Below are 144,179 nucleotides of genomic sequence, written 5' to 3'. Positions count from 1 at the left end.
CAGATCCACGAAGAACTTGTGCGGGACTGATGCACATAGAAAGCAATCGTGATGTGTTTGGGTTATCATTTTGGAATGGATATGCAGAGGCAGCCATGACTTTGATCCCGCCTTTGGTTTCAGTAACATTTCCGGCATATAGAAACCATAGGGTTTTATTGATTGATGGTCTTGGAGGAAATAGCCTTAAGAAAAAACACATGTAGTCGTCTCATAAAGGACTCAAATCAACTAGATATAAGAGTGGCAATGTAGAGCAAAAAGAGAAACATATCAATTACCTTCTAACAGTGGCAGAACTAGCCTGGTGAGCCAAATTAGAAGAGGCTTTTGATTGCTTTGAATCAAAGTATGGTATCATTTTCGGCTTCAAGCTACTCGTACCAGAACTGGTTGAGAAAAAAAAACAAAAGATGTGAAATTCAAGAAAATTCATTAGATTATCACTAGGCGTCAATTAGAAACAACTGTGTTTAGAAATTATGAATTCTACCAAGATGAAAATGTTCAAGAAATGGAAATTCAGAGAGTTCATTCATAATTCAATATATTTAGTGATAGAAAAACATATCTAACAATGAAATTAGAAGAAGTCCTAAGAAAAGATCGAAAATCCCATTTGTAATTCATTCCAAGTACATGCAAATGCAACAGTCTCAATCAAAAGTATGGTGAAGCTAACCCCAGCTATTCTCTGTTCATGAATAGGGGAGTAAAAAACCCAACTTATTTCCTTTTTTCATTTCTCAGAGGCCTAACTAACATAAGCATTAAAACCCTGAAAAAATTTCAGTATGTTGTGTTAGGTACCTAACCAATAGGCCAAAAGCTCCAGATGGAATGAGTTAGGCTAAGCCCTTTAAACAATGTCTGATACCAGGCTGGGTCCTGATGCAAGCGTTAATGAGCAAGAAAAAGGTGGAAGGAGTGGAGTGGAAGTACAGTGACCTTAAACAATGGATCTGATTATGAAGACAAATGGATTGAAACTATGACTAAGTTCAGAATTTTCTGAACTACTGTACTAAATTGTAAGCTGTTCTCTGTTCTCTTTTCCTAACCAATTTCAGGCCGTTGTCCAATTGAAGATAATGCTAACCCCACTTAAAGATTTAATCCAATATGGCACTCCACTAAAATGTCATGAACTCTCATTAAGCAAGATAAATTTGCAAGCAAGCAGCTAAAGAAGATGTAACTATTAACAGTTTGAGAAACAGTTCCTAAAAGCACTTGGCTAGAGCTATTTTCAACAATTTCTGGGTAGCACTTCAGCAGCTGTTCAGCAGGGTGAACTTTAATAACAAAAGTTGGACAATGGTAGGGTGAAAGCAGCACTAGTAAACATTTCACAAGCTTGGAATTAGCTCGCTGAACGTGTCTCAGAGAAAGGCAGAAATCAGCTCATGCTCCTCCAAATTTAAGCATTGATAAGCCTTGGTTAAATTTAGGTTCTGTCTAAAATTTGCTCAATCTCTTCAAGCTGAACATAATTTATACAATTCCATGAGAAATGAACCATAATATGAGAATGACGTTCAAGCCAAGAGACAAATAAAGTACAATTTCATGAACAGAGCTGTAGGAAAAATCCTCTAGGATCTAGATCTCAGGTCGTTAAGTTCAGATCATTTCTTTCGACGTAAAAATGGACGTAAAACCAACATAAAACAAAATTTACGTCCATTTTTACATCAAAGAAACGGAGACAGAGAGTTTCTCTCCAAAACAAAATCAGATCTCCAATTAAGGATTTCAATTTTTACCAAAGTCTAAAGTTGAAAAATGAGACTATTTTTGGCTTTTATAGCTACCTACAAATGAAATTTTAAACAAAAAATTCCCCTATGCTTATGACAACTGCCTAATGACCCCTTTTAAGCCACTAAACTGTCTTATTCCCTAATGCAATGTAAAGAAAATTGCTAAACCAGCCATGGGTGGCCCAAACACTTGAGAAGAGAGGAAAAATGATGACAAGCCTTGCATCAGGTCCCACATAGTCCCATAGGCAGGTTCCCACTGATGATCGTAACATTCCACCATGCTAAGTTCCATATCCGCCATCCTCGGCCACTCTGTGATGGCTTTCACTCTGGCAGTCTGGCCTTTATTCTAGGTAGCCGTTTCTACAGGTCACCTCCTCCATGGCAGCCCATTCTATGGCAACTTCACTCTGGCGGTTTTCAACCTAGCTTTTTTCCCGGTAGTCCTTTCCACATGTCAGCCCTTCCGTGACTCGAACACGGGAAGTGATAGCTGCTTTTTACCAATTGTTAGGTACCTAAGCAATACGCTAAAAGCTCTAGAGCTGATGTGTTAGGTACGTTACCGATATGCCAAAAGCTCCATAGCTGAAATAATGAGTTAGGCAAGGCCCTTTAAACATGTTCCATACCAGGCTGGGTCCCACCCAGTCCCATACCTAGGCAGGTGCCCACTCAGGACCTCAACATACCACTAAGCTTCCGAAACCGCTGTCCTCGGCGGCCCACTCTGTGACGGCTTTCACTTTGGCCTTTTTTCCAAGTAGCCCTTTTCACAGGTCGCCACCCCTTCCGCAACGGCTTGTTCCGTGGCAACTTCACCCTGGCGGCTTTCACTCTGGCTTTTTTTCCATGTAGTCCTCTCCACAAGTCGCCCCTTCCATGACTTGAACACGATACGTGGTGGCTGCTCAGATCCCAAATGTTAGGTACCATACCGATACTTGAACACGAGACGTGGTGGCCGGTCTGATGCCAAATGTTTGGTACTTTACCGATATGTTCCAGGGCTAATGGAACGCGTCAGGCAAGGCCCTTTAAACCTGTCCCATACCAGGCTGGGTCCCAACCAGTCCCATACCTAGGCAGGCCCCCACTAAGGACAGTAACATGATGGAAAATGTTACGTCGGGCCCTTTGGGTCCCACCTAGTCCCATACCTAGGTGGGCCCCACTCATGACAAAACGAAATCGGTGATCTTGATGAATAATACTTCCAAGTTCCAACCATGTAATTAGAAGAAATGAGGAGAAATAATTGAGAAACCCCATTTATAATTCATGAAAAGTACAAGTACCCATTTATAATTTCATGACAAGAAAAAAGCAGGAAAGTGAGAGAATTGAATACCTATAAAAGAAACAGAGGAGGGGATCAACGGAGAGGATGGGTGAATCGTCACCGTTGGCCATGCGATTAATATGATCGGCATAATCATCGTAAGAAGAGATGGGTACGAGTCTCCGGAAAGAATCGGGATCGATCGGAGAATCGGAACCGTTGAAATGGGATTTCAAATAGATTGAATTATCGTTGTGTTTGAGGATCGCTCTTAGGGTTTCCAGCTGTAGACGTTTTGCGTCTCGGGTGCACTCATCGATCTCTTTTAGTATCTCTTTCTCCATCATCTAATTATCGAAACGACGATGAGAGAGAGAGAGAGAGAGAGAGAGAAGAGAGAGAGAAGAGAGAGAGGCCAAGGGGGGTGGCGTTTGCTAATACGCGATGGTCTGAAAAATGAAGATTTATGGAGGAACTCAACAAAGTGTCGGTGCACGAGTGACTTTAAAAAGACTTTTTGCTAAGGGAAATGATATATTTCGCTTCTATTTTTTTTTACTTCGGACAGCCCCCTCTAGTGTATTTACGAGTTACGAGTCCATGGTTTAAAATTTCGGTTTCGGACTCCGGAAATTTCGAAATTTCGGTCAAAATTTGGTAATAATTAAAAAAGCTTATTTAAATCATTTCGAAATTTCAGACCGAAATTTTGTAACATTTCTTTTTCTATTTTTTTACTTCGGACAGCCCCCACTAGTGTATTTACGAGTTACGAGTCCATGCTTTAAAATTTCGGTTTCGGACTCCTGAAATTTCAAAATTTCGGTCAAAATTTGGTAATAATTAAAAAAGCTTATTTAAATCATTTCGAAATTTCAGACCGAAATTTTGTAACATTTCTTTTTCTATTTTTTTACTTCAGACAGCCCCCACTAGTGTATTTACGAGTTACGAGTCCATGCTTTAAAATTTCGGTTTCGGACTCCTGAAATTTCAAAATTTCGGTCAAAATTTGGTAATAATTAAAAAAGCTTATTTAAATCATTTCGAAATTTCAGACCGAAATTTTGTAACATTTCTTTTTCTTTTTTTTAAATTACATTTTCTCAAAATTTTGGACCGAAATTCTCGAAATTCAGAAATCCCGGCCAAAATTTGGAATTTCGCTAGATTTCGGTTTCGGTCCGACCGAAATTTAAAACCATGGTTACGGCTACTCTTCTACACAAAGTGGGCTGTTCCAAGTGGGAAATGGGCCGAATATACATTTCCCCTTGCTACGGCTATTAATATGGCCCCTTGTATTTGTTTGAAAATTCTTGCACCTAGAAAAGGCTAATGATATTGGCCTTATTAAAATAAGGGATTTGCTTGGGACCATCGCGGAAGGCATTTCTAGGAGCGGCTATTGCATGAGAGAGCAGCCACCTCAGAGGAATAAATGAATAAGACAAAATCTGAGCTTATGTGGCTGCTCTCTTATGCAACAGCCGCTTTGAGAAATGCCTTCTGCAATCGTCCATAGCAAATCCCTTGAAATAGTTGTGAATTAATTAAGTAGTATCAAATGGGATTTGCCAGGCCATTTCCCAACAGTCAATTAAATGAATAAGACAAAATTTGCTGAAAAGTGAGCCCGTGTAGAAACAGAGAAAGAGAGACAGAGGGGGCTGTCCCAAGTAGAAAAAGGGGACAATATGCATTTCCCTTTTCTACGGCTATTAATACGGGGATTTGCTGGGGACCATTGCAGACACGCATTTCATGGCTGGCTGTTGCATGTGAGACACACCCACGAGGAATTAAATGAATAAGACAAAATCTGCTGAAGAGTGAGCTTATGTGGCTGTTCTCTCATGCAAAAGTCAGTCCGCAAAATTGTCTAGCAAATCATTGTATGAATTGACATTATTCGCCCTTTTTCTTACCTGGGCCACCCACTGGTAGTTTGAAAGGCTAACCTTAAACACACTACAGGGGCTGTCCCAGGTAATAAAAGGGGGTGAATAAATCAATTCCCATTATTTAAATCCCAATGACCAAGGCCCTGTTCATTTTAGATTGCTGCAGCCAAGGGTAGGTGGTACGATAAAAGTACGCCCCTTGATATTCGGAGGCGGGGCACCATATAAAATCTCTGTTAAATATAAGAGATTTTGCTAGGGAATTTTGCGGAGAGGCTTTTCGCAGCTGACTTTCGCATGATAAAAATAGTTAGGGGAATGATATATTCACCCCCACCCCTTTTCTTCCCTAGGCCACCCTAGTAGTGTGAAAACAGTTATAAATACACTAGAGGAGCTGCGGAAAAAAATGAGATCAATATATCACTTCCCCCTTTTTTACGGCCATCCGTCCTTTATTTTTTAGTAGGTAAGCTGGGATCAAACCTGCGACCTCAAGGTTGAGAAACAAAGCCTCAACCATCGAGCTAGAGGCCCAACCCGTTATTTTATACTGTATGTCTATCTGTGTTGATATAGTTTATATGCATTGGCAAGCTTTGTGACTATGACCCTACCTTAGAAAACATAAGGGAGAACATGGAGCACCTTAGAAACATAAAGAGCATGGAACACTTCCAAAATGGGATTTTTGTTTGGAATATAAAGACCAAAGTGGGATTGACCGACGATTTTGTCAATTTCACAAAAATAATTTAGCATTTTGTGGGGATACGAGCTCATTCCCATCTCTTTTGCGAATGTGTCACAACATGGGATTTCATCTTTTATCTTCTGAACGAAATCCGGGTTTTACTAGCAACCCTCTATCTAGAGATAGGAAAATATGGAAAAGAAATATTTTTCCAGAATCTCTTGCTTCTTCGTTGTTTGATTACAGATGAAAAAATAACTTGCACACCAGCTATTCAATTTTTATATGGTGGAACCTTTAATTGATGATGATACACATCTAAATTAGCCATAAGTACATCATTTTCCTATAAAACTTGAGAAAAGAAAGTGAAATCAATCTGATTATAGGTTGGAAGTCTCAAAAGACAGAAAAATATACCATCAAGATCGATAACTATCTATCATATACCTCTATCTCCCGTCTAAGCCTTACTGTCTCTCTTTCTGTGAAAGAATCGGGAGACACCCCATTACATACATTCTTGGCGGGGTTACCAAAATGTTCAACTTTTATTTTTTCTTTTTTAAAATATTAAGATCTATAAGAGAAAAGCCAATCACCCACCCAATCCAATATTGATTGAATGCCTGAGCACTCAGAGACTATCGATAGGGTCCAGGGGTGCAATTTCGGTCGAGCTTAACCAGGGGCGGAGCTACATGTAGCATAAGGGGGGCAATTGCCCCCATTGAGTTGGGCCAAACTCCTTAATATGCCCAATTCAATTGGGCCTAGCCTTTTGTATAACCTGCCCCCCTTATGTATAATGCCCCATTATGTATAATTCCTGGCTCCGCCACTGAGCTCAACCCAAATCTAACTCAATTTTGGCTTAGATTGGGTCGGCATTTCCTTGGGTTGGGTTGGGAAAAGCCAACCCGATTTTTGTTCGGGTTGGGTTAGGGTTGAGGCCTTGGCAACTCGATCTAGCCAGAATCCAACCTACATGATTGTATTTTTTGTTTTGTTTAGCCCAATGAGAACCCAAACCAACCCTTCTCAACCCGACCCAATTTCAAGTTATATGAGTTGGGTTAGGGTTGAGAGAGGAGTAAAGCAAAAATAGTAAGACAAAACTTCACTTTATAAAGGAAAACATTTAAAACACGTTTTAAAAATGTTTCAAACGTATTAAATAAGTTTTTTTTTTACCAATTTTCCATATTTATATTTTCATTTATTTTACAATTTTTTACTGTGTTTTTTTTTTTTTTTTGCTAACTATATAACATAAAATACAAAAAAGCAAAGATTTTAATACCTTTTCAACCTTATCCCTTTACAATGCACTTTTAAGTCTCCTTTTCGTTACACTTTTAGCCTTAATTATACTATAGATGATAATGACACCCCCGATATTTCTATTTATGGTAGTGCAGACCAACATTTCTAAATTTGGTAATAACAGAACCCCCCCTATCTCTGTCAGACGCGTCTGACGCTAGATCTCCTACAAATTTACGAAACCAAAACAAGAGCTTTAATAAAAATGCTACCATCACTCTCTCTATGTCTCTTCCGAGTCGACTCAGATGACTCGCTCACGTGATAGTCACGCACCGAGGGTTCCAAAGAGGAAACTGGTGATGATTACTCATCTCATGACATCGCCGGAATCCCTCGCTCGGAAAATTCTCCAATTTCCGTACATTTTCTTCCATTGTCTCTCCTTTTCCATCACTTTCCTCCACTTTTCCTTCACTTTCCTCAACTTTCCCTTCCTCATCTTCCTCATCATCAGATCTGACAAAATGTAATCTGAGCCGTCCATCCTCACGAGATACAGCAAAAATCTCTTTCCTCTCAACTTTAACCTCCGTTAACAGAATCCTCCCGTCCTTTCTCACAGCCTTCAAAAACGAATCTCTCCGTCCGTCTAAATTAACGGAAGGTAACGGCGGAGGGAATTTCAAATCCTCTCGTTTTCTGATCCTAATTTTTTTCCTTCTAGATCTATTACTCTCCAAAACACAAGCTTTTTCTTCCTCTGTATCTTCTTTTCCCCTCTCATTTGAGCTCTCAAAACCTAGACTCTCCGTACAAGACAATAAACCTTCACCTCCGTCATTATAAATCACCGGATCTTGAAATTTTCCGGCCGATCTGACGCCGGAAGACTCCACAACGTTCGCCGGCTTTTGAAATTTCCCGGCGACGACTAAACCTAATCCACCGGCCTGAGAAGGGAGAGAGAAATTCCGGCGATCTTCGGATTCGGATGTAAACCCTAGGAGAGTGTGAACGCTTTTACAGAAACTAATCATCTTCTGATGAGTTTTTTTTATTGTTGAGAAGAAAGAGAGGGGGGTGGGTTTAAATAGGAGGGGGTGGGAGTAATAAAAAAGAGGGGGGTTTTTAATTATTGATATATTGATAGTAAATTATTATCCGCACGCCAGAGATAAGGGGTGGTCGGGAATCGAGGCGCCAACGTAACGCTATTCAACACCGTTGGATGATCTGGAGGCCGGATTGAATGTGGGCCCTACATCTCTATCTCTTTATTGAATGTGCGCCCCACATCTCCCACTCACTCTTTTCTCTCAGTGCAGTATTATCTGTAGGGAAATGTTATCAGCACTACAATATTTTGATGATGACACTCCTCACCTCACTTTATTAAAAAGTAAGGTATGATCCACACCATAGGATGATCCAAACCGTCCATTAGATGTTGTACCCCAAAAATCACTTCCATAGGTTGATCCTAACCCTCCGATCTATAAAGGGTTAGGAGTCCCTCTATAGATATGAGGGTTAGGATCAACCTATGGAAATGATTTTTGGAGCACAACCTATTTAGGCTGTGGCTCTTCTAATGGACGGTTTGGATCATCCTATAGTGCGGGCCATACCTTACTTTTTAATAAAGTGAGGAGTGCCATCATCAAAATATGGTAGTGCTGATAACACTTGTGTATATCCTTTTTGAAAACTGGGAAGAGAATAGACAGAGATATATTGTTAGCTTCTGTTTAAGGACAACTGTAATCCAATATTTTGGATTTCTTGGATTTGGAGTGGGTCAGATGTTTTGTGGATTTTATTTTCCAGGGTCTATCTTGTGGCACGTATGCAATAAGACAAATGAGGCATGTGTCCCCACAAAAGCCAAAAATCACATTCAAATTGATGAAATCATCCCCCCCCCCCCAATAGACATAAATGAATGAAAATATGAAACATTTATTTGAACCCCCATTCAGATCTAGATCCATTGTGGGTATGTGTGAGTCACAATCTAAATTTCAGACCGTAAGATATGGATCCAATGGACACGATTTTGGATCCAGGTCTTGTGCCCTAATCCTGTTCATTAACATTCGGATCCATCAGACCGTCTGGATCCATTTGACACCCTTATAATCTTATTAGGGTGATTCCCAATGGGAATAGCAAGCTAGGGTTTATTTTATCCTTGGACAGGCGAGTGAGCCTCCGTTCAAATGGACGCTAGGGTAGGGTAACCACTCCTAGGGATTATTCAACATAAAATTATCCAACTAGGGTAGCCAATTCTAGGAACAGATTATCCATGGATTGCTATCCCGATGTGTTGATCCTTACTTATAGTGTACTTTGTGTTATTGAAACGGAATGTCGTTATAAATAATACTGAAATGCTTATACAATGAGAATATTGTACAATAGGACCATTGATTTGGAGGAATTTCAAGAGGCGGCCTACGTGATCTAGGTTTCATGCCACATGGACACCCCCAATTGTAATATCAATGTTAACAATAATCAAGTGTTTAGCCTAAACCCGGAAGGGTGTGGCTCTTTGGCGTAAAGTCATGGGTTTGCTCCCCAGTGACGAGCGTTCGAATCCCCCCTTGCTTACCCGATGCGCGTGGTTTCCGGGTGATTGCGTGCATCCGTAGGGAAATAGTCCTACCCCCAAAGGGGGTGGGGACACCCTTCGTTAGCTTCAGCATTTCTTAGGCTCCGTTCATTTTGGATTTTGAGAATTGATTTGAATCCAAAACTAATTATTTGGACTCAATTCAATTTTGAGTATGTTGGTGCCTTATAGACCGCCATGGGGACCCATGTTCAAAACTTCTTATGATTATCAATCCTAAGAGGCATCCTACAGGTACAGGGTGTCCCCTAGAATTCACATAATGCAGAGGGATGTTAAGAAGCTCTCCGACACAGCCGAAAAATATTAAATAATTGCATTATATATCAATCATAAATAAACAAAAATATACAAAGGGTACTGTTATAATCCAATTATTGAAACATGATCCCATATAACACATGACTTGACCACTTAACTAAAGAACAAATAGTTGCCACTTAAGGTACCCATCATAGAATGTAATAATATTGCCCACAACACTATCTGAGTTGTAGGGTACCCTATGCCATACATTGATGTCCACAACACTAATACTCATCTGCAGTCTGAGTTGTAGGGTACCCTATACCATACACTGATGTCCACAACACTAAGACTCATCTGTAGTCTGAGTTGTAGGGTACCCTATGCCATGGCGCTTGTTAGGGAAAACCATAAAAACAAAGCTAGATAGTGCTCCCACAGAAGGAGGCAAGGCCATTAGCAATGTCTTCTGGCTCGACTCCATCGATGGAAAGTAACAACTTACAGTGTTTGTATCTAAAATCGCCACAACCCCAAACACAATCAAAGAGAAGAAAGAGTGAACAAAGTCCCCAAATTGTAGCTTATACTTAGAAAAATCCATCGACTTAGATTCCGAATCCGAAAATGGCCACAACCCATTTTTAGTCACTATAGCATAATGAAATCTCCCATCAGTCCCAGTATAACTATCTGTAAAAGACGCAAAACAGCACGAAAAACCGCTGAGTAAGAGTAAAACACCAGTTAAGTACTTGTTAATGGTGTTACATTCACCATTGTTGGTTAAGAGAGGAGAGAGAAATTGAAATATAAAGACTGTTCCTGTTGGGAGAAGCCTTATGAGGTTGCCTAATCCTGTAAACGTTTTGTCTCCAATGCTTTGTTGAGTGGTTTTGGAAGTAGCCTTCTTTGATTCTCCTGCCATTTGGGTTGTGTTTTCTTTGATTTCTTTCTGGGTTTTTTTTTGCATTTCTTAAGGGTCTTTTCTTGTGTTTTTATAGGAGAAATGTGGTGGAAGATGAGGGTGGTTGTTTGGAAATGCATGCGTGCACTTCAAAGGTTTTAATTACATTGGTTAGCTTTCACTCATTGGGGAATGTTATTTATACGTTTTTTACACTTTGGTTTCTTGTATTATATTCTTTAGCTCTTGAAGTGAATAAAGAGAATGATGTTAGGTTAGGTTAGTGATTGGCATGGAAGGGAAGTAATCTTACTCCCATAACTTAGTTAACTTTCTCTCAAAAGTGATAGGGAGAGTCTTAACTTGCAGAATACATGTATGAAGGAATGCTTTAATAGGGCAAGACCCAATTGTAATCCAACGTGACAAGCCCGGCAAAGTCAGGCACACCTTTGATTGATCTAAACTACTCATTTGAAAGTACTTGCTTTGGATCTCATTTGGGTCGAAAAATACGCCATTTATGCAATGGTAACATCAAATAATGTGTATTTTTGGCTGTTGAATTGATTGATTGGCATTATTTGGGGGCCGTTATAGATCCAAAGCATGGTTTATCAAGTGGATGGTTCGGTTTAATGACGGGTGAGACACACTATTCTATAGTGAGTAGGAGAAATGTGGTGAGGATTAATGACGGGTGAGACACACTATTCTATAGTAGTACACTGTATTGTGTTCCAATAGGTTGTACCCAACTAGGAAAAATTAGGGGATGCCTCTGACCGGAAAAACAAGGTGTAAAGATTAGTGCCTTGCATTGCAAATAGGCTAAACCCAAATGCAAATGTCAAGGTGGTGAACCCCACACATTTCTGTTTTGCGTTTTCATTCGGAGTGTCTCACCATCTCATTGTATCGATCCTTGTGAAATTATTTGAATCTTATGCTTATCTTTAGAATTGATTTCAAGCCCAAAACTGATTATTAGACTCACACTTCACAATAATTAGTTTTGGACTCGAAATCAATTCTCAAAATCCAAATGAACAAGGCCTTGCAATTTCATGTCACAGAAATAAGGGAAGAGATATATCCGCCCCTTTTAATTACTTGGGACACCCATCAGCAGAGTATCAATGACTGAAGAGGGGCTGATGTACTTCATGTCAGAAGCATTCAATGGGGCTGATTGCCACGTACACTGCTATTGGGTGTCCCAAGTAATCAAAAGGGGCACAAATATCACTTCCCAGAAATAACTATTTTATTGTTTTTAATATGATATTGTGGTTATATGTAAGAGATTTGCTAGCGTCCATCGCAGGCATTTCACGGATGGCCCGTTGCATATGAGAGAAGCCACATCGTGAATGAAGACAAAAGCTGTTGTCTCCCTTCACGAGGTGGCTGGTCTGACATGCGACAGACCATGCTATATGTAGTGCTTACTAATGAATTTTGGTTGTACGGAGCCTTTGATTTGTAGGGGGTGGGAAGGCTAGCCTTACGAATCTAAAGCTAGAGCTGCTTACGGAACCATTCCATTCGGGAGGTTACTTGCCCAACTCAAAGGATGCTGCTCGATGTGGGCATGTGCCTTGCTGGATCGATCAAAAAGTAGAAGCAGGCCCATCAGCAAACATAGGATTCAGAGTTGTGTGACCTATGCTTTGAGAGGCTAGATCAACCCTATCTACTAGTGTAGGAAGCGATTGGATCAGACTTAGCGAGTTGATGATCGAGTTGCGTGGTGTTTTAATAGCATTTGTTAGTAACTGATTCACACTAGAAAGAACTGAGTTCTATTTTCTTTATGATGGTTTTTTATTTGAAGGTTAATACCGAAATTTTCTTGTAAGTTGATGTTTGGTAAAGTTATATGTGGGATATGCTCTATTTAGGTTTGTATAATCTACACATGTGTATCAATCCATTATTTTCATGCAGCAGGAATCATGTTGGGTGTGAGAGTAATGAATTCAAAATCTATTAGCTACTAAAGTCCATTCTTAATTTCAGTAGAAATGCTAGAGTGCATTTTCCATACTTTGTAAGGTATGGATTGGATTTCTAGTGGAGTACATTAGTGACGACCTACTGTATTGATGCTCTACTTTTGTTATATTTGAGAAATCATCCTTTCGAATATTTCTGATTGGAAGTCCCAAATTCTTTTGAATTTGATAATTTCCACATAAGTAAGGGGACTAGGGTCGCTTAAATAACTCTGTAAAGGCAGGCATATGATCCCAGGATTAAGTTAGTTCTCTGGTTATGGGATTAGAAGGAGTTATGAACAAATACTGCCCAAATCGAAGTTGGTTTCGTTATTTTAAAACCGTAATTTTTAGTTGAGAAAACGGTTCCTACACATATGTGTAGAGAGTTCTCTACACACTAGCTTAAAATACAGTGGGGGCCCACATTGTTTGGGTGATCCAAGCCATCCATTTTAAAGGCCCTCACATAGATAGGGTGTCTGCAAAAAATCAGATCCATAGGATCATCCCAACCCTACGATTTGTGGAGGTAAAATGTATGTCTTTAAACCTTCACAAATTAGTCTATTTTTTGTCCCCACAGTTTGAATGGTTAGGATGATCCTATGGATCTGATTTTTTTTGGACACCCTATCTATGTGAGGACCTTAAAAATGAATGGTTTGGATCACCCAAATAATGTGGCCCCCACTATATTTTAAGCTAGTGTGTAGGAACCGTTTTCTCTTTTTAGTTATATTTAACATTTGCTACATGAATTATGTTGAGATTAGTGAACAAATTGTCTTGGATTTCAGTATCCATTTGTTCTCTCTCTAATTTTTAGTTTTTGGTGTTTTTCACTTTCACTGACTCATCTCATTATCATCAGCCTGAAGACAAAATACATGAATGGACACATTAGATATATAGAATTGGGATTGAAAGAATTAAAAAAATCAGAAAGAGAAAATTAGACGAAACCCCATGTGATTAATCAGTTAAGCCAAATAAAAAGATATCACTGATCTTTGTATCATGAATTTGTTGTTCTCCATATGCCTTTGGATGAAGAATTTGTTATCTTAACAACCTTTCTTTTCTGTTTTCTCCTATGAAGTCCTGCGATGTTTTCATCCACCTTTGCTACCTTAATAGTCACCTTTACAATGTGATGATCTGAAGTCCCTTTCGATGAAATCACTGCATAGGACCCCGGCACGAACTTGTATGGTGAATCCGGCGATGCCAATATGTAATCAACTCGTGTTCCATACTTACACGTCCCCTGAACATCTGCCACATACCATGAAACAAGGAAAACAAATTAGCATTCTGTTCTCATCATCACATGTTAGAACAACCACAACATTTACTTGGAAGCAATTAAGGGTTTGTTTGGTTGTGTGGCATAAACTCGAAGAGTAGTGGAATAAGTAGTCAACTGGAAGGAAACAAGCATTGGATTTGCCTGGAATTACCTCAGAGAATAGTGGTAAGTGGTGTACGGTTGCACGGCATAGACTTGGAGTAGTGGGATAAGTTTGGGTGTCATTGCCAACATAAAGAGAAGAGAGAGTGGAGGGGGGAGAGAAAAAGCACCATTCCCATGAAATTTCAAGCAAAATTCCACCTTTTGTGGATCTTGGCTTGAATGTTATAAGGAGGGACAAGAATCCCACCTCAGCAGACATGCAATAATTAGCCAAGAGACATCCCAGGAAATCTCCATGGAGTTCACCGCTATATTGACAACCAAACAGGGAATTTTTGTGACGTGGCACCCAAATGCCAAGCAAAATCCCCAAGCCTCCCTATCTTTTGTGCAACCAAACACACCCAATGATCTCAATTTGATCAGACCATCAACATGTACAATGGTATGCTTATCACCACTATACTATGATTGAAGTGTCCCGTAGGATCATTATTTACAATTAAATTTTTTGGGAGCAACAGGCATAATTAGTAGTTAAAATCCCATACGTTGTCCTTTGGCGATCATGACTACAGCTTCACATTCCCCCGCAAAACTTTTGGCATCTATGTATTTCTTCCCCTTCAAGAACTTCATTACCTCCAACTTTGGCGTTGGTTTTCCAATCTCCTCATAGTACTGAAACACACCAATTTCTTAATGTTAGAAGCTTTGAAGCTCATTTTTGTATTTCAGACATGGCCTTTCTTCGCATTGATATATCGATCATTAAAAAATGAAACAAAAACAAGTAGGAATTTTACTTTTACAATATCTCTCCATCTTTCGGCGGAGTAATCTGTTTCATCAAGAGAATTGAGGGCTCCAGCAAGTATGTGTGGGGCATCATCAGATTGAATTATTGTGTTTATCTGTTTCATTCTCCAGTTCTCATCTAGATGATCAAGGTGGGTGCAATGGAAGTTTACTTCTCCTGCTTGAGGAACATCCACTGTAGCCTTCAATACATTCCTGTGCCCCACGAAGACATTAGAGACATCTCATAATACATCCAATACACTCCTATATGCGAATGAGACCTTAAACATAATGGCAAAACACACAAGATTTACACTGTCCAGCATAGAACTATTGTGAAAAGACATGAGATTTTTCACTATATTGCAAGGAACAATATAATGCCTTCTTGTTACCAAATAAGTTACGTATGTCAGATTTCTAAAGTGGGAGGAGAGTCTTGAAAGATCTCAAAGAGATAAATTATATCTCAGCATTCTGTACTGAGAAAGATTGGATAGTAAACCCAGCTGAGTGCTTACAGAACAAAATTCGATTGTAAAATTTAAACTGATGGCAGAGTGCTCTCCAGAAAAGATTCTTCATAACAGGATGGCTCCCATAAATCTACAATTTGGCTGTAGGCCTGTAGCCTAGATCTTGTAATCAGTGTTCACTCTTACTGCAGTCAGATTTCATCGTTGGTGCACAAAATTTTGAGTTTCATGAGTTGTATATTTTTCTGTTGATTTTTACATCTGACCAAATTCAAAACTGAAAGAGTGGCATAGGATTCAAGAAGCTGAAATGCTCTGCTGAGCTGAAATGGCACCGAGAACTGATTCTCGTACTGCAGATTACATAAATGTCTAGATAGCAGGTGTGAGTGGACACACTTCAAATACAGATGGTATTGATATTTCCATACAAATCTTTATTACCACTCTATTAGATTTCATGAATGTCTAGATAACAGGTGTGAGCGGACACAGTTTCGGTTATGTATAAGAACAAAGAGATTGAAATCTGTAGATATACCCTCACAGGGAGAAAAAAATAAGAAACTTTATGCAATGCACTAACATAGGATATGGATTCCTGTAAGATATCTGAACCATAAGCGGAGTATAACAATTTTAACTCCATACAAAGATTATTTAAGTGATTTGAACGGTCTATGAGTGACTATATTGGCAGGTGATGTAGTTATAACTGCTACTAATTTACTTGAAGGCATTGTAAAAAATGAACTTGATTTTTCTGATGATCATCCATCTTTATATTGACGATGAAGCGTTTGTTCATCAATGGGCATACCCTTTGTTAGACCCCAAGAAAGATGATCACGAGGCGATTGTGTAGGCAACCAACACACCCTCTCATTTTGTATTTCAGTCTTCATCGGGCAGGTGTGCGTGAACAGCTATCTTGGCCACACGAGACAACACGAGGCCCCGTTCGTATGGTTGGGAGGACATTTTTATAGGTTGTGATCCAGCAGCCTTAGGCCTAGGCGATCCTAGATTTGGGAAGTGGAATGGAGAAGCACACAGGAATTATCAAAAGATTTGTTCTTAAGAGGTGGCTATGGATTATTAGTCTCTAAATATAGGACAGAGAATATGTGAGGATATGAACAAAGACTTCTCAGGGCGACCATTACCAAGGTATCTTCTGTATCTTGCCATGAAGACTCCCGCTTAAGTAGACAAGCCTGAAAGAAGCCTAAAAGCTACAAGTATAGCCGTAGGAGAGATACAGGGAGAGTTGTTATTGATGTTGGGGACAAAGTTTGTTAACAAAAGTGCAGGGAAGCAATCTAGGCATTTTCTAGAAAAATGGCGATGGTGAATTGTTATAGTAGAGATGCGCCTAATATCTCTAGACACTAGAAACTATTTGGATTATCATAATTCTTTGGTTTGGTATGGTGCAATTGTTGTTTGTTTTTGCATACCATTTATTCTTGGTTAATGTTGTATACAATATTTTGTAACTTGAATATGGATGTTATACTTTATGATGAAGACATTGATCCATATTAGGGATAAATATTATTTGAATGCTTTTGAATGGAAAAATGAGCCTCCCATGATATTTTCTGAAGTATCCTGGTGCAAGAGAGGATATTTCCCCATAATGAACTATTGTAGAATCTAAAGCTAGCGAATGTTATTTACAGATTGAGTTTGAAGATAAGTTGTCAGTAGTCCTGTCTGAATCTTTACTTCAATTTCTCTGTTATATCAATGGAAAGTGCAGAGTCCCATGACAGGAAATTCGCTGTTCTAATTGTGTTCCTGTGATAGGTTGCTATCATATATGTTAACTAACAAAAAATTGAGTCATGTTAAGCCGAGTTTGATATCTTGTTTGTCGTCCTGTCTAATTCATGGTTATCATCTCACAATTTTATTTGTAAAGTCAACATACATATATGAAGAAAAATAGTTACCAACAAAAAAAAATTCCGGATCACGTTCTACAAAACTAAACAAACAAATTTTACAAAGGAAATTTCAGGAACATTCTTGCAAAAGACTAAATGCTTATGAAACCATTGCCACAAACTGCTTTTCAGGTAATACTAACTGGATTACAAATTTACAAAGGAAAATTTAGGAACATTCTTGCAAAAGATTAAATGCTTAATAAACCATTACTACAAACTGGTTTTCAGGTAAACTGGATTACAAATTTTGCAAGGGAAATTTTAAGAACATTCTTGTAAAAGACTAAATGCTTATGAAACCATTACTACAAACTGCTTTTCAGGTAATACTGGATTCTTCACAAAGTATATATGAATGTCAACCAGTAAAATGGGACTGATAAAACAGTAAATGCTTATGAAACCATTTAAATGAGAATTAAAAGAAGCAAGACATATGCAAAAAAAAAAAAAAAAAAAATGCACTGCTCATGGATTTCAAATAACTAAGAAGATACGATCTGGATAATCACAGAAGAGTCATGGGAAAATACGAGGGATACATATCCATGGGAAGTCACAAAAGAACACTAACAATCAGACCCAACCGTAAACATGAAATTTTGTAAAAGAAAAATATTTAACAAATGGCTAATCCCCCAAGTAACAATGAAGAGTATTAAAAGGGTCAACACATATTGTCAACTTTAAGGTCATATTTGTCTGCCATGAAATTTTTTCCCATGGAATTTTAGTTTAACAATTGGTGAGAGATAGCTAGGGAGGGTGGGATAAGGAGAAACTAGAGAGGGCATGAGTGAGATGAGGGCGAGAAAAGGCTGAAAACTGTTGCTAACCCAAATCAGTTCACAACGTGATTGATCTTCTTAGAGGGAAGACCAAGCTCTTGACCCACTTCAAAGGAAGGGTCAGTCCTTTGTGCTCAAAGACACAATTTCTGGGATAATTTTATTGATTTCAAGTTATTTATATGAAATAAAACCACTTAACAACCAAGAGATTTAATCCTGTAAAACCGCTAAATATAGGGCAAAGTAAGACTTAATTCCACTAACCCTTATCCAAAGAGTCCTGCTAATTCTACAAACTAAAACAAAAACTCTTATCCTACCTTCATGATAAGATCTCATGAAATAACAAGCAACTTACTTATCCCATCCTAGGTACATAACAAAAACAAGGAAAATAATAACTCTATTCAAAATATAATTTATTTTTTCCCTTATTTTTAGTCACTTCACATCTATAACAATTCCATCCCCCACTCCCCCCTTCCTGATTTTACTTACAAACTTAAATGATGAAACAGAGAATCAGGGTAACTGTTTATGTTCAAGAAAAGAGATACATACTCATGGAAGTCTAAAGATACATACTCATAAATTCTCTACCAAAAAAAAAACTCATGGAAGTCTAGAAAAGCTACAAGAGAGAAATGGGCACGCACCTAAAGTCGGTATCATCGAAGATCTTTTGAACCTTCCATCTCTTTATAGGCCACTTGGAAAGAACAGCATTCCCATACTCGGGTGCCCAACTCTCGGCAAACACATACTTCATCCCCAAAGCATCAGCCAAATCAGACAGAGGTTTCATGCCTTTCTCTTCATCTGCCTTCACATCTTGCAGAGCTAAAATATCTGCATCAACCTCTTTCAGAACCTCCAAAATTGTTCTATTATTTCTTAATCTCTCACCATCCTTATAGTCCACTTTATGGGTAGGGAAACTCAAACTTGACTTGATAGGAATTTTCCCTCTCTGAATTCTATTAGCCCTCAAATTATCTTCATTGAACTGTAACTGTCTGTTCCGTTCTAACGAAATCTCGTTATCAGGGAGATTGATCGACACCCGTAATTTTGATTTTCCATATCTCTGTTGCTTAGACAAAAAATCAGAAGAAGCATTCATGGAGTGAGAATACAACTTTGAAGCTTGCTTAAGTATACTCCTTGGATGATCATTCACTGACTTGCCTCGAATTTTTGCCTTCAAGTAGTCCTCCTCTCTGTAATCAGAAACAATGACTGATTTCTCACTGTTGGGAACTGCAGGGGCCATGGAGAACATTGCAGCGTTGAATGTTGCAATTCGAATTGGTTGGGCGGATTCGAGTCCGTTTAGATGGTTATCAGATTCTGTTTTTGGTTGAGTTTTTGGGTTCGACTTTCCGAATCTCCTGATAATGATTTTGGACTTAACACGACTCCGAATTGGCCATCGGAGTTTTGAGCAAAGGCGGCGGAGTTTGTGGTTGAGGAGTTTGAGCATTTTAGAGAGATGGGTATTGGAGAAAATGGATCTGTGAATTGTCTTTACTTTGGAGAAGAAGTTGGTCATTGCTCTTGCAGTTTGACATATGAGGGGAGATTAAAACTGTTTAATTTGGGTTTAGTTGAAAAGGAGAGGAGTTATGTGAGAAATGGGTGGAGTGACATGTGGCAGACAGATAGGTAGTGATAAGGGGTTGTGGGGATGTCTGAGGAAGATGTGAGGAGAGAGAGGGGGGTAGAGAGAGAATGAGAGAGAGAGAGAGAGAGAGAGAGAGAGAGAGAGAGATGGATAGATTGAGAGACGTAAAGAGAGAAACTACCCCAGCTTACCCATCAAAAGAAAAAAAAGGTAAAGAGAATGAGAGAATTTGGGAGAGAGAATTAAAGTGATAAATGGAGAGGGAGAGAGAGGGAGAGACATAGAGAGATACAGAGAGAAATTGAGAGAGATTAAGAGTAGTAATGAGAGAATGAGAGAGAGATTAAGAGGTAAAGAGAGAATAAGAGAGACAGAGATTTAGAGAGGTAAAGAGAGAATGTGAGAGAGAGAGAAAGAGAGAGATTTACAAAGGTAAAGAGAGAAGGAGAGAGAGATTTAGAGTGGTAAAGAGAGAAAGAGAGAGGCAGAGAGAGAGGGAGAGATATAAATTGGGAGAGAGAGAGAGAGAGAGAAGACAGATAAATTGGGAGAGATAAAAAGAGAAACTGAGAGAGAGAGAGGCCCCAACTGCTCCCTGAAAGGAGAGAGAAAATGAGAGATAAAGAGAGAAAGTGAGAGAAGAAGACAGATAAATTGGGAGAGAGAGAGAGGCCAAGCCAACTGCTCCCAGAAAGGAAGGGGAGTTTTGATTGGGGCAATTGAGCTCTCTCTCTAAGATACCCAAAACCCAACAACTCCACAACCATGTAGCTTGGATTCTTGTTTGCATCAACGTCACCCACTTGCCACGTGTAACAAAGCTGACGTCTATGGCGGACCCTGACAATTAAAAACTAGTTGGCTGTGAAGCTTTTTCCCCTTCCATTTTCAACTCCTCATCTATCTGGATTTTGTTGTATAATCTATAAACGGTATTGTTCTCATTAAGTACCAGAATGCCCTTCATATTTTTATAGAGTCAACAGAAATTTCAGGGTTAGATACTTAGATTTTAGCTCTTTCTAGTGACCATGTATTGCAATAAGCATTTTTAAGGCCCATTTATTTTAAACTCACATTGGGCCTTGGCTACATGCCTTGCATATTGGGCTTTGGCTATTTCTATGTGGAACCTTTTTCCATTTAATTATATACAAAAGAACCAAGGTGCTGTTTGGATGAAGGGAAATAATTTTTTTGGATTTTTTTTCCCATGGAAAATTGAATTTTCCTGTGTTGGGTCAGCTTCTCCTGAAAAGGATTCCACTCCTGGGGTTAATGGGAATAGTTGTTCTCGTTTCCACAGAATGATTTGGGACTGATTTTCTATCTCCCCTTGGGAAAAGGCTGTTAATGAAGGATATGTACAGAGTTGGGGAGAGCCCTTGTGCTCAGTTTCAATTATGAAAGTTATTATCTTTTCCCTGTACCCAAATGCCCCCCTAAATTTTATATTCTAAGTGCCACTGGGACTAGTATTAATATAGATAGGTTATTGATTTATTCAGGGATGAACTCCTAAAAGTTAATGATTATTTAATTAATGGATTAAGGGTTCTTTCAATTTAGTATACCATCTTTTTCTATTAAATGTGGCACTCCTATCAACTTTTCTTTAAGTACTACTCCTCTTATATGCTTTAAGTAAATTTTTTATTAATATAAAAATCATTTGAAGTGATCAATTTTTTTTTAAAATAACTTATCAGAGTCATTAACTTAGGGTTATGTCTGAAATTCAGACCTGTGATTTTCTATTAAGATAAAGAAGTTAGTAACTTATCCAATATCAATTTAGACAGGTTCTACTGCCAAAGAAGAGAACTTAAAATAGAGAAATGATAGGGACCAAACTAATATGCCAAAAGCCCCAGAAATGATGGAACGCATTAGGCCAAGCTCTTTAATCATGTCTCATACCAGGCTAGGTCCCACCTAATCCCATACATAGGCAGGCTCGACTTAGGACCGTAACGAGAAAGTATATATGTTACAAGAACAAGGGGCGTCAATGCCAAGAAAGGTATTAGTCCCACAAAAATGAATAGGTTTTACTATGGTTGTCCACTTGTTTCCATTCCATTTTTAATCTCAACCCTTTGGAGAATTTGAAAAAAGACTGATCTTAGTAAACCTAGAATAGGGGTTTTGCTTAGCATTTGGGTGCCACTTCAGCAAAATTCCTTGTTTGGTTGCCAACATAGCATTGAAATTCCAAAAAAATTTCAGTGATGTCTCTTGGATAATCATTGTATGTTTGTTTATGTGTCACCCTTGTCTCCTCCCTCATAATATCCAAGCCAAAACCCACAAAAATAGGTGGAATTTTGATTGGATTTCTTATATGGGCTGGGCCTGGATTAAAGGGTTGCATATTTTTGTGGGCCAGGCAGACCTATTTGTAAAAGCCCAACAAAGAAGTTTGGGGCAGTCAGAAATATTTATGTGTGGGGCCTACCCAAAAAAGAGAACCCTTAATGACATCCAAAGGTAGCTGTTTTAATAAAGAGAAGGATGATGCTGGAAGATGACTTTTCTTTAATAAATGAGAAAGAAGAGTAGAGGAAAGAGGTAAAGAACAAAGGTTGACGAATGTGGGATTTAAGAAATGGTGGAAAACAGGTTTGATTTGATTTGTTTATGGGAGATGTGGAGCTGGATTTTGCTGCTTTAGGAAGGAGACAAGGAAGCAGGTTTTGTTTTGGGTGGGACCACCCCCCCCCCCCCCCCCCCCCCCCCCCTCTCTCTAATCTCACCAAATTGCGAGTGTTTCTCTCCTCTAGCTTAGCTTGGAAGCATGTGCTTGAGCTTGTGCTTATGCTTATGAGCATGTGCTTGTGCTTGTGCTTATGCCTCTCTCTCTCTCCTTCTAGAGAATTTATATGGTGGACGACCATGCATGCACAATCAGCCCAAAAATATGATGGGGCCCACATTGTTTGGGTGATCTAAACCATTCATTTGCTGGATCCTTAGTGTAAATAGGCAGTGACCCAAAAATATTTACCATAGGATGATCCTAACCCTCTGATCTGCGGAGGTTTTATACTGTGCAGTATATTTTAAACCTTTACAAATCAGAGGATTAGGATCATCCTATGGAGAAGATTTTTGGGTCACGGCTTAACTACGCCAAGACCCAACAAATGAATGGCTTAGATCACGCAAACAACGTGGACCCCACCGTCTTTTTGGGCTGCACGCCATGCACGACCGTCCACCTTATAAATTCCCGCCTTTTTTTATATCGGTAATGGAGATTTTATATGGTGAGTGAGAGTGAAGTCCTGTATATTTTGGAAAGTACAGTGGGCCCACTTCAAATGATGTCTAAACTGTTCATTTGATGGGCCACAACCCCACAGATCGATCATCTCCATATGATGATCCTAACCCTTGGATCATATAAATTCTCTGGTTAAACATCTAATTTCTTACCTTCGTGTAGGGGTGTAAACGAGCCGAGCCGAGCTTGGCAAGGCTCGGCTCGGCTTGGCTCGTTAAGCTCAAAGGCTCGGCTCGAGCTCGAGCTCGGCTCGGTCAGGCTCGGCTCGGTCAGGCTCGGCAAGGCTCGTGAGCCTCTCGCGAGCTTTATCGAGCTTGGGTTTACTGAGCTTGGTTATAAACACAGGCAAAAACAAATAAGGAAAAAAAGTCATCATTACACCAAAAAGTAAATTAGCTGGATTATAAAGTTTAAAATGAAAAATTACCAAGAAAATGCAGTAAGTTATGACAATTAAGAAAAAAATACTAAAAAATGTTAAAAGTTATGTCAATTACGAGAAAAAATTAATCCGATTATTCATAACCGTTTGATACGAGTACGATTTTGCAGTGATGTTGACATGAAATAAGCACCCTCATTACGTTTGCAGGTGAGGTTTACATGACGAGCCTTAACGAGCCGAGCCGAGCCGAGCCTGGCCTAACTCGGGCTCGGCTCGTTAAGCTTAACGAGCCGGCTCGGCTCGGCTCGTTAAGGATTCGAGCCGAGCTTTTTTCGAGCCGAGCTCGAGCGAGCTTCCGAGCCTGAGCGAGCTTCCGAGCCTGAGCCAAAATTGACACCCTTACCTTCGTGTACAAAAGAAGAGGCTCTCTCTGTCACTCTCTCTCACACATTTTTACTGTCTATTGTGCTGCGTTTTCTATATCTCCTGTTCCAATGTGTTTCCTTTTCCTACTTGTTTAACAACATGATGTGTGTGAGGTAAGTCCGTTATTTTTCAAAAAGTACTATAGGGCTCACTTCATAGGATGATCCAAACCGTTCATTTGTTGGGCCACAATGTACCCCAAAAATCATATCTATAGGATGATCCTAACCCCCTATCAATAGTGAGACTGCACATTATGGAAACCTCTGTGCATGGGAGGGTTAGGATCATCTTATGGAGATGATTTACAGGTGCTTTGGATGTAAAAACCTTAGATCTAAAACAACTTTGTAAATCAAACCATGCAAGATTACTAGAATACAAAAGGGGTTAGCAAATTTATTTCGATCGGCCATGATGCCGACCGATAGAGATGGATCTTCTACTGCCTCTGAAATGCCCAACTGTAGGGACATTTTTTGTCCACCAGCCCTAATTAGGCATAATTGGAAAAAATCGAGAATTTTAGGAGTAAATGTCAAATCACTTAAAACCTAGATTACCAAGTATAAATACACATTAATTCTCCTAATACAACACTTTCTTTCCAGAAGAAGACCTAGAAAGAGAGAGCTAAAGAAAGAAACCCTAGAAGGAGAAGAAGTTGTCGAGGGAGATTCCTAGCAAAGGACGCTCATATTTAATGTAAGAAATTAATTTTTTATCATTAATAGTAAATTTTATTAGAAATATGTAATATCAGTGATTAATGGTAATATCTTCGACATGTGACCCTCCTTTCATAGTCGGCTTCGACTCGGAAGGATTTCCAGCAATTTCTATAGATTCATGAGAATCTTTCTTTACAAAAATTTCCATGAAAGATCATTTAGGGTCACTTCATGGAAGGAGGGAAGAATATTGAATACAAGAGTTTTAGGGTGATTTTTCATGAAGGAAGTTAAGAGTTTGGCGTGAAAACGTCATAAATCAAAGGACCCACGAGATCCGGAAAATTTTCCATATCATCGCATGGTGGACCACCTGAGTAGTGGCCGTTTTTGGGGGATTTGATCCTGGGGAGAATTTGGAGATTGTTTTGGCTTCCTATCAACCCTACAATATATGTTGGACACTGATTTAGCACTCTTAATGTCTATTAAGAGTTGGATCATCTCGATAGTTAGATTTTCACCTGTGAAAAAAATTGATCAACAGTCATGGTAAGTACCTTATCTCTATACTAGGGTTTTTGAACCCAAGTTGTTTTTACATGTTACTGTGTTTTTGTGATTACGTTCAAATGTTTTATTATGATATGTACTCATGAAATCATGTTTTAAGAGCAATCATGTTCTTGGCATATTGTATTTCTGAAAATCAGATCAAGAATGTGTGTATGTTTCTGTGGTGGAAGGTTTTACTGGTTTTATTATACTGTTAATTCCATGGAATTTGATTTGGCCTTTGGGTCATGGTTTGACCATACGTATTATTAGACTAGCCACGCACTTGGTATAGTTCCCATGTTACCTTTGATATCATATCTTGCTAGTGGGGTTGTGGCATTGGTACGTGGTCACGTAGATTGGTGGAATTGGCAGTCTTGGGATAGTTCTCTTGGTACCCTGGGTATCGTTACCTACCGGTTGAGGTTGTGGCACTGGTTGTGACCACATTAGACTGATCAACTACCTGCCAGTGGGGTTGTGGCACTGACCGTGGTGAAGCCTAAGCGATACAATTGGTCATTGCATATTTTGAGTGCTAGTTGCATCGTTGTTTGACTTACCGTTTAAAAAGTTGTTTCCGATTCTCTTTCCGTGTTAAATGTTTTGGGATATGATTATGCGAAAATTGTACTGCGTTATGCCATGTTTTACTTGCATGCTTGATCCACCTGTAATAGTGATTTGGTGCTTGTTGGGCGTCCACACATTCCAATATATCTATGTTTTTTAGATCATGACGTGGCGTATGATTCGGGATTTGGGGCGAGCATGGCATACTTAGATGACTGTCTTCGGATTTATTTTATTTTGAAACTTTAAACCAAGCACTTTTAGGAATTTGATTGAAAGTCCGCTTGCCAGGAAGAGAAGGCGTACCTACTGTTACTAGAAAGCAAGAGGAAAGTACGAAGAAGCAACAAGGGTGATGAGGCTAGGCTAGGTAATATTCATGAAAAGCCAAGTAACCAACACAAGTCAGTTCTTCCTCACTGGATTATGCTGTACTGCTTTTAAGATAGAAAAGTGTAGCGCCAGGGTAAGGTTCCATCAACAAAAATGAGTTCCAACTTCCAAGCTACCAGATTGAGCCCTGATTCCTTCTTCATAGGCTAGGTTCCCTCGGCCCCTTCCAGTTAGAGACACAGCCTCCCTAGAGCTCATTCCTGTTTTCCTTTTCTTCACGATCATATATCGTTGGTTCTTTTTATCCAACTGATGAAGGTGAGGAGATGCACAAGAGAATGGTTTTGAAGCCCCTATTAGTTAAGGACTCTCCATTCTCAAGATCTCGAATTCTATGCTATCGCATGGCTCAGTGCTCATAATATGTCCATTCAAGATCTTTTGTCATAGCTGAGTCTCCCGGACAATGCTGGTGAGGCAACTGAAGCGCCATTATTATTCCGTAAACTGAGAGCTTCGGGCTCCTTAGCGGTACTTGGATCAGAAAGGCAGGTCAGAAGACTTGGAAGATATTATCAACAAGCAAATGGACGTTGAACAATAGAAATAGAAAGCGCTCTACGTCAGGATGGCTATAGTCAACATTCCATATTGCTGAGACGGAGTGAAATCCGGTCCAACTCCTTCTCTGTCTCATATTTGTACTTTCAATCCAAAACTTACCCGCGCCTGGGTCTACAAACTGAGCTGCTTTCTTCGCTCGAGTGTTCTCCCCTTGCTACCGGAGCTTACTTACCTAAGAGCAAAACGGGCAGGGCACTTCTTCTTTAGCAATGTAAGATCCTTCCGCCTAGACGACCCCAGGGGAACTGCTTAGCTTGGTCTTTGTTCAAGAAGAAGTGATTGATAACAAGAGACATAGAAAGAGCCAAGCCAAGACAAAATGAGGAACGTAACTCAACTTATTAGAATCACTTTATCTGGTGCTTTAGTTGATCCCGGAGTTATAAAGGGTTCGCCGCTAGTTAAGAGGAGGTTGACCCAAGTCTCCTTTCTAGGTTACCCGCTTTATACCTCTGCACTGGGTGCGCTTAGACTACTAAATGATGTGAAAGAAAGATCCGTCCCAAGGCGGGTCAATAGAATAGTAGAAGGTGAGCATAAACTGCCAGCAGGTTAGGTCCTCTTAGCCCTTATTAGTATAGTACGTGATAGAGGGCTTCTTTAAAGTGCTATAAGTGGCGCCCCTCTTAGCCCTTATTAGTATAGTATCCTAGCCCTTATTAGTATAGTATCCCCTAAAAGCGACTATACTAATAAGGGCGTTTATGGCGCTAGCCCCTCTCACGTAAGTTGACACGTGAGTTCATGATACTGTACAGGGTAGTGATTAAGAGAGGATGTCGACGAAGAAATACAAACGGATTCCATCGCCTCTATCTATAACCACACAAGAACCCGTGGGAGAAAGGATGGAAGCACTAACTTCTACTCATGTCCTGCTATGGAAGCAGTGGCCTCGCCCTCTCCACGCTCTAGGTTAGCTGTCCATCTGATGAAGCTGATTAGATCCACAACACAACCGAGATGGAGCCTGCTATTAGTAGAAATAGTGAAGTAGTTTTAGTTGAAAACAAGGCGTACAAAAGCTTATAAATATCAACAGTGTATACTAATTAGTAATTGCATGGCCTTTGATTTATGAAATAAAATTCATGTTTTAGTTAAAGAACCTTTAGGATATTCACAAAACCAGTCCCTGGAGTTTCCACCATTCCAAACACCCTTTTCAACTATTCCAATAGCCCTTTTTTATACCCTTTCCCCTTTCCCCTTTCCCCTTTCCAATAATTCTTTTTTTATTCCAATAACTCCTTAAAGACTTCCAATTTGCCTACCCTGGAGAGCTTCTGCCGCATCGCTACTGTGCATTATATGACTACTCCCTAACTTTCAAGGAATTTATCTTCAGTAAACCGATTAGTGTCACGTGTCACTTTCAAGGAATTTATCTTCATGTTCCTTATTGTAGAGTGGGTATAGTGTCACGTGTAGGGGCTATAAGGTATGTGAATGAGTCGAATTACTTATCCCTCGGTCTATTAGTGAACTGTCTCTCCAAAGATTGTGAAAGACATTACATCAGAAATATTCTTGTTGAGGATAATACCCCACCCAAAACATGTTAAAAGCTCAACCTTATGAACCTGAAAACTTGCATTCCTGCATGCAAAGAAAACGATAAACAGCATGAGCTATAAGGTATGTGAATGAGTCAAATTACTTATCCCTCGGTCTATTAGTGAACTATCTCTCCAGAGATTGTCAAAGAAGTTCCACAAAGAAGTTCCAAAACAGGTTAAAGCTCAAGCTAATGAACCTGAAAACTTGCATTCCTACATGCAAAGAAAAGGATAAACAGCATAAGTAGTTAGTCATGGAGGGGAGTCTGGTCGATTCTTGATCTTCACTCAAATCCTTGAAACAATAGCAAGGCTAGCACAATCCCAATGCAGCATCAATGTAACACTGACCAACTTGAAGTCAGATTTTCAACAGTTTGTCTAGAAGATTTTACCCACACACTCCAGTATGCTAATAATCTAATTTATCACTGTCCCAATGGGTATGCTTTCTTTTTTTAGAATCTATTAGTTGGTATTAATGTTAGAAGAAGGATCTGTTCTTTTCTATGGTTGGAATTTTTTGAAGGTGACTTCAATGATAAAAAAATAGTTGTACAATAGGATCGAGGGGACAAGGTATCTGAAAACAAAAGCTCCAGAGAAATTAGAAGACAAAATTAAACTATTGTAAACCCCAGCCAGAATCGTCCAAGCAGCACTAGAGCAAAACTCGTCCCAACACAATGGGTATCCACTCCGGACATTGCAAGTCCGTCGGCCTTGTCATTAACATATCTGTGCGCGTGTGAGAACCTCGGACAAATGACTTTGCAGCAATCCCAGATTTCTGAAACGACGTTAGACAGTCTCCAAGGACTCCAAGGCTGCTCCACTCGCCCAAGCAATAACCTTGGAAGAATCTCCCTTCACTATCAAGAGGCAGAGACGATGATTGACATACCATTTAAGCCCATACAGTAGAGCTCTCGCTTCCGCCTCATTGGATTCGCATATACCTGCCGGTCAGCCCGGAGTAAGAAAATATTGTATTGCCCTCAGCATCACAGATAAGTCCTCATATCCCTGCCGGGCACGGTTTCACTGCCATTGAAATTAAGCTTGAACCAACAACCACACATGAGCGACTTCAGAGATGGAGAAGGGCGACTTTTTAACTCTTTTCTCCCAAATGATCGGCTGCCAATTTCTCAAGATTGCCCACTGACTATTCAGTCAAAAGATCGACTGACTTTGCCCAATATATGAGATCAATCTTGATCTCAAATATGATCCTTGCGATGCTTCTTTTTTTTATCTTCAAAGATTCTCATATTTCTCTCTTGCCAAATATATTATATAATAGCAAAAGGTACCATTTTCCAAAGAGATCGACCTGTCTCGCCGAAAGGGCTACTAGACCAAAAGAGCAGGGTTATTGAGATTGATTTGTGAAAACCCAAGAGAAACCAAAACTTCTGATGACCGTCCACCACAAGGTCAATGAAATATAATGGAGGATGACATGGTTCAAGGATTCTTCATCCGCCTTACATAGGATGCACCTGCTTGCTATATGCACATTCCGCCTCTTGAGAGGATCACGTGTGTTAATCTGCCTAGGGGCCACAGTCCAAGCAAAAGCTGCCACGCGAGATACCACCGAGGATCACCAATGAAAACTTAGAATCCTAACCGCCACCACTTACCAACCTGTGAAAAAAGGATCGAATGGAGAATCTACTTGATGTGTCTGGGGCAAGGAAGCAGGATTCTTCCCTCGGAGCCTTCGATTCCCGCTTTTGATTCCCGTTTCGATTCCCGCTCTGGCAACCTTGAGCAGGATTCTTCCCTGGGAGCCTTCGATTCCCGCTTTCAATTCCCGTTTTGATTCCCACTTTCGATTCCCGCTCTAGCAACCTTGATCTGGGGACCAAATTATGCTATCCTGACACGCCGGGGAGCAATATTGGGACTCCAGAAGAGATAACAGATGGGCAAGCCTACTAATCTCCTGGTCCTTAAGGTCCCTTCTAAGCCTGATTATCCAATCGATCCCTGTCCCATCATCTTTCCTGTCCATGTAGTCCCAACTGCGAGCTTCTTTGTCGGATGCTGGCGGAAAAGATCGGGGGAAACAATGGTTAAGAGGAGAGTCCCCTACCCAGATATTAGTCCAGAAATGAGTAGTCTCCCCTCTCCTCACTAACAGCCTAATGCAGGGGGAGAAGAAACTTCTGGAGCTACATATGGATTTCCATGCACCAGAACCCTTACATACACCAGGGTCCTTAGAATCCCAATCCCCCCAACCACGCTCTTATTTATCACCAATGATCTTATGCCATAGAGCATCTTTTTCCTCACCATATCGCCAAAGTCATTTTCCCAAAAGATCTTCAATGAACCAATTTCAGTAGAAACATCAGAAGCAGGTAATTGGTACTCGCAACATTTTTTTTGAATGACAGAATTATATTTACGAAGGGCGAACGGGAAATCCTACGACTGAGATGGTCAGTACAGATAGAGACAAAACAAAAAGAACAAACACACAAGCAACGATCGGATCCCTCAAATGGAGACCCGGAAGCATCACACAACAATATAAACCCTCAAGGAGGGAGATAATCAAACATCTCTAGGCTCTTCTTGGATACCCCTGCCCTAGATAGTCTATTGGCGTCATTGTTTTCCGAATTACTGACATGATGGAAGGAAATGGATGAACCTGCTGACCTCCTAACCACTTATTTACCTTCAAAAAACAAATAAAATCCAATATCTTTGTGCTTGTGAACAAAGGTAAGCAGCTTATGAAGCCCAGAAGTAAGTAGAAGAAAACCGAAGAATTGTTAATTGAAGTTCGCTGATAAATCCAAAGAAAAAAAAATGGTGATAGGAAAGGATAAAATGGTTTTTTATTTCAATTGAGTATGCCAGAAGAAAACAAAAATGAAGAAACCAAACGGAGGAAAGGAAACTATTAGTTCCAGGGGCATGTATAATAGCAAGACCAATGAGCAAGGAGTAAACCGGATAGAGAATGCCGAGGCGGGTCCACACTACTAAAGCAATGCTATTACATGCAGAACATCTGGACCCTCTGGACTCCAAAGAAAATGGTCTAGACGCATCTCTTGTTCTGTTCAATTGAAGATAATCAGGCAATCTACCCCATCAGAAACCAAACAGACCACCAATGACCCATTGGATTTCCATACTATTTCAACATGAAAGTCCAAGCCCATTCATAAAAAACTGTCCTAGAAAGTCTCCCCAGAGAGCAATTTCTAAAAAGATAATACTATGGATATAAGAATCACTCAATGTTCTGAAGTCATTTCAAATCAATGTCACAAAGAATCTGAAAATGCTAGGATCCTAGGATGAAAGGTGGTTCTTCGAATGGTAGTCCTAGGATGAAAGTTAGGGAGAAAGGATACAGCAGCCTAAATTCAAAACCCATCTATCTGGGTGTAATATTTGCATCTAAAACTAAAGATAAGCAGCAAAGAATGCCACATCTGTACATCAAATACCTATATATCATGTTGGCAATGCATTCTAGGTATTGAAGAAAAAATGAAAATTATGAATAATGGAATACAAGTGACAAATCAATAAAGGCCTAGTGCTCTACTATTATATTACCAGAGTAAATACTCATCAACTGAGAAAACATCAGAGTAACAAAGAAGAAAACTGCAGTTTTATGGACAAAAGAATAGAGTTTATTAATAGAAGCATTAGTAACATAACAAGAGCAACAAGAACGATAGAAGAAATGTGAATCAGAACTGCTTATGTAAAGTTGGGTTAGTGATTCAAGCTCATTATCCTTCATACCAGAACCTTATGGCAAGAGTTGGATACTATAAACAAGGAATTTATAGTACCACTTAGATCAGATTTAACTGGAACTCTCTCCAGTAATGGCAATTTTCTCACTGCCATACTCAAGCTATTAATTGTGTGAAGAAAAATTAAGAAGCACAAATCCTCAAGCTATACAAAACTTTTAGCTCATTAATTCCTAAGAAACAGGAAATGTTAAATAAATATAAATAAATAAATGTTCACCTGTAAAAGAACATAAGGAAAAGCACAAAGGGAAATCACACAAGCATACAGTGAAAAGCTCTGAATTAATTTGAAGTTTATGATTTAAAGCTCAAATAAGTTACTTCCATTATTCACTTCCAAGTCCCACAAATCATTATTTAAGTTCAATTACTCAAATCATTTCAGATAGTTGATGTAAGCTATGAGTCAGCAAAGCGTACGCGAATCCGCTGCTGAATAGGAGTCCTACAAGAAGGGCAATCCTTCATTCCCTGTTTCTCATGAAGTTCATTGCATTTTGAGCAAACAACTTGATGGGCACATGGGAGGAAAACAATGGACATCTCCTCAGTCAAGCACATCACACATTCCCGGTCACGTTGGACATCCCCAATGCCTAATTCCTGGAAATCTATCATCCCAGAAATATAGTGTGTGTTGGTCTCCTTAAGAGCAGTGGTGCCATCTATGCCCCAACGTAGTGCTTCTATTTTTGAAGAGTCAGACTTTAGTCTCAGTTGCGATATCTCTCTTTCAAGTCTTCGGATATCATCCTTACATCTTTGGAAATCGTTTTCTGCTTTTAATCTTATCATATCTTCCTCTGACTTGGCTGAAGCCTCAATCTGCTCTCTTTCTTTTCTTTCAGAGTTAGCCTGCATAAGTGCTTCGTCCTTCACCTTCTGTTCTTGTCTCCATCTAGCCTGTAATTTTTTATATGAAAATGAACCAGAAAACACAACTAAACATCAGTGTTTAAAAACGCAGATGCAGCTCAAAATGCGGCCAAGAAAAATCCTTGTCGAGTCTACGCGGACGCGGCCAAGAACACGGTTGACGTGGCTGAGTACTCGGTTAACGTGGTCTTAACTCAGCAGAGTCAAAGGAGTTTTTATTGACTCTGTATGGCAAAATGCGGCACGCAGCCAAGAGAAAAGGGAGTCGACTCGAGGTAGTCCAGGATGGCCGGGGGGGGGGGGGGGGGGGGGGGGGGGGTTGGGTGTTTCAACTATGACTAAACTTACTCATTTGTGAAAGAAAAATGCCCATTTGATTAAAGATTGGAACTTAGATTCAAAGGAAAAAAGCAGAAAAAACAGAATAAATAAAGCAAATAAAAAGATGATAACCACTCAATGAATAGTTGTGAAGTAAAAGCAGTTTATCCTAAAACCAAATTAAGAACAAACCAACATTTATGCAATGTCACCTCAAATCACTTACCTCACGTTGATCATGGGACTCTTTAGCTTGTTCCAGCTGCTTTTGCAACTGAGAGAGTTTACGCTTTTCAGTCACATGCTCTTCCTGTAACAAGGCCTTCTGCATCTCCCATGACTGGAATTTCTTCAGTGTCGTCTTTTCCCTTGTTGAAACTTCCTCACAACTTGCAGCTGACTTTTCAGCCCACAATTTTGCAGCCTCCATCTCGTGCCTCAATTCGGAATTCTCCACCTCGCGCCTACGGAGAGTAGCATTAGCCCGTTCAACCTGACCACCAGCTTTACACAATGCATTCTCCATCTCTGACAGCTTTTTCATGGTATTCTCTTCCATAGTTTGATTTTCTTTCTTAAGACGGGCCACTTCTTCTTTCTCTTGTCTCAGGGTTTTGAGTTCTGCTTTGTCCTTACTCAGCCTACGAGCAGCCTGCATCACCTTTTGCTGGGCCCACTCCGTCCACTCTTGCATCTGGGTCTGCAGCTCCCGTACACGAGGAGCCAACTTTAGCATCACCTCGTCCTTCTTATCCTGAGGGACCCACTTACCGAAAATCGTATCAGATGAAATTCCAGTAAAGCTACAATTTGGAGTCTCAACATCACAATTAGGCTTGGAAGGCAATGACAAAGCGCCATTGCTTTTTGAAGCCAACGACAAAGAAAGTTCAGTATTAGCCATGGGTAATGCAGATGAACTAGCGACTGTTTTGGGGCCGAACACCAAGTCAGCAGACGGTCCCGCATTAATAAAAAGATTAGCACTTCCATCTACTTGAGATGCATCCACTCCAACTGCTCGACTAAGCTTTAAGGACGCATTCTTCAAATTTGTAGCATTGGAATCTGATATAGACTTGCATTTCTTATCCAAGATTAAGGCACCCAAGCCACTGGCTTTACCTGCTCTCAAAGCCACTTTAGCTCCATACGCTCGGTAGTTTTTTTCTAGATGAATTGATTTCTGACGGAGGGTAGAGTCTCTCCTCGAACCATTTGAGTTACCTTTTTTAATACCACTTGGTTTCTCTTCTGGTGCAGATGATTGAGACATGGTCAGAACACATTCGCTAGTAACAGATGACAGTTCCTCGACAGTGGGTATGTCAGATTGAGAACACTGAGAATAAGGTAACAAAGGATTTGGTTTATTGGGTTTTTGAACATTGAGCAGGGGCATGCTTGGAAGAGAACTGTTAGCCTCGGATTTCTGTTGCGGAACAGTAGAAACAAAAGAATTCCCTGTCGTCTCATCATTTCCAAAACTACTCAAGGTATCACTATCCATTGCACAAGCATGAGACATATTCATGTCACAGATTAACAAGCACCACATTGCATCGCCGGTGCTGAAAAATGGCCTAACCTCCCTGAGCACACAAACCATCTCGGCCAATATGTATTTCTCCAATTGTTGCAAATCCTCGAAAAAGTGATCTCTTGAGGAATCTATCTCTTGACCGTTGGAAAGAAATGCCAATGTATTATCAACAATGTTTGATACGGTGTCTTTGCACCCATAGCAAAGCCCTGACCTCAACACGGCCTTTGTAGCAACTTCCTCACTATAGCCAAAAAAAGAGATCTTTTTAATCGCGCTCTTAAAATTTGCATCCAAATTGCTCAAAACGAGTTCTTCTAGCTGGCTTTCTGAAAGATAGCTCCAATCTGCATCTTGGATTTCCTCTACTTCTAGTTCTTCTCTAGACCGCTCATGCCCTAAATCTGATGACACTCGAGCACCAGACGCTCCATGATCGGGTTTGAACACATCGAACTGATCTTGGTTAAATCTACACAAGTCACAGACACATTGTTGTTCGGAATGTGGACTGAGCTTGTTCGGATCGCCGAGGGATGGGTCAGTGCGAAACTTTCTTTTATTCCTACTGCCTTTTTCTTGAACTGAAATTGTAGACGACAATTGACAACTACCCCTAGCGACCATTGCTGCCATTCTGTAATGCAAACAGTCCGATGTTTTTCGAATTTTTCAGAGATCCTTTTAAGAGATGAAGTATAACCAACGTATATCTTTTTGATCAAAGGTTGAATCGATCATCGGAAGAAAAATTACGCCAAATAGTCCGATGTTCTTTGAATTCTTCAGAGATCCTTATAAGAGATGAAATGTAACCAAGGTATATCATTTTGATCAGAGATTGAATAGATCATCAGAAGAAGAATTAGGCAAAAAATTAGGATACATTCTGTGAAAATGAAAGTTCCATGGAAGAGAGCAAATGAAATGCTTTCATAAAAAATTTATATCGACAAGGGCATGTTTGGATTGCAAGAATATTCTAGAAAGTTTGGAAAAGAAAATTATTTCTAAAAGTTGGTAACTTTTTCACACATGAAAAAATATAAATGGCAGCTAACCTTATTCAATGTTTACATAGGAAGGGGCCTTTCAATTTATGATAATATCTCTCAAAATCTATGTTGCACCAGTACGGATACGAGTGTCGGAATCTGACACGGGTATCGAGTGCCAGATTCTGCAAACCTCAAAAAGGGCGATTCATTGATTCGCCAAAATATTTTAATCAATTTTCAAATTTTATTTGTTTATATAATGATAGAGGGCGAGCCTTGGCGCAACGGTAAGGTTGCTCCATTGTGACCTGGTTGACGGGTCAAGTCACGGAAACAGCCTCTCTGCAAAGCAAGGGTAAGGCTGCGTACATCTAGCCCTCCCTAGATCCCACAATAGCGGAGCCTCGTACACCGGGCCGCCCTTTTATTTTTTTAAATAATGATATGGCTATAATAAGTAATATATTGAAAAGTTTAATAGGTAAGTATATAAATATTTAATTTCCATTTAAGAAACTTACCCATTAGGAGGTGAAACTCAAAAGATGCGGTAATAAAGTTGTGGTCATCGTATTCAGGAAAAAAAAAGATCTAGAAGTGTCTAAGAGAATCCTGTAGTATTGGAATCCGAGACGTGTCCAACACAGATTCTTCGTCCATCTAGAAGAATCCATTTAACATAGCTCTAAATTAACCATAATAAATATCATTTCCTTTAAATTATGAAAAGAAAATAAGTATCCCAAGAAACAAAATTCTGCCAGAAATCTTTTTCTTGCAATCCAAACAGGGCCTGAATGTACAATGCATTATAGAAATTCCAATTCCAGATGTTAATAACATAAAATCAAAGAGCTAAAACAGCCAATATCAAAAGAATAACAAATATAAAATTCTATTAACAATCTGAATGATCAAGAAAAGTACACATAGAAAATCAGCAATTCAACACAAAATGCACCAAAGATAAAAATGTAGAGCCTCACCCCCAATACAGAAATTTGTGCGAAAAAGTCAATTTCCTGCATCAGAATACTCCAAATCATCATAAATGAAAATACCCAGAAAAAAATACATCAATAAATAATATACAAAAACAAAGAACATCATAAATAAAATAGCAATCAATATATTCAGCACAAGAAAACAAATAAAATCCAATACCAATCAACAAATAATATACAAAAAAAAGAACCCTAAAAAGAAATTTCACAAACTCATCAACAGAAACATAAATAATATAAGAACATCAGATCTATCACAAGAAAACCCATTAAAAAAAATCAAAGAAATCCTATAAGACTTATTGGTGAAAAAATCCCAAAAAAAAAAATTGAGAGAATCAGATTACTGTATGCACTTTGATCGATCGGTAGGTGCCTGATTTCAGCTCTTATTGATTTAATCGGTCAAAAAATAAATCCAAAATCACCCAAAAAGAGGTGAAAATTGACATATCTCTCTCTTTCTCTCTCTCTAATTTTGGGTTGGGGAATATATTATGTTGCTAACCACCGAAGTAACCATGGTTACAACCATACATTGGAGAACTAACCATTGTCATCACAACACAGTCTATATTGCACAGCACTATATGGAAAGCGGGCCGAATACCATATGATATGTGGGGCCGCCTATATTGGTACGAATGTCACATGTTTGTGGTGATCCGGACCGTTCATCCATTTTTGGATGGTACAGATGAGACATATCTATGGTGCTCCAGATTGCTCAAATACGGGACCCATTTTTTTGTGGGGCCAAACTAATCAATAGCCTCTCTGCAAAGCAGGGGTAAGGTTGCGTACATCTAGCCCTCCCCAGATCCCACAATGGCGGGAGCCTCGTGCATTGGGCCACCCTTTTTATTTAATCAATAGCCTCAATCACCACATAAATTGTTCCTATGGTGTGCGGCCTCACACCGCATAATAATTCCTCTTATAGACTTTTTTATATAACCGGGAATTTATCTAGGAACGCAAGGCGGCACCTCTTTATTAATAGGTAAAAAAGTTACAAGAGGAGGGCATAGAACCTTGCCTCTAGCCCATCCCATTACAATAGGAGTATAACAATAAAACCCACTTACCCATAAATAAACAATAAAACAAAACATTATTGAATACAGATATAAGGAATACACAATTGGTCGCATCTAGCAGCTCCTCTAGAATCCTTGGGGAGGCTGGGCAGTTCCAAAAAACTGAATTTATGTTGGTATCTCAAGCGTAATTTGCCCCGGCAAATAGACATCCGCAGGAATTAGAGATTAATTGATCAAACTCGAGAATGGAGTACCCATAATTTAAATTCAAATGAGATTTAAATTATGGGTACTCCATTCTTGAGTTTGATCAATTAATCGAAAAAATTTTATATTATTGTTTTCTTAAATGAGGTAAGGGTAAAGTGTAGGTGTTCTTAAGTTTTTTTATTTGATTTATTAAATGTAACATGACGATATATAAATATTATGAGATATAAATTGGAAAACCTGTCTGCAACTAGGTTACCTTCCCTGCAAATGTGAGTGATGACAAATTCCATAGAGGATAATATTTTCCATATTTCTTTTAAAATATAATGAATGCGCCATGGATATATGTCTTTGCCTTTAGTGATATTCACAAGGACAAGACTATCGGATTCAATCCATATTCTTTTAATATCAAGGATTGTGCTTCCTCTTATAGACTTGTATGCCAATATATTAGAGAAATGAAACTACAATTTAATAAAGCAACTGATATTGGCACTACCATGTTTTGATATTTGCACTAACGCAACTTGTATTTTCTATCATAATTTGCTTGTGAGAAGATGCAAGCCTTGGCGCAATGGTAAGGTTGCTCCATTGTGACCTGGTGGTCACAGGTTCGAGTAACGGAAACAGCCTCTCTGCAAAGCAGGGTAAGGTTGCGTACATCTAGCCCTCTCTAGACCCCACAATGGCGGAGCCTCGTGCACCGGGCCGCCCTTTTATTTGTTTATATAATGATATGGCTATAATAAGTAATATATTGAAAAGTTTAATAGGTACGTAGATAAATATTTAATTTCCATTTAAGAAACTTATCCATTAGGAGGTGAAACTCAAAACATGCGGTAATAAATTTGTGGTCGTAGTATTCAGGAAAAAAAAAAGATCTAGAAGTGTCTAAGAGAATCCTGAAGTATTGGAATCTGAGACATGTCCGACACAGATTCTTCGTACATCTAGAAGAATCCATGTAACAAAGCTCTAAATTAACCATAATAAATATCATTTCTTTAAATTATGAAAAGAAATTAAGTATACCAAGAAAAAAAAATTCTACCAGAAATCTTTTTCTTGCAATCCAAACAGGGCCTGAATGTACAATGCATTATAGAAATTCCAATTCCAGATGTTAATAACATAAAATCAAAGAGATAAAACAACCAATATCAAAAGAATAACAAATACAAAATTCTATTAACAATCTGCATGATCAAGACAAGTACACATAGCAAATCAGTAATTCAGCACAAAATTCACCAAAGATGAAAAGGTAGATCTTCACCTCCAATACAGAAGTCCGCGGAAAAAAATCAATTTCCTGCATCAGAATACTCAACTCATCATAAATGAAAATACCCAGAAAAAAAATACATCAATCAATAATATATAAAAAAAATAGAACATCATAAATAAAATACAAATCAATATATTCAGCACAAGAAAATAAATAAAATCCAATACCAATCAACAAATAATATACAAAAAAAAAACCCAAGAAAGAAATTTCACAAACTCGTCAACAGAAACATAAATAAAATAAGAACATCGGATTTATCACAAGAAAACCCATAAAAAATCAAAGAAATCCTATAAGAATTATTGGTGAAAAAATCCCAAAAAAACCCAAAACAAATTGAGAGAATCAGATTACTGTATGCACTTTGATCGATAGGTAGATACCTGATTTCAGCTCTTATTGATTAATCGGTCAAAAAATAATCCAAAATCACCAAAAAAGAGGTGAAAATTGGCATCTCTCTGTCTCTGTCTCTGTCTCTAATTTTGGGTTGGGGAATATATTTTGTTGCTAACCACCCAAATAACCATGGTTACCACCATACATTGGAGAACTAACCATGGTCATCAACCACAGAGTATATGGTGAGCGGGCCGAATACCATATGATATGTGGGGCCGCCTATAATGGTACAAATGTCACATGTTTGTGGTGATCCACACCGTTCATCCATTTTTGGATGGTACACATGAGACATATCTATGGTGATCCAGATTGTTCAAATACGGGACCCATTTTTTGTGGGGCCAATCTAATCAACAGCCTCTCTGCAAAGCAGGGGTAAGGCTACGTACATCTAGCTCTCCCCAGAGCCTGCAATGGCTGGAGCCTCGTGCACTGGGCCGCCCTTTTAATCTAATCAATAGCCTCATTCACCACATAAATTGTTCCTATGGTATCCGCCCTTACGCCACGTAATAATTCCTCTTATAGGCATTTTTTTTATAACCCGGAATTTATCCAGGAACGCGGGGTGGCACCTCTTTATTAATAGGAAAAAAAAGTTACAAGAAGAGGACATAGAACCTTGCCTCTAACCCATCCCATTACATTAGGAGTATATCAATAAAACCCACTTATGCATAAATAAACAATAGAACAAAACATTATTTATTATGAATATAAGGAATATACAATTGGTTGCATCTAGTAGCTCCTCTAGAATCGGCCAGTTCCAAAAAAAATCTGAATTAATGATGCTATCTCAAGCATAATTTGCCAAGCTGTCTACAACTAGGTTACCTTCCCTGCGAATGTGAGTGATGACAAATTCCATAGAGGACAATAGTTTTCATATTTCTTTTAAATATAATGAATGCGCCATGGATATCTGTCTCTGCCTTCAATGATATTGGCAAGGACAAGACTATTGGATTCAATCTATGATCTTTTAATACCAAGGATCACACTTCCTCTTATAGACTTGTATGCAAGGTTTTTAATTTTGGTTTTAGAATGCGTTTCGGCCCCCATTGAAACCGAATTTTTTTCCGAAATTTCATTCGAAATCCGTCGAAGTAAAAAAAAAAAAAAAAGCAATCCCTCCTGAGCCAAAATTACTGAAATTTCAGTCGAAATTAAATATTAAATAATTAATGAATAAAATATAGTTTTTAACGTTATCTACCTAAAATTTAGGACCGAAATTTCAGTCAAACGAAATTTCAACCGAAATTTTGGTTGAAATAACTAACGTTTCGACTTTACCCAATTTCGATTTCGGTCTCGACCGAAACCTGAAATTTCGAATTTCGGTCGAATTTTAAAACCTTGATTGTATGCCTATATATTAGAGAAATGAAACTACAATTTAATAAGGCTACTGAAATTGGCACTACCATGTTTTGATATTTGCACTAACTCGCATTGTATTTTCTATCATAATTTGCTTGTGAGAGCTTTTTGGAAATTGTGATAACCATTGACAGGACAGCTGATTAAATAGTAAAAGGCAAGGTGAGTTGGTGAAATTATAAAGACATGGTAGTGCAAATATCAGTAACCTTTAATAAATACATTTTTACTCAGGGAAATAATAAATTTGCCCCTTTTCTTTACATGAGACAGCCCGTGCCAGTGTAGGTGGCAACGAGGCCCGTTGAATCCTTCCCACGTGAAGTACAATAGCCCATTGGAGCTCCCTTTTACTTAAAAAAAATTAAAGATAAACCCCCTCAACTTTCAGACACATTCAACAATAGCTCTAGAGTTTCAAAGTCATCAACTACACCCCCTGAGGTTTCAATGGTTTTTGAGAGGACAGAGAGGAGGAAATGACCATAAAGCCCATTGTTATTAACCTAACAAAAGATACTTCAACCAAAACTAGGGTTTTCTTTCAGAGGCTACCAAAACAAGAAGAATGATGAACTGGAGCACCCTCCCAAAAAATCAAGCAGCAAAGGGTGCCCCATTGGAGCTCTGTCACCCAACTATATTTATAATTCTTTTAATTTTTCCAGTTTTACAGATGCATTTGGGTGCCTTTGCAGTTGTGATTTTTCAAGGGCACCCTTCAATTTAGCATTTCTCTTAAAAATGTAAAACAAAGTGAGTGGTGTCATTATCAAAATTTGCTAGTGCGGATATCAATCTCCTTTAGTAATGAGATTATACATGAGTGGTGGTGGTGAATGTGACAAAATATGAAGGAAAAGTACTGAGGGCAATGCCAATGTGGTTTTCAATGTGGCATATGCTCCTTTCCACAACACTTTTTGTCTTTTGGTTTCCATCAGATTCAAAGCCCACTCTATGCATTTCTCCTCTTTATTTCCCCATCACATAAACAATAGAATTTGTTGCTTTTGAGATTTCAATGTATTTTTTTTTTTTCCTATTTCTCTTTGCCTTTCTTTTCTTTCTTTTTGCTAGCAAATTGCTCTATCTCACAAGATTCCACATGGAAAAATCCATGACATAATATATTTATGTGTGTTGTGGAATATGATGTCCTTAGCTTGGTGAGAGGATGTGGAGGTGTTAAGTCAATTTCTTATGTGAATGTTTTTTTTTAAAAAAAAATAAAATAAAATTAGTCGCGGCCATATGTAATCAATGACGTAACATCTAGAATGAACTATCCACCTCTAGCTTTTCTTTGATTAGTCAATGTGAAATATTGAATTGAATCCACCCATGTTCAAAATCATGATCAGTTCATATCCTTATTGGATCAAATCCTAATCAAGTAATTCATCAGATTCTATCGTCCGTTTTTAAATCAAAGTCCAATCGGATTCATACCGTCCGTGATCTAACAAAAAAAAAATTACTTCCTTAAAAATATGCCTTTGATATTTGTGCTACTATGTTTTGATAATGGGGCGAAACTCACGTTGTCTTTTATTATTTAACCAGCTGTCAAAGGTTATTATAATTCCCAAAATGCTCTCAGAAGCCAACTAAAAAAAAGAAAAGAAGGGTGAGTTTGCCCCATTATCAAAACATGGCAGTGCGACTATCAGTAACCTAAAAATAATTAGGTAGTAAACCATATCAGTAACCATAAAACAATATCCATATCCATATTGAGGGATTTGCAAGCCAATTTCGCGGAAAGCCATTTCTCGGCTGGCTTTTTCGTGTAAGAACAGCCTCCTGAGATGAATTAAATGAATAAGACAAAATTTGTCAAAAAGTCAACCTGTGTGGCTGTTCTCACATGCAAAAGCCAGCTGCAAAATGGCTTTCCGCGAAATTGGCTAGCAAATCCCCCATAGTAATTGGATCACAATAATCCACTAGATCATATGAATCTATTGACACCCAGATTGATAAGTGCTAGTAAACATGGTTTGGGCATCTCTCATCTGCAATTTGCCAATGACATTAGTATCTTTTATAAAGCAACTATTAGGTCATGTAGATCAAGTAGTACTCGATAGGCTTTTGCATATAAATAGGATCTACTGAGTTAATAGATTTTAGGCTAAGATAGAGGGTATTTTGATTATTTCATCATCCAGACCATTGGTCAGTCCCTAACAAGTGGTCTTTTGACATCAACTAACAAACAATAGGTGGTTTTTTAAAAATTCTAAAACAGATTTCTTAAGAAGTTACCATGTTACATGTCTTTTGTAAAAAATTCTTAAAAGATTGAGAGTGGAGCTGCACCACATTAGGAAGGAATTCATGAAATAAAAAACCCAATCTACCATTGAATGTGAAAGTGCTTTTTGGGTAGTCTTTCTCCAACATCTATCTTTTATTTGTCTTTCGCCTTCTCCAAGAAATTTTTTTATTGGAAAAACTTTTCTTCATACATCATGCTTTGTTTTAATAAGGTGAGGCCTAACAAGCATAACATGTAGGGGTGTAAACGAGCCAAGCCGAGCCGAGCTTGGCCAGGCTCGGCTCGGCTCGGCTCGTTAATTCAAAAGCTCGGCTCGGGCTCGGCTCGGTCAGACTCGGCCAGGCTCGCGAGCCTTACCGAGCTCGGGTTATATTATGTTCACACCCCTCATCTTCCCTGGACAGCCCTATTAGTGTAATTTGACTACTTTTTTCACACTATGGGGGGTGGTCCTAGTAACAAATGGGGTTCCAAAAATGAAGTGACATATTTTGCCCCCGCCTTTCACTCCCTGGACAACCCTTTTAATGCATAAATTAATATAATATATATATATATATATATATATATATATATATATATATATATATATATATATGTTAAATTCTTAACGGACCTTAACGAGCCGAGCCTGGCCTAAATTGGGCTCGGCTCGTTAAGCTTAACGAGCCTGTCGAGCGAGCTCGAGCGAGCCTCCGAGTCATGTGGGGGGCTACCATTTTATACTTATCTAGTAGGTCCACTATTTTACACGTCTGGCTATGAGCCTATGATGGAATGGTCCCAATATTTTATAACCATAGGGCATGGGTGGGGCCCGCCATTTTCCATTTCGTTTTGATGTGGTGGGCCCACCATCTCCACACAAACCCTTGCATGGGGTGGGGCCTAGCATTTTACATCTTATGTTATTGATCGGATTGGGACAATGTTTTACACCTTAGGTTTTGGGGGATGGAGCCATCATCTCTACCAAAACCTATGCATAACGTGGAGCCCACCATTTTACCCCTAATGTTATTGATGATGTGGGGTCTACCATCTCTATCAAACCTATGCATTTGGGTGGGCTCCATCATTTTACACCTCATGTTTTGATGGTGTGGGGCCCATCATTTTACATCCATGCATAGCATAGGCATAGAATGCTAGTATATACTAAGCATGTTTCTTTCCTTTGACTTTTGTTTTCTTTCAATGGAAATTTTTTATTGAAAAACTTTTTTCCATGAATTTTTTACTGGAATTTTTTCTAGTGTTTTTTTAGCATCACATTCACAGTATGGGTGGGTCCCATCATTGTATACCACATGTTGGGAAAAGATATGTCCACCCTTTTTCTTTTTCTGTTTACTTGGGACAACCCCCTCTAGTATAAAAGTGCAGTCATAAATACATTAGAGGGGGCTGTCCCAAGTAAGAAAATTGAGTGAATATATCAGTTCCCCCACATGTTTTGAAGAGAAATTATATGGTGGCGGACGGTGTGGAAACAAGGGCGGAGAGAGAGATTTTCCCACCCTTGATTTTTTATCCAACAAAAAGTCAATGGGCTTTTGTTGGATAAAAATCAAGGGTGAGGGGTCTCTCTCTCTCTCTCTCTCCCTCCCTCCAGCCTTTACATGGTAAAGGTCGGCCACTATATAAAATCTCTATTTTGAAAAGGTGAGACCCATCATTTTACACCTAATGTTTTGATATGGTAGGGCTCACAATCTCTACACAAACCCATGCATATGTCGGAGCCTACCATTCTACACCAATGAGTGGCCCCACCATATCCACCCAAAATCCATGCACAGGGTAGGATCCGCCATTTTACACCATGTTGTCATATGGGGTCCACTAACTCCAGTCAAAGTCATGCATCCACTATTTTACAACTCATGTTTTGATGGAGTTTACACCCAAGCATAGCATGGGCCATTGTAGGGGTGCAACTCAGGTCGGGTTGGATCAGGTTGAGGTCAACCCTAGCGCAACCCAATTTAGCATTCACTTAACCCTAACTCAACCCTTGGGTTGAGGGTGGTCAACCCTAACCCAACCTGCCTCTAAAACTCCCAATCCTAGCCCAACCCATCTTACCCGAAATTGGGTCAGGTTGAATCAGGTTGGGTTCAGGTTCACCTATCATAGGAATGATAAAGGGAAGGGCCGGAGAAGAGCACTTGAATCCACATCATTTTTAAAGTCTGATAAGAAACTGAATTCGGTTGCACTTAATGATGTGAATATATTCAAGGGCTATCATTCCTCAACAGAAAAATACAAGAAAAAAACATAACCCTAAAAAATTCATCTTAAAACTAGATGACAAAGGTCGGGTTCAGGTCGGTTTGAGACCCTAACCCAACCCGAATCAAAATCAGGTTGAACCCATTGGGTTCGGGTTGAGCCCCACCCAAGTTGCACCCCTTGGCCAAGAATACTAGTCAATTAGGTCAAAATCAGAAGGGCAACAATTTGAACAAGTTAATCGAGCCACTACATCTCCTCCCTTCTCAAACTATGAGGCCCTAAAATAAGAATGAAAATGATATTTCCACCCCCTGTGTTATAAGAAAAGCATCGGGGGATCTGAAGCTGGGGCTGAAAGTGAAAATAAAATAAAAATGAAACTGGAGAATCTAGGAAACCCTAAGAGCTCGGAGGTATGGCTTTCTGTCTCTGAAATTCATTTTAAACTCATTACTTGATATGGGTTTTTTTCTCTGTTATCATTTGAACTGCTTTCATTTCAATCTCTAATATTTCCCTTCATTTTTCATCTCAAACTGATTTTAGACTCAAATGAAATTTTCAAACCCTAGTTTCAGTTGATTTTGCCATGATTTGATTTGGTAGTGTTGGAAATTCCTTGGCTTTCGTATTTCATGATTGCTTTGTTTTCTGATTAGAAATTTGAGTTTTATGTTGGCTATTCAAAATTGGGAGATGGCATCAGTGCTTACTTAGGTTTTTAGCCTATAAAAACCTCACTCCTTATTACCTTTTTTTAAGGATTGTTGATAATAATACAAATAAAAAGATGCCAAAGAGAAAACAACCCAAATGCGCCAAAGCTTAAAACTCTGCAAGAGAAATTTCATGTTCCCTTTCAAAAAAAATAAAATAATTTCATTTTACGTGCCTAATTGGCCTCAACAGAAATAATAAAAAAAAGAGATAGAAGAAGAGAAGGGAAGGGGTTGATTCGAGGCAACCAGACCTCCTAACAGTTCAATTCGAGAGGAACCATAACTCTCCTGAAACATAAGTTTTTGTTTTGGTTGCATACTTAGGGTTTTAGGCTACAAAAACTCACCCCTTATTACCTCGCTTTTTTTCTTCTTTTTTTTCGCGATTGTTGATAATGATACAACTAAAAAGCTCAATGCCCCAAAACTTAAACTTTGCAAGAGAAATTTCATGTTACGTTAATTGGCCGCAACACAAATAAAAAAGAAAGGGATAGAAGAAGAGAAGGGAAGGGTTGATTTGAGGCAACCAGACCTCCTAACGGTTCAATTCGAGAGGAACCATAACTCTCCTGAAACATAAGTTTTTGTTTTGGTTGCATACCTAGGGTTTTAGGCTACAAAAACTCGCCCCTTATTACCTCCCTTTTTTTTTTTTTTTTCCGCGATTGTTGATAATGATACAACTAAAAAGCTAAATGCCCCAAAACTTAAACTTTGCAAGAGAAATTTCATGTTACGTTAATTGGCTGCAACACAAATAAAAAAGAAAGGGATAGCAGAAGAGAAGGGAAGGGTTGATTCGAGGCAACCAGACCTCCTAACGGTTCAATTCTAGAGGAACCATAACTTTCTTGAAACATAAGTTTCTGCTTTGGTTGCAAATTCTCCTCCTTATTAAGATATAACTAATTAAATACAAGCACAATGGATTGCCTCATCACTACCCTATTAACCCACTTACATGACACATAACATAAGCAATAACTAGCACGCATAACCCTAGAACAAATTCCCACAACTACATTATAACTATATTACAACTACGCCACAAATGCCATAATTATATGCACATATCGTGATTGGATTTACTTTTGTTTTCCGATTTGAAATTTGAGTTTTGTGTTGGCTATTCAAAATTGGCAGATGGCATTACTGCGTACTTAGGATTTTAGCCTATAAAAAATCACCCCTTATTGCCTGTCTTTTCTTGTTTTGTCATGATTGATGATAGTAATACAAATTTTAAAAAATGCCAAAGAGAAAACAACCTACATGCCTTAAAGCTTTAACTTTGCAAGAGAAATTTCACACTTAAAAAACTTATTTTTTGACTCTGCATTTTCTGTCGCAGAAAGCCCGCAGCCTTTACAATCCAATTGGTGCGTACGCTGTGCAATGTGGTAAATGCTTCAAATGGAGGTCGATTCCGACGACGGAAGAATACGAGTCTATAAGGCATAACTTCATAGAGAATCCTTGGGTTTGTCACAGGAAAGCAGGTGTTTCTTGTTCTGATCCTGCGGATTTGGAGTATGATACATCTCGAATATGGCTAATTGACAAACCAAATATTCCTAAGACTCCCGCTGGTTACGAGAGGGGGTTGACGATAAAAACAGATTTGTCTAGAATTGATTCATCCTACACTACGCCCACAGGGAAGAAAGTGAGAGCCCCTGCCGAGGTAGAGAAGTTTCTAGAAGCGAATCCAGTATACCAAGGTGATGTGACTGTTTCAGACTTCAATTTTGCAGTTCCCAAGATACCGGCGGAAATGGTTTTAAAAAAAGGTTCTTCTAGTAGTTATAAGAAGATGAAAATATCAAAAACAGAAGATGATTGACAGTTTGAAGATGGGGTGGTCTGTTGGGTATTGGGGCTTATGTCATGGTGCGCTTGTAATATCTGTGATGTATGTTTGGGAGTTTATGTTATTTTTGTTGATCAAATTCATCAAAATTGAGCTTCTTGGTTGGGAGTGTATGTTGTTTCTGTTGATTAGATCCATCATAGTTGTGTATGTTTACAAGAAACTATGTCTGTTGATCATATTCATCAAAATCGAGCTTCTTGGTTGGGAGTGTATGTTGTTTCTGTTGATTAGATCCATCATAGTTGTGTATGTTTACTAGAAACTGATGTCTGTAACAAATGGTACTGGATGCGAGGTATGTGCATGGATGTCTTTACCCATGCCATGTTTTTTTTTTCTTTCGTTCGTTTTCAAAATCGGGGATAATAGGTATCTATTTGCTATAGTTAAAACATGCATCCATTTCAAGATTTGTTTTTTTATTTTTGTTTCCCGGTGTGATTTTGTGGTTGTCTTTCATTTTAGTATTGAACCACCCTTAGTCCCATCTGTTTACTTATAAGTTTTCCTTGTTGACATATTACTGGTGGCTAATGTCCTTGCTGCGTGATAACTATGCACCCAACATGTCTTTTGTTTTTGTGCACTTACTAGTATGATTAACTTCTCCTTCGATGCTCTGAAAACTCTCAAGTTTATTCTATCTGTAATGACCAGAATTACAAGATAGCGACAGTCTACTGATAGTAAAATGATGTAGAAACTATAGTAAACATTGAAATCCTTCCTCTGTCGCATACTTTTCATTTTCTGAACTCGTTGGTAAAAGGATTAGTGCCATTCGATCGGTTATCTGTTTTTCTCAGGAAAAACAAGCACCATTCTGTTGAATGCATTGTCAATATGCTTCGCATACTTTTCATTTTCTGAACTCTTGTTGATAAAAGGATTAGTGCCATTCGATCGGTTATCTGTTTTTCTCAGGAAAAACAAGCACCATTCTGTTGAATGCATTGTCTGCTCAATTGGCATTCAAAGGACAGGAATCCCCAACAGACACACGCTTGAATGAATACTTTGTAATCAATTTTGTTATCACTATGCAAATTGGATATTTGTGTCAAAATCCAGGGCAATCAGGTCTTCTTTTTTCTTTTTTTTTCCTTGTGGTCTCTGGACAGTATTCATGATCAGACACTTGATCACAATCCCTTGATTAAAACAATGACATTTCCCACTACATATTTTGTGTTGTTGAAACATTTACTTTTGGAACAGTTTCCCTCTGTTTGAGATGGGTGTTTTACACACAAGGGTTTCAAATAGAAGATTTACTTTTATCTATGTTCTAATTGCATCATTGATCACATTGACTATTTAGAGCTTTTTGCTTCCCACATTGATCACTTTGACCCTTCCCAGACATTTTCCCTTTACTTTTTTAAAGCTTCTCGCTTCCCGTATTTTCTATTTTCTAAACCCCTCGCTTCACGTATTTTCTATTTTCTATTTTCTAAACCCGCTTTCCACATCACTTCGTGTACTTGCTTCCCACTCTGGCAACTATTAACTGCAATTTAGTGAGGCCACTACTGAGTGGCCTCACTAAATTTTCTTCGTAGTGCTACATTTTAGTATGATGATTATTTGGGTTGTTGATTGTTGAAGGAGATCTCAATTGATCCCTCATTACTGCCCTTAGTAGAAGTAATAGGTCCAGATGGCAGGATTTGAAGCCCTTAGTAGGAATTAGTAGAGACAATTTTAATTTTCTCATCAAGCGAAGGGTACGAAATAAATCAGATTGATTTTCCAATCACAAGTACTATGAGAAATATTTGGTTTTCTTTCCCTCTGTAAGATCCCTATGCCAATGTTTGAATCAATAGAAAATCTTTTCTTATATATACATCCCAATTCCTTTCTGAGACCTGCCAACAAAAATCCCAAACCAGACCAACATTGTACTTGGGCCACAGTTTAGGGAGGCCTCTAAAATCCCAAACCAAGTAAAAAAAAATATGATTGAGTTTGCAAGAGGACCAACATTGTTGGTGGGACTACAGTTTAGGGATGACCCTTGTGCTAAATTAATGGTTCATGAGGTATTTTTTCATCTACTTTCTATTTTTCTTTTTGGGCATCTTGTCTTGTTTCCGAATCCTCTGATTTGTGTAGTTTTTCCATACTGTGCCCTACAAGTAGGGGCCACATCGAAGTTAGGATCTTCCCAAGGCCCTCAATTTGGGGTGCTACAGTGGGACCAAAAACATGAATGATTTAGATCATCCATTCATGTGGGCTCCACTACTTTTTTGGGCGCACACCTGCACCATTAAAAAGACTTGTAATTTTCCAATGGCAATGCCCAAAAAATCAATAGTCTAGTTCTTCAGTGGGCTTCAAAAGTAACTAAGCTTTTGGACTTTGACGGTTGAATAGTTAATGCATGTTTGGCAACCATGAAAAAATATTCCATGGATTATTAGTGTGGGGGGCTCAGAGAGGAAAGACTTTTGAGGCTGTGAGTGAGGGAGCATGAAAAGCCCCAGAAAAAAATTAGGAAAAAAAATTACTCAATTTGAAGTAGGAGATTTTTTTTTACTTCTTTAGGGATTTCTCATGCTATCTCCATCTGCTCTCAAGTCACTTATCCTCCTTCCTTCTCAGCTCCTACTTTACGGCTGGGCCCACGAAGATTCCGTGAAATAATTTTCCGTGGTTGCCAAACAGCCCTAAACTCAACTCAACTCAACAAAGCCTTTGTCCCATACTAGTTGGGGTCCGCTAATGAATCCTTTAGAACAGCTCAAATTGACTCAGTGTAACTTTGACGGGTTTGTCTACATGGATCATTCTCTTCCATTCGCTCCTATCCAAGGTCATGTTCTCTGTTATGTTCCTAGCTATCAAGTCTTTCCTCACTGTTTCTATCCAAGTTGTTTTCCGTCTGCCCCTACCTCTTTTTAAACCATCAACTTGCCAAACATTCCCTAAGTTTTCAATTTTCATTTTGTAGCTAACTTTCTTATTTTTGGGAAATCTTGGGTGGTTTTTCTTTTCCTTTTTTTTCCCGGATGGCCTCTTAGGTGGGTTCTTCAACCATTCATTCTCAACATTGGGAGAATTAAAAAGAAAGAAGAAGAAGAATGGCATTCACTAAACCCAATATAGGTTAAAAGTTGCATATGCCGTTAATGTTATTGGTAAAGGTTTTTAAGTATTCAAGAAATTAAAAACATATCTTTTTTTCCAAAATTTAGGGAAATGGTTTCTAAAATCTAGAAAACGAGTTTTTAAATTTTAGAAAACATCCCTATCCTCAAACCAAACAGCCCCACACCCCACATATGATAATTTATGTGCATAATCTAAGCTAAATTTTCTGTGAATGCATCAAATGCCTAAATTTTCTGAAACTGATACAAATAACCATGATGACTAGAGCAATTACATAAATTACTTGCTTTACTTTTTTTTGGTCGGAAGAAGAAATGTTATAATTAGGCAAAAAAGGCACTGAAACATACATACTGCCCATGAGAAGTAAAAAAAAAAAAAACTGGGTGGACTATCTTTCCATGATTTTACAACCCTATCCTGACTTCTGCTCTCTCTGCTTTACATATGGAATACAAAGGATATAGAAAATAACACCAACTTATCATATAAATTCCAAAATTTATACATTGCTAGCTGCTGAATTGGCATACCAGCCCCAAACTAGCCAAGACCCATATGTGGAAATGCATGTAAAGCCCTTGCATCCAAATCTATCTCTACATATCATACATCCAACCGACCTAACCTTGGAATGGAAGCCTTTAGGAATAACCCATTTGTAAATTGACCCACAACAGCTTCCCCATGATTTGTTACTGATTACAGACTACGCAATTCTGATCTTGTTTGATTCCAATATTTCGATCAGATAGTCGTCAGCATTCTGATCACGCACGAGCGATTTCTGAAGTTGGTGGCGGGGTCGCCCGCCATTAAGATTTAATCGGGTTTGGTGTACTCGAGAAGCATGTGCGGCGAACGGTAGATCTTTACCAGTGTCCAATAGAGTACTTCTTCCACTTCTAGCTCACCCTCTGCTCTGGCAGCATAGATGTCCTCACAAATTGCTATCAACCTGAAACCAAGAAACACTTCCGCTTTAAATCATCCTATGTGAAACAACCAATTACTCAAAAAGCTTAAGCTGTTAGAATTGGCGTTATTTAATCATTTATACTTCAACACTCCCCCTCACGTGTGGCTCCTCCTCCTCCTCCTCTTTTTTTTTTAGGGTAGGCCAAACACAGGGCACATGTGCCCCCTCTTTTGGGTTGGCCATACACGTGGATTTCTAATATCAAGGTGTTGTTGGTTTTTGAACCCAAGACCTGCCGTGAGGTAATAGCTCTGATACCATGTGAAACAACCAATTACTCCAAAAGCTTAAGTTGTCAATGTTGGTGTTATTTAATCATTTATAATTCAACATCCTAAAGTGGCACCAAATAGCAAACATTAGATTGCATTCAATAATTATGGTTTGTGATGGAACTTGGGAAAGTGGATATCAATCTGTTTCGGGATGGCAAAGAAAAGACACAACTTGGACAAATAAGGAAGAAATCAGCCCAAACTATTTATTTTTCTTACTTCAATATCATTGACCATTCTGCAAAAGAAGCATTGAACCAAAACTGGTCATCTGAGTGCAGTTTTCATAGGATGGCTAAGCTGCCTTTTTGGAGGACATTGTGAAATCGTTATGCTTATCCGAATGAGGAAAATCCTGATCAACATTGTTAAACAAGCATATATGACGAGACACCTTAGCTGGACACTAGATGAAAATCCTTTTGGTATCAGGTTTAAGAGACTGGTGTCTGAATAGCTGATGTGCCATAAGGATATTAGGTGATTGTCAGAAGTTGTGGAAGATGAGAAATTTGCAAATATCTGAGACCCAGATAATGTTTAGCCTAGATTAAGGATGCAGGAAGTGCTTGTAAATTAAGGGATGCGGGATATTTTTGCAAATAAATTGTAACATACATGATTATTTTTTTTTTGCTGGATTGTATGCATAATACAGCTTTGAAAAAGACATCTAATCTGAAAGTGTACATTTCGAATGCATGGTAGGTTGAGAAAGTACACCATGTGGAAATATTAGTTTTCAATAAAAATTAAGATATTTAAATTATTTTTTATATAAAAAAATTCTTTTTTTATAAAGATCGTAATTTGTTGTCTAGTCTTCTAACCATCATTCAAAAAACAAAAAACAAAACTTCATACTTTAAAAAAAAAAAAAAGTGAATAATTAAACATCTGAATGGAAGTAAAGTTGTCTTACCTGTCACAAGAAGGAAGATTTTCATAGGGTATTCTCATTCTCAGATCGGAACATTGAAGTCTGATAAACCGGCCAACTGCTAGAACAAAGGTGAGATAGAGACTCCAAATGCTGAACTTGCTAAGAGTTTCACCAAGAATGCCCTCTGAAGTAAAAGAGAATTCCATGAAGAAAATGTAACACCAAAACAATTACTTTGGTTGTGAATCTATAAATGTGTGTGTATTTATTATGTATGTATGTATGCATGCATGTAAATATATGAATATATTTATATTTTAAGCATGGGGACTGATATTGGCATGACTGTGTTTTGATAATGGGACGACCTCACCTTGTTTTATATGTTTTAACCACCTGTCAAAGGCCTTGTTTTTTTTTGCACATAATGAGAGCTTTTGGCGAATTGTAATAGCCTTTGTGTGTGTGCGAGCGCGCAAGTAATAGAACTCGCCTTGTTTTATATGTTTTAACTTTTGACTAGGTGTCAAAGGCTATTACAATTCCCCAAAAGCTCTCAAAAGTTAGTTAAAACATGTAAAGTTTGTCCCATTATCAAAACATGGTTTCACGGATATCAGTAAACTTTATGTATGTACATGTGTGTATGCATGTACATGTATGTAGGGATGCGTCTAACCTACAGCATGTGCAGCTGAGGTTAGCAAGTTCACAGAACTATTTAGGCTTATTTTAAGCAGCGGCTTTTTGCAAATTCATGCGACTTTTCGTCTTTTACACAACTTGATTTGTTATGGTTTTCTAGAACTACAAAGCTGTCATTTAATTTACCCTATTCTGCAGTTAAATTTACAAACATTACCTTCATCTCTCTCTCTCTCTCTCTCTCTCTCTCTCTCTCTCTCGCCACAGGAAAGAGTTCCACCAAGATGCCAAATGACACCGGCTGTGCTCCTCCAAGAAAGGAAAGAACCAGAGATCCATTGAAGCACACAGACATCAGAAAATGAGGCCATCACCTTAGAAGAAAACAGCCCTTCTCAACCATTTTTTTTCCCTCTCCCCTAATTCATATATGTCGGAAAATAAAACTGAGAAGGCCTTTCTTTGTGTCAAGGAAACGAAAGACACTTCAAAGCTGAAGGATAGCAACAAATCGTTTGCAAAGGCATTGCAAGAAATGCAAGAAAAGCTCGAACAGATGCTTGAGAATTAGAAGACTAGAGCTCTTGAAGGAGCATGATGAGATGCTGAAAGAAAAGAGGGTAAAGGTTTTGATTAGATCTGAAGAAATCAAAGAAACTAGAGTCTTTACAATGTTAGATTCTTGAATTTGCAAGATCTTCCAATTTTTCTTTATGAATTTGATTCTTGAATATTGGTTTAGTTTGATTACAATGTTCTAATAGAAAAAGGAACAAGAAAATAAGCCGTGCCCTGAAAAGAAGTTCTGTCCAGTGTAAATTCTATGGTAAAGATCAATGGTATGAGGTAACAGTAAAAGGAGGATCGGAATTTAAAATATCAGATGATTTTAAACAAAAGAAGATATGACTAGGGTATTTTCGTTCATTAATGCTATTCTCAGTAAATCTGAAATTATTTCATTTGATTTTGGTTAAGGACATGAAAGATATGTAAGTGGGAGCTTGACTAGGTATGGGACTAAGTGGGACCTAACCTGGTATGGGATAGGTTTAAAGGGCCTAGCCTAACACGTTCCATCAGCTCTGGAGCTTTTGGCGTATTGGTTAGGTACATAACATTTGGTATCAAAGCAGCCACCATCACTATGTCATGTGTTTGAGCCACGGATGGGGTGACCTATGGAGAGGATTACCTGGTAAAAAAGATAGAGTGAAACTGTCAGAGTGAAGTTACCATAGAGTGGGCTGCCACAGAAGGGGCGATCTGTGGAAAGGGCTACCTTGAAAAAAAGGCCAATGTGAAAGCCGTCACAAAGTGGGTCGCCGAGGGCGGCAGATGCAGAAATGTGGTGGTATGTTACGATCCCAAGTGGGGGCCTGACTAGGTATGGGACTAGGTGGGACCTAGCCCGGTATGGGACAAGTTGCCTAACACATTCCATCAGCTCTGGAGTTGGTGTATTGGATAGGTACCTAACAAAAGAGAATTCCAGACATGGAGTTCAAAGACATTTCCAGCATCTTAAGCTCGGAATAGAAGAAACCATACGAAGAAAAGTACTAGGGGTTTTCAAATGCAAGAAAAAAAATATTCCTGTCATTGAGGGTATTAGATTATAAAAAATTCCAGCATCTTAAGCTTGTATTTTTTTCATTTTCAATTGAGGGTATTCCTATCATTTAGTGGCATTTTTTATAACCTTTGAAAAAAATCTAGCATCTTAAGCTTGTATTTTTTCATTTCCAATTGAGGGCATTCTTGTCATTTAGTGGCATTTTTTATAACCTAATTACATTATCTTTATACAAAAAAGGAACCACGCATAAATTAAAAAATTTCCATTATTTTAAGGGCAAAATAAACATATTTTTGTGAACTTACTAGCCTGAGCTGCACTTGTGGTAGATTGGAAGCCCCCATACACACATACATACATACATACATATGTATGTACATACATACAAACAGAGACACATATATAGGAACTGGTATCTACACGACCATGTTTTGACAATGGGACAAACTCAACTTATTGTACATGTTTTAACCAGCTGCAAATGACTATTACAATTCCCAAAAATCTCTCAGCAGCCTTTGAAAGCAGGTTAAAACATGTAAAACAAAGTGACTTCATTTCATTATCAAATCATGGTCGTGCGCATATTAATGGCCTGTGTGTGTGTGTAATATGATAACATTCACTAATTTCAAAGTTGATAAAAACATACGTGGTGTCTCCTCAGATACAATGATAGCCATTGGCCCAGTCACACCTTCACAGCCTCTCACGTCCAATGCATTGATATCATGGAAAGACCACCACTTCGGAGTTTCATGATTCAAAGAAAGATCACCACTAACCAAATTTACCTGTATGCCAGTGATAATTAGTAATCAGAAACAAGGCTTGAAGGTGCCATATCGAACCCCTTCTGTTATATATATATATATATATATATATATATATATATATAGAGAGAGAGAGAGAGAGAGAGAGAGAGAGAGAGAGAGAGAGAGAGAGAGAGAGAGAGAGAGAGAGAAGTGTTTCTAGTCTGCCGACTAGAGATCATTCTCTAGTCCGGCGACCAAAAAACATGGGTCCCACCTTATATATATATATATATATATATATATATATATATATATATATAGAGAGAGAGAGAGAGAGAGAGAGAGAGAGAGAGAGAGAGAGAGAGAACATTTCCTACACACTTGTGTAGGTAAGTTACCTACACACTAGCTTAAAATACAGTGGGGGCCCACATTGTTTGGGTGATCCAAACCATTCATTTGAATGGTCCTCACAGAGATAGGGTGTCCAAAAAAAATCAGATCCATAGGATCATCCCAACCCTACGATTTGTGGAGGTAAAATGGACGTGTATAAACCTTCACAAATTAGTCCATTTTTTGCCTCCATAGTTTGAATGGTTGGGATGATCCTATGGATCTGATTTTTTGTGGACACCCTATCTATGTGAGGACCATTCAAATGAATGGTTTGGATCACCCAAACAATGTGGGCCCCCACTGTATTTTAAGCTAGTGTGTAGGTAACTTACCTACACAAGTGTGTAGGAAATGTTTTCTCATATATATATATATATATATATATATATATATATATATATATATATATATATATATGAGGAAACTGTTGGTGCGCTTAAGCTCACCAACCTTAAGGTGTGCTTAAGTGCCCAATCACATGGGTCCCACATTTTCTGTGGTGATCCAAACCATTCATTTGCAAGGTCCTATCGTAGATAGGGGGTGTACCAAAAATCAGCTCCATAGGATCATCCTAACCCCTCCATTTGTGGAGGACAAAACTGGGCAGATTTGTGGATGGGTTAGGATGATTCTCCAAAAATGGATGGGTTAGGATGATCCTATGGAGCTGATTTTTGGTACACCCCCCATCTATGTAAGGACCTTGCAAATGAATGGTTTGGATCACCACAAAAAATGTGGGACCCATGTGATTGGGCGCTTAAGCGCACCATAAGGTTGGTGAGCTTAAGCGCACCAACAGTTTCCTCTCTCACTATATATATATTTATATGAGGAAACTGTTGGTGAGCTCACCAAACTTATGGTGAGCTAGCTTGCCAAATCACATGGGGGCCCACTTTGTTAGGATGATCCAAACCATTCGTTTGAAAGTCCCTTACATAAATGGGGGGTGTACCAAAAATCAGCTCCATAGGATCATCCTAACCCCTCCATTTGTGGAGGACAAAAATGGACAGACACAAATCTGTCCCATTTTTGTCCTCCACAAGTGGAGGGGTTAGGATGATCCTATGGAGCTGATTTTTGGTACACCCCCTATCTATGATAAGGCCTTGCAAATGAATGGTTTGGATCACTCCCCAAAATGTGGGACCCCATGTGATTGGGCAAGCTAGCTCACCATAAGTTTGGTGAGCTTAAGCTCACCAACAGTTTCCTCTCTCTCTCTCTCTCTCTCTCTCTCTATATATATATATATATATATATATATATATATATATATATATATATATACGTGTAGCTAACTTAGCTACACTGACGCCGTAAAATACAGTGGGCCCCACATTGTTTCGGTGATGCAAACCATTCATTTGATGGGCCCTCACATAGATAGGTTGTGCCCAAAAAAACAGCTCCATAGGATCATCCCAACCCTACGATTTGTGGAGGCAAAAATGGACGTGTAAAAACCTTCACAAATCTGTCCATTTTTGCCTCCACAGTTTGAAGGGCTGGGATCATCCAATGGAGATGTGAGGGCCTATCAAATGAATGGTTTGGATCACCCAAACAATGTGAGGAAAGTGAAGCTACACACTCGTGTAGCTAACTTAGCTACACCGCCGCCGGCTTAAAATACACTGGGCCCACATTGTTTGGGTGATCCAAACCATTCATTTGATAGGCCCTCACATTGATAGGGTGTGCCCAAAAAATCAGCTCCATTGGATGATCCCAACCATTCAAACTGTGGAAGCAAAAATGGAGGACAGATTTGTGAAGGTTTTTACAAGTCCATTTTTGCCTCCACAAATCGTAGGGTTGGGATGATCCTGTGGAGCTGAATTTTTTGGGCACAACCTATCTATGTGAGGGCCCATCAAATGAATGCTTTGCATCACCCAAACAATGTGGGCCCCCACCGTATTTTAAGCCGGCGGTGTAGCTAAGTTAGCTACACGAGTGTGTAGCTACACCTCTCTCTCTCTCTCTCTCTATATATATATATATAAATATATATATATATATATATATATATATAAGAAAAGAAATTAGTGTAGCTTACTTCTTGTTCCAGACTACGCACTTCACCAGAGCCGGTAACACGGAAGTATCTTGGGTAAATGTCACGAATTCTGAAACTCTCAGTAGTTCCATTCAGCACTTCCTCTACTTCTGATGCTTTTGGAATGTCCACAACAGATATTTCATATCTCACAACTTCCTTTCCTTTTGGCCTATCCCTGGTAAAAACCCAAGAAAAACTAATATTCATATCCCAAAGGGATTTGACAAATCTAGTCTGAACCACATGAGGGACTAGCCACAAAGTGCTTGCATCGGGTTGGCAGCAAATTAGTTGGATGTCTTTCACATTGTATGTCACCAGGTAACCATGAGGGTCAAGATCAGAATATACCGGCAGGTCTTCCCATTTAAGTGTTTCACATAGACTGGTTTGATACAGGGTTAGTCTTCCATCGCGTGTTTTGATATCAATCTGAACACTCGCATCCTTGATAGGGTTAGCAATGTTTGTTGGGTTACCACTGCTGTACATCTGTAAAAAGATCACGCTAAAATTTTAATCAAATTTGGCAGTAGATCCTAATTTTTACTGTGATCAAGTTGTTTCTTCAAGAACACAACTTGCGAAATAAGACAGGAAAAACAAATAGTCCAACCGGAAATTCATTGACAAATAGCATCTCAATTACCATAAAGAGGTATAGGCTATAACATTAGCCAGTCTCATATCAAGCTGTTTCTTCAAAGAGAATGCATCTAATGAAATAAAATAGGAAAATTAAATTGGAAGTCATCCAGAACTATGACACAAATATCTCTGATATTTTCAAAATGTAGCGATTTTATCATTATAATTTTGATAAAACGATAAAATCCCATAATCCTGAGAATTTAGTGATATTTTCATTTATCGCGATAATATCACATTTTTTATTTTTTATTACTTTATATATGTTTAAATTATTTTATTTTATCGTTTTGCCCGATATATAGCCGAAAATATAAAAAATTTAATATATCCCGAGATTTTCCCTTGCCAAGAAATTCCTGAAAATGATATTTGTGACATAGATCCAGAATTTCAGTGACAGAGAACTTCTCCATAACCCTTAAAGGTCATATACAAAAGCAGCAGAATATAAGCGACAAGAACTATTGGAATGGTCATGGCTTCTTGACTATGATCCTATTGTAAAAATAACCTAATAAGGGCAAAACCCAAATAAGTGGGAAGCTGCAACAGTATGTTAAACAAATTCTTCAGATTGGACCAGCTTAACCACATCAGATATGTTATGCATATGATGGGGTGGGATGGGTAAAATCCTTTGGATAACTCCCAGTTTCATGTTCTCCCTTGGTTGTTTAAAGTGCAAATGACCCACAACATTTATGGAAAGGAAAACCCATTCATTTGGGAGTTATTGATATTGGGGGAAGTTCTTTTAGAAATATGTGTTTTTATCCAAGAGGAAGAAACACAAGTATATACCTAGCACCCATGCAGCCACAAATCCATGCATCTTGAATTTTGGTCTAGCCGAACTTCATCCACATACCTATACCGGATGCATACCTATACCGAGTAACATAAGGCCACAAAACTTGATATATGCTTGTGTTAGGAAGCATGTGACCTTGTGTATTTTCAGTTCAAAAATTAGACCCCCATAAAAAGGATAATTTGATCAATTGATAAAACGTTAAACATGCACTTCAGTATACTAGAATTCATGGAGTTAATTACCTGAAATTTTCGTGTGAGTTTTGTTGAGATTATTGTGCTATTGTGCAGAATTTTTCGTGATAGTCTTGAGCTTCAACTTGGTAGAGTGGATTATCTTAATGGGTTTGGATAAGGTATCATTCAAAAACTATCGGTTCGTCATTATATTTTTTCTATTGTAACTTTTCGGTTGTGTAAAACTGCAACTCAAAGTAAGGTTTTGGTATGACAAATGGTGCTCCAACCTTCCTTTAACGGACTTATTTCTGGATTTATTTGTGGTATCTGATTCTAATAGGCCATAGTTAAGGATTTCTTTGAGAGAGAGAGAGAGAGAGAGAGAGAGAGAGAGAGAGAGAGAGAGAGAGAGAGAGGCAGAGTTATCTGGATGCCTTCTTTAAGAAGAAATTTCTTCGACAGAGAACTTCAATCGGTGGCAAGGCTTTTCGAAATCCTAGAGGGTTGCTATTTAAAGAGGGATGGTTCAGATATAAGGGTATGGGGTTGGAATTCTTCTGGGGAATTTTCTATTAAATCTTTCTACCATTTCCTTGTGACTTGTCCTGTCGTCTCCGAAGTAGCTAGGGTTTGGTCTATCCAAGCCCCACCCAGGGTTTACCTCTTTGGTTGAGCGGCTATCCTTGATAGAATTCAGACGATGGACTTCTTACGAAAGCGGAACATGCTAATAATAGATCATTGTGCTTTATGTCTAGAGGCCGGTGAATCAGTGGATCATTTATTTCTTCAGCATGGCATGGGTGTTCCCTGAGAATCTCATAGATTTATTGGATTGTTGGAAATTGGTCTGTTGGAGGAAAAAAGGTAAAATCCTGTGGAATGTATCCCTCCTTGCAGTAGTTTGGGTTCTTTGGAAAGACAGGAATGCAAGGGGCTTTAAGAGGCATGCTACGAGTGCTTCTTATCTTTTCCTCAAGGTGATTGATGTTGTGGAGATTTAAGTTCCGTCGGAAACCTCAAAAACGATTAGCGGATGAGGAGATGTGGATTCACAACACATTCACAAGCCATAGACGGCCATCAACAGCGATGAAGATTGCCTTTTCTGCCTCCATTTATCAAGTTTGGCTGGAAAGAAAAACACAGGTTTTTTAAAGGAAATCTAGGAACAAAAGAAAGCTCCTCTAGAGTGTTCTCGCAAATGTTCAAGAGCGGCTATGGCATTTGAAGCTTGCAGATAGCAACAGGAGTACAGGACAACAAACACCTAAATTGCAGCCAACACTGGCTGCCCATACATGCCATTCCAAAATGAAAAAGGGAATCAATGGATAAAACCAACGCAGCAGCCGATTTCTTATCTAAATTAAACTGCCTTGTAAATGGGAAGATATTCTCCGCCCCCCATCCCCCCATCACTCATACACATCGTATACTTGGATAGTATTGGGACATGCTACCAAAGATTGTAACATTTCTTTATTCTTTATGACCTGGTAGGGGGCCCGCCAAGCCCGAGCTTACCCACCAAAAAAAGTTCCACGTTTTATATTTAATGGAAAGATACAATTATAAATCTTTACAGTAAGTACTAATCTTAAATGAAAAGAACAACTAGACTTTTATGAAAAGAAAAAATGTGAATACATGATGTAAATGAAGGCATCTTTGAGTTTAAGATTTACTAGATGAATATAATTTCATAAGTAGTGCAATCTAGAAATGGCTGAGGGAAAAACCAAAGTTAACATTAGAAGTACAATCTTTTGTAAGCAGCAGGTTCAAAGAAAACATACAGAGGACTCGAGTAAGCATAAAATCCAAGTGTCTCAAAGTATTTAGAAGTATGATTTCGCTACTGGGTAAATCAATACATTTAATGTCAGTCCTTACCAGCATAGGGGCCCAAATAACACATAATAATACGAGGAATAAACATATTCCACTGCAGAATTTGGTCATTTTTGATTGCTTCTCTCCTTGTTTGTGTTTCGCTCTATTCAAATCCGCATCACATTTGACAAGGTACAAGCTTGCATGAATATCCTCCAACTGAGAATAGGACAGCGTGTCATAATTGGAATACAATGCATTTTAGCTATTCATACTAGATGAAGTCACAAAATATAACACGGAACTTTATTACCAACTCCATAATGAAGCCGCACTAATTAGAAAGCAATTGATCTAAGTAACATATATTGGACATGAATGAAGCCAGTGACAACATATTTCACCGAAGAGTTTCGCCCATTTCGGGTGAAAAGAAACGAAATTTACAACTAAGCTAACATGTGATCAGTATCAAACAAGCTCATTATGGTGGCTTCCATTAACGTGTTTCACTTTTAATTCATAGGGAACTTATAGATTATTGTGAACCCACTCAGCTATGAAAGTCTGATGTGCAATTCAGGAGAACATGTATATCACTTGAAATCACAACCGTTATTTTATTATAGTCTCCCCCACTTATTAATTTATAAGTGTCTTGCAATCCAGCACTATGTAACAATCATACAGTGCAGATTTTTAAGAAAATAAAACCAAGTGGTACTGATAATCCCACCGCACCCATATGAAGAAACAAGACCTCCAAAAAAAATCTAAATAAAAAATCACATAATATTCTGGTAACCAACAGTTAGCTTATTCAACAGCCACTGAATACTAAATAACATATGAAGAAACAAGACCTCCAAACAAAATCTAAATAAAAAATCACATAATATTCTGGTAACCAACACTTAGCTTATTCAACAGCCACTGAATACTAAAGAAAAAGATGTCGGGCAATACTTAATGAAATTTTCATTTTATTTCTTTCATGTCTCACCTCAAATAAATGAAGTAAAGTGTTTCCTTAAAAAAAGAATAAGAATAAAGAATGCAAAGGTCTTACCTTCAGCCAATCATACATTGTCAATGATGTGGTTGTGCATGACCAGTCGAGTACACATCGCAATTCATAAAGAAATGGTAGAGCACGATAGAGTCGGAAACCCAAATAGTTTATCTGTGCAATTTTACTAGTCAAAAATTGTCGATACAAAGTACTTTTATGAGGAATTCCATATCGAATTTGCAAGGCCTGAAGTGCCAGAGAAACTGCTTTGGTGAGATAGATGGCACGGAGGGCAAATCCTGCCCGTTGATGTGAAGGTTCCATGTACCAAGCATACTCCGTGACCGAGTATGTAAACAAGAAAAGATTGAAAAGATAGAATATGACTTTTCCCATGGCAAATGACCAGAGATAAATAATACGATCAAGCACTATCAAGAAAAATATAATCTGCAAGAAACAACCAGACACTTTGAATCAAGAAATGTTTCATTTATTCTAATATATAGAAATTCAGTCAAAAATTAAGAGAATCCAAAAAAAGAATGCATACCATCAAGACAAATACAAACTCTTTCGGGAATTGATCTTCTAGCTGATACACTTCGAGAAATTTGCTGTTGTTTTTTATAACAACTTCATAGAAAATGGCAACCAAAAAGAAAACAGCCAAATCTGCACCAAATATATATGCATATAAATCAACTTCTCGTTTACCACCTCCAATTACAGATATTATAGGGTAGGGGAACCCTATCTCTTCAACAAGGCCTAGATATTTTGCTTTTAGAATCTCATTTGCTACGTCTGCGGCCGGAGTCAAAGATTTATACCATTCCGTCCCCGGGCACCCAGATAAAGGAGTGGCATAAACAACTTCAAAAACTGCAAGGGCCATATTTGAGTTTTCTTGACTTCTTTCAATGCTTTGAACACGAACCCGACTAGTTGAGTGGCATGAACTAGGGATTTTCTCTTTGCACCTTTCATCATGAGCCGTGATAAGTAATTTGTTTATTCCCGACTCTATCCTCTCGGGCTGTATCCCATCCTCAGGCCACACACTGACCTCCATTGATAGTTGCACAAAGTAGGGCGGAGCTTCTAATCCCTGAATTAATGATTTCCAATACCTACAAAAACTTCTTATTACTACTGTGAGGATATTTTTTATTGGTAAGAGAATTTGCCTCACCCTCTCCGTCCAACTACAACTCGATAGAATCTCTTCCCGATAAAGATTTCTCCTCCGAAAAATTTTGACTTCCTTAACTGATTCCCATTCCCCGTCTTTTGCGGTTATGGAGCTCTGCAGAAGAGTTGATATATACACAAGAAAGAGAGGCAGGGTGCTGATAACAAATGATGACTGAATTTTATCTGCGGGAAACCCTAATTTCAGCAGTAGGTCTGAATGAATATTCAACCCACAGTGTTGGATGATTATTTGATACAGATACTGGACCAAAATGTTGAACTCTGTGTAGATTAGCATGATAACCCAAAACAAGAAACTAGGGCCAGAATTTACACATAGAGCGTATATAAAAAGAGCCGCAAGGTATACCATCGATAGTAAGCTGAAGTTCCAGAGGAACACAAGTATGAAACAACAGTAACAGACGACATCATTATTGGACCGCATTTGTGCCCATATAAAACGAAAAATCTTTCCAATTTGTAGACTTGCGGCATCGGGCATAGTCCTTTCACTAGATGAACGTACGGATGATATTTGATCCAAGCGCTCATATCTCATGTTGTTTTGACTCTCTATTTCATAATACGCCCCTTCCTCTGCAGAAAAGTACCCATTAGAGTCTGACTCTTCATGCTCAATGTTCAAAAAGCTCACAATGTTGGTTACCGCCTGATTTCCGAGGGATTGTACTTGAGAAACGCTGTCACCTAATAGCTGTACCGCAGAAACTAAAGGGTTTTCCTTAGCACGGGATTTTCCTTTTTCTCTCGGACCTACATTTGAAATTTCACTAGCGGATTTTTCTTCAAGTTTGGTGATCTCACAAAGAGGAGAATCTTCTGAATGCTTTGTAGCCTCCATAGTGGACGGACTATCATTTTTTATACACACAGGAGAGTCACCCATTTCGGACGTTAACTGAGATATGGAGTCATTCTTTTGTGTATCAGGGGCAAAAAAGTCAAAAGGGAGTAGTAATTCTGTACTGTTTATCTGTTCCTGTTCCCTGAGAACACCCTCCTCTTTACCTTCCTTTCTCCCTCTGAAACCTTCACTTTTTGGGGATGGGTTACCAATGTTCGCGGCAGAATTCATGCTGTAAAGCTGAATTTGTAAATTTAGCATCTCGGCTTTCATTTTCTCAACTTGCAAGTTACGTTGCCGTTTTTGCTCTTCAGATTTACGGATATGCTGCAATTGTGCAGTCTTCCAAGCAGCTCTTTTCTCTTGTTCGTGCACTAAGGCACCAATCTGCTCTGCCTCAAGATATCTAGCCACATAATCAAACTCCCTAGAGCGAAAGATGTATGATTGCATTGATACTAACATAAAAATGATTATTTCAACCAATGCGGAGCGCGATGTAATTCGAAACCCATAATCGTACTTATAAAATCCAATAACCTCATACATGTAATCCATCTTTTCACACTTCTCAGCACTAAAACCCCCAAGAAAAGGAGATTGATAGGCAAGAGAAAGAACAATGAGGGCAAAATTGTACATGCGCAAGAATTTGAAAATTTTGTTCTTTTTCTTCAATATTTCAAGCCTCATTCGGAAGAAAACAAGGGCAAAACCCAGGTAGCCAAGGTGCAAGATGTCATATTCGAGGGTTCCGGTGATCAGAATCAAGACAAGTACAATATCCAATAAATGGCAGTAGGAGTACAGCCTCAGATAGTCAAGAATAGTCCACAGACTTTTTGTCTCAAATGAGAGATCTCTCCAAACTGATGCATTCTTGCGCTGGGACATCATTTGGCGATATGTATGTGATTCCGTGAAACTGGCTAAATGATCAGAACGGAGTTTGAAAGATGCAAAAATGAAGACCATATAATAGCTGATAAGCATTCGTGGATCGTCAACTATAACTCCTACACAAAAATAAAATATACAATGCTTCAGTTAGTAACTAAAAGTAGATAAAGAATTAATCGAACTTGTTTTTTACTAAGGCCCCGTTTCTTTTGATGAAAAAATGGACGTAAAAACGTCCATGGTTTTAAATTTCAGCCGAAATTTCGAGAAAATATAATTAAATTTTTTTTTTTTTCTGAAATTTACTCCGTTCCAAAATTTCAGTAATTTTGGCCGAACTTTCGACACAATAATGAAATTTGTTTTTCTTTTACCAGATTTCAGCCGAAATTTCGGTTTTGGCTATGTCCGAAGCTGAAACCGAAATTTTAAACCTTGTTTACGTCAAAAGAAACGGAGCTTAAATATGCAACTAAACTCTATATGAAAATCAGAAAGAATCTAAATATATATTTGTAAATAAGCTGCAGTTCTAACATTGATCAAAGAGAAATACCCAGCCAACATTGTTTGCAATAGTCAAAATAAAGATTTGATTTACTCCAACAGTCATGGCAGCACACTTTCATCTCACTGGGTGTATGCTGGTTGTTCCAAATGGCCACGTACTCAAGAGAGAGGATAGAAGCAAATGTGAGGACAAATATGAGCCACAATTTACGGATAACCTGTCGATTCAAAAGAATGCAAGCAACAAGCAATAAAATATAAAGCATCGAGATGGCATTCAGAACAGCAAAGCTTGCGAGAAGTAATGCAATCATGTTCATCTCAAGGCCAAGGAGGTTGAATATATTTTCTACCCAAAACTTCATATATATTTTTAGGGTAGTCTTTTGCATGTCAAACCTCTCCTTTTTCAAAGCAAGAATTCTCTTCTTATTCCACTTGTGGCTCTCTTTAGAACTCCCCCATATATAACCAAACGAATATCTCCGAGTGCTACTCTCTGAGCCACCTGGTTCTGAAGACACAGAACTTGTTTCTTGATATGTGGCAGAGCCAAAGGTCGGACATGAGTTAGTAGTGACACCCCTCTGTCGCGCAGATAGTAGATTGGAATTCGTTGATGGCATAATGTCTTGAGTACAATTGGAAATATCGGTTGAGTTTCGATCTGTCGACACAAATAAATTGCAAGGCTCTTCCCATTTTCCTGTATTTAACAGAGAACTTGGCATCCTTTCTAACCAATGGAACACATTGTACTGAATAGTACATGCAACTATCACCAGAACTTTTCCCCTCAAGCCCGACTCAAGACCCCAAAACCCGGATTTGAAGAACTGGAAACCTAGAAAAAGAGATAAACCCGAATGTTTTTGACCAGGAAACATTTGAGCTTGGTTACCCAACATCTGGAAAAGATATTCAGATGTCACCAGAAATCCAGTATAAACTAAGAACAATTTGGATGGAACACGAGAAGCTTTGGGTAAAGTCGAACAGATGATAAGGCCCAAAAGATACAAAAAACCAAATGCACTTATCGGAGACAAAGATGCATAAAATACGGCTAAAGATAGGATCTTGTCACTGTGCCAAATCAGTAACCTTCGGACAAAACCAAGTGCGCCGGGTTCTGCTGGATCAGAGTCATCATATTTCTTGTGCTTGCTTTGTCTCCTTTCATAGCTATAAAGTTGCATCACAATCAAAACAGCCAAGGATTCCGAAACATTCTCCAACAACGATGATTTAGGATTATATCCAAGGTTAGGATAAAGATCTATCATCTTGGACATCCATCTCTCGAAGCTCGAAAAAATGCTCAAGGTATAGATGAAGACAAACACTAGAATTGCATATACTTTTAAAGGAAGCCAAAGGCGCCTTCTGGTTTTCTCCACGAGTTGTCTTCCTATTATCCAGAATAAAAGGAAGAAGAGGTACCCAAATGATATATAATTTGGAGTCACCAGGTATACTGTGAGAAGGATAGTCAGAAATGCGACATACGTTCCATACGAGCGGTATGTAGATAGAAACTTTTGTCCTATTGAACTGAGATATGTTGCAACCCATTTCTCTGGGAAAAAACAATGAAATGATAAGAAAATAGCCTTTTTCTGCTACTAAATGTCAATAGGTTATGTCCATGGTTTGAAATGTCGGTTTCGGATTTCGGCTGAATCTATGAAAAAAAAAAAAAACAAATTCTGTTTTTTTACAAATTGCAGAAATTTCCAATTTTCCTTGGAAAATTTGCAAAAAAAATTCAAAAATAAATTTCAGCCGAAATTTCGGAAATTAATTTCGGCCCGAAATCCGGACCGACGCCGAATTAATGTAATTTCGGTGTCGGTCCGGACCAAACTCTGAAATTTCGGCCAAAATTTAAAACCTTGGTTATGCCTACTATCATATTAATGAAATTAATATCCAGATTTAATCCTGCAATCAGGAGATGGAACTATTTTTTTCATATTTGTATTAAAATAAAAGGCATTAAGTATCCGTTTCACAGGTACTTTGACCTTGGATACAGTTATACCATGTGAAGAGTTACTGGACTGGCCATCCCTGGCAGTTGTAGAGGCATAAACAGAGAGTAAAACTGATTTGTTCAAACCAGCTTTCAAGATGCTAAACCCAAATGGAGCGTAGGGAGTGTGCTGTACAACTGCGGAGAATGAAAAGAGCATTTTGAATCCATGGTTCTGAACTGCACAAAAGCATGCAAGAACGGCTATCTTCATAAAATCCCAAGGACTAGGACGATCCAGGAGACCTGAAAACCATAGGAAGGGATAACATTAGTTTTCCTGTCCAAATCGATTGACAAGTTCAAAACGTGTTAGTGAAAAGTACAGGTGCAACTTGGGTCGATTTTTGGGAATTTGGGTTGAGTTTTTACCTTAAAATCGGGTTGGGTTCGGGTTGATTCCTATTCATCTTTTAGCATAAGCTCAACCCGACCCGACCCAAGTTGCACCCCTAGTGAAAAGCTCCATAAATGACATCAAAACATGCAATTGTATTGCTCACACAAGAAAACTCAAGGCCATAGGCCATATAGAAAGTTTAACATCAACTCTGCCACAGTGAAGACTGTGATTTCACCTGTGTATAAAAATATTGATAATAGTTGATTTGGTGATGCATGAATGAATTTAACAAAAGGTACATAGCTAGTTGGGAAAGTAAAGAAATAGGAAAATAATCATTTTGAGAGAGGCAAATTACTAGCAATATAAGGACTACCGACGTCCTGTAAGCCTTGAAGTTGTTAAGCATAAGTCCCATGGTTGGAACAATAAGAAATTGATAAATCATTTCTAAGCGACTAGATGGAAACATGTGTATACAGAACTCTGCAAGGAAATCCATAACTAGAACTAAGCTAGCTATCAGATAGTGTAGAATATCTGAATCAATGTTACCATTGTACACAAACTTACAGCAGAAAAGATATTCTGAGCAGATTTAGCAAACTGACTATTTGGTAAATTTTGGAAACAACCCAGATACAATAGAGAAATTTTCGTTATTCATTATACTCCATCAGGTCTTTCTAATAAAATAGATGATTAGGACAGAAACCAAGTGAATACAAAAGCATACCTAATTGTGACAGAATTTCCGTAATTAAAGAACCTTTATGTGCCAAAGCCTTGGAGATTAGATTAAGCTGAAAGATGTATAGCAGTGCAAAATGAGCCTCGCACAGAAGAATAAGGGATTGCCGTATCTTTCCGCTCACTGTGTGGCTCAACAGGTACACCAGAAAGAAAACCACTAAAGCAAAAAGAGGAGAATTTGGCATCATCAGTAAAATTAATTATATTAAGAAAATAATGCAGTACAGATAAAAAGATTATAGATTATGAACTTAAGAGCTAAATGTCTATCCATAATAAAAGAAATAGTTCTCAGAATCATAAATAATAATTAAGGAAAAATAATACAAATACACCCCCTCAACTTTCTGACATTTTCAACGACAATCCTAACTTTTCAAAGTCATCAACGACACCCCCTGACTATTCACCGTCCATGAAGTAGGCCCCCTGACTTTTCACCCTATAGTTCAAATTCATCAAAGTCACCGCCTGACAATTCCTTTGTTCCATCCACCCCCTCACATAACAAGCATTATTGAAAACTAAGGAGGTGTCGTTGATGACTTCGAAAAGTCAGGGTTATCGTTGAAAATGTCAGAAAGTTGAGGGGTGCACTGTATTTTAGGTTAAAAATTAAAAATTAGCAAATTTCTGTCCTATTATTCCTAAGGTGTTAGAAATAGTTCTAAAATTAAGACTTAATGTTATCTTTCATATATATATTTCTTCTAAAATTACTCAAATCCTCTATAGTAGAAATTGAAATTTTGTAACAGCCGGTAGATGCTATCTTTAGGACTTGAAACAGTCACTGCTACAGAATGTTCCAGAGACTAACAAAAGCTGCCAAATAGAAACTAGAGTAATATACGCTTTTCACCAATAAGATTTTTAAGGACATATTAAACTTCCTCTTAATAGTATTACTAAATGTATCATATTTTGCCCATAAGCAGGTTCATTTCTAACATCAGCAGCTTTGCCATTTTGACTGTCTTCGAGCTTTTCTGTTTAATTAAATTTTAATAAATTTGGGAAGCACAATCTCTTCACATGAAAACTGTGATTCTCAGATGTAAATCATTTCAAACGCACAACTCCTGCCCCATCATTCCATTTACAAATATCCATGAAAATAGAAAAATGAAATTTTATTTACAATAGTATAATAACAGGATAACTATCTTAGAAGAAAAATTCATTAATTCATGGAAAAAGGAAAGAAAAATGATAGTTTCACAGTTTCATGACAAAAAACCATCACAGTTTACAAGAGGACACATCAAAACCGCCAATAGAACTACCTTATGTAACTGCGATAGTAATAGAATTCAATAAGAAAGGTTGAGTCGACATACTATAGACAGCATGGATAAAGCCAGGTTTCATGGCTAGAAGAAATATTAATGCCAGAGTGATAGCACGGGAGCATTTGCGCAAACCCCATGCTATTGTAGCCACAATCAATACCTTGGTTTCTTCTTTCTCTGCAATTCAAGCACAAGGAGACATTTACAGGCAAAATAATCTTAAGTGACTTCAAAATAAGAAAATAGAAAGTACAAGAAGAGGGGTAAAACCTGAAAAACTTCCACTTTTATGACATCAGTAGATCAGAATACAAGAATATTGACAAATTATTTGAGATCTGAAAATTTTTTAGAAGAATAAATTCATCATTAGTTCATTACACATAACAACCTTCTCACTGCTTCATCATTTGCTTCTGATGTTTCCTTGCTTTTGTTTGGAGAAATACTATGTAACTTCTCAAAGTTAGTTTGATTTTTATTGGTCTAATAATGTATGTCATACACGCGTCGAAGGGTTTTCCAAAAGCAATATCCAGCTAGGAAAAGGAAAGTGTTGTAGGACCCAACAAATTAGAGATCCACCATAGAAATTTTGGGTTGGGTTTTAAGATATACGAGACTCGAGAAAATTCAAATGATTTCTACAATTTTTTTTTAAACGGGATCAACAACCGAAGACTGAGTTAAGAATCTTGGTTGCAGAATTGGAAGGTGTGAGACGTCGCTCCTTTCAGCCACTAGACAAGTAGACAGCCTTAATTCCCACAAGATGGTGACAAGGATTCTGTTATGAAATTTGTGGAATATTCTTCTCGCTCCTGTCTGTTGGTTGATTTGGAAAAAGAGAAATTCCAGAATCTTCGAAGGTAAAAGTAAGAGCATAGGAAAAGTTATCCAAAAAATCATTGATGATCTCTTTGCTAAGCTTCAAAAACTAATCTATTTATTGATATTCTTATTAGCTCTTGAATTTCTAATTGGGAACAGTTGTGGTGATCCAGAAGAGTAACAGATAGTCCAAAGACATGTTAGGAAATGATCAATTTCCTACAATTAATAGTTTTTGGAAATACTCAGGCTCTATGATCCTAAAGAGAATAACTTCCACAAACCACTATCCTAGAAGCTATGCTTTAGAGTGATGTTAGAAATGAGATAGGGTTAGAGATAGAGAGGAAGAAGAAGAGGAGTGAAGGTTGAAGAGTCTCCACTGGGGAGCTCCTCATGAATATGATGTATATATAGGCCCAAACTAGGGCAACAACATACAATGACTACAATACCCCTAACTAATACAAGTAATGTCTAAACTAACCTAATACATTATTCTACACTCCCCCTCAAGCTGGAGAGTATACACTATGAAGCTCCAGCTTGCTACAAAGAACTACGTCAACAACTAAAAAAAGTACAAGAAGCTCATGCACATCCAGCTTGGTATAACACTCATCCTCAAGCTGGTGTGGTACATACATAATGAAAAACATAAACAAAAAAACAAAGGCCACCATGAACAGCATCGAGATCAATGTCCATCAAAAGAGTAGCTCCCCTGAAGTAGCACAACAACGAGAGCGATCAAATAGGGCCTCCCCCTGAATGAGAGCATGGCGAACATATCCGCATATCGAGGGCAATGGAGGCGCCATGGCAAGAACAGCTACAATCCAGCAAGCAAAATGAGCACACCAAAGGTGCGCACAACGAACATTGGCGAAGCAGCACAACGCCAAGTGAAGAGGATAGCAACTGATGGGGGAACCATCGAAGACAAGGTCGACGGAGAAACCGTTGCCTGGAGAGAAGGGATAGAGAGAAAGAGGATAACCAACCAACGATGGGGAAACCATCATTTGGAGACTAGGTCGACGGCACGAACATCGTCACCTGAAGATAAGAAGAGGAAGATAACCAACCAACGATGGGGACATCATCACCTGGAGACAAGGTCGACGGCATGAACATCGTCGCCTGAAAAGAGCCGACCAACGATGGGAAAACCATCGCCCGGAAAGGAGAGGTCGACGGGAAAAGACAGTCGCCTGTAAGAGAGCCGACCAACGATGGATATGGAAGCCATTGCCCGGAAAAGGAGGAAGAAGATAACATGAAGGGATAAGGCATAAAAACGAACAACACGAAGAGACATGAAAAACAAGACATGAAAACAAGACAACACTCCCTCAAGAAGACAAAGACAACACTAACAACACTCCCCCCTCAAGAAAAGACAACAAAGTGGACAACACTCCTAAGAAAAGACACAAAAAAACACCAAGAGAGATTGGGTTTAAAATAGAGAAACAGAGAAACAGAGAAACAAGAGAGAGACAATAGGGGAGAGAGATTTTATGGATGATTTGAGGAGAAACTATAGGGAGATGAAGAGAGGAAAACGAGATACGAGAGAGATACGAGAGAAAGGGATAATGGCATGGAGTGAGATAGACTCTTCTTCTTTCCTTCTTGAAGGATCAGCCCATTGGCTCTGATACCATGTTAGAAATGAGATAGGGTTAGAGATAGAGAGGAAGAAGAAGAGGAGTGAAGGTTGGAGAGTCTCCACTGGGGAGCTCCTCATGAATATGATGTATATATAGGCCCAAACTAGGGCAACAACATATAATGACTACAATACCCCTAACTAATACAAGTAATGTCGAAACTAACCTAATACATTATTCAACAAGTGACATCGGCATATTCAACAAGCGGAAGCACTGTTTCCCTCCCTCCTCCTCAAATGAAGAGGGCACATCCAAGTCTGAGAGAATTTCACCAAATAACGAATAAAACCAAAGACGAGAACAAAAGAAAAGTAAAAAAAGAGTTCTGCAAACAAAAGCCTCGGTTTATCCGACGATAATAGAAACTAACCCCTTTTCATCTCTTCTCCCTTTCGTTTGTTTTTTTTTTCTTTAATTTCTCACTTCCTAGCTTAGGGTTTCTACAGGGGGGCTGGTGGAGGTGGTTTCTCCTAGAGGTTGGGTTTCCTAAACTAGAGTATTCAACAGCTAAAAACTAATATCCTTCAACAACATAAAATCATGAAATCCAAAACCTATAATTGTCAGTTATTTAGCTAGAACCCAGAAAATTCACCTTAAGCATCCATGAAAATTCTTAAAATAATGAATAAATTGAGCTCATTTAATTGGTGCCTTCTTGGTCAAAACAGAAACAGTTATAGCTGTACCATCACAAATTTAATTCAAAAATTCAGGCAACATTTTACACTACTATCACAAATTTAATACCCCAAATTCAGGCAATATTTTACAACAATTAAGGTATTTTTCTTCTTCTATTCGATTATTTGCTCCGATTTTGGAAGAGAAGAGCACCAATTACATAAAGCAATTTTGGAAGAGGAAAAACGAAAAAAATCTTTGAGAACTCCATCATAAGTAATTAGATTATATCTGATCTAACATTGCACTTCAAGAGTGATCAGAAAGAGTACAAACATGAAACCCTAAAACTGTAATTTTCAGTTATTTAGCTTGAACCCAGAATATTCACCATAAGCACCCATGAAAATTCTTAAAATAATGAATAAATTGAGCTCATTTAATTGATGTCTTTCTTGGTTGATGGGGACCATCCCAAAGTCCAAATTTTAATTTTTGGGTGCCTCTTAAGTCCCTTAAGTTATAGTAGGGGTGCCATAGTCTTTTCCCCTCAAAATCCCTTAAGTTTTTCGAGTTATGAGTGTTTTAAATAAGCCCCACACATCTATTACGGGATTTTTAAGTGGTGACCAAGTTTTTAAGTCATATGAGGGTATTTTAGTCCAAAAGTACTAGTTTTTTGTTTCGTTTTAGAAATTTATAGTTCTCTTCTTTTTCTTATATATTGTAAGAAAACACAAGGGTGTGACGTCATAACCCTAAAGTGTGACGTCCTAGGATCCTGGAGCGATTACAGATCCGTCCTTCATCATCGGTCAAAACAGAAGACACCGATTGAAGTTGTACTGTCACAAATGTAATTCACCAAATTCAGGCAATATTCTACACCAGTCAACGTATTTTTCTTTTTCTATTTAATTATTTGCTCCGATTTTGGAAGAGAAGAGCACCAATTACGTGCAGCAATGTTGGAAGAGGAAAGACGAAGAAATTCTTTTGGTTACTCCATTATATGTAATTAGGTAATATCTGATCTAACATTGCACTTTAAGGGTAATCACAAAGACATACTAAGAACAGAGTGAATGGGAGAAATATCCTTGAATACACCAACAATTTTGAACTTTTATCTATCATCCAACCCTTCATAAGATGGTTGTAGCTAATTATACAGCCATTCAGAAAGCTTAACTAACTAAAACTCAACTCAACTCTAGTACACATCATTCTCCTTGAACCCTCCCAAGATTCTCCTTCTCCTTCACCTAGCTCCCTTTAACCTTATCTTTAGAGTTTAACAGCTGTCATAACATAACTAACCCATTTAATTAACCATTATTGTTTACCCAAACTCGTAACCAAAAGTGAAATTTCATTACGTCAAGCTGACTAAAATGAACTTTTGTTAACACCGTTGCACTTGAACTTACTAGACAAAATGAATTTCCCTTCACTAGTGCCTCTGGAAATTTAGAGAAAAAAGAAGAAAGAAATGCATTATCAGCTGAAGTCTTTTGTACCATAAGGACATTCCAATAACAAGGTCGGTTCAACTTGAGGAAGAAATATGATAAACGAAGCCCATCCATAACTCTCCTTTTGGATAAAGAATAAAGTATAGATTGCCAACACGGATTTCCTCACCTTCAATAGTATCTTCATCATCTGAGAGTCGTCTGTAGTCATCAGACAAGTACAAAAAAACAGAATTGTTCACAAGATTACCCATGGCCACAAGAACTCCTAGACAAAATTGTGCCAGTAGAAAGAATCCAGGAATAGGGTAATGCCATAAGCCCACAGTTTCCCAGATCTCCATGTCCTGCAATTATGTTCCAAAAAATCGCATTATTCGTATAAAAGTCCTCATTTCAATTGAAAAATATTTACGAAGTTAAAGTTGTACACTTGTACCTTCCATATTTTCTTATTCAAGACTGTGAACGCCACATTGAAAACATATGTGCTAGCAGCCCAAAAGAGAATGAACACAAGTAGCAACCCATTCAACCGATTCAAGTAGAAAAAAGAAGGGAAGGCATATAAAATGTAGCCAACATAGGCTAGCAATCCGAAGGCACATATACTTGCAAAACCGAAACTCCAAAATGAAAGAGCAAGCAATAAGACCTGTCATGTCCACCACTGAAAGTTTTACACCAAGGCAACAATAATGGATGCGTCTTGAATGCGAATTTTAACTGAACTCAGAAATATAACTAAGAATAATCCATGAAAAAATATTAAAACAGAAACATTTTAATCAGAAAACTAACTCAAAGGAAAGTTCAATTCCGCATAGAAGTTTCACGCATTACTTCTAGCCTTATATCTGCATTTGGGGGTAACAAATAAAAGTTGACAATGATTCAAAACTAGGACTAAACTTTGAACTTGCCCAGAGGCCTGACCGAAGCAACACTATTGGGTTTATTTGAGTTCCAAGTTTACATTGGGAGTTTCGAAACATTGGACATTTCAATAACAAGATAATGCATCTGGGAAAATCTGAATAAAAGTTGCTTAGGATCCCTAAAAGTCTTTTAAAACAAATTATTTGACAATCAGATTTTACGCAGATCAAGCTTGTGAAATAACATGGCAGCACTATGGTTAGTTTATATACCATACTGTAGTTTCTAAGTGAAGGTAATCTGAAGCTGTGAACATTCAGATTATCAAATCTGATGCCAAAGTCATGCAAAAGAAAATTATGGAACATAGGTGTTAAAGTATAAAAGATAAAATAACACCTTCTCCAACAGCTTCAGCTTGTGGAGTAACTGGTTGTTCCACATGGTATCAGAGCCAAAGGTCTAGAGTTCAAACCTCCCCGATGTCAAAAAAAAATCCACATCCAATGGTCGGCCCAAGGTGAGACCACATGTGCCATGTGTTTGCCAAGTGGGCCACACGTGAGGGGGATTTTTAAAGTATAAAAGATTAAATACTGCCCTTCTCCAACAGCTTAAGCTTTTGGAGAAGTTGGTAAGTTAACAATAGGCAACTTGTATACACCATTACAAGCACGGTTTTAAATTTCGACCGAAATCCGAAATTTCGGATTTCGGTGAAGACCGAAACCAACGAAATTTACCAAATTTCGGACAAATTTCGGCAAAATTTGCGATAAAATATTAATTTTTTATTTCGTTAGGTAATTTCGCACAGAATTGCCAAAATTTCGGCTGAAATTTCAGTAATTTCGGTCAAAATTTCGTCCAAAAAAAACGGCATTTCGTTAGTTGTATGGAATTTCGCCCGAAATTTTAGCCGAAACCAAAATTTAAAACCTTGATTGTACATATAAGTCGTATGGAAGGGATTTTGTAGTCACTTTGTATATCAATAGTTTGTGCATATAACTCCATAGGAAAAGGCTTTCATGCCCTTCGGCTCATCTACAATACATATGGACGTACTGGTAATTTTTTTAAGGTGAAGTCCACATAAGGAGAAGAGACAAGTCATGAAAATGACTTGAACCATTTATTTCACATTTTTTTAACCCAGAATTTATCTAGGTTAAAAACCAGGCCGGCACCTTAAATGTTATTGACATTAAGCAAAAGATACAAGAGGAGGCCTTGCCTCAAAACCCAAAAAATAAGAAAGAAATCACTTAGACCGACCATTTCAAAAAAAAAAAATCACTTAGACCGAATATTAGGAATTCCCAATATATCACACCTTAAAGCCCCCTTTCATTGGGGAGATCTTCCATTCCAAGAATACTTGATTACATATCATATCACATGCGAAATTAGCAAGAGAATCCACTACTTAATATTAGGAGGTAAACCTTGGCTTGCTTCTCAGCAATGTGATCTTTTCAATCTCACCAATGTGTGTCATTTTTCTTGCATACATACATACATACATACTGTTGAATAATGTATTAGGTAGTTTGGTCATTAGTGGTAGTATAGAGGGTATTGTTGACATTGTACACATGTTGCCCTAGATGGGCCTATATACACATCACTTACATGAGGAGCTCTCTAGTGGAGTCTCTCCATCCTTCACTCCTCTTCTTCTTCCTCTCTTCTTCTAACCCTAACTCCATTCCTAATATGGTATCAGAGCTAATGGGCTGATCCTTCAAGAAGGAAAGAAGAAGAGTCTACCTCCCTCTACACCATCATCTCTTTCTCTCGTATTTCTCCCGTATCTCATTTTCCTCTCTTTATCTCCATATAGTTTCTCCTCGAATCTTCCCTAAGATCTTTCTTCCCTATTGTCTCTCTCGTAGATCTCTATTTTTTTGTTTCAAACCTTTAAAATCTCTCTCGGTATGTTATCTGTCGTCGTTTCTCTTTCGACAAACCCATTTTCCTCGGCCGTATTTACTCTCTCTCTCTCTCTCTCTCTCTCTCTCTCTCGTTTGGGTTGCCGTATGGAGTGTTGTCTTGTTGTCCTTCATCCCCATCTTTATTTTTCTCCATCATATTTGTCGTGTTTCGTGTCTTTTGTCTTCCTTTTCAAGGTGCCCATCAAGTATTTGATAAAATGTCTCAAAGGGATTTTGTACCTTGAAAGTCTTCTTTTCGTTTCAAGTTGAAGGGTTTTCGCCTCAACTTAAGGGGGAGTATTGTCTTGTATTGTTTCTTGTGGTTCTCTCTTCTTCTTTTTTGTCGATGTCATCTCTTTCCTTACCCCTCTTTCTTTGCATTGTCTTCTATATATTGTTTTTCTATGTCTTTTATGTAGTTCTTTAAGGTACACACCAAGTGTTTGCTCAAATGTCTAAGAGAGGTAGTGCCTTGTTTCTCTTCATTTCTTTGACTTCTTCAAGGCGCACACCAATTGTTCGATGAAATGTCCGATAGATGTGTTTTGCTTTGTTTGTCTTCATTTTTTTTTCCGTTGCAAGTTGACGGTATTTGACCTTCAACTAGAGGGGGAGTGTTCTCATGTAGTTCTTTGTCTTTTCTTGGTGGAGTGTTGTTATGTTTTTGTCTTCTTGAGGAAGTGCTGCTATGTTGTTATGTTGTCTTTTCTTGAGGGAGAGTATTATCGTCTTCTCTTTATGTTCTTCGTTCATCCCCTTGATGATTGTTATCGTCTTTCCCTGTTGTCTTTTCTTGTCTTGTCATCTCCGGGCTCATGTAGTTTCACCCGAGGGGAGTGTTGTTGTGCTCCTAGTCAGTCTTTGTCTTCTCGGCTTTATGCCTTATCTCTCCCTTCTTTTCAGGGCGATGGCTTCCATATCCATCGTTGGTCGGCTCTCTTATAGGCGACAATCTTTTTCCGTCGACCTATCTTTTCCGGGCGATGGTTTCCCCATCGTTGGTCGGCTCTTTTCAGGCGACGATGTTCATGCCGTCGACCTTGTCTCCAGGCGATGGTGTCCTCATTGTTGGTTGGTTATCTTCCTCTTCTTGTATTCAGGCGACGATGTTCATGCCGTCGACCTTGTCACCAGACGATGGCGTCCCATCGTTGGTTGGTTATCTTCTCCTTCCTTTTATTCCTATCTTCAGGCGACGATGTTCATGCCGTCGACCTTGTCACCGGACGATGATTTCCCATCGTTGGTTGGTTATCCTTTTCCTTTCTTCTTGTCTTTTCAGGCGACGATGTTCACGCCGTCAACCTAGTCTCCAGATGATGGTTTCCCCATAGTTGGTTGGTTATCCTTGTTCTCTCTCTCTCTCTCTCTTCCCTTCTCTCCAGGCGACGGTGTTCCCGGTTCCCGTCGACCTTGTCTCCGATGGTTTCCCCATCGGTTGTTTTTCTCTTTACTTGGCGCTGGCTGCTTCGCCGATGTTCACTGTGCGCACCTTTGGTGTGCCCCTTTTTTGCTCGATGGATCATTGTTATTCCCCTGCCTAGGTTCCTCGGTTCGATCCTTCATGGTACCATACTTGTACCCAAGTTCTCATTCGGGGGGAGACCCGGTTGCGACTGCTCTCGCCGTTGTGCTACCTTAGGGGGAGCTGCTCTTTTTTATGGCCGTAGATCTCGATGCTGTTCATGGTGGCCGTTCTCTTTTGTTTATGCTTTTCATTATGTATGTACCACACCAGCTTGAGGATGAGTGTTATACTATGCTGGATATGGATGAGCTTATTGTACTTTTTGTTGTATGGTCTTTTGTTGTATTTTTTTAGTTGTTGTTGTAGTTTTCTTTGTACCAAGCTGGAGTTCCGTAGCATATACACTCCAGCTTGAGGGGGAGTGTTGAATAATGTATTAAGTAGTTTGGTCATTAGTGGTAGTATAGAAGGTATTATTGACATTGTACACATGTTGCCTTAGATGGGCCTATATATACATCACTTACATGAGGAGCTCCCTAGTGGAGTCTCTCCATCCTTCACTCATCTTCCTCTTCCTCTCTTCTTCTAACCCTAACTCCATTCCTAACACATACATACATACATATATATATATATATAAGAAAAATGGTACACACTGCCAGACATAATTCATGTGTGGAGAGAGAGAGAGAGAGAGACAACTCAACTCAACTCAACTCAGCCTTTGTCCCAAAGTAGTTGGGGTCGGCTAATAAATCCTTTAGAAAATTTTCATGAAGAAAGTGAAAGGATCTACCCGGCTCAAATTGACTAAGTCTAATCCTGACAAGTTGGGTTCGTCTACATGGATCAGTTTCTTCCATTCTATCCTATCCAGGGTCATGTTCTTTGTTATGTTCCTAGCCCCCAAGTCTTTCCTCACTGTTTCTACCCAAGTTGTTTTCGGTCTGCCCCTACCTCTTTTTACTCCATCAACTTGGCAGGAGTCACTTCTTCTCACTGGAGCATCCAAGGGTCTACATTGGATATGCCCAAACCATCTTAAGTGGTGCTCTCTCATCTTCTCCCCAATTGGTGCCACCCCCACCTTTTTATGGATGTCTTCATTTTTAATTCGATCTGACCTTTTGTGGCCGCACATCCATCTAAGCAGCATTCACATCTCTACTACACTCATCTTATGCACACGCTACTTCTTGATGGCCCATCATTCTGAGCCGTACAACATGGCTGGCCTCACAGCTGTCTTATAAAACTTTCCCTTCAACTTGGTAGGTATTTTACGATCGCACAGAACTCCTGAAGCATGCTTCTACTTCAACCAACCTGCTCTTATTTTGTGTTTAACATACCCTTCAATCTCTCCTTCCTTACGTAGGATTGAACCAAGATAGCGAAAGATATCCCTTTGAGGTACCTCATGTCCAGTCATATTTACTACATCCTCGCCCCGCCTCCTTACATTACTGAAGTTGCACTCCATATACAGGGTCTTAGTCCTGCTCAGTCTAAACCTTTGGATTCCAAAGTAGTTCTCCATAACTCTAACTTAGCATTAACTCGTGCTTTGGTTTCATCAATTAATACTATGTCATCTGCAAATAACATACACCACGGCACCTCGTCTTGGATACCCTCCGTAAGTTCATCCAGAAGTGTGTACAGTTTCTCTCTCTCTCTCTCTCTCAGAAAAATGGTACACACTGCCGGACATTATTCATGCAAAAAATGCTTACTTTTATGAAATTTTTTATGACGTAAAAATAGAGCCAGAGCTGGCAAATGTATTGTCTTTTATACCTATAAAAAATTTACATTTCAAAGGCATTTAATATCTATAGAGAAATTTACAAATATAAGATATTTATTAGGTATAAATAAATTTACATTTATAAGCTATTTAATATGTAAAGGAAACTTTACATTTATAAGGTTTTGAATAACAGTGAGGTGTACAAATATATATATCTACTACTATATAGCAGAAGAGAAAATGAGAGAATTTTGTCCATTTAACACGTCAATGTGGATGATTTTTACCGTTTTTTGCCCTCCCCACATATCTGTACATACTATCTATGTGAGGGTAAAAAAGGTACGAATGTTCGAAATTATTTGCAAAATCTCTGGCATTAACACCTCGCTTGTAATTTCGAATCTTGATTTGCTAGCCACCTTCTCCAAACGCTATGTCTCGCCCATCCTTTGCAATTGTATGTATTCAGAGATTTGTCTTATTATATGTGATGAAAAACTGCACGGAAATACTATTTCTTAAAAGGTTGCTAGCAGTAATACGTAAAGAAAGAAGCTAGCTAGCAATAATAATCATTACGTAGTAAAGTTTGGGAGGGAAATTACGGACAACGGGTACTTTTTGGAAAAAACTAACACGTCAACGTGGATATGACAATTGCGGAAAAAACTACAAAGAAGATGTATCAAAATATGACAATTACGAAAAAACTACTTTTCCTTATTAATTTTTTGAGGATATTACGAATTCCGCACACCTGTAAAAATATTTACAAGTTCCGGGCACCTTCAGACGAACAACAGATTATGGAAGCCTTTATAGATTGGAGGGCTAGGATCAGCCTATGGAAATGATTTTACAAGCACAACCTATTGATGTTGTGTTCCATCACATGGAAGGTTTGGGTCATCAACCTATGATGTGGTCCGTACAGTTCTTTGTCGGCCCGTGCATCGCACGGGGTTTTTTACTAGTATATATATATATATGAGAGAAAAGATTGTGCGCTCAACCGTTTTCTCTCTACTGTGCGGTCGAAGAGAGAGGCTTGCTCTCATTGGCTAAGAGAGTGGGCCCAGGAGGCGACGAAAAGACGACTGTAAGTCTTATTTTTCTCTCCCGTACGAAACCAAAATCCAAAAAAATATCGATTTGGATTTGATGCCTTTATTTTTTTCGTACGGGTTTCATACCAAAAACCCAAGAAAGAAATCGGTTCAGCTTTTATCTCCTTCCTCTCTTCTCGCTGAAAACTGTGACAGTGGAAGAAAAACCCACCCAAAATCGTACCTCGCCGTCGCCCAAAACCCTTCTCCGGCCGCCCCCTAAGGTTAGTTTCTTGTAACTTTTCTCTTTTTTTCTCTTTTTTTTTTATGAAAATGAAAATCAAATAACGTAGGGAGAGGGTTTCATTGTGAGGAGGGTTTCATTCCTGTAGAAAGAAAAAAAGAGAAGATGGTAAGATTATTTTACTTTTTTCTTGGTAGTTTTCTCGGTAATTGTCATATTTTATTACAATCATTTGGTATTGTTTAGGTAATTTTTCTACTTTGCATCCTTTTTGCGGTAATTTTTCATTTCAAACTTGTATTTCTACGATTCTTTGCCAAATCTGTAATGATTACTTCTCTTTTTATTATCGTTTATTGCTAGCCACCTTTGCCCGTAAGTTACTTCACCCAATCTTTGCAGCTAAGGAGGGGCTACAAGCTGAAAAATAGCCCCGGAGAAGGTGGCTAGCAAATCCCTAAAAAGTGATATAAATATTGGGAAATGTTATCAGCGCTACTGTATTTTGATGAATGCACTCCTCACTTTATTGAAAGTACGGTAAGGCCCGCCCCATAGGATGATCCAAACCGTCCATTAGATGGGCCACAGCCTAAATAGGCCGTGCCCAAAAATTCATTTCCATAGGTTGATCCTAACCCTCCGTATGAGGAGAAAGAGTATATGTTGTTAAAGCTGCTGAAGCAAAGAAACCTAAATCGATTCCGACGATTCATGCGGTTTCTCCTCCCACAGGTTAGCAAAAAACCCCAAATCATTTCCATAGGCTGATCCATGCGTATGAGGAGAAATGGTATATCTTGTTAAAGCTGCTGCAGCAAAGAAACCCAAATCGATTTTGACGATTCCGACGGCTTCTCCTCCACAGGAATCGTCGGCTTCTCCTCCACAGGTTAGCAAAAAAACCCCAAATCGATTCCGACGGCTTCTCCTCCCACAGGTTAGCAAAAAAACCGAAATCGTCGAGCAGCAGCACCAAAGGAAAAAAAACCCAAATCGAAGCCGACGGCATCTCCTCCCACAGGTTACCAAAAAAACCCAAATCGAAGCCGACGATCCATCCGACGGAAACGCTCGAACGATCTTCTCCTCCCACAGGTTAGTGCCTTCTTCCTCTTTTCCTCCTTTTTTTTATTTTTTCTCCCTACGGATTTCTCTGTAAAGAAGAGGGTTTTTCCTTTTCTTTTTTTTTTGCCTAAGGATTTCTCTGTAAAGAAGAAATTTCTTTGCTACGGTTTCAGCTTTATTTTAACTTCTCTCTCATTTTCTATCTCTTTGCTGCAAAAATCTTTCAGAAATTTTTGATTTTTGATTTTTGAATTTTTCAGCAGGAAAAAACCAAATCCTCGAGGTCTCGAAGCCGACGATCGTCCCTACCCAGCCGGAAAAAGGAGAAAGGAAAGGAGAAAGGAAAAACCCAAATCCTCTGTGAGATAATTTTCTTTGCTCCGATTGCAGCTTTATTTTAACTTCTCTCTCATTTTCTATTTCTTTGCTGTAAAAATCTTGCAGAAATTTTTGATTTTTGATTTTCTCTCTTTTTTATTTTTCTGCTGAGAAGCTAATCGATTTAGGGTTCTTTCTCATGAAACCCCCTTCGACTGGAAACCATAAATCCATGAAACCCCCTTTGGGTTCTATATTTTAAATTTTTTCTTCTGTTGATGCTTAATTTCTAACGGTTCTCTCTGTTTTTTTTTTTTTTTTGTACAGTGGATTGGTAAAAGCTAATCGATTTAGGGCTTTTTTTTTCATGAAACCTCCTTCCACTTTAAACCCTAAATCCTGTTTAAAATTTTAACACAGAAGCTTATTGCTGCAAAAATCATGAATGTTGCACAAATTTTTGATTTTCTCTCTCTTTTTCTCCTTTTTTCCTGCAAAAACCCTACTTTCAATGTACCCCTATAACCCTACTTTAAGACACACAGTAGAAAATATCTGTAATATTTTACAATTTCTTATTATGCTGATGGGCCATGTATATGTTGGTTTTTTAGGTATAAAATATGGACCCCTCTATTGATGACGTACATGCAAATGGTTTAATTGAGTGTGACAATGGGTTTAATCTGAACGATGATAATTTAGTATGGGATGGGAATATAATTGACATTAATGATGGGGTGAATGTCAATGATGATGATCTACAATGGGAGGCTACTGATGGGAAAGACGGAGATGAGGGTTGTAGTCATACAGTTACTACTCCCAACAAGGTTGTCGGTGAAGATAGTATTGCGAATATGCCGTTTGAGGATCAGGTTTTTCAAACTTGGGAAGCTGCATATGAGTTCTACAATGCTTATGCGTATGCTACTGGTTTTGGACTACGAAAATCTAGTACTACCATATCAAATTTAACAAAGACGGTGATATCGAGAACGTTTGTATGTAATAAAGAGGGAGAGAAAAAGGATAAGGAGAAGAGAGATGATGTTAAGGACTTGAGGGAGCGTCGCCTTGCCAGAATGAATTGTAAAGCAAGGATGATCATCAAATTGAGAGATAAAGAGTGGAAAGTTACAACATTTGACGACATCCATTCTCATGACCTTACTTCACCACTTAAAACGCAAATGCATCGTTCACATAGTCAGTTCCGTAAAAACAAAGGCTGTAAGAATTTGATTGAACAACTCAGTGGAAGCAATTTCAAGCCTGCTCAGATAAAGAATGCCATTAACTCTACTTCCAATGCTCCCGTGGTCTCAACAAATCAAGTTATTGCCCATTTGAGAGCAGTTAGGGAGAGTAATATGGGTAAAGAAGCGGTGATAGTGGCGAACCATTTCCAAAAGAGAAAGTCTGAAGACCCGAACTTCTATTTTGAGTTGGAGTTAGACGCGAATGGAACTTTGCGTTCGATGTTCTGGGCTGATTCCAGGGCAAGACAAGCATACCTTACGTTTAGTGATGTGATCGTATTTGATGTGACTTATAAAACGAACAGGTTTAAAATGCCGTTTGCACCGTTCACTGGGGTTAACCATCACAGGCAGTCGATTCTTTTTGGATGTCCACTTCTTGCGGACGAGACAGAGGAGACTTTCACCTGGTTATTTGAGCAGTGGCTCACGTGTATGTTTCGTAAAGCTCCAGGTGCTATAATAACTGATATGGACGGGGCTATGCGAAATGCAATTCGAAAAGTATTTCCACATACCAGGCATCGGTTTTGTTCGTGGCACATAAAGAAGCATCTCCTTGAGCATGTTGCGGACATGAGAGATGTCGACACTGATTTCTACAAGGATTACAATCACTGGTTTTACAGGAGGGAAATAGAGGATTCTGAGACAGAATGGAAATCTCTGGTTGATAAATATGACATTGGTGAAAGTCATTGGTTAGGAAAAATGTGGGATATCCGCGAGCATTGGGTTCCCGCTTATTGGAGAGACACATTCACAGCAGGAATGACATCTAGTCAACGGAGTGAAAGCATAAATTCCTTCTTTGATGGTTATGTTAACCAGAACACCTCCTTAGTTGAATTCTTGGGTCAATACGACAAGGCACTGGTTGAGCGGCGTAAAGCCGAATTGGAAGAAGATTTTAAGTCTAAAAATACAATTGCCAAAATGAACACAACCAGCCCATTGGAACTAAAGGCTGGGGAATTCTATACAAAGAAGATGTTCACCATATTCCAAGATGAGATTATGGGTAATTTTGCCTTATGGAAAGACAAGTTGGGAAAGAACGGCAATGTTGTGGAATACAATGTAGGAATCAGGACAGATGACAAGAAGAAATACCTTAGGGTTCTGTTTGACAGTTCCAACGATGTAACTGCGACATGTCAATGTGCTAAGTTTGAGAGGGAAGGAATATTATGCAGACATATCCTTCACGTTATGGATAGAAAGCAAGTACCTACTATCCCCAAACGCTATTTATTAAAGAGGTGGTCAATTGATGTAAGGTATCGAGCTGGAGGCACAACATCTATAACCCAAGGAGATACTAGTGGCGTGAATGGACTGAAGAGGTGCTGTCTAATGTCAACATGGCAGCAACTGATTGAAAAAGTTGGTAATGACGAGATTCTCTTCAAGAAGATGACTGATTTTTGTACAGAGCTTGCTGTAGAAGTTGAAAAGAAGGAGAAGGAGATTGTCTCTCCGCAGAGTGACTTGGTAACAGTTGGTAGCCAAGTGCAGTCAAACATTGGTCCTAGTGAAATACCTCAGTCAAACATTGGTCCCAGTGAAATACCTCTGTCAAACTTTGATTCCAGTCAAATACTTGGGTTTACAATTCGCGACCCTGAAGTTGTAAGGACGAAGGGCAGGCCAAAGCGTGCAACGCGTCATGTATCTGGCATAGAGGCCACTCAAGCACAAAAACAGCAACACCAGTGCTCAAAATGTGGGGGATATGGACATTACAGAACAAGCTGTCAAAAGAGGACTAAGGTTTGGAAACGTTATTATTGGTCTTGTCAATTTATTATGCTCCGTTTTTTTCCTTATTGATTTAAATCTCTACTACTGTGCTTGCTAATAGGTGGCTGCAAATGAGCAGCAAAATGCCGATACCCAAGATGGAAATGAGTAAGATGAAGAAAGTTAGACTCTTGCTGTTGTACTACTGTTCTTCTTTGTCATAGCAATAATTGTTATAGGTCCACTACTTATTACCTTGATTAGCCTTTAATTGGGCTTTCTGTTTCTCTTTTCTAGGTCTTCCACATATCGCATTTGTTTTCTTTTTATCCATATAGCTATTGTTTGAATTTGCGTTCCTGCAGGTGAATGGCAAAACAAAAGTTCTACGTTGTTTTCAAGGGAAGGCAGATTGGTGTATTTGAAAATTAGCAGGATTGCCATCTTCAGGTCAACAAGTTCAGTGGAGCTTGTTATCAATCATATGGGACTAGGCAGGAGGCAGATGTTGTCCTTCATGCCTATTTACATGGCAGTACTGGGTGCGTACAAAAAGGGGAAGAGGAGACCAGCTCTCACGAATATTCACTAGCGTCAACAACTTCTGCCGGGTCAACTTCCTCTTCTACTTAGATATGGTTCTTATGTTTGGTGTTCTTTTCATTTTACTGGACATGTCTATTGGCTGTAAATTTGGTTCGGATTGTGTTTTAGTGGACATAGCCCACATGGTGATCAATCATCAAATCCGTTATGACTATGTTTGTAACTATAATCTAGATTCTCAAAAGTCTAAATCATGCACAACACATGAATATTTTTGTAACTATAATGGACTGTTTTACCTACGTGAGTAATGTTTACAGATGGATATACAATTCCAGCAGGATGGGCGATTATGGTGTGTCCTCCAGCCGTCCACTTGAATCCTGCAACTTATGAAGATCCACTTGCCTTCAATCCATGGAGATGGGAGGTGTGCCATTATCAGTTTTCTATGAATCATGATGTGAAACTTCCTTTCTTGCTAACAGAATGTAGTGTTCTAAAAATGGGTCTTGGATTTTCTTTCATGTTCTTTCTTGCTGTTCAAAAATTGACAAACATGAACAAATACTTAACAGGGCACTGATGCACGAGGTGGTTGGAGCGCTGAAATCATTTTCCTTTGGGCAAATGACATTCACATTTCTCTTTCAAGGGATCCAATTTGAAGTGTAATAAGGCCCTGTCTGGATTGCTGGAATTTTCTGCAATGCTTTGAAGAAAGAATTTTGTCCAAAATTCCATGCTTTTCCCTTGCTTGTTTACACATGAAAAAAATTATAATGATATTGCTAAAATTTATCATATGCTTTTAAAATGTGGAAACAGAAAAGTTTCCTAAGAAATGTGTTTTTCCTAGAATCCAATACAGAGCCTAATCTGATTATATTTAATTCCATGTGATTGCATTCTCTCTCATTGAAAATTAGTTTAACAAGTGGCGAGAGAGGGCTAGTGAGGATGGGAGGAGGAAAAGTAGGGAGAGGGCAAGAAAAGGCAGAAAACAAGGAAAAGAAAATTTCTATTTGTAGGGTGTAGCGCTCTCTCAACATAGGGGGGGGGGGGAGGAGGGAATCCATGGTTGCCAAACATGGCCTCAATGTTATCACATTGTTTTTAATGAATGTACAAATTTAGGAATTTTATCTCCCATCTCAATAAGTGACTGTTTTGAATCCAATTCATTTTTTTTTAGCAAGAGCTCAACTTGACCGGACTCAAGTTGTACCCTGATGCAAAAGAGAGATCTTATTTAAGAGAGGGGCACTGCTAGGAAACGGGATTGGCTTTAACCATTAGAGCCACGTCCACTAAAAGACAAATGTAAGGAGCTTAAATCGCCTATAAAGGTAATAAATACACATTTAAAAGGGTCAAATCAAGGGTGATTTAAGTCCTGTCATTATTTTCCAAACGGAATACAATGAGGCCCACAAGAATCAATGGCTTAAAAGACATCATTTTCATCACATTTGATCAATGATCTATAATGGACATACAGTGATGCAGCCAACCCAACACAAGATGGAGATTACACAAAAGAGAAACTAAAAATAACTGGGCAGTGATAAATCGACTCCCATAAAGTAGTAGTGGCCCCCCAAATCCACAATCCCAATTAAAGGAAATTATATATTTGTAATTTGGCTCCCTACAGGGTTCTGCTGTCAACAGGTCGACTTCTGATTGGATCCAACTATCTGATAGTCGCGGTCCATTCAAATTTCTGATTGGTCAGATTGATGTCGGAGTGTTCTTCAGATCCTACTTGAGAATAAGAAGTGGCATCAGAGTACAAATTCAATCTAATTGCCCCCATTGAGTGTGGAGCAATTCCTAAGCAAAACAAGCTAGTAGACTGGAAACGTTGCAGGGGCATCTTTTGGCTACTTCTATACTTTGAACTGACTAAGTAGTGAAGAGTTGAGTGAAAGGAGAAAGGAAATCAAATATTTCCAAGCTCGTGAACCAAAGCCCTGTTACTTTTGGATTTTGAGAATCGATTGTGAGCCCAAAACTGATCATCACACACAAATATGTGTTTACTTTCTAGTCCAATAATCACTTTTGGACTTGCAATCGGTTCTCAAATTCAGTGGGACCAATCTGAGCCCATCACTATACATGTGAACACTCGACTGCCCCACAAATAGAAAGTTAAAAATGGAAATGATAGGCACTTCTCACGTTTTCATTAAAATTTAATATTCGCTCCTAAAGAACGATAGCAAATTAATCCCAAAAAACAATCCAACTTGTCAAATGTCTGGCTCATTTTCGAACGTTCAAATGAGAAAAAAAAATCATTAATTTGATGAATAATAGCTGTTGGATCATTGTTAATTTTGTGTGAAAGCCCATCCATGGTAGGGCCCGTCACAAATAGTTCATCTGATCCTATAATCATACAAACTGAGCAGAATTGAAAAAACCCATCGTCGGAGGGGACGGGAGTTTTGGGTTCCGGCTGGGTAGGGACGATCGTCGGCTTCGAGACCTCGAGGATTTGGTTTTTTCCTGCTGAAAAATTCAAAAATCAAAAATCAAAAATTTCTGAAAGATTTTTGCAGCAAAGAGATAGAAAATGAGAGAGAAGTTAAAATAAAGCTGAAACCGTAGCAAAGAAATTTCTTCTTTACAGAGAAATCCTTAGGCAAAAAAAAAAAGAAAAGGAAAAACCCTCTTCTTTACAGAGAAATCCGTAGGGAGAAAAAATAAAAAAAAGGAGGAAAAGAGGAAGAAGGCACTAACCTGTGGGAGGAGAAGATCGTTCGAGCGTTTCCGTCGGATGGATCGTCGGCTTCGATTTGGGTTTTTTTTCTTTGCTGCTGGTGCTTCGATTTGGGTTTTTTTGGTAACCTGTGGGAGGAGAAGCCGTCGGCTTCGATTTGGGTTTTTTTCCTTTGGTGCTGCTGCTCGACGATTTCGGTTTTTTTGCTAACCTGTGGGAGGAGAAGCCGTCGGAATCGATTTGGGGTTTTTTTGCTAACCTGTGGAGGAGAAGCCGACGATTCCTGTGGAGGAGAAGCCGTCGGAATCGTCAAAATCGATTTGGGTTTCTTTGCTGCAGCAGCTTTAACAAGATATACTCTTTCTCCTCATACGCATGGATCAGCCTATGGAAATGATTTGGGGTTTTTTGCTAACCTGTGGGAGGAGAAACCGCATGAATCGTCGGAATCGATTTGGGTTTCTTTGCTTCAGCAGCTTTAACAACATATACTCTTTCTCCTCATACGGAGGGTTAGGATCAACCTATGGAAATGAATTTTTGGGCACGGCCTATTTAGGCTGTGGCCCATCTAATGGACGGTTTGGATCATCCTATGGGGCGGGCCTTACCGTACTTTCAATAAAGTGAGGAGTGCATTCATCAAAATACAGTAGCGCTGATAACATTTCCCAATATTTATATCACTTTTTAGGGATTTGCTAGCCACCTTCTCCGGGGCTATTTTTCAGCTTGTAGCCCCTCCTTAGCTGCAAAGATTGGGTGAAGTAACTTACGGGCAAAGGTGGCTAGCAATAAACGATAATAAAAAGAGAAGTAATCATTACAGATTTGGCAAAGAATCGTAGAAATACTAAGTTTGAAATGAAAAATTACCGCAAAAAGGATGCAAAGTAGAAAAATTACCTAAACAATACCAAATGATTGTAATAAAATATGACAATTACCGAGAAAACTACCAAGAAAAAAGTAAAATAATCTTACCATCTTCTCTTTTTTTCTTTCTACAGGAATGAAACCCTCCTCACAATGAAACCCTCTCCCTACGTTATTTGATTTTCATTTTCATAAAAAAAAAAGAGAAAAAAAGAGAAAAGTTACAAGAAACTAACCTTAGGGGGCGGCCGGAGAAGGGTTTTGGGCGACGGCGAGGTACGATTTTGGGTGGGTTTTTCTTCCACTGTCACAGTTTTCAGCGAGAAGAGAGGAAGGAGATAAAAGCTGAACCGATTTCTTTCTTGGGTTTTTGGTATGAAACCCGTACGAAAAAAATAAAGGCATCAAATCCAAATCGATATTTTTTTGGATTTTGGTTTCGTACGGGAGAGAAAAATAAGACTTACAGTCGTCTTTTCGTCGCCTCCTGGGCCCACTCTCTTAGCCAATGAGAGCAAGCCTCTCTCTTCGACCGCACAGTAGAGAGAAAACGGTTGAGCGCACAATCTTTTCTCTCTCTCTCTCTCTCTCTCTCTCTCTCTCTCTCTCTATATATATATATATATAGAGAGAGAGAGAGAGAGGGAGAGAGAGAGAGAGGATAGAAAGTGAGAGAGCAAGAGAGAAACGAGGTCACATAGAGAGAAAGATAGTTGGTGTTTTCTACACATTTTCTGAAGAAAAATATTGTTTTACAAGAGGAGTGTACAGCTTTTGGATGGATTTGACAGTTGGTCGAAGGTAAGGGGTCGTTTGAACAGGTGGATTTTAGAATCCAGGTTTTAGCTTGAAAGTAGTGTTTGGATAGCTAAAATCCTAGATTTTATAATCACCATCCTGGAATATCTAAAACCTAGATTGAAAAAAAACTCACGAGTCTCCTTCTACTCACGGGTATCCTTATAAAACTTGACAAAGATGCTTTTGAGACTATTTTCGGCAATTTTCTGTAGTGCCTTGTTCGCACAGGCAACGTCCATGTCTGAGAGCAACAATAACTCCTGACAAGCTTGCAGAACATGCTCAAAGGGTTTTTGGATTCAGGGGTTCTTGAACCAATTGCATAAGCCACTGCAACCCACCCTCTTGCATGATGAAAACACTAGAATTCTCGCCGGAAGATGGGAGAATCCAAAGGCACAGTGGACCCATCTTCCCAAGAGCTCGACCAGAAAGGCAACAGCCCCTTGCACCATCGTACGTTGGATCTCTTCCACCCCCGCAACATTCTTCAGTGCTCTAGACGCATGCTTCCAAACAATATATTTTAAAATCCTTGGAAATGAAAGCATGTTATCGAAACATCATATTTTAAAATCCAAGATTAGTAATCAGGCTTTCTTCAATCCTAAATTTTGAAAAACTCCAAGATTTTAAACGATACTCAATGGCCCCAAAGTTTTTTTTTTTTTTGGTGAAAAATTAAACAGAAATGGGTGAGTTGACTTTTTTTATTTATTTCTAATGTGAAGAAAAGGCAATTCTGGAAAACATTTTTCATGATTTATCCCAAACATACATTTTTAGCTCCCACAACATCTTCGATTTAGTACATTTTAACTATAAGTTGACTTTGAATGCATTTGGATGAGGTCAGCCCCAAGTCTACATGCAGTTTCTAATGTACGTTCCAACAACGAAATTCTACTAGCAACAGAGATCAGTAGTTCAAGTGATAAATTCACAACACAACAATTCCAGCTCAAACCTTTGAGCAGGAAACAAAAGGCTGATTGAAATAACATTTCAGTATCAAATCTCATATAGCATAGAGAGATTTCAACTTGAGAGAAAAAAAATCTCAAAAAACAACTGAGAAGATGTAATCACAGAATACTTACAGGGAACCCATATGTGAAAAAATTGATACTAAAATTCCGATAAACTGCTCCCCTCAATAACACATTTGTATGCCTTACACCAGATCTGTAGGTCAATAAAAAATTTGGTTACACTTCAAGAAAAGAATAAACTCAATTTTTTTGCTCTCGGGTAAGAACATGAGATGAAACTTCAAAAGGATATCATGGAGAGATAGATGTCGTTATCAAATAAATAGCATCAGTACGACAGCAGGAACTGATGAACCAAACCAGAATGATGGCTAATAAAAGAAACTAATAATTTCCCCAAAAATCAAATAGTAAAATATGAAGAAAATTAACCGTAAAAAGATCCCCATAATAGCAGGGAATTTATGAGAATGTTTGAATGTTCCATATCTTATCCATTCAGACATGCTAGAATGAATGGCAAGCATCGAAAAGAGATACAGAACCAAGTTTTACACCTTCGAATCCAAAGCAATACCAAGATATTCGGTTACATAAATAAAAGACATAATAGCATATGTCTATTCTTGGAGAGATAAAATATGTCTGAGTCGATAGCCAATTTGTCTTTTATGTAGCTATGTAGAGCCATCACTCTGTATTGCCTTTGTTTATTTTTCAAGTGACAAATAAATATATTGGAATTCTGTAACTAAATAAATATAGTGGAATTCTATAATTGTTAACTGATTACTCAATATATAAAGTGGTTGATAATTGATTATCTCTGCATTCTATGATTTTGCCCAAATACGATTTTACACAACTTTCTTTTAATCTATTTCATGTTGGTATTAGAACAAACTTTCATCAGATTCATTACTCATACCCACAATAAAAGGTACTAGTCAAATGTAGAGATTATTTCCACCATCATTGCATAGAGTAATCACGGGCTGAGATCATCTTGGGGATGTCATCATCCATGCCGCTGCCATCTTCTATTCATTCCGCGACAAGGACCATTCAGTAACCACTGTTTAATAAGTATTTATTGTAGTTTTTAGTTATATTCTAATGATAGTTTGATGGTGGTTTCTGTAATCCCTATTGAAACAAAGGGAAAAATAAAAACTGAAGAAGAGGAAGATAAAGACGTTAATAGGCTCAATATGAGATGAATGTCTCTTTCTCCAGGTGAAACTTGAGAACGTGAGATCTTCATTTTATAGTGTACTCGAACACGAGTGTTGTGTGTCGACACGGACACATAGTGTCGGACACGGCAAACCCCTAAAATCTCGAAATGGGGACACTGCTAAAACAGAAAGTATATAAAATCATGATTTGTGGATACGGATTCGTGTGTTGAGATTTGACATGGATACGATGTGTGTCCGACATAACAACCCTGAAAAATCTAGAAATGGTGGCACACCCATACACATACAACTCAACTCAACCAAGCCTTTGTCCCAAACTAGTTGGGGTCGGCTAATGTATCCTTTAGAAAATTTTCATGAAGAAAGTGAACAGATCTACCTGGTTCAAATTGACTACGTCTAATCCTGACACTAGTTGGGTTTGTCTACATGGATCATTTTCTTCCATTCTATCCTATCCAAGGTCATGTTCTCTGTTATGTTCCTAGCCCTCAAGTCTTACCTCACAGTTTCTACCCAAGTTGTTTTGGTCTACCCCTACCTCTACATACATATAAATTTACTGATTATTATCATAATCTCGAAGAACACAAAAATAGTCTTTATGTATCAAATTAATAAATGTTAGGATTAATCAACTATAATCTAAAACAAGAATGAGATAATCAAATAACAACACATTCATCAATTTAATCTATTCTCTTCAGTCTTGAATATGAAGCAAGAAAGGGAGACCAATAGGATACTGTTGAATAATGTTATAGGGTAGTTTAGTCATTACTTAGAGTATTAGGAGTATTATTGTCATTGTACCATTATTGCCCTAGATGGGCCTATATATACATCATATTCATGTGGAGCTCCCTAGTGGAGACTCTCCATCCTTCACTCTTCTTCTTCCTCTCTTCTCTCTAACCCTAATCTCATTTCTAACATGGTATCAGAGCCAATGGGCTGATCCTCAAGAAGCAAAGAAGAAGAGTCCATCTCCCTCCACGCCATCATCTCTCTCATTCTCGTGACTCCATCTCTCGCGTCTCGCTCACTGTTTTTTTCTATTTTGTCTTTGGGTTTTCTACTTGTGAGACAAACCCTAGGATCTCTCTCTCTCTCTCTCTCTCTCTCTCTCTCTCTCTCTCTCTCTCTCTCTCTCTGTATCTTTCCTTGTTAATCGCATGGTGCGATTACTCCTCCCTCCAATCGCATGATGGGATTAGTATACATGATGTTATCCCCCTCTTGCGATTGTTTTTCATTGCGCGTACCTTTTACTCCTCTATCTTATGATTGCTCCATTACTTCATCTCTTGTGTTGTGTGTTGTGTTGTCTTCCATGGTCTTATGTCTAATGTTGTCTTCTATGTTTAATAAGTCTTTTATGTAGCATTTCAAGGCGCACACCAAGTGTTTGCTCAAATGTCTAAGAGAGGTGCAGTGCCTTGTTTGTCTTTGTTTCTTATTCTTCTTCAAGGCGCACACCAAGTGTTCGATGAAATGTCCGAGAGAGGTGTGGTGCCTTGTTTGTCTTTGTTTTCCATTGCAAGTTGAAGGCATTATACCTTCAACTAGAGGGCGAGTGTTGTCGTTTTCTTCGTATTGTCTTCTTTTTGGAGTGTTGTTATGTTGTCTTTTCTTGAGGGAGTGATATCGTCATCTCTTTATGATCTTCGTTCGTCCCCTTGGCGGTTGTTATCGTCTTCCTTATTGTCTTTTCTTGTCTTGTCCGGGCTCATGTAGTTTCGCCCAAGGTTGCCAGAGCGGAAACCGAAACGGGAATTGAAAGCGGGAATCGAAGGCTCCCGGAATGGTCGGAAGCGGGAATCGTGAAGTCACCGGAGAGTCGTCGGGGAATTGTCGAGGAATCGCTGGAGAGTTGGGCATCGCCAGGGAATCACCGGAAAATCGCTTTTCACATAACATTAAACCGCAGTTCCCAAAAGTAGGAATCGGGTTTCCGAGGAATTATAAACCGCGATTCCCAAAAGTGGGAATCGGGTTTCCGGCAAATCCGAACCGGGATTCCCAGTTTTGTGGGATTCGAGAAGATTCCCGTTTCGGAATCGAGGTTCCCCACTCCCAGGGAAGAATCTTGCTTCTTTGGTTTCGCCCGAGGGTGCTCCCTAATCAGTATTTGTGTTCTCAACTTTATGCCTTAACCCCTATTTTCCGGGCGATGGCTTCCATATCCATCGTTGGTCGGCTCTCTTACAAGCAACAGTCTTTTCCCATCGACCTCTCTTTCCGGACAATGATATCCCCATCGTTGGTCGGCTCCTTTTCAGGCGATGATGTGCATGCCGTCAACCTTGTCTCCAGACGATGGTTTCCCCATCGTTGGTTGGTTATCTTTTCATTCCTTTTCTGGATGATGGCTTCCATATCCATCGTTGGTCGGCTCTCTTACAGGCGACGGTCTTTTCCCATCGACCTCTCTTTTCCGGGCAATGGTGTCCCCATCGTTGGTCGGCTTCTTTTCAGGCAACGATGTTCATACCGTCGACCTAGTCTCCAGATGATGGTGTTCCCATCATTGGTTGGTTTAGCTTTTTCCCTCTTTTTCTTCTTGTCTTCATGCGACAATGTTCATGCAGTCGACCTAGTCTCCAGGCGATTGTGTCCCCATCGTTGGTTGGTTTATCTTTTCTCTCTTTTTCTTCTTGTCTTCAGGCGACGATGTTCATGCCGTCAACTCTGTCACTAGACGATGGTTTCCCCATTGTTGGTTAGTTATCCTCTTTCTCTTCTTCTGGTCTTCGGGCGACGGTTTCCCCGTCGATGGTTATCTTCAATTGCCGTGGTGCTGCTTAGCTGGTGCTCTTGCTTGTGGTGCTTCGTCGTTTCTCATGTGCACACCTTTGGTGTGCCGATTTTGCTCGCTGGACCGTTGCTGGTTTCTGCCATGGCGCCTCAATTGCTCATTGATATGCGGATTTGCTCGTCCTGCACTCATTCAGGGGGAGGCCCTGTTTGATTGCTCTCGCCGTAGTGCTACTTTAGGGGGAGCTGCTCTTTTTTGCGGCCATTGATCTCGATGATGTAGTCTTGGTCGTTGCTGTCTTTTTGTTATATTTTCATTATGTAACCACACCAGCTTGAGGATGGGTGTAATACCAAGCTGGTTGTGTTTATGAGCTTATTGTACTTTTTGATGTATGGTCCTTTTTTGTTATATTTTTAGTTGTTTGTAGCAAGCTGGAGTTCCGTAGTATATACACTCCAGCTTGTGGGGGACTGTTGAATAATGTTATAGTGTAGTTTAGTCATTACTTACAGTATTAGGAGTGTTATTGTCATTGTACCATTATTGCCCTAGATGGGCCTATATATACATCATATTAATGTGGAGCTCCCTAGTGGGGACTCTCCATCCTTCACTCATCTTCTTCTTCCTCTCTTCTCTCTAACCCTAATCTCATTTCTAACAGATACGATGAATATAATATTGGAATGAGAGTTTGTTTATGGTTGTAAGTTTAAAGGAGGAGATATAATAGCAAATATTAGTTAAAGAAGAGTTTGTAATAAAAGAAGAGTTAATAATAAAAGAGGTAACGACAATATTCAATAATAGAACAGAATCTCACACTTGACACGATACAAAAATGTGTCGACAAGGCCACATTAACATTTCCAGCAGTACATTTAAAAGTGTTGAAAGGAGTGTCGACACGTGTGGACACGCGTGTCATGATGGTCACGAAACGACGTGTTAACAATAAATTCAAAGTGTCAGCTAAATCATAAGGTTTCTTGTTTAGTAGAATAACCTTCTAAAATGGCTAAGGTACAAACAATTTACCATAGATACAATCTGGAGGACAAACTATGTTGCCATCTTTAGAGATGTGATAAGGATCAACTACCATCTTCAGGGAGATATGAAGAGGATCGATTGGAAACGAAGCGACGTGTGTCAGCAATAAATTCAAAGTGTCAGCTAAATATAAGGTTTCTTGTTTAGTAGAATAACCTTCCAAAATGGCTAAGGGATAATTACAAACAATTTACCATAGATACAATCTGGAGGACAAACTATGTTGCCATCTTTAGAGATGTGATAAGGATCGACTGCCATCTTCAGGGAGATATGATGAGGATCGATTGTCATCTTTCGATATTGTCATCTTTAGAGATATAATGATGATTGATCAAATCTTTATAGGTTGTCATCTTTAGAGAGATAGAAAGGTTGCCATCTTTAGAGAGATATGATGATTGATCAAATCTGGATTAACTCCATTGACTCCTTCCTTTTCACGTGCTCTATCAAGTATATAGTGTGAAAAACCCAACCCAAGAAAATGGGGCCCACTCAAATAAAGTCACATCTTCAAACCCCCACCCCCCAACCAAGTTGGATCATAGATATCATCATACATGTTCAACTTGGAATACAAATTATTAAACTGATTGCTACAACGAGTCTACATAAATGCATCCACTCTCACATAAGTAAGAGTCATCACATGAAATCTTACACATCTTCTACCATAGTAGTGATCTCCCCATGAGTGCTCACGGCCACATCCTTTGAGTAGATAGCAATTGCCACGGTCTCCTACTGACATACAACCACTTTCTCTGCCAAACTTACCTAATTGTGCAAAGTAATCCACACAAACAAGTACTTACATTCATCAAATCATTATGCAGCATCAATTCACACCAAGGCATGAGAATGCATAATAGGCTACACAAATAGCTACAAAGCAACAGTGTACCCATAACACTCGATCAAGCTCATGAATCCAAATCCAAATTAGCCGATTTCCATACGTGCCAAATCTCAATGTCGTGGCCCTCCAGAGTGCTAAAAATCTCCTCTATAGCATCCACGAATCTCCATAGAAAGTAAATCTCATCACTCACCTATTTGACCACATTGAAGGAGTCTCCTTTGATAATAATATGAACAAATTGAGACCGATTAGCGAATCAAATGGCGGTAAGGAGCTTCTGAACTTCTACCTCGTTAAAATCTTTCGCTCACATTGAGCCCTAAAAAGCCTAAAGCACCTCTCTGTCGGCATTCCCCAAGAGCCCCCCAATGCCAGCCAAGCATGGGTTTCTAATACTCGAGCCATCAAAGTTTAATTTTAACCTCCAAGGAGGAGGTGTGTCCCATCATTTTGGGTGAGGACCCACAGAGTGAAAACTTCTCAGCCTAATCACCTCCCAAGAATTGTGGAAGGATGTCACTGAATTTTCGCTAGTAGAAACGTTTGATGCCCACTAAAAACCTATAGTGGTAGTTATGAATAGGCTCCCCACAGTCCTATCTCTAGAAGGCCATGGGGTGAAACTCCATGACCTAGAATGATCAGTGATATGACAAGGGAGAACCCAACTTACTTTAAAGAGACCAAAGACGAAGTAGCACAGTTCCCGAGTAAAACGACAATGAAGAAGGATATGGTCTTGGGAACCACCGGAGAGTGGTTTTGTCAAATTGAACTTCGATGGCTCTAGTTTTGGCAACCCCGGTCCGGCCGGCATTGGAGGAGCACTACGGGATGAGAAGGGTGAGATCAAAAGGTATTTTGCGGATCCTTTGGGTATTACTGATTCTTTAAAATAACGAGGCGGAAGTTAGGACGGTTCACCAAGGGATTAAACTATTGGAGGGGGAAATTTTCAATCGTATAGCGGTTGAAGGAGACTCTATCAACGTCATTCGCTAGATTTCTAGCTCTCATTCGTTTGCTTGGCGCTTTGCGGATTATTTCAATGAGATTAGACATACAGTTGGGTCCTCTGGTATTTCTTATCGCCATGTTAGAAGATCGGCCAATGAGGTGGCTGACCGTATTGCTAGAAGGGGTGTTCATCTGGAGGCCTCGGAGCAATATGATTTCCTTCCTCCTTGATTGCTATCTATTTGTAATGTATTTTTTTATTCTATTGTACATTTTGTATTTCTTTGACCATCTCGGTCAGATGAATGCAATTTTGACCATTCAAAAAAAACGAAGGATATGGTCTACTTAGTATAGACTCGGTGTCAGCAAGGTACAGTGCACAATGATTGACAATGATCTTCTATCTTCGACGAAGGTGATCAATAGTGTGAATCTTATCTGGACACGCAGACCAACAAAAAGCATTAACTCTCAAAGGAACTTTAAATTTCAAAGCTAACCAAGCAAGCAAGAGATTAGACTTTTGGATCAGATGTTCGTGGAAGGACTTGATAGTAAAGATACTCATCGGAGTCCATCTCTAGACTCTTTTATCCTTTCCCCTTCTCTTAATGTAGACCGAGTTAAGTCTGGATAGGAATGATGCTATGTTATCTAGTTCCCAATCAAAGAAATTCTTTCTAAATTAGAAATTACAATCTACAGAATGGCCCTGCTCACTGCTTTTATCTAATTAATTGTACTCCCTCTTGTATCTTATATGGTCATAGTCGAATTTGCGACCTCATGATCCTCACTCTCTGATAGAGCCTCGGGTTTTAGATGCGTGTGTTTTGTTCAGGATCTACGTCCTAGTAGACAAAGTAGATGACATTGCTATTAAGTGTATTTTCGTTGGCTATTCTATCTCCACCAAGGGCTATAGGTTTTAGGATCCATGTTCTCACCGCTTGTTTTCCTCCATGGTAGTTACTTTTTTTTAGGACACTCGCTATTTTTTTGACTGCTTTGGATCTTACTGAGCTTATATATGAGTTCCTTGTGCCTCTTCCTATCATTGATCATGTGGCTTCGTCACCGTCATTACCACCTTGCCATGACAGTACATTACTATGTTCACAGGAACAACATGGTTGTCCCTCTCACATGGGTCAACCTCCATCCTCTATATAGGCAGCTCCTATAGGTATATCTACTCCTTCGCCATCTCTTACCGCTTTCGTTGATATTCCTATTACTTCTACTCACCAACCTGCTTAGATCCCTATTATTTCTTGCCTTAATCTATCTATTGCTCTTTGCAAAGGGGTGTGCAAGTGTGTTACTGCTCCTCATGGGGAGTATGTGTCCTGTCATTATGTCTCTTTACAAGCCTTTCTTATCGATGTGGACTCTATTCTTATTCCTCATATTGTTCATGGTAGCCATTGGTAAAGAGATGGATCTCTTTCAGCATAATCATGCTTGGGATTTGGTTTATCTTCCCTCCTAGAAAGAAAGTTGTTGGCTGTAGATGGGACTTTGCTATGAAGAGTCATTCCGATGGCAGTATAGTGTGGTGTGCTTGTTGCCCGGGCTGTATTCATTCACTCTAGGATATCTAGCAGGAGTATCCTTTTGGTATGTGTCGATTAAATTATCCTGAAAAGAGAGGATACCACCTTCATTACCCATGTGAAAGCGGAGCTTGGTCAGATTTTTAAAGTTACGGACTAGGGCAGCATGAAGTTCTTTCTCGGTCTTGGGGTTGCTCGATCCAAGAAAGAGATTTTTCTTTCTCAAACAATGCATACACGTATCCCCAAGGACACTAGAATGCTAGGATGCAGACCCTCTGATTTCCCCCATGGATCCAAAGAACTCTTTGTTGTGTAGACGTCTCATATTCTGGCATTGATTCATCACGATGGTGGATTAATGTGCGGGACGAACACGCAAGTAAAGCTGGCATTCGATATAAGGGCGTTTCGATAATTCTTGATTTAGTGGAATTAATATATATATATATATATATATATATATATATATATATATATGTCACATATTAGGGTTAAGGGTAAGTGAGGGGTTTTTGGATTTCTTGGCCAAGAGGAAAGGGAGTTTGTAACCCTAATCGAAATAGTGGAACTCTCTTCTCCTGTAGACGTAGGCACACCGCTGAACCACACAAATTTTGTATGTTCTTGTTTTGTGTGTTCGTGTTTCTTACATCTCATCTTGTTGTTGGCTACACATCATGTTTGATCCTATTTTTGAGAGATTAGAGATCTCTCGATTTTCAACACTCCCCATGCTAGCAGATCTTCTTCATGATGGTTAAGGGTAAGTGAGGGTTTTTTGGATTTCTTGGCCAAGAGGAAAGGGAGTTTGTAACCCTAATCAAAATAGTGGAACTCTCTTCTCCTGTAGGCTGTAGACGTAGGCACACCGCTGAACCACACAAATTTTGTATGTTCTTGTTTTGTGTGTTTGTGGTTCTTACATCTCATCTTGTTGTTGGCTGCACATCATGTTTGATCCTATTTTGAGAGATTAGAGATCTCTCGATTTTCAACACTCCCCGTGCTAGCAAATCTTCTTCATGATCCTTAGGAGTACCAACCCCTCGTGGGTTGTCTTATCTACCTAACTATTACATGATCATATATTACCTTTGCGGTCAGCATGGTTAGCGAGTTCAGGCATATGCCCATCGGTCTCCTCATTTGGTTGTTGTTCATTGCATCCTTCACTACATCAAGTCCAACCCCAGTTGTGGAATTGTGTATCGTTTGTGAATTCCTAAGGAGAAATCTAGTTACATGGAAGAGCAAAAAAGGAGTTTGTTGTCACTCAATCAAGTGTTGAAGCAGCGTACAGAGTTCCATCCCATGGAGCATGTGGGCTTTTCTGGCTTCATTTTCCCATCATCTCTGAGTTGGGATTTTCTACCAGTAGCCCAATGCCTCTCCATTGCGATAATAAAGATGTTATCCGAATCACCTTTAATGTTGTTCTTCATAAACGAACAACATTAAAGGTAGGAGTAGACCGAAAACAACTTGGGTAGAAACAGTGAGGAAAGACTTAAGGGCTAGGAACATAACAGAGAACATGACCTTGGATAGGATAGAATGGAAGAAAATGATCCATGTAGACGAACCCAACTAGTGTCAGGATTAGGCATAGTCAATTTGAACCGGTAGGTCCGTTCACTTTCTTCATGAAAATTTTCTAAAGGATTCATTAGCCAACCCCAACTAGTTTGGGACAAAGGCTTAGTTGAGTTGAGTTGAGTTGAGTTGTTGTTCTTCATAAACGAAACAAACACATAGAAGTTGATGTGAACTTTGCAAACAGAAGCTCCGCAATGATGCTCTTGTTCTTCCCAATGTTCACTCATCACATCAACTTGCTGATAACTTTACTAAGACAATAGGGCCCACGCTTCTTCAGGATGCATATACCAATCTGGTCATGTCAGATTTATATGCTCCATTTTCAGGGGGAATGTTGTTATATGTATATTTGTAAAGTGTTATGTAGTGTATTATGTTACTTATGTACATGTATTTTATAGCGTTTATTCTTTGTCCCCCATTAAGGGTATTTTGGTCATTATAACAATGTATCTTTTGTTTGTTAATGTAAGGTAAAGGGGCACATTATTATTCCTTATGCAATTTCACCCCAATTCTCTGTTTCTCTTTTGTGTATTTCTCCTCTTCTCTTATTCATCTTCTTTTTTCTCTCTTAACCCTAATTGTCCAAAATTGCATCACTAAGATGATGAACATTACCTCTTGAACCATTCTATGATACCATGTTAACGTTAAGAAATGAATCATCTAATTCGTATGATGATGATGTAGAAGAAGAGAGAGCGAAGAAAGAATAGGGACGAGAATTTTCGTTGAGATTGATGTTCAACCCCATGAGGCCATGACTTATAACTTTATAAATAATGGGTTGTAAATAACTCTACAAGTAATCCAATAGGTTCATCCTAGAAGGGCCCTTTCTTAATAAGAAGAAATAAACCATCTTTTATAAGAACTACACTGAAACTTCAATAGAACTTTTAAAAGTAATAACCCAAAGGCCCATACTTCGGGTTTGTAATATCCAAAAGGTTCATATAAATGAACAAAACACAAAAGAGCTTTGGCGTGCAGAATATTATAGGTTTAACAAGAGCAGGTAACTTAGTTGGACAAGTCACTAAATTCATTTTGTAAGAGAGTTTTTACTAGAATACAATAAGGGGTCCATTACCTTGATTCTCGGATGAAAAATGAATGCTTTGATGGCAAAAGTTGCTCTGTCAAACTTCTTTCTTGCATTGCCATTATAGAATCCATTTCCTCCAAATCGCATTTGATGCATGACAGCTGTTATAGAAAAAGATAAAAGAAGAACGAACAAACAAAAAATTTATCACTTCACCCTACAAAACATTTGATCTTCTTGATTCTTGATTATAAATTTGTAACATCCAAGTTATAGAAACAAAATAATTAATGATAAAGCAGAATGTGAACACAATTTCACTGTCAGCTGTTATAGTCAGTTAAACAATTGAGCATTTCAACTAGAGTAATGTGTAGCATATAGTGGCATGACATTAACTATACTATTTTTCATGACATCATTGTCTTACCAAAAAATAAGCATCTCTAGAATGATCTAACCACACAGAGTTGCAAAGCTTATTTCTCATTTTTAATCAAAGTCCTCTTTATGGGTGTATCCCTTTCAGACTAGACGTGCCTTATACTTTTCTCCACCTGTATTAGAAGATGCATCCTTCCTGTTTATCCACTTGCAGTCGATTGCCTTCTTTCCCTTGGAAAGCTCACATGATCCTAAGTATGATTTCGATGGAGTGACTCTATCTCATCAGTCATACATAACCCACTTGTGGCTTTTCCCGCCACTCATAGCATCCTGAAAACACAGACGTTCTCTATTATCAGTAACTAAAGCAAATGAAGCAAAATCCTCAAATCCATAACCGCTGGTTGCTTAGGATTCTGATTTGGCTTTGGCATTACTATGATGTGGGGTGCTTCTTGTTGCTCATGACTGCTACCCAATGGTTCTTCCCTTGAAAACTGTCATGCCGCTTCGAATCTAAAACTATGTTGCATAAAGAGTTTCTTCGACATCTACATCCCAGGATTCTCCTACAGGCCCACTAGTTTTCAAAATATTAGTCTCATCGAAGATCACATCCCAGCCAATCACTACCTTTTTTGCAGTAGGGTCCCATAGAATGTACCCTTTCACTCCTTTCTCAAATCCGAGAAATACATACTACTTGGGTTAGCATCCAACTGGCTCCTTTGTTTGCTCTGGATATACAGATAAGATGGACATCTAAAGATGTGAAATGTAGACAAATCAATTGACTTTCTAGTTCATTCTTCCGGAAGTTTGGAGTCAATTTCTGTAGATGGAGATCTAATTATCACATAGCACGTCATATCCACCACATCTCCCCAAAATGTCTTTGATAATCTTACATTGAATGTTATAGCTCTGGCTCTCTCAAGAAGGGTCTTGTTCATTCTTTCAGCTGCACTGTTCTGTTGTGGGGTACCCTGGTTAGTGAATTGATGCTTGACTCCTCAATCTTTGCAAAAGGACAAGAAATCTCTATCCCTGTATTCCAAACCGTTATCAGTTCGTAGATAATATCAACATTTTTTGTTTGATTTTCAACTTATACAAACCAATCAATTTTGGAGAAGACTTCAAACTTTCTTCTTATAAAATATACTCATAACTTCCTTGAGTAGTCATAAATGACATAGTAAAATAATCCATGTCAGCCCGTGATTTCATTGGCGATGGTCCCAAAATATTTGAGTGAACATAATCGAGCATACCTTCATTGTTATGTGGCATTGTCCTGAACCTAACTATGCATTGCTTCCCATATATACTATTTACAAAAATCTAATTTGCAATTCCGAACTCCTTTAAATAACTTTCGCGTATGAGATTCCATTAAAACCTCGCCCGCCATATGCCCTAGATGCATGTACCATAACTGCAAATCATCCTCGCTAGCCTCAACCGATAGAGCTCCACTTCAAAGTGTTCCCTAGCAGCTTGTATAAGGTTCCAAATTTCTGGCCCTAAATTACGATTAGTGCTCCCTTGACTATTTTCACAACCTCTGTTGTGTTGTACCGACATCACTAGTATCCAATGCCACAAAGCATGGTTTTAAATTTCCACCGAAACTGACACGAAATGACTGAAATGTTTCCACTTCCATCCCCACCGAAACCGAAACTGATATGACCGAAATGCACAAACCAAAATCGTAAGTGTAATATAGTAGTATATTATTTAATTATATGTATATGAATTGCGTGCAAAATGTGGTGCATGTATTATGTTCAAATATTTATATGAATTACTTGTGAAATTTTGTATGTACTAAATTACTAGACATGCGTGACAGTGCATGTTACTAGGTGTTCGGTATTTTTAAACCATTGCAGATGGTAGTCTTGCTTATGTGATGGTTTCTAAGTGTGTATTTGTGCTTATTCTAGCATTTTCTGAAGTTTCGTCTTTAAATTATATCATTTGCATATGTTTCCTTGATTTTACAGGATTTCCACTGAAATTTCCAGCCGAACCCGAAATGTTTCCATTTTCATAGTGACCGAAACCAAAACCAAAACCAAAATTTAAAACCTTGGCTGTTTCGTGTCGGATTCGGTGGAAATCTAAAACCATGTAAGTAGTGGAGACAATAGCACTATTCGAGTTGAACTTTGGAGTTCATCTTTGGATGAGGAGATAGGTGTAGCCTATCTTTCACGGCCTGTCCCATCATGCTCTTGTGAATTCGTCTCTGTTGGTTAAGTAAAAGGCATAGAAATCATTGCCTAGTTCCAGCACATTCATTGCTCTTTTCAGTTGTCATAGTCTCAAAACCTTTACTCTCGAACAATAGAGACTAGCTTCTCCATCCAACACATTGCAAGAACACTTCCATCCCTGGATGGTTTTGTAAAGTTCTTCTAGATCGACATCAATATAGTTGGTGTGGACTCTTGACCGGTTGTTTGATATGGCTGTGTGAAACTCCACTAACTCATCCTCTTTTGCTGCTTTTGTACGTGAACTGTAGTTCCTAGAGGACTCTCCAAGCAGGACATCAAAATAGAATGACGGTGATGCTGGAATGGAGGGGACTATTTCCATGGAGCTCAAGGTAGATCTAGAATTTGTCATAGCTCCAAGAAAAGAAGAGATTGCCAAACTATCGGTGCTACATCTTAAGAAATAATTAACTGGAATGATCTAATAAGAGAACCATGGCTATTTTATAATGATACAAGCACAGGGTTGCAATGCACCAACAAACATTTGAATGTAAAGATATCGCATCTTAATTTACACTTTGGAATAATGAGCTCCTTTCAACAGCATCCTGTCGAAAATAATAACTTTGATATTTACAAAATAATTCAGGGCAGTATTGGATCTAGTTTTAGATCAAAAGAGGTCATCCAACTAACCACAACACAATTCATGCTATGAAAATGAGCAAAACATTGCCGATACTGTTTTGGATGAATTGAAATTAATAACTACGAAGAACTTAACAAAATATGGTAAAAGAAATAAAATCTGGAAGTGAAAAAGCTAATCTTAAGACTAGGAGACTTTAATCGCAGATCACTATACAATCAACAGAATCCATGAAATGGTAATCTAGATTTTGTTTTATTGATAGTGTAGTGAAAGTAAAAAATGATGCCCTGAATGAAATATGCTTGCACGAACAAATTTGTAAACGGCATGTGGAAGCTCATAATTTGAAATTAGAAATTGACTAAGGGCCCGTTTGGATACCTCCCATTTTGTATTTGGATTTGGAATTGAGTTTTGAATACATATTGAATGGATCCGGTAGCTCATGTAGAGGGAGACAGAGAGGGAAGGGGGTACTTCCTAGTGGAGGGGAGAGGTTGAGGAGCAAAGAGGGTGAAGGAAATTCCCGGATCTGTGGATTTCCAATTTCTTATTTCCAAAGCAAATTTAGGAATCTGATTTTTTTTCACTGTCATCTGCTGAATTATAAATCCAAGAATTTGATCCGATCCAAATTACAATGCAAAAAGGGCTGCCAATGTGACAAATCCAAATCAAAATCTTCTCGGCATCCAAACGGGCCCTAAATGCATACCATGAAGAAGAAAACTACGAGAGAAAGACCAGAACAAATTTCTGGCCACTCCGACATCGCTGATACTTTGTAAAAGCCCATGAAATTAGCCACTGTTTGGACCATCTTTGGGAACTCAATAGGAAGCTGGTATACATAAAGTAGGACAATGCTAAATCCTGCATAAGTCAAAAGAAGACTCCACCACCTATGCAATTATATGAGACATAAAGATAACTGATTAGTGATTACACATCAATATCAAGCCATTAGAGGTGTCTGATAAGGTATTTGAATGGATCTAAGTGTACACAAGTAAGCTTAAATATAAAGAGTCCTAAAATGCTTACCGGAAAAGGCCTAAGAAATTGCTTGTTAGAGACCAATCAACAAGACCAACACAGCTACAAATGAAGAATGGTAAAGAAACCCACGAGGGATGACTGATCCCCACAACCAGCTGAATGCCAGGCAACAGTAAGCAGCAAGCAACCCGGAGATGGGAACCTTACATGTGGAAAAAATGAGACAAAACTAGAATTAGCATAAATTAATGACAAATTTAACATTCTGGAAATCAGAAGAAAAAAAAAAGAACATGATCACATAAACATTGTAGCTCAAAGCTTAAATTTTATCTCTTATGCATAGATTGCAATTGTTATCACAAGGGAGGTTGAGAAATTACTGACATTAATGACACATGAAGACATGTTTCCGATGTATCATATAAACAAATGCTATTTAGTAGTAGATGATCCTCTTTTTCTCTTTTAATGGTAAAAATATAAGGTGAATCATCTGGTATATGTGTTAACTTAAGAGATTCAAAATCTTGAATAATAAATTTCACATTCCACCAATACGGAGATCTTGATGGTAAAAGAAGACAGGGCAATTTTTTTTATCGAAACTTGTTCCATGAATTTTCTTAAGTGTAAGTTACTGCGAAATTATTTTTCAAATGACAGGTGTTATAAAAAATAATCAAGAAAGGGCGGCCCAGTGCACGAGGCTCCCGCCATTGCGGGGTCTGGGGAGGGCTAAATGTACGCAGCCTCACCCCTACTTTGCAAAGAGGCTGTTTCCGTGACTCGTACCCGTGACCACCAGGTCACAATGGAGCAACCTTACCGTTGCCCCAAGGCTCGCCCTCCTATCAAAAATAATCAAGGACTAATAAAAATAAATATCCACATTTTGGATATAAAATTCCTATTAATGTAACAAAAAAATTCCCTATTGCATGCAAAAAGAAATCTACAGTGGAGATTTTAAACAAAAACTTGTTGAAATTTATCGAGTGTAATGTCTTCTGTTGGCTAATTTTTAAAAGGAAAGACAAAATCTATCAGTGGATCTATTAGAGTCAGCCATTCAAAACTATTAGTGAATAATCAGGTAATTACAAACTTCATATTACACTAGTAGAGCCTAGCATGATTTTGAGATTGAAGAAACAATGCAATCAGATATGACGCAAAAAATAGAAATCTACAAAAAAAAAATTACAGTGTCAGATTTTAAGCTAAAGGTGAGCTAAAACCACCCACATCTCAATCCCACATGACATGGGATAGGAAAATAAGCCAGATTTTAAGCTAAAGGTGAGCTAAAACCACCCACATCTCAATCCCACATGACATGGGATAAGAAAATAAGCTGCAGAGCAAGCAAAAGAATTCAAAATTCATCAGATATGAGCTCTGTGCAAGGTTGGATGAAAATAATATCTAGCTGACATTCTATCCAAAGATGTCCCTAGACTCTCCCAAGTTATGACCGTGTCAACCGAATACTCGACTGTGTCATGGCGAGTCGACTAGGATTTTCTATGGCCGCGTTTTGACCCACATCCGCGTGTTAAAACAGTGTTGAAAGTGGCATGGTTCAAGCTTATTATGCATGGTGTGTCATAGTCTTATGGTGTAACTCTTCTTTTATTTATGTCAAACAAGCAAAATATTACTATCATTAATTAATAATTACACTTGAATACATTAGGCATGTCCCACGATGCGAGCATACTCTCATTTCGTACAACCAGTTTTCTCCTTTCTTTTTCTTCAATATATAGTAAACTCCAGAAACCAACCAAAATGCCCCTTGAAAATTCTGGAAAAGAAAATTCGAAAACGTAAAAACTCCCTAAAAGCACTTCTTTCAAAATGTCAAAACTTTTGGAAACCTTTGGTTCCCTTTTTAGATGGCACATGACATCAGTATGACCATATGATGTCACCAACCTCGGATATTTTGGGACCTTGTCGGTTACATTTCACCCTTTTGTGGCTTGATTTTCGCTTGATTTTTCAGCACAGCTGAGTGATATCTTGGATTTGATTTTGGGGCAGCAACAATTATCCAACTACTCCCTTTGCTAAGATATCAATGCTCTCATTGAAATGTAAACCTGCACTCTTTAATATCAGAAGGCCTTCCCTTACAAATTTGGATCACAAACTACTCAATTAGGTGGTACCAAACTACTTAATTCGGTGGAGCAACGAAAAAATCTCGAATTCCAGGAAAAGTATTGGTGCAAAACATATATCTACAAGACCTAGCTTAGCTGTGAAGATAGGTACAGGAGCTTCAGAAGAAATTAAGGCCTGAATATTACCATACCAAAGATCAACAAGAAAGCATATCCAAAATAACTTCTGGAAAATGACAAACAATGTTGGAAAAAACAAGCATGGATATAAATAACTGTAAAAAATATAAAAAGAAGGATACAACTACTATTCTTACAAACCTAAGTGTTCAACAGACGACAAAAAATTTCCCCAACAAGAATCTCTCCATGAAACTAAACCAAATCTGTTCCCATATAATTCAACTAAAGCAACAAAAGCAGCCACTAGCTGTATGGACAAGGAATAAATCACAGATGTGGGACCCCACGGTTGGACACTGCAAAAGAGTTACACTGTTATGTCAAAAAGAGTTAAAAACTGAAAAGTAATCGCATAACAAGATAAGCTCAAGTACTTATCGAAAAAAGAAAAAAAAAAGATAAGCTCAAGTGCATAAAGCACATCCCTCTAACTAATAGAGATTTATCTAAAGCCAACCAGATCACAGAATAAAAGAACAACATAAAGATAAATTGGACCAGCATCTTGAGACCATGATTAATTCAGTAGTGCATTATGCACAAGAAACAATGCCCTTCACATTAGAATCAACAAAAATAATGGCATTCTATAAAAAGGGTTGCCTCTTAGATTAAGCTCAGAAAACATTTAAAGCAGGTACGATAATATGAATCAACTATAAGATTGTATGAGAAATAGATAACCAATAAATTAACCTGATGCTTGGAAATTAACTGGCTAGCTATGTTTTGATCCAGTTGACTGTCGAGAAGATTATCTGTAACACAATGGGAAAAGACCAGACTGTAAACACAAGATGGTAATTCCAATGGGTGGCGTGGGAAAAGATATGCAAAACCAAAGATGCGGGTGGCTTGAACACTAAATTGTTAAGGGACTTTTGTTTGGCGTTTAGGATTAAAGCAATACGGAACATTCATCAGAAATCCAATCTTTGGCGCATATGTGCCTAAGATTGATGCGTCTAAACAGTGGAGGGGTATGTCTCGAATTCAGCCGGCCTAAATGGGGCATTGGGAATGGTAAGATCTGTTTTTGGTTGGATAAATGGATTGGATGAAGACCTCTCATTGACTATATCTCGAATTCAGCCGGCCTAAATCTGGATATTTGTGTCAAAGATGTACGTAACATGAATGGGGACTGTTGTGTCGAAGGAATCTGCCTAGAGATGTTGTTGGCAACATTAAAGAGGCGAATTTACATATATTTTATGCTGAGCATCAGCTGATTTGTCTCCCTAACACGCCTAGGAAATTTACTACTAAAATTGCTTGGAGTTTGAAGCGGAATCAAGGGACCTATAAAATATGATCTAAATATATAGAGAGTGATATTCCATTTAAATTGCTTTCTTTGGAGAGTGTTTAAGGCGGCCATTCTTGTGGATAGAAGAATCAAAGTCGAATGGATACATTTTGCATCAAAATGTAAATGTTGTGCTGAATCCATCAGACTTGTTTTGATTATTATAAGGTCTATCATTATGTGGACCAGATCTATAGCTAAGAGCTTTATTTCTACTATTGATTGCTCTTTGATTGAGTTTATTTCTTTAAGAAGCATTGGTATTGCTCCTATCAAGTCGAAACCTTCTAAGATCAGTTTGGTCACTTGGATTATACCAAGGGGATCTGAGACCAAGTTGAATACTGATTGACCGTTGAGAAGTAATCCAGGTATCTTAGGAAGCAATGGATCTTTAGAGACTTCTTCAGAAAGATTAAATTATTGTTCTCGCATTTTATGGTGAAGGATAGAAGATGCAAATTGAGTCAAGAGATATTGTGGATGGTCTTAGATATTGCAAATCCTTAGGTTTTTTCTGACGTAGATTGTAGCTGATAGTAAGGCACTAAGGTACTCATTGATTTGATTGTTAAAAATGGCAACCCACCCTAGTCAATTTTCTGCTTTTGGAAGTAAATTAATCCCTAATCTCAGATATTAATCTGCAGTTCCCTCACCATTTCAGAGAAGGTAGTCAGGAGAAGGACTCCTTAGAAAAATTTGCTTGTGGTACTAGAGATACAAGTAATTTTTGGAAGTGGGATGATAGCTCCAGAGCTGCTAGAGGAGCACTTAGATGTGATATTTTGGGGATCCCATCTATTTGCATTAAATACTGCTGTTTGGGATTGCTTTCTATTTTCTTTCTAAGGCTTGGCCTCTTGCCTTCTTTTGTAATCTTTCTTTTATTGATAAAGCTTTATGGGCAGGCCCGGGTCCTAATAAAGTTCAGGTTAAAAAAAAAAAGATGGTGATTCCAAAGACTCCAATTCCTTGATAAATGGTTACTTTAGAAGTTTGCTTCGCATTGGACCAGAGGAACTATACAGGAGTAGATACTTTTTCCATGACACGAAATCATGCATATATCCCAATATTAGCAATAAAACATGGATCTGAACAATGAAATATTAGTCCATTTGAGTCAACAATAAGGGTCTTTTTTTTTAAATAGACAATAAGGGTCTTTCTAGCAGCAATCAATTAAAAAAAGTCCATGCATATGATTCCTACAATGGATACAAAATCTTCCCAAGTGGATTTATAGCCTTCACTGGCACTTGTAAGCAAAACATAGACATTATGGTTATCATTAAAATAAGTGATTCATAAAAAAAAAATTAACTCAATACCATAAGCTAAAACTACAGGTTCGGCAAAAACTAAAAAACGAAGAACAGAGGAGCATCTAGGGGTGGCCAGAACCGAACCAGACCCGAATAAAAAACCCGAACCGGACCGGACCGGACCGAAAATACTTTGGGTATGGGTCGGCGCCACTGATGAAGAACCGAACTATTTCGGTTCGGGTACGGGTATAATGCATTTGGTTCGGTTCTGGAACCGAAGAACCGAACTATTTGAATATATACATATAATATTTTTTATATTTCTATTATACATATACTTATTAATATAAATTACTTATAATATTAATAAGTAATAGTTATTAGAACCGGACCGAACCGATTACTTATTAGAACCGGAGAACCGGACCGGACCGAACTGATTATGTTCGGTCCGGTTCAGTTCGGTCCTACTATGTACTACGGTTCGGTCCGGTGCTCCGGTTCATGGAACCGGGAACCGAGAACCGAACTTAAAAGTTACCAAGGACCGAGAACCAAACCGGTTGGCCACCCCTAGGGGCATCATGAAAATCATCCCCAACGCAATATACAAATCCTATTTTAGGAGTCACTTATTCCTACTTTAAATTGAAAGAAGCACTATTTCATTTAGATAAACCTGAAAGAAGCAGTTTTGTTCAAAAGAAAGTACGGTAGTATGAAATCAACAAGCTAAGCATCCCAATTAACAAGTCCAATTAGATATCAAGAGTCAAATGCAGAAAATGAAACGTCACGATACTGTTTGTGCTAAGAAAAAACCAAGTAATCAACTTCAAAATAAATGCAACTTATTTGAGGATCATTCATTTCAGAATATGGATATTGAAATTATTATAATAAAGGACACAAAGATATGGTGGTCATTTTTACCTCACAAACCCGATAAGCTTTGTCCACCAACGATCTGCTATGGTCCACTCTTCCCCCTCAATAAGCCAAATAATATGAAATATAACTTGTGCTAAAATAGCAGTAAGTGAAAAGATAATAATACACCATGAAACCAGGGATCGCCTCTGAAAATGGAATCCTGAAAAATACCGGTGTCATATTGGTATATTGAAGACATCCAATAATATAGACGTGAATTTTATCCAAACTGAAAAGGAACTTGTATGGGTTCAAACAATGCTAAAGAATTAAAAATGTACATAAAACCATGTGTTAGTTTAAAAAATGCCGTTCAAAAAAAAAACATGTGTTAACCATAAAGTTGTTAGTTGATGAATCAGGTCAACGGAATTCATTATGTTGCTCTTCTGGTTGGGATGGAGTACAAATTGGAAGTGAGAAGAACAGTACGAATGTGTAGCATGTATTCTATTCCAGCAACCCAAATTGGGCCAAATTATTTTACAGTATGATCATGGACTAACCTACCCAAGACATCTCTTTTGAATAACATAACTACCCTTAATCAGGATAGTAATAAAATATAAAGTAAAAGAAAAAGATAAAATACCCTCGGTAATATGAGATAAAAATAACATAATATGCATCACTAAAACACACACAAATTGTCATAGAAGCTATTTTAATGGCAGTTATCAACAATCAACAGAGTGGTGTCAGTTTACCCGTATGAATTCCTATATCGCCTAAAAGATTGTGAAGGCAAATAACTTCACTGAAAGTGGAAGATATTGTGCTCAATATTTAAACGTAAATACTTGATTTCAGTATAGTTTTAATTATTCTATCCACTTACTAAGATGAGAGTCAATTTAAGAAAAATGCACCAGCTCATATTGAAATTTATGTTGTCTAGAGAATAGGTATTAGTTCACATTTGAGTAAGCTACCAGCTAAGGAGGAGATGATGATGGAAGAGGGCCCACAAAAAAATAATATTCCAAATCCCAGAAAAATATTATAATAGTGTAAAATAATAATGCAATGCCCCAAATTTCAGTACAAACAGAAGTGATGGGGCCCATGGAGCTGACTAAGATACATTCCACACCTACAGCATCCTCAATTTGTATACCTATTTTAATTATTTTATTTATTTTTATTTTTAAAAAAGTGACATTATATTCATATACTGAAAGCATTACAACAGAGGGGACCAGGAGTCCCCCTGATTACAGCATATGAAACGCATAGGACTGATTTGTATGCCCCAAAAGAAAACCTATTGTGTCTACAAAGAGACATTACAAAGAGACATTACATTTCCCATAGATCAAACTTAATCTTCATCAGAAACTACTGAGTCTTCACCTAATCATTCATAAAAACATTTCAGATACCCTTTCACCCTAACAAAAAAAGAGATTAACAAAGGATAATTCCTCGAGCAAAGAAGGACCAGAGTCCCTCAAGCACGCTCAGATAATCTAGTTTAGCATCCACTTCCTCAATTAGGGTAAAGGGCTTAACCAGACCAATAACATCTTTTTCCCCTTCCATCTTTCACCAGCATCCAAACCAAAGATAACCTTCATAACCCTTCCAGAAAAAAAAACCTCCAAAACATCCACAAAAACACCAAAATTCATTTACACCAGAAGAAATAAAAACCCCTCACTTCTTTAGAACCTTAAGCTCCCTGCTGCCCCCAATCAGTTCTTGATTCTCTCCTCCCTCCTTTAAACTTATATATATATATATATATATATATATATATATATATATATAGAGGAAAGTGTCTCTAGTCTCTCCCCTAGATAAGCTTATCTACTCTTCCCTTTAAAAAAACACAGTGGGCCCACGCTGTTTGGATGATCCAAAGCATTCATTTGATAGGTCCTAACATAGATAGGGTGTGCCCAAAAAATCAGCACCAAAGGGTCATCCTAGAACTTCGTTTTGTGGTGCCTTGTGGTACCCATTTTGGACACATATAAACGTCCACGTTTATATGCGTCCATTTTGGACACGGTGTGCCCAACAAAATGAAGTTCTAGAATGACCCTTTGGTGCTGATTTTTTGGGCACACCCTATCTATGTTAGGACCTATCAAATGAATGCTTTGGATCATCCAAACAGCGTGGGCCCACTGTGTTTTTTTAAAGGGAGGAGTAGATAAGCTTATCTAGGGGAGAGACTAGAGACACTTTCCTCATATATATATATATATGAGAAAATGGTTTCTACACACAAGTGTAGATAAGTTATCTACACACTAGCTTAAAATACAGTGGGGGCCCACATTGTTTGGGTGATCCAAACCGTTCATTTTTAAGGCCCTCACATAGATAGGGTGTCCACAAAAAATCAGATCCATAGGATCATCCTAACCATTCGAACTGTGGAGGCAAAAAATGGACTAATTTGTGAAGATTTAAAGACATCCATTTTACCTCCACAAATCGTAGGGTTGGGATGATCCTATGGATCTGATTTTTTGTAGACACCCTATCTATGTGAGGGCCTTTAAAATGGATGGCTTGGATCACCCAAACAATGTGGGCCTCCACTGTATTTTAAGCTAGTGTGTAGAGAACTCTCTACACATGTGTAGGAACCGTTTTCTCATATATATATATATGAGGAATGTTGGCATGTTGGTGCGCTTAAGTGGTTATAACGCCTCCCATTCGTTTAAATGTTTGGGTCCCGCTTAAGCGAACCAATGGGAGACGTTATGACCACTTAAGCGCACGAAAAAAATGTTCTCATATATATATATATATATATATAAGAGAGAGAGAGAGAGAGAAGAGCTCCTACTCCCCGGAGTAGATAACTTATCTACTCCGTGGGCTTAAAATATAGTGGGTGCCACATTGTTTGGGTGATCTAAAGCATTCATTTGATAGGCCCTCAAATAGATAGGGTGTGCCCAAAAAATCAGCTCCATAGGATCATCCCAACCCTTTGATTTGTGGAGGCAAAAATGGGCGGGGTATAAACCTACACAAATCTGTCCATTTTTTGCCTCCGCAAATCGAAGTGTTAGGATGATCCTATGGAGCTGATTTTTTGGGCACACCCTATCTATGTGAGGGCCCATCAAATGAATGCTTTGGATCACCCAAACAATGTGGCCCCCACTGTATTTTAAGCCCACGGAGTAGATAAATTATCTACTCCGGGGAGTAGGAACTCTTTTCTCGTGTGTGTGTGTGTAATAGATATAGATTTAGAAGGAAACCACTTCTGACTCAAGTGTAACAAGAAGTAAATTTTACAAATATATGAATTTCAAATTATACAAGAAATACTTGAATCCAAGCGTAACTCATCTATAACAGAATGCATGGAAACATAAAACAGAGTAAGTTGCATACCTATTGTTGGAGCACTAAATTGAATGACAAGAAAAGCTAACAAATCAACAAGAGAGATCAAGCTCCTCTCGAGTATTGCAGCTGGATAGAACAAAACAAAGGCAAATTATAATTGATTGGCAAGATAGAATGAACATGAAAATGTGCACATGCCAAAAGCATCTCATGTATACGTAAAATAAATGATTTTGAGAAGGAAAAAAAAAAAAAAAAAACTTGCTAACATCACATAGACATTTTTTGTCAGATACCACCAAAGTAAAAGTAAATTGCTAGATAAATTCTAGAGTTCTAACTTGTAAGGAAAAACCTCTCGTCCTCTTGAGATCATCAAAAAAAAAAAATGAAACATCGGCAAACATCATTGACACGAAGTTCTGTGGTCTGTTAGAACTATTAGTCTATTGCAGTACAGTGCACAATATGTTTGTATGGTGCTACCCTTCATTAAGTGTATTTTAATGTTTTGCATAACACAAGTATTTAAGTCAATTGTATACATTCTCACATGTAAAGGAGAGAGATAGTGTCCTCCCCATACAAGACGAAAATCCATGTCACTCCATTCTCCTTTGCTCTGTATTTTGCATCTATGGTTTAAGGGTTTTTTACATGGTATCAGAGCAAAGGGATTGAGCACAAGAGTTGAATATGATCTACAACATACCCATTTCATCTTCTTTCTAGCTCTTTCTCAAATCCCTTTCCACATTCTTTTATCTCCAAAACCCTAACCTATGCCATCCTTTTCTTCTTGGAATCCCTTTTCTTTCTTTCTTATCCTCAAAGTAGTATAATATCAAAACTTTCTTTGTTTTTAGTTTTATTTTCCTCCGGCTCCCTTTCTACCCTAGATCTCCGATAAACTTTAAACCTAAAACCCACGAATTATCTTCCCCTCCTTTCTTCCCCTCCTTTCTTCCCTTCTCTTCTTTCCTTCTTTCTTGATTCATCAATAGGGTAAATCACAACTTAGTATCAAAGTTTCAATATGTAGAGGACAGTCGTTTCTCCCCTTTCTTTGAGTTTTGAACTTCCACATAACATCAAAGAATCGTACGACTGACATCAACAGTCATACGACTGCAACTTGGGCTAACAAAACCTAGATTTTGGATCATATATATTATGTAATTTATGAATATTTTTATGATTATTTAAACCTGTTTTGCCAAGTTTCTGTTGAGATTTTCTCCGAATTTTGGACAAAAAATCAATTTTGGGTTTAGGACTTACGCAAGTTTCTCCAGGGAGATTTTAGCTAAAGTGATCTACAATTTTTGGCTAATGACATTTCTCCAAAAGTGACATTTTTCATCTCGTGTGATTCTGATATCTATTGAGAATGTTTTTAGGATTTCTACTTATTTCCATTTTTTCCCATGGATTCATTTTTGCCTTGGGTGGTGATGATTGGCCAGGGAGAATATTTCCAACAGCTATAGGGGTTGTTTGAAGGTGTTTCGTGGTCTTTGGGATAGAAGATGCAGATTTTTGGTGATTCTGAAGCCACTTTGAAGATGATAGAGACGCTGGATAATGCTTCTACGGCTACAAACTATGGTGATCTGATGCATGTTCAGGTTATTACGGTAAAACTTAATGAAGCAAATTACCTTGAATGGTCCTAATCTTCCAGGATGTACATTGTTGGTGGGGGAAAGCTTGAGTACCTAATTGGCTAGGTGACTCAATCAAAGGAATATGACCGCCCCTTTATGATAAGTGGGGATGTGAGAGCTTGATGGCGATGTCATGGCCGACCATTTTTTATTTTTATTTTTGAATGATGACATTTTATCAAGTAAAAAGCGACGGCGACTGACCGAGGAGGTCGACACGATAACAACAGAGAAATATATAAAAAGAAAAGGAAGATACAGAAGGGATGCCAGCTCAAGGAGGAAGAAAATCAAAGATATCCATAGAAGTTCAGGTAACCCTAGCTTTGGCCAGGCGATCCACCTCACTATTGGCAAATCTTCGCACATGGATGAATCTCACAGTGCGATCGGCAAGAAGATCCTAAATCTCATCAACCAGCTCCGCAAAACGCCACGGAGGAGGGTGCAATCCATCCATCCGTCTGATAACAATGAGAGTCTCCCTCAATGTAAAGATGGTCCAAGTCCTCCCTATCAATGATCCGGACTCCTTGAAGAAGATCTTCTGACTTCTGCCTCGTGTGAATCCTTGATACCAATGGGGCCTGAGAATGCCATCTAGTGCCACCAGTCTCATCTCTAAGAAGGCCTCTAATACAGGTCGGACCAAGATTGGCAATGCTGCAACCATCAAAGTTGAGCTTGAGCCAACCTAGGTCAGGAGGAGACCATCTAGGGGTGATGGGATTCTCCCTTTCCACAACGAGACACATTTCCTTCCAGCAGCGCCTTATATCCAAACTAGAGTATAAACTAAGCAAGGCATGATCCTCACCCAGGAAATAATAAGGGATACGATCATCATATAGATGAAGTGGGCACTTTTGGTTACACTCTTAAATAATCGAGCATCCCTCTCCTTCCAAAGAGACCAAATAGTAGCTAAAAAAGCAAGCCTCCAAAGGATTCTCCCCTTCCTGGGCACGGAATCGGATACCAAGAGGCAAGGAGATTCCTCAAATGACATGGAAACACTTAAGAAATATCAAACCTGTCTAGAACCCTGCACCACATCTCTCTTGCATACCTGCAAAGCAAAAGGAGATGATCAACGGACTCTCCATGGCTGACAAGTTATATGCAACCGAATATTAGTAGAGGATATTTGTTCTTAAATATTGCATAACAGATTTGGGAAAAGGCAGCATGGACTTATTCTCAGAGAAAGAATATAACACGTGTCCATCATTTGAGGAAAAAAAAATTGCACCTATGCGATAGGGTGAGAAAAGTTTGCCCACGTATTACTCCACAATCCAGAGTTTTTTGGGAGGAGTTAGATCACCATCAGATGTTGGAATGAGATGCCAAGAAAGATGGTGAGACGTATCAGAAACAAATGGAAGAGAACCATATCTTCGATCTTTTGGCAGTGTTGAATGCAAAATATGAGATTACTCAGATGTAGATTTAATGGGGAGAGACTATTTGTTCGCTTGATGATGTATATACCTTGATACTAAGTGAGGAATGTCGAAAGAAATCTATGCATCCAATTATGCAACCAGCTCTTTCCCATGACCACTCAGGTATGTGTTTCCTTATCCATATCTTTGAACGGGAAAAGGAGGTAATTGCATGGAAGAGTATGCAGATAATAGAGACAATTTACAACGCGATCGCCGATCATTGTGGAAAAACAGCATACTAGGGAGACCTATTGGGAGTTTCATGGAAAGCCCCATAGGTTCAATAGGACTAATCAAAAGGGAAAATCCGTGCAGCCAAATGCCAACACTGCAGCCTTCGGGTCGAAAGTACCACATGCACGATCTCATTCTATCACAGCTCCCAACGCATATGCTCCATCGACTGCATCAGATAGTTTCTCTGTAACATAATTGGAGAAACTTCTTCGCCTGATGAATCATGAGAAGGTGTACAACTACAACCACTTCTACCTTTGCTCAGTTAGGTATGATTTCCACTAATCATATGCGTCTAACCTCATCTAGTCCTTTATGAATTAGAAATTATAAAGCAACAGACCACATGACGGTATGTCCAATCTCTTCACTTAGTATAATTTGTTTTCTAGACAATAAAATTAGGGTATTGCTGAGGTTCCTTATCCACTATCATAGGAAAATGAGACATTAAAATTAGTGATCAACTGTCTCTTTCATCGGTTCCTTATGCTAACAACTTATTTTACATAGAGCATCAGTTGCAACATGGAATCTATTCATCTGCTATAGAAACAACATACCCTGATTCTCCATCATATGAATTCCAACATATGCACCAAATTACTAGAATCCGAAATTCTGAATTATTAAAAGATCACACACTATAGAGAGAGAGAAATAAAAGAAAAGCTACCCAAATCATAGCAATGCATTTATACATAATCAATTATAATTTCTAGCAAAACCTACACCAAAATAATTTTACAATTAAACAACCAATTCTATGTTCTGGTGGTGATCATCCACCAAAATAACTACCCAATATGTTTAAAAAAAAAAAAAAAAGGTTAAAGAATCAACACAGAAAACATGGTAAAAAAGAGTAACAAAACAATTCCCATAAACATAAAAAGAAATAAAAGAGGAGGAGAGATTATTACCTATTAAAAGTAGCAGAGGCAATACAAACCCACCAAGGAAATTCCCCATAAGAGCTCTAGATTTTCAATACAATCACTTCTCTTCCATTGTCAATATCAAGAAGAATTAAAATTCGTTGATGGGTTTTTCAATTCGAGGTAAAAAAAACGAACCCATTTCAAGATAACGCCCAAATCTTCCCAAAAACTATAGATTGGAAGAAAAATCATAAATTTACAAAGGGGGATTCTATGTAATGTACAAATATATATAATTCCTCTAGATTTGGAGGGAGTTCTGATAGAGTTATTCCTCGAAATTGGTAAACCAGATTAGATTAAGAGTGGAATTTTTGCCAATAAAATTTAGATTTTGAGATTTAGTAAGCCGAAGGTTACGCTTACAGGTTCTCTTTTCGTGATCAAACACGTTTTTTCTTTACTGCCTTTTAGCTTTAGGGAAATTATATCTTTGCCCCTCTTTTTGCATGGGACAGCCCCCTCTATTGTAAAAGGTTGTAATAAAAAACTATAGGGGCTGTACCATGTAAAAAAAGGGGATAGTATATCACATCTCGTATTTTATTGATCAGTCCGAAGAGAATTTTTCGTGTAAGAAATTTAATGGGCTGTTCTGATGCGGGGAAAATTTTTCTTGGAAATAGTTTTCCAGCATTATTGTCTGATTGGTTTGGAATTTTCCTTGGATGTCAGGAAAAATATTATTTCGGAAAAACATTTCAATGAGTTTACTAAATTGTAGAAAACTCAATTTGGGAAATGATATCAGCACAACAATGTTTTAATAAAGGCGATGATAATTCGAACCACTCTAAAGGAGGGTATGTGGCGCTTTTTAACGATTCATCTGAAAGAGTTGCGAATTATCCTAAAGGGGGTGCGAATTTATCATTGATCTTTAATAATTGCACAAACCTAGCTTGTCTTTTCTTTCTTAATTGACTTGTTAAAGCTTTTTGGGAACTATAATAACCTTTTTGGAAAAAACCCCGTCAAACAAATAGACAGGACCATTTGATCCGAGCGAATTTTATTTATAATGGGACCCACTAGATGAACGGTGGAGATCATTTTATATAAATATCTATACCTAGGGTTCATCCTTTCAGTGATCAAAACCATTCATTTGTTGCTTCACATCATAGATTAGACAACACCCAATAATGGACAATCCTAACCAGTGGTACAAAATCACCACAAATCTGAGGGTTATACTTATAATTGTTCGATGCATACAATTTTCGGTCTATAGCCCATCCAAGTTAAGGGTGTCAACTTTGGCTCGGGCTCGGAAGCTAGGCTCGAATCCTTAACGAGCCGAGCCGAGCTGCTTGGCTCGTTAAGCTTAACGAGCTGAGCCCGGCTGGCTTGGCTCGTTAAGGCTCGTTTAGGATTTAATATATATATATAGAGAGAGAGAAAAAAAACGGTTCTTACACACGTGTAGATAAGTTATCTACACACTAGCTTAAAATACAATGGGGGCCACATTATTTGGGTGATCCAAACCATTCATTTTTAAGGCCCTTTCATAGATAGGGTGTCCACAAAAAATCAGATCCATAGGATCATCCTAACCATTCGAACTTTGCAGGCAAAAAATGAACTAATTTGTGAAGGTTTAAAGACACCCATTTTACCTCCACAAATCGTAGGGTTGGGATGATCCTATGGATCTGATTTTTTGTAGACACCCTATCTATGTGAGGGCCTTTAAAATGGATGGCTTGGATCACCCAAACAATGTGGGCCCCCACTGTATTTTAAGCTAGTGTGTAGAGAACGCTCTACACATATGTGTAGGAACCGTTTTCAAATGGGATGATCCTATGAATCTGATTTTTTGTGGACACCCTATCTATATGAGGACCATTCAAATGAATTGTTTGGATCACCCAAACAATGTGGGCCCCCACTGTATTTTAAGCTAGTGCGTAGGTAACTTACCTACACAGGTGTGTAGGAAATGCTCTCTCTCTCTCTCTCTCTCTCTCTCTCTCTCTCTCTCTCTCTCTATATATATATATATATATATATATATATATATATATATATCGAGCACAAAAACAGCGTAGGGCCACATTTTGGGTGGGATCCAAAGCATTCATTTGATGGGCCCTTTCATGGGTAGGGTGTCCACCAAAAATCAGCTCCATTGGATCACCTTAGGGTGTCCATTTGTGGGGCAAAAAATGGACAGATTTGTGGACAAACAGTATCTATCTATTTTTGGCCTCACAAATGGACGCCCATTGGTGATCCAATGGAGCTGATTCTTGGTAGGCTCCGCATCCATGATGGGGCCTTCCAAATGAATGCTTAGGATCACCTCCCCAATGGCCCCACCCCCCCTGTTTCTATGTGCTCGAGCGCAACAACCCTTTTCTCTATTATATATTAATATATACACTAAAAGGGTTGTCCATGGAGTGAGAGGGGGAGGCAAAATATGTCACTTCTTTTTGGAACCCCATTTGTTACTTGGACCACCCCCCGTGGTGTAAAAAGAGTAATCAAATTACACTAGATAGGGCTGTCCAGGGGAGATGAGGGGTCTGAATATATCATTGCCCTTAATATAACCCGAGCTCAGTAAGGCTTCGCGAGCCTGGCCGAGCCAAGTCGAGCTCGAGCCTGGTTCGAGCCCGAGCTGAGCTCTTCAGCTTAACGAGCTGGGCCAAGCGCAGCTCGGCTCGTTTACACCCCTAATCCAAGTGATCGGGTTCATACATGTCCTCAGGATGATGTACAAGATCAACGGTCTCGATTTCACATAGATGTCCTCTAAAATTGATTGTCATCATCGATCCCGTCACTGATTCTGACGTTATTGTCTAGCTGGTCATTCTCTTATCCTTCCAAAATATTTGAATATGCTTATAAATGTTAATTAAATATTTAATTAGCCATCATTTTCCTATCAGTGACAAATAAGTCAATGTTTAAGTAAACATCATGGTTAAAAAATGTTTTGCCCCGAGAAAATTTTGGGGAATGATATTCGCTCAAAGAGAGTGGGAGAGTAAGGCTTTGGGTGCAAGCAACTAATTGGAGACTTGGGAATTTGGCTTAAACATAGAAGGGACTGAAAAAGACTTTTGGTAATTAAAGTTTTTTATTTTTTATTTTTTTATCTTAGGTAGTGAGACTAAGGCTTTGGAGAGAATGAGAACACTTAAAATTTGGTGTTATTTTTAAAATCGGTAGCCAGAAAATAATGCTAGAATACAATCTTTCGTGTCCACCAGAGATGGGAAATTGTTCAAGGAACAATAAGGTGTTTCTTTGGTCTGATCTTGGCGATAGAAAAATAAAGAAATTGTTGATATATTCAAGATAGGAGAGAATGAAAGAAAATGATCCATGTAGACGAACCCAACTAGTGTCAGGATTAGACTTAGTAAATTTGAGACAGGTAGATCATTTCACCTTCTTCATGAAAATTTTCTAAAGGATTCATTAGCCGACCCCAACTTTTGGGACAAAGGCTTACTTGTGTTGAGTTGATATATTCAAAATAATTACACATTTACAAAAAATATTGTCTCAATCCATCGATGGTGGGAAGATATGCTACCATGTTTGTTTGTCTATGCGTTCTCTCTTGCTTGTATGGAACATCTCAGTCCTCTACTTTATTTAATGAAATCCATTCTAGTGTGTACAAACTCTCAGACATGAAAATGTAAAAATCGCAAGCAGTGTAACTCCAAGGAAACAAAGAAGCTAGCTTATATATATTTATGTAAAGGTGTAATATCCTTGAAATAAACATCCAAATATCAGAAAACCCATACAACAGTGAGAATCTGTTACCATGTTATATTAAGAAACCATGAGAATTTGGGATTAGAACTACACCATGATATTTCAAGATGGGCATTGTACTCATACCTGTACGTGGGTGTGTTGATATTGAGCATTAAAATGACATGGTATGATAGTCTTGTCATACTGGTGTAACTCCGTATTTATCTAGCCTCAGTTCTTTCATGACCCAAGTGACTTGCAGATTGCCGAATGTGTTATTTTTTTCCGATGCGTAGGGTATCCCCACCTCATTTTAGGGTGGGACTAATCCCTATAGATGCACGCAATCACCATGATTGCCGAATGTGTTGCCGTCATGAAACATTGACACTGGACATTTTTGCCAATTTCCTCTTCAAGGCTTTCTCAAACTCACTATTTGAAAGGGACAACACCTGGTTCAGCAACAACTTTGCACCAGACTCCTTCACTATTGCACACCTTGGCTTAATCCTTTCTTCCAAACTGTACCCGAAATACTGAGGAAATTTCACGAGCTCGGATTTTGGATAGTCCATGGTTAGAAAGTAATCCCATTTGGGTATCAAATTCTCTGTCAGGCTAAAAGTATACAAAGCTCCATATCTTGAAACCATGGTCCCCACCTCCCCCACATCATATCCCCTCTCAAAGAAAAAATCCGTCACGGGCTTCAAATTGGCCTCGATGCTTAAACCAAAGGTCTGTGGCGACCGATGCAACAGAACACCCACATCAACACCCATGGAACGGAAATACTCGGCTGTAGGCCTAAGATTATCGTCCACGCTATAACTTATAATGTGCGGGCAACGTGTTAATACCTTCCCTATGTTCTCCGCCGAAAGACCCAATTCGCAAAGGTAGTCTACAGATGTTTTCACCTTCTGTCTACTGTACGTGAGCAATGCAGGGAATCGATATATCACCTTGGCCCACTGATTTTTATCCACGCCCAAGCTCTCTAAGTATATCATGGTGGGTTTTAGGTTCTCAGAGAGGCTAATGCCACATAATTGGGGCCTTTTGTAGATGATGCTAGGGATGTCTGATCGGGGCACCCCAAGTTCAAGGAGGAGCTCAACCACAGGTTTGACTTTCCCTTCTAAACTGTAGTAAGCAAAGGCTGGGAACTTGCGGGTCATAACCTTGATTTGGTTAAGGTCCATACCAAGGTCTAGGAGGTAAAGTACATGGGCGGGGAGTTTTCCGTTTGTGCCTAACTCGCTTACTCGTGCAATGGCTTTTAGTTTCTTGGAGCTAAGACTAGCATCGGTGGGAGAAATTGGGGCTGGTCTTTCTTTCCCAGGTGGGTTTGGGAAGTTCTCCACCACTTCTACCAAAATGTCTCCATGTTCTTCAAGAAGGGTTTCAAGGTATGGAACAAGTGCGTCTCTGATTTCAAGTGTTGTAAGCTCTCTTCCTGACACAGAAACAAGAATGTGATTACTTGACATGAATGTGAGATATAAGGTTTAGTGATTTTTAAGTGTGATATACTCTCTTCCTGTCAAGGATTTAAATGTCGGTTTCGGTAGAAATTTTGGTTGAAATCATGGAAAACCTTGATAAAAATTTCAGTTTTTTTTTTAAAATTTCCACCGAGATGTATAAAATTTCGGTGAAAATTTCAGTAACGACGGTGGTAATTCTTAAAATTTCAATGAAAATCTGTAACATTTCGGTGGAAATTTTGTAAATAAGGGTGGAAAATGAAATTACGGTTGAAATTTCGACGAAATCCTGTATTTGTCCGATTCAATGTACTTTCTGTTTCAGTCCAAACCGACACCAAAATATTTTAGCCGAAATTTAAAACTATGCTTCCTGTCACAGAAATGAGAATGTAATTAATTGGACGTGAATATGAGATATGTGGTTTAAGTGAGAAGATGTGTTTTTGAAATCGAACCTACTAGATACCGGGACTTATGGACTGAATGCAGCCTTGAAATCAGGTGGGCGATGAAATGATCGGATTTTTTTATCGTCCTTGCTGCTACTGCATTGCTCAAACCCTGCTTTCTCAAGAACAACGTCAAAACAGCTTTGGCCTCTTCCTTTTCTGCTGCCAATAGGCTGGAAGCAACCATTCTGAAACTGTGGGACCCATCAACCTCAGATTCAGCTGCTATTACATGAAAACATCGTAACAAGCTTTCAAAAACAGATGAGCAACTCCATAGTGAAAAATAAATAAATAAGCTACTTCTCTGGATTAACTTTCAAAGTGACGGTTATCTACAGAAAATAAAATAAAAGAACGCAGATAAAAAAAAAGAATGCAGAACAAAAAAAAGAAAGAAAAGAAATTGCTTACCAGACTTTGCTTGACAAGCGAGGAACGGTCGAGAAAAACAAAATTGGGTCCTGAACCAAATTACAACAGCATTATTTTTTTAACTTGAACAAAGAAAGACACTGAACACCTAAAAACGCTTACAAGGGCAATATTGTGAGAAGCATAATATTTAACCAGCGTATCAAAAAATTATTCGCAATTGAGATAATTATGAGTTATGATATGTTTTAGTCTATGATTCAGCTGACACTTAGAATTTATTGCTGACATACATGTCGTCTCGTGTCTACACGTGTCGACACTCCTTTAGACACTTTTAAGTGTACTGCTAAAAGTGACAGTAACTTACATGTGTGTATGTATATGAGTGTGCCACTATTTCTAGATTTTTAAGGGTTTCCATTTCAGATACCTCGTATGCATGTCGAAACTCGGCACATGAATCTGTGCCCACAAATCATGATTATATGTACTTTCTATTTTAGCCATGTCCCCATTTCTAAATTTTGGGAATTTGCTGTGTCCGACACTCCGTGTCCGTGTCCACAATGCATAGGTTTTAGTAAATTATGAATAAATTATGAATGAACATATAAGCTGCCTGGCGATAAAATAAAGATGACTTACAAAGACAATCCTAAAAAGAGATAGGGCAGCATTATGAACTGATAATTAGCACCATTGACTTGTCTGCCTTCAGAAATGTTAGTATCGAACAGTGTGGTGGAGCCATTATTGTAATTAGTGTTTTGCAGCAGGGTAGTGTTCTTCCACCTGACTATTGTAGATTCGAGTGTGCAAGGAATATAAAATAACACCCAATAAACTATACAAATTTCTCCCTTTGAGGGATTTTCAATAATATTACTTGTCTAGGTACATATCTCCAGCCATGGGCTGTTAATTACATCTCTGATAGGCTTAGAGAATACCTCTGATTACTCATTACAAAATTATCTTTCTGAGGGAGCTCCTCAAAGATGGTGATTCTCCAGTTGCAGAGACCATTCTCCCATGGATGAGAGTCCAAAGCTGGACTTTGGTTTCTCCAACAAAGCAATTTAATACTACTTTTAACTCCATTTTTTGGGAGTTTTAGTCTCTTAGTAGAACTCAAAATGAGAGAGTTGGGGTCTACAAGAGATCAATGGAGGTAACAGCTCCAACCACAGGTCAGAGTATCTCATGGCATTTAAGGAACAGCTCCTCAAGAATGAGGAAAAAGAAGCAGAGGAAGAATACAAAGAAAATGTACATCAAAACCAAAGTATGAATACATCTACAATCCTCTCTTTTCTTTCTCTATGTTGACTTCACCTTGACTTGAAGTTCTTATCTTAGCTACTGCAGACTTGAATTTTTGCGTGGTCCAGCAAAGACTTGTAAGCATAGTTGTCAACCCGTGACTCAATTTCTTAATTTTATGACAAGTGACTCGACTCGACTCGTGACTCGGAAGAGTTTTTGAAAAGGGTAGAAATGTAGTTGAAAAAAATATCATTATATCTAAAAAGATGAAACATGTAAAAAAAATATAACCCAATTGCAGATAGATAAAGAACTAAGCCAAAAATATCCATCTATGCATCCATCCATAATATATACTAAGTACAAAACTTTCCAAATGTCATTCACCTTTTCCAAAAAAAGTTTTTCCTGGAAAGTATTTTCCCCTACATCATGTTTTGATCTTTTGATGGCGTGGGGTGGAGCCCATATTCTATACCCGAGAATAGCATGGGTAGGGTCCACTATATTACCCTTGATCCGATGATCCCATTAACTGTATCCAAACCCATGCATACACCGTAGGACCTACTTTTTTTTTTAATTGTTTGGACTAATTATTTTACACCTCATGCTATGATGGCGTGGGGTCCAATATTTAATGACCATGCCTAGGATTGGTGGGGCCCACTGTCTCTACCCAAACCAATGCAGAAAGTGGGGCCCACCATTTTACCCCTAATGTTATTCACAAGGTGGTGTCCACTGTCCATACCCAAACCTATGCATTTGACTGGAGCCCGCCATTTTACATCTCATGTTTTGATGGCGTGGGGCCCACCATTTTACTAGTAAATAACTACATGCTTGTAACTTACAAAAATAATTAAGTTTTAAGTTTTTACTTCCAAGTTTTCAACCATTAAAGCAAGAAAGCCCAGGCCCAACGACTCGATTCGACTCGTAAGAGTCATAGTTTTTTTAATTGACTCGGAGCGACTCGAAGAGTCACCAGATGACTCGTAAGAGTTTTACATCTCATGTTTTGATGGCGTGGGGCCCACCATTTTACTAGTAAATAACTACATGCTTGTAACTTACAAAAATAATTAAGTTTTAAGTTTCTACTTCCAAGTTTTCAACCATCAAAGCAAGAAAGCCCAGGACCAACGACTTGATTCGACTCGTAAGAGTCATAGTTTTTTTACTCGACTCGGAGCGACTCGTAAGAGTTTTCGACAGAGGCGACTCGCATGGGCAACTTGTCTCGAAAGCCCGGCGACTCAACTCGACTCGAGAGTTGACTCGTACGACTAGTAAGAGTTTGACAACTATGCTTGTAAGTAGGTGTAAATGTCCACTAGAGCTAAGTTTTGAAATTATCATCAACTATGAAGATGTCACTCGGGGACAATGTCCAACGTATTGTTTGAGGACTCAATGTCCACCGTGAAGATTTCCACCAGGGACACAATCCGCCGGGAACTTTATGTTGGGAAGCCCACATCCACTGTGAAGATATCCACTGGATATTATCTTAGGGACTCAACATCCACCTTGAAGAGTCCTCCCAGGGACCATGCCCACCGGTGAATTTATGTTGGTGACTTAATGTTGAAGAGACGATCCAAGGAGAAAAATATAAATGGAAAGAGAAACCTCCAAGTAGAGCAAGAGTCAGAGAATTACATGAAATGATACTATCAAATCCAATCATTATATTATATAAGCCACAGATCCAAAACAACACAACAACACATAAAAACAAATTTGTAATCAAAAGTAAACCACTAACATCCAGATCAAACATGGATCACATGAATTTAAAATACTGCTAAGTAAAAACCTAAGCACTAAACAACTGAAACAACCCAATGTAAAATGAAATCAAACAGGGCATGCACAAATTTTAACTAATAAAGAATCAAATGAACTACCCATCAAAAATAAAAATAAAAAAGTAAGAAAAGATGATGCAAAAAATGAAACAAATAAAACAAAATCCAGCACTATCATAACAAAAAACCACAAACTCAGGAAATGGGTAGACCTAAACCAAATCAAAGTACTAAACAATCCAAAAATCATGTTAGTTCAACTACTGAGCACAACAGCATCAAATCAATAAAATCAACAGGGATCATAGAGATTATTGAAATGGGTATTTCAAAATTCCAATCAATAATTAACAAGAACAACTTTTTCTGCTTGATAAGCAAGAGTTTATCGATAGGAAATACATGATACAACGACGAGTTAAAAGGAGGAAATAAAGCAGAGGTGGTTACACCCCCCCCCCCCCCCCCCCCCCACCACCACCACCCACACCCCACCACCACCTGGGTGGATGAAATTAAACTTTGACAGAAGCTCCAAAGGTAACCCAAGGCCGGTGGGTATTAGAGGGATTTTCCAGGATACAAATGGACTATTACAATTGTCTATCCCGGATCAGTTGGCAATCATAGTTATCAATTCCGTTCTGTTCCGGCCGCCGGAATGGACTGGAATTCCGGTTCCGGCTCGGAATCCGGAACGGTTTTGGCATATTTTTCGTTCCGGCCGGAATTCCAGACGAAACAGGCGGAATGCCGTGTTTCGCCCAGAATTGACTGAAAATACACAAATTTTTCAAAAAAAATACGGCAATGCCATTATAGCTATTGGGATTGCTTTTTGACCCTTTTACCCTCATTTTTTGACCGTTTATGACCTTTTTATGGCTGTTGGACGGGTATTTTAATGAATATGCCTCTATTTATTAGTTTTTTATCCTTTTCTACTGATTTTTTATTTTTTTGGATTTTTCTCGTATTTTTTAATATTTTTTTGTGTGACCGAAAAGTTTCGACCGGAATGCACCGGAAAGACCAAAATTTCATTTCGGTGGCCAAAACGGAATGGCCACCGAAACGGAATTTACAACTATGGCTGGCATTTGTGATTCAGATGAAGCGAAAGGTAGGGTGTTGTTATGGGTGTGAGATGGTTCGTAGCCAATGGATCTAATCCCCTCATCATTGAGGGAGACTCCTCAAATGTAATTTTATGGGTTTGCAGTAAAGACGGGGTCCATGGAAGTTAGCAGACATCATTGCGGAAATTCAAGACTTAGTGGGTTTGATCAACCCCAAAAGAAGGGGCTAAAGAAGAAATGGAAATCGTTCAAGCTAACTCTACTATCAACCAGTAACTTGATCATTTTTTTTAATGGCTGAGGATTGTAATAAAAGAAATAAAAGCACGAGACCGAGTTGTACCTGATACAAGAGATCAAGCACATACAGAAGGAGGAAATAGAACTACACCCAGAGAAAAGCTAAGCGCCCCGAGCAAAGGGACTCGGGGAGGGAGAAAATCAAAGAGCAATAACACCTCTCTATTCACCTCATTCCTAGCTAACCGATCAGCTTCACCATTTACAGACCTCCTGATATGCTAATAACGAATATTAGCACCCCGAGAAAGATCGAGGATCTCATAAAAAAGCGGGGCAAATTTCCAAGGAAATGAATGGGGCCCTTTGAGCCACCTGACTACATACAAAGTGTCCCCTTCCACCACGACGTTAGATAAGCAGGCTCGATCGAGAAATTTGATGCCTTGATGAACCGCACACACCTTCGCCTCACTAGAATCGGATATGCCTATGGAGCCCAAGAAAGACCAGCGAACCGACCCCTCCCTATCCCTAAGCAAACCGACCCCTCCCCATCCCTAAGCGAACCGACCCCTCTTCACCCCTAAGCAGACTCCTATCCTTACCAGTCCGGGTCCCCATACTACACCCGTCAAAGTTGAGCTTTACTTGCCCAGGTAAAGGCGGATTCCATTTCTGTATAGGTAATCTTCTAACATCATAACTCGAGCATACCTCCCTCCAACTGTGCCATAGATCAAGGAAGGACACAAACTTGAAAGACAGGATAACCTTAACCCATGATATAGTAAGGGTGATAAGTTTTAGAAACACAAAAGAGGAGCTCTTCACTTGGCCTTTAAATACTCCTGTTCCTGTGTTTCTTTCTTTCCAGATAACCCGCAACAATGCTAGCGGAGAAACATTCCACAAGATTTCGGATAATCAATTGTTCAATGCCCAGGAAGGATGAGTCGATCGATAGACCGCCCAAGCCAAAGAAAAAAGAAAGCAAATTCCGAATCACGTAAAGGAACCGTCACTGTCTGATTTTTGGTTGTCTGATAACACTCGATCTGATGTATCTACTTATCGCATTTCTTACATTTCTTCTTCCAGGGGTCCATGAACCATCCATCTAACAGGTCAATGAGCTTTTCAGGAAAGGCCCAGGATATACCAAACCTTCCCAATAACTTAGTCCGCACCTCTCTTACCAACTTACAATAGATAAGTATGTGGTCCACTGATTCCCTGGCTTCTAAACAAAGAGGGCAATGGTCCACAATGAGCATATGACGACGACGCAATAGGTCCAATGTCTGAATCCGATATAAGAGAGCAATCCAACTAGAAGCACGAACTCTGGGGGGAGCCTAGATCTCCCACAATAGTAACTTGATCACTATTGTGGCTTGTGGGGCCTAAAATTTGCTGTTGGGTGCTTTTGCTGGGAGCAGATTGTTGCTCTGGAAGTGACTGCAATACCTGCGTGGCCGAGCATTTAAGTGCCTGCAATACTTGCGTTTCTACCCAAGTGCTGCAGTCATTTGGTTGCAGTATTCAAGCAGTGAGGGCCTGCTGTAGGGGGGTCCAAGCTAGTGCAGCCTCTTGTGGCTTTACTTGTATTTGTATGGGGGGCATCTTGTCCCAGCCGACGTACACACACTTGTTTTATTAATAAACGACAATCCAAAACTAAGCAAAAGTATACTGGATTACACCAGATGCATTTTTGCTAAGAAGCCTTCTGCCTTCCAATCTCTGGAAGAGAAAAATGGAGGAAGAGGTGACAATTTCATGTTTGGCAAACTAGTCAGGAACTAGATTTATCCCTCCCTCCAAACAACAAACAATAGAAAATAACAGAAAAGCATGTAAGTTCAGCAAAAGATTTGCATTGCAATTCACCTACCAAAGAACAAAAACAACCCAAATCACACAACTTCAACACCCAAAATCACATTAAATCATCAAACAAGTCTATCAATTTTACTAAACGAGAACCCGAAAATGTGAAACAAACAAATTACTCCAAAAGCTTAAGCTGTTAGAGTTGGTGCTATTTAATCATTTATACTTCAAGGCAATAGCTCTGATACCATGTGAAACAACCAATTACTTGAAAAGCTTAAGCTGTTAGAGTTGATGTTACTTAATCATTTATACTTTAGCACAAAACTACTAAAATCCATCAAAGAAATTCTCAAGTTAAATGTAAACAAGCAATAAGAAAACAAAAGCAAAGGTCTTACTTAGTTCCTTTCTCTCTCAAAATCCCAAACTGCACTGGCAAAAGGATTGCTCCCCACTCTCCCTCAGAATTCTCAACTCCACTCTTTAACCTCCACTTAGGATGAAAAAACCCACCTCCATAAACGCTTGGAGAGATGGGTTTTGGTGGAAATTTGAAATGGGTTTGTCTGAAACAAGCAGATAGAGAGTTTCCGCAGTAATGAATGATGCTGGAGAATCGGAATGAGGGTTTGTGAACCACAATAATTAGGGTTTTGGACGAAGCAAAGGGTGGAATTTTTAAAAGCTCAGACCCCATTTTGAATCAATTGGAATTTGAAATTTTGTTTGTGGATTGATGTAGTGATTGAGAATGAATAGATAGTTAGAAATTAAGAACCGAGTGTTTAGCCACCCTCAAAGGCTGGACTGAACAGTAGCTCGGTAGTTGGAAAACAAGACCAGTGATCCATCAGGGGAATCACAGATTGTTTGGAGAAATACTATTCTGATTTTTGAAATCCTCCAATCAAATACCTCCTTGTTCCTAATGTTATCCAGTTAGAAAAAAATCTTTGTTAGATACTTTCCAATTTTTTATTATTTTTTTTAATTTTATTTTGATGATGGTACTCCTCTCATTATAAAAAAAAGTACTGTATGGCCCGCACCATAGGATGATCCAAACCGTCCATTAGATGGGCCACAGCCTAAATTGGTTGTGCCTCAAATATCATTTCCTTAGGTTTATCCTAACCCTCCGATCTATAGAGAGTTAGGATCAACCCTCTAATATTCAGCCACTCTGTAGATCAACCTATGGAAATGATTTTTGGGGCACAACCATTTAGGTTGTGGCCCATCTAATGGACGGTTTCTTATGTAAAATAGATAAATTTATAAGGCCGACGGCTGTGCATACACGTGCAGCCCAACAATAGAGTGGGTCCATATTGTTTGGGTGATCCAAACCATTCATATATGTCAGGATATGGAGAGATCTTCAAAGAGGGGAGAGTTTGGAGAGCAACATCAGATGGCAGAAAATACTGCCCTGAGTTCACTGTCAGTAGGCCCACCTATTCGACAAAACAAAGCAGTAAGTGGTCTTCAAAATCTGATGTTTTTCATTCTTCTTTATTTGTTTCAACAGTGATGTAATTGTGGGTCATGCCAATGGGCTTAACATGGACCATGTTGTGAGGGAGAGGCTAGACAGATATGTGAAATCATGGGGTCAAGACTGAATGTCTCTTAGGTGGTCTTGCCAATATTGAGTGATAGGAATCCCAATTCTAGGTGCCTTTGCTGGAAATTGATCATTTGTTCTAAGGTAAATTGCACAAAGGATATGACTCAACTAATCATTTGGTTGAAAATGGTTGCTTTCAAAGCTTATGGGTAATAGAAAGGGAGAAATTATATGATGCCCTACCGTGAAGTAGCGTCAAGGGGGTACTTCGAAAGTACCACCCTCGATATTTGATCCAACAGCAGCCTCTTAAAAAGTAGGCTGTTGTTGGATCAAATATCAAGGCGGTAGCTTTTTGACGCTACTTGACGGTCGGGCATCATATAAAAACTCGTAGAAAGGAAAATGATGATGAACCGGTCTTTTCTTCTCCGGGCCTTTCGATATGGAAAAAGTGGGCCCTTAGCAGAGATGGTAGTCATAGAAAATGCTGATTGTCTGTCATTAGAGACGTAGCATTTGAGTATAACAAGCCAGTTGAAATAGATAATGTGGTGGATGGTGCAAGCTCCATTTTGTTTGTTGTATCAGAAAGCATTTCATGGGAACTCCAAAGAACTCAGTTACATAATCTTCTGTCAAAATTACCTTCTGGGTCCAGCTTGCCTCTTCTGATCATAGTTAGTGGCATGCCAAAAGAAGAGATTTCTGATCCTTGGATCACTATTATCAACAATCTTGGCCTCCATCATATTGATAAAACAAGGATAAATAGCTTCTCAGTCATCTTTCTTGTTGACAAGTCGAACGTGGAACACACAAATGGGTTTTTTCAGTGACAATCACTTGAGAGAGGGTCCAAGATGGCTACCAAACCAGTCGTCTCGTCAACCAGTTCTCCATGAGGTAAAGACACATGAACTGGTTTAAAGCTACTTGGGCCCTTCATCGGAGATTTTGGTACTCTCCTCACTAACAACCATAAATAAAAGTGTTCCCTTCAGTAGTAGAAAAGTTCTTGTTTTCTTGTCTGCTTGTATCATATTAATGAGGCCTTTTTTTTCTGGGGAAGTGATAAATGCGAATGCGCCCCTATTCATTACTTGGGAGACCAGCTGCAGTGTTTCTATGACTGCAGAGGGGCTGATGTACTTCACACGGGAAGGATTCAACCGACCTGATTGCGACGTACACTGCAGCTGGGTGTCCGAAGTAATGAAAAGGGGGCTCATTTATCATTTCCCTTTTTCTGGGTCCCGTGCATTTCATTTGTAATCAGTCACAAATAATGGTTTATTGGGAATTTATCACAACATGTTATATTGCTATGAATAGAGATTTTTCAGCTATATACTGTAGATAAAACAGTAAGAAAAGGCATGAAATTGACATTTCTATTGGATTGGACACACATTGCCATGCATGTAGAGTATCTGCTATTTGTCCGAGACCTTGCGATTTGGACTATAAGGCTCAGCTCGGTTGTGCTCCTGGGGTCAGAATAACCTGAGGAACTGACATGGAAAAATAGAAAAGAAAAGGTAAATTTTATGTTCTGTTGCTGTGGAAAAACCAGAGAGATTTCCAACAAAAATCTGTCTTACAGAATGTTGACCAATTTTATTCCTTTTTTCCAACGTTTATGCGGCAAGTCCCGCAACTGAAGAGAGAAATTAGCATGGATATCTGTCTTAACTGAACTGGTTTTTATTAATGATTATTTACATGAAACTTTTATCCTCAAACTTACCATTTTCTACACATTTGTAAATAATATCAACTAAAGTAATCTTATCAAGTAATTCTCTAATTTAGTGGTATCGAGATGCCAACATAATTGGTCATGATTTGCATATAAGATTATTTGAAGTTAATTTTATTTGCAAACAGAGCATTAATGCCTCTTTGGAAGCCATTAGCTTTAATTATTATAAAACCTTTATAATATTTACTTGCAAATACTCATATTTAAATTCAAATCCATATGCATATAAGATTATATACAAAAGATTATATGCAAATACTCCATGGATATTTTCCCTTTCATTTTGGACTTGTTGATTGCAGGAATTTTCTGGAAAAGTTTGGAAGGGAAAAATATTTCTAAATTTTCAAACTTTTAAAAGGGCCCTTCAATTTATGATAATATCCCTTTAAACTAAATACATCACATTATTTCCTTCTAAATCATGGAAAGAAAAAAAAAATCCCAAGATATTTTTTTGCTCATAAATGTTTTTCTTGCAATCCAAACAGTGCATAAAGAAACTCCCTCTTACAAAGAAAAAGAATCGCAACAGACGCTCTCCCTACTAGAGCTCCTCTGATCTTACAAAATAAGCTTAATCAGATTATCCCACAATTTTGGGTTTTGTTACTCTAAGGCACACTTAGTCAATGATAAACAAAATAACAACTGATAACAGAAAATCTGCAATCACAACTTTCACTTCAATTTAGTGTTATCTCAACCCAGCTGTTTAGGGGCGCAACTCGGATCGATTTTTGGGAATTTTAATTGAGTTTTTACCATAAAATCGGGTTGGGTTCTGGTTGATTCCAAATCATATTTCAGCAAAAGCTCAACCCAACCCAACCCAACCCAACCCAACCCAAATTGCGCTCCTACAAGTGTTGGCACCTTGATATGGGAACATGCTTTGAGCACAAAAAATGAACTTAGAATCTCAATCAGAAGAATTTCATACTGAATTGGGAATGATTTTCAACACCAGAGGTTAAAATCAATGATGGTTAAGCCAACTGCTGACCAGCTTATGGAGCAGTGAAGCTTCTACAGAATGCACTTACATTGTTTCTAAACTTGGAACTTCTTCACCATTTTATTTATGTGTCTCCAACTTCTTCCAAGAGCTTACATGAACGCCCCATGTCCATTTTCTTGACGTTGGATTGGCAGGTGTAAGTGTTTTTTTTTTAGTCAAAGATGTCAAAGCTTGCTTGGTTATCTTGAACAAGTGAAAGCCATGTTGGGTATTTACAGTACCTGTGTGTTTTCAAGGGCCACCATCAATGGAGAAATGCCGCCGAGGTGATGAGTGTTATTTAGGATGGATAAGAGAGTTCCTAGACTCAAAATCATGGATGGTTCTTGGCCAAATCTTCCAGCTATCTGTCACCAATGATTCAATAATTAGTATGGCTCGCAAGTAATTGTATGAAACAACAAAAAGGTCTGTGTCGCTATATCAGTTTCCAATATAGGGGTTTTAAATCAGTATGGCAAGATAAAATAGAATGGATAAAGTTCGATTTCGTAATGATATTTGGCTTTTCACATAAATGTTTTGAACAAGGTATGTGGGATGCAAGGATTGGACAATGAAATTCAATTTCCTAAAGCATGTTGGATTTCATAAAGTTCTTTCAAGTCAATATCATGAGAAGAATTTGAAAGTAAAAACTTTGTGATGCAGCACCGTGAAGAAAAATTGAGGAAATGGGAGAGAAATAGACAAAAGGGGATAGAATTAGAAGAATAGGGGAAGAAGAGACGAAAATAACTTTCGCAACGACGAAGTCAATTCCATGGATTCTTCCCGGGCCTCACCGGTGAACTCGAGGGAGCTGCTAGCTTCAGTTCTTTACTCAGCCTCAATGGGAGTTGTTCAAGCCCGGAAACAATCAGAGTCATAGAAAGAAGCTCCGGCGGGCGGCCCCGGCTTCTAGCTCTCTTGATCAGGCCGTCGTATTTTGGGGAGGCGACTCCCTAAGATTTGCACTCGCTGGGCAAGATTTGTCCTTCTTCATGGCCTCCTTGCTTCTCTTCCATTTTACTTTTTTCTTGTGAGAAGCACTCGCTGCAGCTTAAACCAAGATTTGCCTCAAACTAAATTGCCCCCCGAAGAAGAGACGAAAATAACCAGAAGAATAGATGAATTTAGGGAGAGAAGAGAAGAAATCAGAAGAGAGAAGAAGATGACCAGAATTAGAGGGAGAAGAATCTTTATTCAATATCAATAATCATAAAAAAAAATTCGTAATACAATGAGGCCTATATATAGGCAATGGGATGGAAATAAAATTCCATGGAAAATAAAAGTCCTAACAACTAAAAACATGGAAATAAATATTCTAGAATCTGAATGACATGAAAATAAATTCCTAAACTAAATAACATGGAAATATAAATCCTAATGGGCAAATATGCCACTTATTGGCCTATTATCTGCATCACTCTGATTTTGTACAATGTCAATTCGGATGTAATAAAGTCCAATTTCCAACAAATTTCATTTTAACTTTCAGATATGGGGAAGTGTATTACGCTTTGATGCATTCCGAGCGAGAAACATAAATTCTTGAAGCCCACATGGTTCAATCACTGCAACAGAAAATAAAATCATGCTTAAGTTTGGATAAAATGCACAAAATATCACTCTAAACAGCACAAAAATGTACCAATTGAAATGAATCTGGGCGCGTTGGAGATGGAGCGACACACGCAGGACTACGCTCAATGGAAAAATTGGGTGGAAAACGTTCTGAGAAACTTCCACTCCTTGAAAAATCATATTCTGATCCTGCGTAGGCTAATCTTTCAGCTGTCCCTTGTTCCGACACTAACAGAGCTCGGTTAGTGTCAACTCCACTTGTTCCATAAGTTGCACCAGCACCTGACTAATCAAACACCAAGAACGATTCAACAATCATTGATCGACTAGTGAGTAATTGTGAAACAACCAATTACTCTAAAAGCTTAAGCTTTTAGAGTTGGTGTTATTTAATCATTTATACTTCAACACTCCCCCTCACATGTGGCCCCTCTTCTTTTTTGGGTTGGCCGCAATGAGTTGTTGAGTTTTGAACCTAGGACCTGCCATGAGGCAATAGCTCCGATACCATGTGAAACAACCAATTACTCCAAAAGCTTAAGCTATTAGAGTTGGTGTTATTTAATCATGTATACTTCAACAGTAAGGAGCAGATAATTTTCAGGTAGTCTAAGCAGAATGATCTCATCCATACATTAAGTAAATCTTTGATGTGAACAATGATGATTGTTATATCATCCGTCCGATTTTCATGCTCTAACCATAATTTATATGACTCTGCGGCAATTGCAGCACAGGCATCCCGGGGATCTGTATATTTGAACACCTGCATTAACACAAAGCAGAGTTTGGAAGGAGAAATACAAGAACAGGGCAAGGATTTCAAATGAAAGAATGAAACTATCAATAGTAGTTTATTGAAAAACATCAAATATTGTATCAGTTGGCTCCATTGAAAACACACTGAAACAAAAGTTTCAAGCGGTAAAAAGAACTTGAAAACAATTTTTTTCTTTTTCCTTTGTCTTTTCGTTAGACGGGCTCTGGGGTTGAAACATCACATCATGTCTAATTGTTTTGACACTTGGCAGATTAAAGATGAAGAGGCCTTGCGGTCAGAGGCAGGCAATTACCACAATTTCAAATGCTGGACTGGTCCTTACATTTTAGGAAATGGGAGTTTTTATGGCATTAATGTGTGGTGAGCATGGTTTAGGGAAGGACACAAACTGAAGGTATGATTTTGAGGTAGTTGGTTCAAATATGAGGTGGCAAATGTGGCTTAAAGTTTAATTTGCATCATGGGCCACCTCATAAAGTGGAATGGGTAGCATTGCTTTCTCAAGAGTATAATATAGCATCAACCCAACATTATTCCACACCATGAAGAGCCACATTTCCAGAAAGAACCTTACTAAGTGACTACTGATCAGATAATATCCAGTGGAATATCGCACAATTTGATTGTTTGTTGGTCTATTTCACTAATCTGATTTAGAAAGATTACCAAGCTTGCATACCTGGTAACGCAAGGGGCGTGAAGAATTACATCATTTAATCTCCAAGTAAAAAAGTTAAGATCCATGCTGATAATAACAATAATAAATATAACAACCTTGTTTCTTTCTTACTACGACTAGCATTTCTCCTTGTTCTTTCTTGTGTTGCTGTTTTAATAAAGTTTTCTTTTACTGGCTCAAAAAAAAAAAAAAAACCCTAGCATCAATTACCAAAGAAACCTTTCAAGATCCTTAGGATTCCAACTTATGAACATGCTGACATTCAAAGATAGTCCTTTCTTTGTGTACTAAGTCAATGAGTTAATGCATCTTTTTCTGATAAGCTATAGCAAACTATACTGATCGTGAGATGCGGGAGAGAAAACAAGATACCTGGATGCACAACCCATCATTAAAAATTAGAGTCTAGGTTTTCCAGATTATACGCCACCCTCACCTTATTATCTTACTCTTGAGGTTGGAAGGTTCGGTACACATTTGCCTTCCCGTACTGGAATTTTGTGCATGTTATAGTGGAATGACTATGTGATTAATCATCAAATATAATGATAAACTAAGGTGTCCTTATTCCTTACAAATAAGAGAAAAAATATTCATTATTCCACATGATTAGTCATCAAATATAATTAGAAACTAAGATATCCTTATTCCTTACAAATATTGAATGAGATAAAATATTCATCTTTCAATACTTTTTGTCATATTTTATCCTAAATAACTCAATATTTCTAGGTTTTATTGATTAGTTTTCCTACTGAAAGGATAGATCTTTGTGTCACCCCAACTTGGCCACGAATTCCTAGCTTATGCCAAATGAAACAGAAAACACAAGACTTTAAGGGAATAACCACTTAGGAAATCATCAGGGACTTTATGCAGAGATAAAATAACAACGAAGCAAATAGCTTGCCCGGAAACATCTTATAGTACAATATTGCAGAGAAATGAAACTATGATGAGTCTACAACATTATTTTTGAGGAAAAGAAATGTTGTTTACGCCATGTTTGCCAATCGTGAATAAATTTTTTCATGGAATCTTTGTTTTTTCCAATTGCAAGAGAGGGGGTGGGGAGGGGGGGTTTGAGGAGAGTGAGAGGGGGCTAAAAAGAGGGGGAAGAAGTACTCAAATAGTAGCTTTTTCCCGCTGTAATTGTCTCAAGTCTCTATCCCCTTCCATCCTCCTTGCCCCTCTCACACAACTTGGAAAACAAGATCCCATGGAAAAAAAAAATTATGGTTGCCAAATATGCCTTAATCCATGTATTCTTTCTTGATGTCAAGATAAACTTGGGGTCAAGATATTCACAGTAGAATTTCAGAAAGCTTGTTCAAAAGGTATTCTTTCTTGGTAAGTAAAACTTATAAATGTCAAGAAAAGCTTGGGTCAAGATTTTCACAGTAGAATTTCATAAAGCTTGTTCAAAAGGGAAGTGCTTGGCTTATTGGACTAGGCAACTACTCTTTTGTCTAGAGGTGTACCCTGAACTACAGTTTGTGTTAGGCAATTCAAATCCTTGCAATTTACTATTTAATCATTAAAGCGTGTCATTTTTCAATATAAAAAAAAAGGTGCTCTTTGGAAGGTCATTCATGATTTTAAGGTGCACCCTGAACTACAGCTTGTGTTAGGCGATTCCCGTCCTTGATATTTACTAATTTAATCATTAAAGCGTGTCATTTTTCAATTTAAAAAAAAAGGCGCTCTTTGGAAAAGTCATTCATGATTTTAAGTGTTATGATATGACTTCATCTGAGACTGGCGGTTTTGTATGTATGTAGTAGGAAAAGTAATTATCAACTGGAGTAACTTCCCATTAGAAACAATGAAACAAAGTCGAGTTAATTCTCAATTACTTGTTTAAAGGAGTTGCTCCTTACAATTATGATCCTATAAATAAGTTACATAAAGTGCAAGCATTGTATGAGTAAGTCAATGCCATGGGTTGGAACTCAGCATCAGTTTCAGCAGTTCTTTTGAGTATTTTTAGCATATTTAGATTAGATGCGCCTAATATTTTGATCTGCCAAAAAGAGACACTGCTAAAGTTTGCTTCAGTATGGATATTAAACTGTACTTTGTGTGATCTTTTGAATTCTTAGACATTGATGTCAGGTAGAGCAGGAAATCTTATTAAAAATCAATCAATTGTA

General features: G+C 38.5%; 8 protein-coding genes across 16 annotated transcripts in view; 1 reads left to right on the top strand and 7 right to left on the bottom strand.

Moving 5' to 3' along the window:
* LOC143884082 (putative indole-3-acetic acid-amido synthetase GH3.6) overlaps positions 1-3,522 on the bottom strand; it is a 4,888-nt gene extending 1,366 nt beyond the window's left edge. The window contains exons 1-3 of the mRNA XM_077387472.1: positions 3,118-3,522; positions 282-389; positions 1-185 (exon numbers count right to left, since the gene is read on the bottom strand). The exon at positions 1-185 is cut by the window's left edge and continues 1,366 nt beyond it. Of these exons, the coding sequence (XP_077243587.1) occupies positions 1-185; positions 282-389; positions 3,118-3,395 (571 nt within the window). The 5' untranslated portion in view covers positions 3,396-3,522. The remainder of the gene's footprint in view (positions 186-281; positions 390-3,117) is intronic.
* Positions 3,523-9,846: 6,324 nt separating this feature from the next.
* DMP2 (transmembrane protein, putative (DUF679 domain membrane protein 2)) lies at positions 9,847-10,784 on the bottom strand. The gene has a single exon (XM_077387462.1). It carries the CDS (start codon positions 10,770-10,772, stop codon positions 10,146-10,148), a length of 627 nt encoding a protein of 208 aa, XP_077243577.1. The 5' UTR covers positions 10,773-10,784; the 3' UTR covers positions 9,847-10,145.
* A 2,832-nt stretch (positions 10,785-13,616) lies between these two features.
* LOC143884069 (uncharacterized) lies at positions 13,617-20,085 on the bottom strand. Its single transcript, XM_077387449.1, has 4 exons — positions 18,803-20,085; positions 14,930-15,137; positions 14,675-14,804; positions 13,617-13,984 (listed from the first exon to the last, which is right to left on the bottom strand). The coding sequence occupies exons 1-4, from the start codon at positions 19,696-19,698 to the stop codon at positions 13,725-13,727; spliced, it is 1,494 nt and encodes a 497-aa protein (XP_077243564.1). The 5' UTR covers positions 19,699-20,085; the 3' UTR covers positions 13,617-13,724.
* Positions 20,086-32,254: 12,169 nt separating this feature from the next.
* LOC143868785 (RING/U-box superfamily protein) lies at positions 32,255-39,780 on the bottom strand. 2 transcript variants are annotated; one of them, XM_077376222.1, is made up of 5 exons: positions 39,673-39,780; positions 39,275-39,310; positions 36,716-36,751; positions 33,415-35,525; positions 32,255-32,894 (listed from the first exon to the last, which is right to left on the bottom strand). In XM_077376222.1, exons 4-5 carry the CDS (start codon positions 35,365-35,367, stop codon positions 32,391-32,393), a joined length of 2,457 nt encoding a protein of 818 aa, XP_077232337.1. In that variant the 5' UTR covers positions 35,368-35,525; positions 36,716-36,751; positions 39,275-39,310; positions 39,673-39,780; the 3' UTR covers positions 32,255-32,390. The 2 variants fall into 2 exon arrangements, with proteins under 2 accessions (XP_077232337.1, XP_077232347.1); XM_077376232.1 differs by having other exon boundaries at positions 33,415-35,368.
* Positions 39,781-45,813: 6,033 nt separating this feature from the next.
* Positions 45,814-48,415, top strand: LOC143868635 (methyl-CpG-binding domain-containing protein 4-like). Its single transcript, XM_077376205.1, has 2 exons — positions 45,814-46,021; positions 47,682-48,415. Exons 1-2 carry the CDS (start codon positions 45,983-45,985, stop codon positions 48,171-48,173), a joined length of 531 nt encoding a protein of 176 aa, XP_077232320.1. The 5' UTR covers positions 45,814-45,982; the 3' UTR covers positions 48,174-48,415.
* A 3,243-nt stretch (positions 48,416-51,658) lies between these two features.
* LOC143868146 (piezo-type mechanosensitive ion channel component) lies at positions 51,659-122,713 on the bottom strand. Of its 5 annotated transcripts, XR_013244179.1 has the most exons (22): positions 122,328-122,713; positions 118,095-118,175; positions 114,729-114,888; positions 111,354-111,511; positions 108,946-109,102; positions 108,617-108,803; positions 104,677-104,792; positions 93,690-93,774; positions 76,351-76,566; positions 76,081-76,258; positions 71,351-71,479; positions 69,994-70,167; positions 68,924-69,160; positions 66,926-68,458; positions 63,958-66,485; positions 63,462-63,854; positions 62,453-62,611; positions 58,910-59,404; positions 56,337-56,478; positions 55,388-55,580; positions 55,142-55,300; positions 53,509-53,644 (listed from the first exon to the last, which is right to left on the bottom strand). XR_013244179.1 is itself a non-coding variant. In XM_077376167.1 (21 exons), the coding sequence occupies exons 1-21, from the start codon at positions 122,374-122,376 to the stop codon at positions 52,146-52,148; spliced, it is 7,458 nt and encodes a 2,485-aa protein (XP_077232282.1). In that variant the 5' UTR covers positions 122,377-122,713; the 3' UTR covers positions 51,659-52,145. The 5 variants fall into 5 exon arrangements, 4 of the variants coding, with proteins under 4 accessions (XP_077232282.1, XP_077232309.1, XP_077232297.1 ...); XM_077376167.1 differs by lacking the exons at positions 55,142-55,300; positions 55,388-55,580 and adding an exon at positions 51,659-52,281 and having other exon boundaries at positions 53,500-53,644; XM_077376194.1 differs by lacking the exons at positions 55,142-55,300; positions 55,388-55,580; positions 66,926-68,458 and adding an exon at positions 51,659-52,281 and having other exon boundaries at positions 53,500-53,644.
* A 3,329-nt stretch (positions 122,714-126,042) lies between these two features.
* On the bottom strand, positions 126,043-135,569 carry MDA1 (Mitochondrial transcription termination factor family protein). 2 transcript variants are annotated; one of them, XM_077376149.1, is made up of 4 exons: positions 135,040-135,569; positions 128,437-128,486; positions 128,029-128,247; positions 126,043-127,539 (listed from the first exon to the last, which is right to left on the bottom strand). In XM_077376149.1, the coding sequence occupies exons 1-4, from the start codon at positions 135,336-135,338 to the stop codon at positions 126,452-126,454; spliced, it is 1,656 nt and encodes a 551-aa protein (XP_077232264.1). In that variant the 5' UTR covers positions 135,339-135,569; the 3' UTR covers positions 126,043-126,451. The 2 variants fall into 2 exon arrangements, with proteins under 2 accessions (XP_077232264.1, XP_077232273.1); XM_077376158.1 differs by having other exon boundaries at positions 128,029-128,244; positions 135,040-135,568.
* Positions 135,570-138,477: 2,908 nt separating this feature from the next.
* The window catches only part of LOC143867543 (putative protein phosphatase 2C 35), an 8,354-nt gene continuing 2,652 nt past the window's right edge, over positions 138,478-144,179 (bottom strand). The window contains exons 2-5 of one of the 3 annotated variants that reach the window (XM_077376134.1): positions 141,201-141,332; positions 140,634-140,852; positions 140,500-140,556; positions 138,478-139,340 (exon numbers count right to left, since the gene is read on the bottom strand). In XM_077376134.1, coding sequence (XP_077232249.1) covers positions 140,554-140,556; positions 140,634-140,852; positions 141,201-141,332 — 354 coding nt within the window. In that variant the 3' untranslated portion in view covers positions 138,478-139,340; positions 140,500-140,553. Of the gene's footprint in view, positions 139,345-140,499; positions 140,557-140,633; positions 140,853-141,200; positions 141,333-144,179 lie in introns of those variants that run through there. The other 2 variants (XM_077376131.1, XM_077376137.1) reach the window with 2 other exon arrangements.

Source organism: Tasmannia lanceolata, unplaced genomic scaffold (genome assembly GCF_043159265.1).
Source record: "Tasmannia lanceolata isolate RefF3 unplaced genomic scaffold, GAP_Taslan_0.1 ptg000002l, whole genome shotgun sequence".
NCBI lineage: Eukaryota > Viridiplantae > Streptophyta > Magnoliopsida > Canellales > Winteraceae > Tasmannia > Tasmannia lanceolata.
Note: the sequence above shows the minus strand (reverse complement) of the source record. Positions and strands in the feature narration are given on the sequence as shown.

Excerpts from the sequence above, each read along its gene's own strand:
- LOC143884069 (XM_077387449.1), bottom strand. The coding sequence starts at position 19,698 with ATGACCAACTTCTTCTCCAAAGTAAAGACAATTCACAGATCCATTTTC. Across the intron at positions 15,138-18,802 it reads TTCGATGATACCGACTTTAG|GAATGTATTGAAGGCTACAG; the intron begins GTGCGTGCCCAT and ends CGTGGGGCACAG. Across the intron at positions 14,805-14,929 it reads GATGGAGAGATATTGTAAAA|TACTATGAGGAGATTGGAAA; the intron begins GTAAAATTCCTA and ends GGTGTGTTTCAG.
- LOC143868785 (XM_077376222.1), bottom strand. The coding sequence starts at position 35,367 with ATGGCAGCAATGGTCGCTAGGGGTAGTTGTCAATTGTCGTCTACAATT. Across the intron at positions 32,895-33,414 it reads AGTCCCATGATCAACGTGAG|GCTAGATGGAGACAAGAACA; the intron begins GTAAGTGATTTG and ends AAAAAATTACAG.
- LOC143868635 (XM_077376205.1), top strand. The coding sequence starts at position 45,983 with ATGAAACTGGAGAATCTAGGAAACCCTAAGAGCTCGGAG. Across the intron at positions 46,022-47,681 it reads GAAACCCTAAGAGCTCGGAG|AAAGCCCGCAGCCTTTACAA; the intron begins GTATGGCTTTCT and ends TTTCTGTCGCAG.
- DMP2 (XM_077387462.1), bottom strand. The coding sequence starts at position 10,772 with ATGCAAAAAAAAACCCAGAAAGAAATCAAAGAAAACACAACCCAAATG.
- LOC143868146 (XM_077376167.1), bottom strand. The coding sequence starts at position 122,376 with ATGGGGAATTTCCTTGGTGGGTTTGTATTGCCTCTGCTACTTTTAATA. Across the intron at positions 108,804-108,945 it reads AATTTCTTAGGCCTTTTCCG|GTGGTGGAGTCTTCTTTTGA; the intron begins GTAAGCATTTTA and ends ATAATTGCATAG. Across the intron at positions 66,486-66,925 it reads TTGCAAACAATGTTGGCTGG|GAGTTATAGTTGACGATCCA; the intron begins GTATTTCTCTTT and ends ATTTTTGTGTAG.
- MDA1 (XM_077376149.1), bottom strand. The coding sequence starts at position 135,338 with ATGGGGTCTGAGCTTTTAAAAATTCCACCCTTTGCTTCGTCCAAAACC. Across the intron at positions 128,487-135,039 it reads TTGAGAGAGAAAGGAACTAA|GACCCAATTTTGTTTTTCTC; the intron begins GTAAGACCTTTG and ends AATTTGGTTCAG. Across the intron at positions 127,540-128,028 it reads TAAGTCCCGGTATCTAGTAG|GAAGAGAGCTTACAACACTT; the intron begins GTTCGATTTCAA and ends TTTCTGTGTCAG.